A 144,179-nucleotide genomic window follows, 5' to 3' on the forward strand; every position below is an offset into this window, starting at 1 on the left:
GGTATTGGATTTTTGGCTTCTAGCAATCGCAGGAGCAGCATATCGGTGAAGTGTTGAAAAGAAAGACGGTGACGTTTTGAGACAGAATATCAGAATAGATGTGTCATTGCGAGTGTGACTAACTACTAAAACCCAAAGGCAAGTATCCCTATCATCACTTTTTGTTCAAGTGATATTTATTTTGAATCCTATTATGCAAGTATTGATTCCCTATTCTCAGCTCAAAATAGATAAATGTTTTATATATCTCTGAATTAAATAATTCTGTTTATGCCAATACTCATCTGCTATTCTACATTCAGAATAGTTAGTGATTTTACTTATCCAATTATCGGATTTATAAATGTTTTGGATTTTGAGAAAAGTGAGTTGGTTGCGAATATTTTTACCCAAGAATTGGGGGAATAAAATTATTTCGGGTGTCGATTATTATGACCCCATTTCAATAAAAGGTTTTAAGATTGGATCATAATTGCGTAAGTGATCGGGACGGACGGTCCAGCGGAGGGCTATTTCTAAGTGCCATATGGAATATTATGACATAATTTTTGCCACAGGCAGGTATATTGCCTTTTGTTTGAGTACTCGTGTTTTTGGGGTCACGTTTCTATAAATCATGACCTTGTGCTATCACACGGGCTGATCAGCATGTGATAGTACGTCCTTCGGAGGATGATCCTAATCTAAATTATCATATCGTTTTTGATATTCATAGAATAAATGATTTATCAATTGTTTCTGTTTTAGATAATGGTAAAATACAGTTTTGATTCAGATTCTGATTTATGCTTATACTTACGTTGTTGTTAAATATCAAAGGTGGTATTAGTACAGATGATTGGTGTTGACTTCAGTATGGGATGTTGTGAGCATTAAAGTTCGTAGTGATATCTAATTTGATATGATAACAAAATAAGTATTAATTTTAAGAGTTCGGTTTTGAGTAAAGTTTACGATTCAATCCATAATCATTGTTTCATGTTATAATTGTTTACAATATTTCCGTAAACACTGTTTTACAAGTTTTATTCTCGTCAAGATTCAAAGTATTGTTGAAGCATTTCGCTCAAAAATATCAAAATGGTTTTGAATACAATTAAGGAATCAATTCTGGGGTTCCTCAACTAAAGTTTTATGATTCAGCAATTATGATTTTAAATGTTCTGCGTTGATGCCGATGTCGGTTTTATATCAAAACGACCCTATATATGCTATAATGATCTTGCTGAGCATTTCTTTCGCTCATACTTGCTTGTTTTTAAATTTAACCTCCAGTGAGGATTAGCTTGCGCTAGTTAGCTGCATAATTCGAGGAAGCAAAGAAGAAGCTTTTGGAAGGTGGTTGGTCCAGGGTTGCGGACTAGTGTAAGTTTTATTGTGTAAAGTTGTTTATATTAAATTATATTATAGTTGTATATTTTATTTGGGCCTAGTATACTTCATTTTAAAGTTATACCAGTGGGTTTAGTTTTGAGTTGGAATTTATTTAAAAGAGTTTCAAAAGAAAGTGAAAAATTTATTTTTGGAATTTGGATATCTTGTTTCTAGAACTGTAACCTTAAAAGATCTTGAATTAGTTTGGGGTCATTTATGCTAAATATCTTCCGCTGGCATTTGTTTATTGATTAAACAGGTTGATTTGGATTGAAGTTTGATAGTGACGACCAAATCCTCTGACCCCGGATTTGTGGGCGTTACACCTTCCCATGACGAAGGGATGCTTAACTTATTAATTGCATGTCTGAGTTATTGTTCAAAATTCCCTTGATCTTCGATTATCGTCCCGACACTCGTTCGCTTTGTCTGATGCATACAGCCTTACTTTCTTATTTTATAATTAATTTATTTATTATCGTTCATTAACTATTTATTTCATGTTGAAATCTTCTAATTTGAAGTGCATCGCGTTAACGCAATCTACCGTACTAACGAGATCCCCGTAACAAGAGCAACTGTCTGACTTGATGTCTTCGCCATGTCCACGTTATCGGTGAATTCCTTCTTCCTTGCCCGCAGATGTCCATCATTTATTGGCTTGCAATAATATCTATATTCGACAGGTAATTCTACCTGTTACACGGGACTATTCCATTTCTTTTGAAATCGTCGCAAGAGGAGAGTTTGTGACTATAATTTTGATTGAAAAAATAAATATGGAAGAACAATGCAACAAATGATTGCAATCTGTAAATCAGTGAATTGAAGGAAGAAGAATGAGTGAATAATGAGACAATCATATTCATACTTAAGATGGCCAGTCTTCCATACTATATGGCATACAGCACATGATTAGGTGGCGTCCCACTAGACTCTTCGTCATTTCGACAAAGCGTCACATCACAACACTGTTTGTCTCAATCAGGAAATAATATTTTAAGAAGAGAAATAATTTGGAAGGAGTATAATAAATTTCCGTTCGCTCTCGCCTCATCTAATTTATCGATAAAAGAAGCTCATACGTATTTGAAAAAGAATGGCATTGTTAATCACCGCCCACGCTTCACTTACGTATACCTTCAGGAATCATTCGAATGAGAGATTCACAATTTAGGTCACATTATAACTTTGAAATGTCGTCTGGAAATGCCTTCACCTTAAATGCTTTAATAATTTGATCATAATTGTGTCCTTACAAAATTTATAATCATTGCTTCCGATTTCATCTATGCCGCGTAGAATAACCATCGACCACGCAAGGCCTCAATTTCGTTGATGGAAACACGATTCTTCTCCAATCATCTGGAAGATTCCTCCATTTCCTTCCATCATCCTCTATCCGTTCGAATCACAAATCTTGTTAAATTTTAATAATTCCCGAATTAGGTAAATAATGTTTTAACAAGTTGATTCAATTATTGATATTATTAAACAAAGTTTACTTTCGTCTTTTACGGAAAACTTTAAACTTTCTCCCTACTGGTGGGTCTACTTGGTCCTTCGAACTAACAACACTGAGTCTAGATCCATTATACTTTTAGGTCATTTTATGTCTTAATAACAAGAACTTAAGTAGTAAATCGATAACCAAATTGTGAAACTCATTTAATGCAGAGATCTTTGGAAAGTTTATTAAGAAAGTCTTTTTCGAAAACTCGTATTAAAATTTTTGAAAATCCGACATTGGGTCGTCATTACCATATAAGTTACTTGTTATTCTTACAATCTGCTAGTGAAGTATCTATTTAAAGGAATTCCCATATAAGGATATCTCCACTTTGATACATCTTCTATTTCTCCTTGGATTCTGTTCGTATTCATTAGTCGACGAAATTTCCTCTACCGTTGTATACCATTTTATTCGTAACTCTAATCTGATGCTGATATTTGCCACTGTCTTTGATATTCTCGACATCATCCTTGACGTTGTACTTACAACCAACCAATGCAATTCCACGTTCCGTCTGTAGATAAGGTCGCACATTCTTGCTAGTCTTACCTATACCTAGTAAGGTAGATATCATTCCTCGCGCAGCACCCGGTATGCGATAAGAATCTCATTGCAATGATGGTGCCTCTGAAATGTACCGCTTTGGTCCTTCATCTGCTTCCATCAACTTGTTGCCTCCGGCGTAAAGCTTGTCCTACTACCTAATTCTAAGTTAAATAATACCAAAACTCACTTAGATTTTCCTATACGAAGTTCTCACAAGAATCAATCGCAATTTTCTTTAAATCCATCTGAAAAGTAGGGTAACATACCCAGTCTCCGTCGAGCTGTCAACTCCTCATTACTATAGGATCTGAGAACTCAATATATCTATAGCGTTGTTGTTTTCGCCTTACATTTTTCTCAACATTCCTATCTTAATAATTCCATATCAGATCTGCTAACCCTAATTCACACTCAACTCAACTTAACATGAGCATGCCTAGCCCTTTCCTATCTTATATGGCCTACCACTCCTATCTTACCCTCACCTATTCTTATTTCAATGACCAATAACCTGTAGCTCTGATGCCAACCTGTAACAACCCATATCTGGGGTTAAGATTTGGTGTCACTAAATAATCTTTACATAAATTAAAGAAATAAATAATTAACCCCTTTAATCCGGATCGTTTACAGGTTATGGTATGAAACAAGAATCTAACTTTTTACAATTCACACAACTACAATACAAGTTTAAATACCTTTGTACTAATTTCCTTGTCTTATTTTTCTAACATCTTCGTCCTCTCGCAGCGGCGATTTCTCTAACTTCTGATGTCTAACGAAAGCTATGAACTTTTATCCTTATCTGCTTCTGAAAGAAATAAGAATTTACAAATCAAGAGTGAGCCAAAAATGCCCAGCAAGTATATAATTTGAGTTTCAAGCATTAATATCAACGGAAAATTCTCGGATAAAATCTTTAAACAATTTTGAACAATTCTATTTATTTGAGGGAGTTGAGCGAATAAACATTGGTTGTTACCAGCCTTTAATTATAAATCCAAATGTGACAAGCGATTCCTAGATCCATCTCATGAATCAGGGTTTTGTACGGTTTTGGAATCGTAAAACTTTTCGAGAGAGAATGTCGTTAATGGCAATCAACAACAAATTAGACTGGACACTAGTTCGCACCTATATCCTGCTAATCAGCCAGAATACAGTGCAAATCTATATCTCACTATATAGATCCAGTCGGGTACCATATGCACTATCGCCCAAGGGTCCGGTCCATCCCCGGCCCATAGGGTACAGCTCATCGTTGGCCCTCACAATAACTATCCAGCCCGTAGAATATTTTTGTAACGCCCTCCAGACCTGGGGTATAAGTCTGGGGGTTACTAGCTAATCACTAAACCTGTACAATCTGATTAATAAATAATAAAGAAATGATTCTAAACCCTTTTAACACTAACCAGGACCTTCTTAGGTTGAAGTATGAAAACAAGAACCCCTAACTACTTTATTACAAACCAAATTCAAAATCTTACAAACTCTCTTTATTATAAACCATTATCTAACCAGTTTTAAACTAATTTCATCTTTTATTTAAACACACACACTAACTATCTACACTCCACCTATTCGGGCAACTCAAAGCTTTCTTCCTGGATTGGGATCAACACCTTGGGTATGAGAGGATCCCGAGGCTTGACCCGCTTCTTTACCACTCGAGTCCTGATGGGTTTTCATTTTAGTTTTTAACTGAAACAATAAGGTGAATAACAACAAAAAGGGTGAGCCAAAAATTGTTCAACAAGTCTGCAAAATATAAACAGTGTTAAAGTAATTTAAAAGAATAGGTAACCTGGGTATATCTGCAAAGATATAGCCCCACGAGAATAGAAAGAAGGCCATTGCTGGCGAGTACAAACGAACTAACTGGACACAAGTTCGCATCTATACCCTGCTGATCAGCCAGGATATAGTGCTAATCTATATCCCACTATATAGATCCCGTTGGGCACCCAGGCACTACGGCCCATCTCAAGGATCCGGTTATGTCCCGGTCCTTAGGATTAAGTAAACTTAATCCCCCATAGTATCATTATCCAGTCCATGGAATAGCAACCGGAACAATCGATATGCTTTGACATATTCTAATCACCAGAATATATCAATAATTGTAAGTAACAATTGGAATGAACAATGAATTCAAATGAAAAGGATAAATCAAGACTCGAAATGAAATATGAACAAGAGAATCAAAAGAGTACAAGCGTGATAAGAATCTGAAGAAGTATCACTATTCTAAAAGTAGAATAGGGGAAAAAACTTGCCTTATGCGTGACTCACTGCAATTAAGTCACCTCCGTCTATCACCGACTCAACCTGCCTTGATGGCATGGCTTCTGTTAGAAAAATAGTCTGGTTTAGTGATTTCGTACTTCAATCGCGTCTTGAATCGACTTCACATCGTTTATATTACCTACCCATGTGCTTATGACTAACTCGTATATTACATATTAGCAAGTAAGACTCGATTAACCACATAATACACATAAGCACATAGGCACATAATCATTTTTATAGTTAAAATAATTTTTAGAATCAAAATCGACTCGCTGATCGCTCAACTGATCATTAGCTGACTTGTTTCCTATTTTTCGGATTTTTTCGGACTCGTCTCGGCACACAATTCGACTGATAATCAAACAATTAACAAAGTCAACTAAATTCTGGGAGAAATTAGGTCTTAATATTATTTTTAATGAGATTATCTCATTTTTCTGAGTCAAAGGGCTTTCGTTTTGCTCAAATCGGACTAACGGTTTAATTACTACAAATTAAACAAGATTTAATTAATTAATAATCAATTATAAATAATTGATTATAATTAAATAATCCTTAATTATATTTTTAAATAATTACTGAATTTTAAAATAATTAATCCTTAATTATTAGGATTAGTTACAATTTATTACAATTATTTACAAATTGTCATCACTTACTCGATTAGAGCGATTATTTACAAATAAGTAATCGATACAACTAACTGTTACGCTATTTATCGGATAAATAATTATAATTCGAATCATAATCCAACTCAAGGATCAACTACTCGTATAAATATGAGCTACTTGCATTCCTCGTATAATTATCGAATTATTATTATTAATTATAAATTATTACAATTTATGCGATTAGTCGATCATCTATATTTAATTATTTTTTACGAATAATAATTATGACACTCTTCCGGGTCGATCTCCCTCCCATCTTCGTCGTTGTTCCGCCGGGAACGTGGCCGTAATCATCAAGAACGCGGCGGCGACGACGTCAAAATCCGGCGAGCTTGAAACGGAAGCCAAACACAACGATTCTAGTACCAATCGATTGTAAAAACAACGATCTACTCATTCGTGGTAATAGAAACAGCAAACAATCATTCAAACTAAAAACCCGAATATAAAGACGGGTTGAAAACTCAAAAACACAAATCACAAATCCGAGAATAGAAAAATTAATTAAAAATACGTATAATCATCTACACAACCTGGGCAATCTGTTCATATAACTCTCACCAACCAAAACACAACGATTTGCAAATACCCAAATTAGTTCAAGAACCCTAAAATCGAATTGAAATTCGAAGCTATAAAATATGAAATTGATTACACGAATAGAAAGTAGAGATCAAGAGCTTTGCAACGAATACTTACATGTTTGATTTGGAGGTCAGAATCACATTGAAATCTCCGATTAAAATCAAGAACTCAAGAACCCTAATTCTGGAATTTGGGGATTTTTTTGCTGATTTTTTGAATTTTTATGATTAATTAGTAATTAATTAATAAAAATTAGGCTATTTATACTATGAGAAATAATACCCCTAAATAAAATTAAGGGGCTAATTACACATCTAATAAAAATATTTGGCCCCAATTTTTATAATTTTTGAGTATCAAAATTTAATTTATAAATATTTATATATGCAATATATATGCCAAAATTTTCCAAAAATTGTGAATAATGCAAAAATACAAAGAAATGGTATAAATAAAAGTCCTATAATTTTTATAAAAATAAAAATGTGATTTTTGTGGGATTTTTAACACCCAATGGGGCCCGGAAAAGTCATTTTTCGCAAAACGAGAAAATTTATAAAATGGCTAGATGTTCATAATAATGCGATGGTAAAAGCCATTTGATGAAAAATAAGGCCCATTATTTTATTTGAAATACCTGTTTTAAAATCATGGTTCGGGTCGTAAAACGTTTGAAATGAAAGCTATGAATGCAAAATAAAATATCTGAAAAATATCTTAAAAATACCGGAACAACACAGAATGCACATAACATATAGCAATTAGGGTTTGACAATTAATTCCATATAAATGACACATTAACACACATAATTTATTATAAATATAATATAATACAGACGTAAATTTCCTAGAAGTTACATCCTTCCCCCCTTAATAGGATTATGTCCTCAAAATCTTGTTATGAAAACAAATGAGGATATTTCTCTAACATTTCGCTCTCAAGTTCCCGGGTTGATTCTTCAACCATAGGGTTTCTCCACAATACTCGCACTAAAGATACAAACTTATTTCTCAACACTTTCTCTCGCCAATCTAAAATTCTTATTGGCTGTTCTACAAAAGACAAATCAGGTTGGATATCTATCGGTTCATACTCTATTGCATGCCTAGAATCAGGATTATATCGCTTAAGCATCGACACGTGAAACACATTGTGAATATGTTGCATATGAGGTGGTAAAGCTAATTCGTACGCAACTTTTCCCACTTTCTTCAAAATTTCAATTGGCCCGACGTATCGTGGCTTCAATTTACCCTTGTTTCCAAATCTGGTCAATCCTTTCCCTGGCGATATTTTGAGTAATACGTGTTCTCCTTCCGGGTAGTTCATATCCTTCTTTGCTTGATCTGCATATTTACGTTGCCTGTTTTGTGCTGCATCCAATCGTTGTCGAATAAGTTCTATCTTTTCTTTAGTCTGTTGGATTAATTCTGGACCCAAAACTTTGCGTTCTCCAACTTCATCCCAATATACTGGTGATCTGCATTTCCTTCCATATAACTGCTTCGTACGGTGGCATTCTAATGCTTGCGTGATAGCTGTTATTGTAAGAAAATTCAACCAAAGGTAAATGCTCATCCCAACTGCCTTTGAAATCAATCGCACAAACTCGTAGCATGTCTTCAATTGTTTGGATAGTTCTTTCACTTTGCCCATCGGTTCGCGGATGATAAGCGGTACTCATGTTTAATTTAGTTCCAAGACATTCTTGAAATTGTCTCCAAAATCTTGAATTGAAATGGGGATCTCGATCAGACACGATAGATATTGGAACTCCATGTCGCATCACAATTTCCTTGAGATACAAGTGCACTAGCTTGTCGAGTGAAAATATTTCGTTAATTGGTAGAAAATGTGCCGACTTCGTTAGTCTGTCAACGATTACCCATATCACATCATGATTTTCTTTAGTCCTTGGAAGTCCTACAACAAAATCCATCGCTAGATGTTCCTATTTCCATTCTGGAATATCCAATGGTTGCAGTAATCCACTCGGACATTAATGTTCCGCTTTAACTTGCTGGCATGTGTAACATTTACTTACCCATTCTGCTATTTCCTTCTTCATGTTCGGCCACCGAAAGTTTACTTCAGATCGCGGTACATTTTTGTACTTCCTGGATGAATGGAATACTTCGAACTGTGCGCATCTCGCAATATTTCTTCTTTCAATTCTGCCACGTTAGGGATCCAGATTCTTGATGCAAAGCGTAGAATTCCTTCATTATCCTTCTGAGTTGTGATTTCTTCTCCAGTTAAGTCGTCATCTTGACTCATCAGTTCTTCTTGACAACGGCGAATCTTCTCTAGCAACTCCGGATGAAAAATCATAGCGTAGATAGCTTCAGTAGATTTATTGGGAATACGAATTCCGATTTCCAATTTGTCAAATTCCTTAGCTAATTCTTCGCATGAAGTTAACAAATTCAATCTTTCTTTCCGGCTTAGCGCATCTGCCACAACATTTGCTTTCCCTGGATGATAACTAATCGTAACATCGTAATCTTTAATCAATTCTAGCCATCGATATTGTCTCATGTTCAGTTCTTTTTGTGTAAAGATGTACTTCAGACTTTTATGATCCATGTAGATTTCGCATTTCTCACCGTAGAAATAGTGTCTCCAAAGTTTCAATGCAAATACGATCGCTGCTAATTCTAGGTCATGCGTAGGATACTTCTGTTCATGAGGTTTTAGCTGTCTCGAATCATATGCAATGACTTTACCGTGCTGCATCAATACACATCCTAATCTGCGGTATGAAGCATCACTGTAAATGACAAAATTTACATGCTTGTCTGGTAATACGAGTACCGGTGCGGTTACTAAGCGATTCTTCAACTCTTGGAAACTTTCTTCATATTTGTCATCCCATACGAACTTTTCACTTTTTCGAGTTAACTTGGTCAACGACATTGCTATTTTCGCAAAATCTTTGACAAATCTTTTATAATATCCTGCTAATCCCAAGAAACTTCGAACATCCGTCGGTGTCTTTGGCCTTTCCCAACTCAACACAGCTTCAATCTTCGCTGGATCAACTTCAATGCCTTCACTACTGATGATGTGCCCTAGAAATTGTACATCTTTCAACCAGAATTCACATTTTAAGAATTTCGCGTACATTTGTTTTTTCCTTAGAATTTCCAAAGCTATCCTCAAGTGCTCAGCATGCTCTTCTTCCGTCTTTGAGTAAATCAAGATGTCATCAATGAATACGATCACAAATTTATCCAAGTATTTCTTGAATACCCTGTTCATCAGATCCATGAATCCTGTTGGTACGTTGGTCAAACCGAATGTCATTACCAGAAACTCATAATGTCCATATCTCGTACGAAATGCAGTCTTGGGAATATCTTCAGCTTTAATCTTTAATTGATGATAGCCTGATCGCAAATTTATCTTCGAAAACCATGCAGCTCCTTTTAGCTGATCGAATAAATCATCGATTCTCGGTAAAGGATACTTATTCTTGATAGTGAGCTTGTTCAATTCTCGATAGTCAATGCATAGTCGCATGCTGCCATCTTTTTTCTTCACGAACAATACTGGTGTACCCCACGAAGATACACTGGGTCTTATAATGCCTCGGTCTAGAAGATCTTGCAGTTGCATTGACAATTCCTTCATCTCGAATGCAGCCATTCGATATGGAGCTTTCAAAATTGGTTCTGTACCTGGTGCTAAATCAATCATAAATTCAATTTCTCGATCTGGAGGTAACCCTGGAAGCTCGTCTGGAAAGACGTCCGGAAATTCACATACAACTGGAATGTCTTCTATTTTGGGACTTCCCTTCTCCGTATCTAACACGTAAGCTATGTACATCTCACATCCCTGTCGAAGCAATCCTTTGGTCTGCATCGCAGTCAGAAATTTCATCCTACTGTTTTTCGCCTTTAAACATTACCGTTACATTTTCCGCAGTTCGTAATTTGACTTTCTTATTCGCGCAATCAATCTGAGCATTATGACAAGCTAACCAATCCATTCCCAAAATTACATTGTAATATCCGGGATATAACGTGTAATTATTTTTTTTACTATTAAATAATTAATATGTGTGTTCAGTATCTATTCTGTGAGTTAATTGTTAAGTGATATATGTACTTGAATATTCAAAAATAATATTAATTGAGTATTTTAATTTTTATATGTCCAAAATAAAATATAGATAATTGTTATATCTTCCTAATTATTTTTATGTTGATTTATAGATTTATAAGAATCATATAAAAAATTTTTAAAATCTTTTTCCGGGTAATTAAAATCTATTTTATAAAAACGGGAACCAACCGACGTCAATCGTTTTTACGTTTTTGGAACCCGAAACTCTTCCGAGAACTCCTTCCTAAACCTAATTGTAATATTCCGAGCATTTTCCATGTTTCGACTTTTTCGATCCGGCGTACGGTTTGTCCTGCGCGGGTCCCGACACAACATTTTCGATACAATATTCGTTTCGGTAAATTAATAAAACCCGTATTTTCGATAAACGGGAGCTTTTTATTAAACTATCCCAATTATCACTTCGTAGTACGTGTAACTGGGTGCTGAGACCAAGACCGCAGTACAAGTTGTACTGATTTGGATAATTATCCCGAAAACCGATACCGTTTGGATCAGTTTTTATAAATAAACGTACCATTTTATATCCGGAATGATCCAACGGGATACTAATTTTCCGTAATTATAAATAGCCTTTTACCGTATTTTATTTCGTATCAAAATCATTTGCAGACAGATAAATATATAATTTTACAGAGAAAAATCATATATTCATAAACCTTTCTGAGAATCAAACCACAAATTCAAGGCGTTAGTGAAATCCGTTTGAAAAGTTGGAGTAACCGATTTGAAGGTTTCAAGGAGTACTATCAGATTCTAAGCTTTGTTTCACTGCAGAATCAAAGGTTGAATTTCTAAAAATTTAATTATTTTCGAATTTATTTTATTAAAAATATGAATTTTTGTTCGGATGATTGTTTGTATGATTTGATGATTGCATGTTGTAGAGCTTGTTTTCCTGATGATTTTCATATGTCATACGTCTGATTTGGAGTTCAATAACATGTTCAAATTTGAGTTTGATTTTCGAATTTTAAAATTAGGGTTTATAACCCGTATGAATGTTCTTAATTGAAATTTGGGGGTTTCTTATTCTGTGATAGATTGATGTTGTGATATAGTGGGTTGTGTTCTCTGTGAAATTAGCAATCCAGTCGTATAAGTTTCATGAACCAACGAGGTCTGTAGAGAAGGGAGTTGTGTTTTGAAGTTTTCCGATGTTCGCCGGAAACTGGAAAATTTCGCGGCCAAATTCCGGCCAACTCAGGGATTGTTAGGTTGTTTTGATTGCATGGTTGTGTTCCTAGTGTTGTGTAGATGTGATCTGGAGCTTGTGGCAAGGTGAGGAGGCCGGAATCGTGTTCTCCGGCCACCCCTGTGTTTTCCGGCGACTGGACTGTAAAAATTGCAGTTTGGTCCCTGAAGTTTTGGGGACGATGCAGTTTGGTCCCTGTAGTTTCCAGACTTTGTAAAAATAGGATTCCTGTTTTAAAAATATTTAAAAATCATATTTCTCATTTATTTTTATTATAAAAATTCGTTTTTAATTTCTGAAAATTCTAAAAATTATTATTTTAATTCCGAAAATTATTTTTAATTCACAAATAAATCTGAATTAATTATTTAATTAATTTCAGTTAATTTTTAATTGACTAATTAGTCAATTAATTCGAAAATTAATTGATTAATTGATTTAATTAATTATTAATTGATTTTTAATTAATTATTTAATTAGATTTAATTATTAAAAATGATTTAAAAATTCTGAAAAATAGTTTCGAGCTTTAAAATATTATTCTAAATTATTTTCAAGGCTCGATAATTATTCTAAAATTGTTTCGGAGCCAGAATTGGCCAATCGAACCCTGTTTATTAAACCGAAATTGATCCAACGACCCATTTTAATTCCGAAAAATGTTTTAAAAATTATTTTAAATACCCGAAAGCACATTTATGACCTAAGACTTCTTTATAAATGATATGTCATTGATTACGTGATGTATTAAGTGTTATACGTGACATGTTGTTTGACTATCGGTCTATATATGCGGTGTTTACTTCGTTATTGCGTAGATTTCAATCCGTTAATCGGATTTGGGTAAAACGAAGGGTAGATAGAAGTGTGCGTTGAATAGAATCTTGTGAGTTGATGATTGATAGATGCTTATGATATGTGAGCAGAAGAGGCAAGGCGTAGGAAAGGGAAACAGATAGTTGAGGAATAAGACGATTGTGATTGGAAGCGAGTACAGAGTAGTGAGCTAATACCAGGCAAGTGTTCTGAACTTTCTCGAGATATTGAAATTCTTGATAGTCTTGTTGACATTGCAAGTGCTTTGAAGCACGGAAACCTAAACCCTGATTTCAGTTATTGTTCTTGAGCCATGAACCATATTCTTTCTAAGCCATTGATTATTGTAAACCCAAACTCGAACCTCAAATATACGATACTATTCCATAAATACATGCAAACAAAATCCCAAACACTGAACTGAATTACTTGTACATTCAACCATTGTATCCTATGCTTTGAGAGCCCAAATCTTTGAAACCCTGAAATATTGATTCTTTTGTTATCCAATTCTTTCATTACCCAGCATTCAAGCTTTTAAACTACTTTATTGATCCTTACAAAGATTGAAACCCTTTCATTGTTAAACACTCATTGTTGTTAATGATTCTGGTTATTGTTTATTATTGCATATTCTGTTATTATGTTAGAATTGGATTGTTTTTATAAAATTGTGGACCAGGATTCGTGGTCAGACCATATAATGGTCAAGTTAGGCCAATGTGTGCCTTGGATCCAAGTAGTTAGAGCAATGCTTGTGTGCCTTGCTCGGGGTTAGTGCGTGACTGATCAGCAGCCTAACCTTGGTTTTTAAATTAAAAGTATATTATCCAATTCTGAATCATAATCCAATGTTCACTTGATATCATAATCATAGTCACCTGATGATCATTATTCTCAGTTTTGTTATTGTGACTTGCTGAGCTAGTTAGCTCATTTGTGCGATGTTGTTTATATTCTTTCCAGTTAAAAAGGAACCAGTTGGTAGCGAGGATCCCCAGTCCAGCGCGAGAGCTAGGGGTTCAGGTTGAGGAAGTTGAACTAGTAGGCTTCTTTTGGGATAATTTAAGTTTGTAAAAGTTTGTAATAATGTTTCATACTCAGTGTGAGTTTGAAATAGTTGGGATTTGAACGGTTTGTAATATATTAGTGTGTTGGCTTGTGTGCATACTTTAACCTGTTGCGGTCCGTGGTGGTTGATAAGTAGGGTCACTGCATATATTAATATTATCTTTATCTTGGATATAAGCAGGTTATAATTAAGGTGTGTGTGTGGACCCCAAACTTCTGACCTGGGTTTGGAGGGCGCCACAGGTTGGTATCAGAGCTACAGGTTATAAGTCACTGACACAAGCCTAGGTTAACGGGAATAGGTAGAGGGTTAAGATTAGAAGTAAGGCATAGGATGAGAGAACGTTGAGAGGGTGAGTGCTTCTGTATATCAGGTATTAGTATAGTTTGCGAGATTCTTATATTGCGATATGATTTCAGATAGCAGAGATGGCCGACTCTTTTATTCCTGTATCAGCTGATCATTCAGAGCCTTCAGTTGGAGTGCCGTTTTCGGATCCACGTCCTATTGTTCCACTAGCATTGGTTATTCTACCTCCACCAGTGTTGCAGCCCGTACCACTGCAGGCTATTCCACCTCCAGGCGTGAGGCCACCTATCAGAGGACCCCCACCTGCGGATTCAGGCTTTACTAGTCATTCAGTCATGGGAGTACCTTTCCAGTTCTCTTCCTATCCTGTCCCATATCATCAGTTTGAGGCTTGCCTTATGGAGCAACGATTCTTACAGGGTCAGATCCAGGAGTTATTGCATATCATGCGTACCAGAGAGATGGGGAGTGGTGAGAGGCGACTTAGAGAGAGGCTCCAGGCATTTCGTAGAGCAGCTGCTGTGAGGATTGCTGAGGCTACACATGAGGACATCACCCCTGATTTCCTAGTCGAGTGGGCTAAGTGGGTTCTAGAGGAGCTTGAGGAGATAGGAGGTCCAGATTTGCCATGAGCCAGAGATTCAGAGATGGAGATGCTGAGAAGTGTTGTTATGGTTATGTAGTATGTACAGTAGTGTGTAGTGTGTATCAGTAGACTTTTGAGTTGTATTTATAGACTAGCTATGCTAACTAGTGAGTAAGTTGTTGTACCTTTTTGCTTTTACCTTCGAAGCGTCTTTACGCTTGTACTACCCTAAAACCTTTGATCTATATATATCAGTACCTTTTTCCTTTCCAGCACTGTCATTTATTTTATTGTACCTGTTTTACTTTACCTTATTTATTGCACCAGTTATACCCTGTGATACCATGTACCCTGTTTTCCATAACTGTTTATATTCTGTAAAGAAGCATGCAATTTACTTAGTTACAACTGTTTTCAAAAAGAGATATTCCTGTTTTACAAAACTTTTCTTTTATGCAAATATTTGATTTAAAAGCTAAATAAATTGATTGATTCTTTACAGAAAATGCCTCCTAAAAGAAATACCCGCACCAACACCAGAAATGAAGAAACCAACAACAACAACAATCAAGATGATACAAACCCGAATGTGAACCCAGGACCTATGGACCCAGCAGTAGCCCTAGCACAACAACAACAAAGACAGACCAATCCCCAGGTAACCTTCAAAACTTTTCAGGCAATAAACCCACCAGAATTCAAGGGTTCCTTAGAGCCAATTGAAGCAAATGTTTGGTTAAAGGAAATAGAGAAGGCATTTGCCTTAGTGAAAGTGAAGGAGGAACAGAAGGTTGAGTTTGCAAGTTATTATCTGAAGAATGAAGCCACCTATTGGTGGGAGATGGTGAAGACATTGGAAGGTACGGATGTTATTACTTGGGAAAGGTTCAAGGAATTGTTTCTAGAAAAGTATTTTCCTCAGTTTGTTCAGGATCTTATGGAGCTGAAGTTTTTAGAGTTAAAGCAAGGGAATATGTCGGTAACAGATTATGAGGGGAAGTTTGAGGAATTGTCAAGGTATGTGCCGTCGTATGTTGATACTGATAGAAAGAAAGCTAAGAGATTCCAGTAAGGCTTGAAGCCATGGATCAGAGGGAAGGTAGCTATTTTTGAATTGGAGACTTATGCAGGAGTAGTACAGAAGGCTATGATCGCAGAGACAGAGAGTGAGATGTTCCAGAAAGATAAGGAAAGCAAGAAAAGGAAAGTTGAGGGAAGTGAGGGTCAGTCACAAACAGGGAAGTTTCCAAACTTCAAGAAGGGCAAGTTCCAGCCAGGAAGAAATTTTAATTTCAGAAGACAAAATGCAGGAGACGGAGGACAGGGCAATCGTCCAGCTAATGTAAATCAGCCGAATCAGTTGAGATTAACTTTTCCAGATTGTCAAATTTGTGGAAAGAAGCATGGAGGAGTTTGTAACAAGTTGAATGTGGTATGTTTTAAATGCAACCTAGAAAGGGCACTATTCAAGGGAGTGCCGAAATCAGCCAGCAAATAAGGATCAGCCTATCCGGAATCCAGCAGTGAAGGTTCCAGCCATTGGATTTACATGCTTTAAATGTGGGAAGCCAGGACATATGGCCAGGGATTGCAAGACACCAGCCCCAGTCAGTAATGCATTGAGGATTATGGGATCTACCCCAACCGTGAATGAGACTCCAAGGGCTAGAGTTTTTGACATGTCAGTGAAGGATGCTATCCAGGATACGGATGTCGTGGCAGGTACGCTTAATGTGAATTCTTTATGTGCCAAAGTGTTAATAGATTCGGGAGCAACTCGATCGTTTGTTTCACAAGACTTTGTTAGTAAATTAAATTGTCCAGTTGAATGCTTAAATGAAATAATGACTGTGGAATTAGCAAATCAAGAACGTGTAACTGTGAACCAAGTTTGTGGAAATTGTGAGGTTGAGATTTCTGGTAGTAAGTTTTGTGTAGATTTGATACCATTTAAGTTAGGAGAATTTGATGTAATATTAGGGATGGATTGGTTATCTAAGCATGATGCTCAGATAGATTGTCGAATAAGAAAGTAATGGTGAAAACGCCAGACGAAAGAATAGTAACGTTCAAAGGTCAGAAACAAGTAAAGAAGTTCTTAACAATGATTCAAGCTAAGAAATTATTACGGCAAGGATGTGAGCATTTCGTAGCATATGTAATCGACAGGAGTCAGGAGCCAGCAAAACTTGAAGATATTCCAGTAGTGAATGAATTTTCAGACGTATTTCCCGACGAATTACCAGGACTTCCTCCAGATAGAGAAATTGAATTTGCGATCGACTTAGAACCTGGAACAGAACCGGTGTCCAAAGCCCCGTACAGAATGGCGCCTGTTGAGATGAAGGAGCTAGCAAGGCAATTGCAAGAATTGTTAGAAAAAGGAGTAATTAGACCCAGCATATCCCCGTGGGGAGCCCCGGTATTATTTGTCAAGAAGAAAGATGGAAGCATAAGACTGTGCATTGACTATAGGGAGCTCAATAAGCTGACAATCAAAAACAAGTATCCGTTACCCAGAATCGATGATTTGTTTGACCAATTGAAGGGAGCCAAGTATTTCTCCAAAATTGATTTAAGATCGGGATATCATCAACTAAAGATCAAGCCAGAGGATATACCAAAGACAGCTTTCAGAACAAGGTATGGGCATTATGAATTTCTAGTGATGTCTTTTGGATTGACCAACGCCCCAGCAGCGTTTATGGACCTGATGAATAGAATTTTCAAAGAGTATTTGGATAAGTTTGTTATTGTGTTTATAGACGATATTTTAATCTATTCCAAAACGAAAGAGGATCATGCGGAACATGTGAGAACGGCTTTGGAGATTTTAAGGAAGAAGAAGTTATATGCTAAATGGTCGAAGTGTGAGTTTTGGCTACAGGAAGTTCAGTTCTTAGGACACATAGTCAGTAATGAAGGGATCAAAGTGGACCCGGCAAAGATCGAAGCAATTACGAATTGGGAGAGACCGAGAACACCCACTGAGGTAAGAAGTTTCCTAGGATTGGCGGGATATTATCGTCGATTTGTTCAGAATATCTCAAGGATTGCCACATCATTAACAAAGCTTACACGAAAGAATGAAAAGTTTATATGGAACGACAAGTGCGAAGAAAGTTTTCAAGAATTGAAGCAGAGATTAATCACGGCACCTGTTTTGTCACTTCCAGACGATCAAGGGAATTTCGTAATTTATAGCGATGCTTCTCATAAAGGACTAGGATGTGTTCTTATGCAGCACGACAAGGTGATTGCTTATGCGTCAAGACAATTGAAACCACACGAACAGAAATACCCTACTCATGATTTGGAGCTAGCAGCCATAGTTTTTGCTTTGAAGATTTGGAGACATTATTTGTATGGAGAAAAGTGTGAGATTTTCACGGATCACAAAAGTTTGAAATATATATTTACCCAGAAGGAACTTAATATGAGGCAAAGGAGATGGTTAGAATTGATCAAGGATTATGATTGCTCGATTAATTATCATCCCGGTAAGGCGAACGTTGTAGCAGATGCGTTAAGTCGGAAGGAAAGGTTAAATGTGTTATATGTACCTGAAGAAATATATAAAGAATTTCAGAAATTAGAATTGGAGGTTAGAATTTGCAAGCCTGAGGAAGCAAAAGTATACAGTATAATTTTCCACCCGGAGTTATTGGAGAAAATAAAGAAATGCCAGAAAGAGGTAATGGATCAAGATATAAATAGTTTGATAGGTGAGGAATTATGCACGCAACAAGATGATCAAGGTATTCTTAGGTTTTCTTCAAGAGTTTGGATTCCATCAGTGACGGAGTTAAAGAATGAAATTTTACAAGAGGCACATAGTTCAAGATATTCCATCCATCCAGGGAGTACCAAAATGTACAGAGATTTAAAGAAGAATTATTGGTGGCCAAATATGAAGAGGGAAATTGCGGAATGGGTTAGCAAATGTTATACCTGTCAGAGAGTTAAAGCGGAGCATCAGACACCAAGCGGATTGCTACAGCCATTGGAGATTCCAGAATGGAAGTGGGAACATATTACCATGGATTTCATAGTTGGATTACCAAGGACAAGGGCTAATCATGATGCCATTTGGGTTATAGTGGATAGACTTACCAAGTCAGCTCATTTTCTGCCTATAAATGAAAGATTTTCGCTCGACAAGTTAGTCCATATGTACCCAAAAGAAATTGTAGTTCGTCATGGAGTTCCAGTGTCTATCGTATCTAATCGAGATCCAAGGTTTAATTCAAGATTTTGGAAGAGTTTTCAAGAATGTTTGGGAACAAAATTGAATATGAGTACGGCCTATCACCCGCAGACGGACGGCCAAAGTGAAAGAACAATCCAGACAATCGAGGACATGCTACGTGTTGGTGCTATTGATTTCAAAGGAAGTTGGGACGAGCATTTACCCCTGGTAGAATTTGCTTATAACAACAGTTACCACGCCAGCATTGGGATGCCACCTTATGAAGCCCTTTATGGACGTAAATGTAGATCTCCATTATATTGGGACGAAGTAGAAGAACGCAAAATACTCGGACCTGAATTGGTACAGCAGACAAAGGAAGTTGTTGAACTTATCCAGAAAAGATTAATAGCCGCACAAAATCGTCAGAGGAAATATGCAGACCAGTCAAGGAAAGACATGGAATTTGAAGAAGGGAGCTTAGTATTATTGAAAGTATCACCGTGGAAAGGACTAACGAGGTTTGGGAAGAAAGGGAAGCTAAGCCCAAGATATGTCAGACCTTTTGAGATCCTAAAGAGCGTTGGCAAAGTCGCTTACGAATTGGCGTTACCTCCGCACATGGAGCACATTCACAATGTTTTTCATGTATCGATACTCAAGAAATATAATCCAGACTCCAGGCATGTAATAGAATATGAGCCAATAGAGCTTCAGGCAGATTTATCATATGTAGAGAATCCAATAAGGATTTTAGTGGAAAGAGAGAAAGTATTAAGGAATAAAGTGATAAAGTTAGTAAGAGTATTGTGGAGAAACCCAAAGGTTGAAGAGTCAACCTGGGAGTTAGAAAGTGATATGAGAGAAAAGTACCCTCATTTGTTTTCTTAGGAGATTCTGAGGACAGAATCCTTTTAAGGGGGGAAGGATGTAATATCCGGGATATAACGTGTAATTATTTTTTTACTATTAAATAATTAATATGTGTGTTCAGTATCTATTCTGTGAGTTAATTGTTAAGTGATATATGTACTTGAATATTCAAAAATAATATTAATTGAGTATTTTAATTTTTATATGTCCAAAATAAAATATAGATAATTGTTATATCTTCCTAATTATTTTTATGTTGATTTATAGATTTATTAGAATCATATGAAATTTTTTTAGAATCTTTTTCCGGGTAATTAAAATCTATTTTATAAAAACGGGAACCAACCGACGTCAATCGTTTTTACGTTTTTGGAACCCGAAACTCTTCCGAGAACTCCTTCCTAACCTAATTGTAATATTCCGAGCATTTTCCATGTTTCGACTTTTTCGATCCGGCGTACGGTTTGTCCTGCGCGGGTCCCGGCACAACATTTTCGATACAATATTCGTTTCGGTAAATTAATAAAACCCGTATTTTCGATAAACGGGAGCTTTTTATTAAACTATCCCAATTATCACTTCGTAGTACGTGTAACTGGGTGCTGAGACCAAGACCGCAGTACAAGTTGTACTGATTTGGATAATTATCCCGAAAACCGATACTGTTTGGATCAGTTTTTATAAATAAACGTACCATTTTATATCCGGAATGATCCAACGGGATACTAATTTTCCGTAATTATAAATAGCCTTTTACCGTATTTTATTTCGTATCAAAATCATTTACAGACAGATAAATATATAATTTTACAAAGAAAAATCATATATTCATAAACCTTTCTGAGAATCAAACCACAAATTCAAGGCGTTAGTGAAATCCGTTTGAAAAGTTGGAGTAACCGATTTGAAGGTTTCAAGGAGTACTATCAGATTCTAAGCTTTGTTTCACTGCAGAATCAAAGGTTGAATTTCTAAAAATTTAATTATTTTCGAATTTATTTTATTAAAAAGATGAATTTTTGTTCGGATGATTGTTTGTATGATTTGATGATTGCATGTTGTAGAGCTTGTTTTCCTGATGATTTTCATATGTCATACGTCTGATTTGGAGTTCAATAACATGTTCAAATTTGAGTTTGATTTTCGAATTTTAAAATTAGGGTTTATAACCCGTATGAATGTTCTTAATTGAAATTTGGGGGTTTCTTATTCTGTGATAGATTGATGTTGTGATATAGTGGGTTGTGTTCTCTGTGAAATTAGCAATCCAGTCGTATAAGTTTCATGAACCAACGAGGTCTGTAGAGAAGGGAGTTGTGTTTTGAAGTTTTCTGATGTTCGCCGGAAACTGGAAAATTTCGCGGCCAAATTCCGGCCAACTCAGGGATTGTTAGGTTGTTTTGATTGCATGGTTGTGTTCCTGGTGTTGTGTAGATGTGATCTGGAGCTTGTGTCAAGGTGAGGAGGCCGGAATCGTGTTCTCCGGCCACCCCTGTGTTTTCCGGTGACTGGACTGTAAAAATTGCAGTTTGGTCCCTGAAGTTTTGGGGACGATGCAGTTTGGTCCCTGTAGTTTCCAGACTTTGTAAAAATAGGATTCATGTTTTAAAAATGTTTAAAAATCATATTTCTCATTTATTTTTATTATAAAAATTCGTTTTTAATTTCTGAAAATTCTAAAAATTATTATTTTAATTCCGAAAATTATTTTTAATTCACAAATAAATCTGAATTAATTATTTAATTAATTTCAGTTAATTTTTAATTGACTAATTAGTCAATTAATTCGAAAATTAATTGATTAATTGATTTAATTAATTATTAATTGATTTTTAATTAATTATTTAATTAGATTTAATTATTAAAAATGATTTAAAAATTCTGAAAAATAGTTTCGAGCTTTAAAATATTATTCTAAATTATTTTCAAGGCTCGATAATTATTCTAAAATTGTTTCGGAGCCAGAATTGGCCAACCGAACCCTGTTTATTAAACCGAAATTGATCCAACGACCCATTTTAATTCCGAAAAATGTTTTAAAAAATTATTTTAAATACCCGAAAGCACATTTATGACCTAAGACTTCTTTATAAATGATATGTCATTGATTACGTGATGTATTAAGTGTTATACGTGACATGTTGTTTGACTATCGGTCTATATATGCGGTGTTTACTTCGTTATTACGTAGATTTCAATCCGTTAATCGGATTTGGGTAAAACGAAGGGTAGATAGAAGTGTGCGTTGAATAGAATCTTGTGAGTTGATGATTGATAGATGCTTATGATATGTGAGCAGAAGAGGCAAGGCGTAGGAAAGGGAAACAGATAGTTGAGGAATAAGACGATTGTGATTGGAAGCGAGTACAGAGTAGTGAGCTAATACCAGGCAAGTGTTCTGAACTTTCTCGAGATATTGAAATTCTTGATAGTCTTGTTGACATTGCAAGTGCTTTGAAGCACGGAAACCTAAACCCTGATTTCAGTTATTGTTCTTGAGCCATGAACCATATTCTTTCTAAGCCATTGATTATTGTAAACCCAAACTCGAACCTCAAATATACGATACTATTCCATAAATACATGCAAACAAAATCCCAAACACTGAACTGAATTACTTGTACATTCAACCATTGTATCCTATGCTTTGAGAGCCCAAATCTTTGAAACCCTGAAATATTGATTCTTTTGTTATCCAATTCTTTCATTACCCAGCATTCAAGCTTTTAAACTACTTTATTGATCCTTACAAAGATTGAAACCCTTTCATTGTTAAACACTCATTGTTGTTAATGATTCTGGTTATTGTTTATTATTGCATATTCTGTTATTATGTTAGAATTGGATTGTTTTTATAAAATTGTGGACCAGATTCGTGGTCAGACCATATAATGGTCAAGTTAGGCCAATGTGTGCCTTGGATCCAGTAGTTAGAGCAATATTGTGTGCCTTGCTCGGGGTTAGTGCGTGACTGATCAGCAGCCTAACCTTGGTTTTTAAATTAAAAGTATATTATCCAATTCTGAATCATAATCCAATGTTCACTTGATATCATAATCATAGTCACCTGATGATCATTATTCTCAGTTTTGTTATTGTGACTTGCTGAGCTAGTTAGCTCATTTGTGCGATGTTGTTTATATTCTTTCCAGTTAAAAAGGAACCAGTTGGTAGCGAGGATCCCCAGTCCAGCGCGAGAGCTAGGGGTTCAGGTTGAGGAAGTTGAACTAGTAGGCTTCTTTTGGGATAATTTAAGTTTGTAAAAGTTTGTAATAATGTTTGATACTCAGTGTGAGTTTAAAATAGTTGGGATTTGAACGGTTTGTAATATATTAGTGTGTTGGCTTGTGTGCATACTTTAACCTGTTGCGGTCCGTGGTGGTTGATAAGTAGGGTCACTGCATATATTAATATTATCTTTATCTTGGATATAAGCAGGTTATAATTAAGGTGTGTGTGTGGACCCCAAACTTCTGACCCGGGTTTGGAGGGCGCCACATACGTCAAACTCTCCTAACATAAAAGGAATCAAGTCTACGGAGAAATGATGTTCGGCTATCTTTATATCGCACGCAGGACATACTCGATCTACTGGAACTTGGTCGTCATTCGCTAATTTTATAATTAACGTTTTGCCCAACCATTCGATTTCGTAATGTAACTTATCAAGGAATTCTTCAGAAATAAATGAACGAGTAGCTCCAGAATCAATTAATACTTTTGAACTTACTGAATTCACCAAAAGCGTACCTGCAATTACACTAGGACTCTGCACTACTTCTTTCATTGTCATGTTGAAAGTTCTTGCTCTGGGTTTATTAGGCAGCGGTGGAGAAGGTAATGCCAATACTTTCGGAATACTAGCTTCCATTACTGGTCCTTTATAATTTCTAGCGATATGCCCTTTCCTTCCACACTGGAAGCAAGTAATTTCCGCTGTTCTTCCCATTGGACATTCGTTAGAATAGTGCCCTTTATGTTTGCATTTGAAACACGTCACATCCGCTTTGATACATACATCGGTGTGCTTGTGTCCACAAGTTCTGCATGTACGACACTGAGACTCTGACAATTCCCTGCTGTTTGGGGGCTTGGAAACTGATTACCTATTTTCTGGGTACCTTGTCCTATCCTTTTGAAATTCAAATTTGTCCGAGCTTGAAATCTCGGCTTCCTGCTGGAGCGGTCTTGGAAACTTTCTAGTCCTCTATCCTTTTGAGATCTTTCGCTTTCCCCTTCAATAATCAAAGCTTTCTGGACTACGGCGGTATACGTCGTTAATTCAAAAACTACAACTTGTCCATGGATCCACGGTCGTAATCCCTCGTGAAACCTTTGCACTAGTTTTTCTTCAGTATCAACCTATACTGGAACAAATCTAGCCAACTCAGTAAATTTGGCATCATACTCTATCACGGACATACTTCCCTGCTTTAATTCCAAAAAATTTATCTGCATTTTATTTCTCATATAGCGAGGAAAATGTTTCTCTAAGAACAGCTCTTTAAATCTATCCCATACAATAACATCTTCACCCTCTAAAGCCTTTTTAGATTACCACCAATAATTTGCTTCTCCTTTCAACAAGTAACTAGCAACGTCGGTATCTGGTCTTCACCTACCTTTACTAGCGCAAATGCTTTCTCTATTTCTTTCAACCAAGTGGTAGCCTTAATAGGATCAGTAGATCTCTCTAATTCTGGAGGTTTAACCGACTGAAACTATTTGAAAGTAACAACAGGTATAGCTGGTGGTATTTGGGGCTCAGAACGAGGTGGCTGTTGTAACATCTGCTGTTGAATCTACTGCTACTATTGTTGCATCTGTTGTTGCATCATTACCATCTTTTATTGCATCAGATACAACATTTGGTTCATGGTTTCATTAGTCTGTTCTTCGGAATTATTGTTGGAAGTCTCAGTTCTAGTCTTTCTTTTTGGTGCCATTTTCTGATAATAAATAAGTGATGTTTCTTTAACAATTTATTAAATAATTGACAGTAAGTAAGAAAACAAGTTATCCTATATTGAAAAAAATTTAGATAATGGTTCGAAGAAAGAAAACAGTTCCTTAATATAAAAACAGGAAATGTAAACAGTTAAATAAAATGTTTATTCTTCTTTCTCTCTCTTTTTTTTTCTTCTTTTTTTTAAGGCAGAATTTAAAATATGAAAAGCTGTAAAACAATAATGTAAAGGTAAATGCTATAAAACTGTGAAGACTGAAATTTAAATAAAAGAAATTTGAAAAAGTTTATTTTATATATGACACCAGCCTCAGGTGTAAGTGCTTGGTACAAAAAGTCTCGCTCTGATAAGGTGAGAGCTGGATGCGTCGGATCCCGTATAACAAGCGAGCTCTTTACCCTCAAATTCAAACATGTGGGCCAGGTCATGGCGGCGGCTACAAGTCAAACTAACTGCTACCAGTCAAACTACTACTACAGGTCAAACTACTACTACACACATACACACTACTCACTATGTCATACTAGGCTGCATCTATATACATCTGTCCTCTGAAGTCAATGTATCAGAACCCTGGCGGAATATGCCTTAGCTCCTCCCTAAGTGTCTGAACCAAAGTCTGCGCCAAACTGAATATCCTGTAGAACTCTGCAAAAGAAGGCGGCCCCTCATGGGTCAAATCATCCAGCTCCCAAGTAGCACTCATCAAAACCGACTGTAACCTCTGCTTCATAAAGTAATCTGACTGTAGGGCAGCTAATGATCCTCGGTCTCTCTGGTCAAATAAATGCATAATCTCCCTGCACTGAGCTCTCCAATAATCTACGTCATCTCTCATAACCCTGTACTCATGATACAGTACCATATTATCAAACTAATTAATGAATCTTTAATCGTATTATTCAATTATTTTTAATCATATTTATTAATTAATTACTTAATTATTAAATAATAGATAAATAAATAATTAAATAATAAAATAATAAAATGAATAATTAAATTCGAATTTCTAATTTAATAAAATAATTTAGAAATTATTTATAATCATTTTCAGAATTTAAAACTGATTTCTAATTAATTTTTAGAATTACTAAAATCTGATTTTGAATTTTATAAAATATAATTAAATAATTAAAACCCAGAAACGGAAAACAGGTAATGGAAATCGGGTTTTGAAGATCAAACCCAGGTCGAATTCCGGGTTGAAACCTAGTCGAACCCGGGTCTTCAAGAACAGCCCAGAACCCGGTGTCGGTGGCCGGTTCCGGCGAAAAAATCCGGCAATCCGAAAACATACGATTTTGGATTGATTCTGCTGGGCTTTCCCTGGCAATCACTTCCGGGTCGATCTCCCTCCCATCTCCGTCGTTGTTCTGCCGGGAACGTGGCCGTAATCATCAAGAACGGGGCGGCGACGACAGTCAAAATCCGGCGAGCTTGTAAACGAAAGCCAAACACTACGATTCTGGTACCAATCGATTGTAAAAACGACGATCTACTCATTCATGGTAACAAAAACAGGCAAACAATCATTCACACTAAAAATCCGAATTCAAAGACGGGTTGAAAACTCAAAAACACAAATCACAAATCCCGGAATAGAAAAATCAATTAAAAATACGTATAATCATCTACACAACCTGGGCAATCTATTCATATAACTCTCACCAACCAAAACAATACGATTTGCAAATACCCAAATTATTCAAGAACCCTAAAAATCGAATTGAAATTCGAAGCTATAAACCATGAAATTGATTACACGAATAGAAAGTAGAGATCAAGAGCTTTGCAACGACTACATACATGTTTGATTTGTAGGTCGGAATCACATTGAAATATCCGATTGAAATCAAGAACTCAAGAACCCTAATTCTGGAATTTGGGGATTTTTTTGCTAATATTCTGAATTTTTATGATTAATTAGTAATTAATTAATAAAAATTAGGCTATTTATACTATGAGAAATAATACCCCTAAATAAAATTAAGGGGCTAATTATACATCTAATAAAAATATTTGGCCCCAATTTTTATAATTTTTTAGTATCAAAATTTAATTTATAAATATTTATATATGCAATATATATGCCAATATTATCCAAAAATTGTGAATAATGCAAAAATACAAAGAAATGGTATAAATAAAAGTCCTATAATTTTATAAAAATAAAAATGTGATTTTTGTGGGGTTTTTAACACCCAATGGGGCCCGGAAAAGTCATTTTTCGCAAAACAAGAAAATTTATAAAATGCCTAGATATTTAGAATAATGCGATGGTAAAAGCCATTTGATGAAAAATAAGGCCCATTATATTATTTGAAATACCTGCTTTAAAATCATGGTTCGGGTCGTAAAATGTTTGAAATGAAAGCTATGGATGCAAAATAAAATATCCTAAAAATATCTTAAAAATACCGGAACAACACATAATGCACATAACACATAGCAATTAGGGTTTGACAATTAATTTCATATAAATGACATATTAACACACATAATTTATTATAAATATGATATAATACAGACGTAAATTTCCCAGACGTTACAATTTTGATTTTAAATCATTTCGATTTCAAAAAATCCCAACTCAGGGTTCACAAATAACCCGAAAGAATGGGTATTTGCTCAAGAGAGCAATCGATAATATATGAACAATAATGAAAGGAACTTGCATAATTAAGAGTAATTGCAGCGAAATATAAAATAGTTAACTATTCTGAACTTAGAATAGGAATGAAGAGATATTTCCAGTATTTTACGAGAAAAGTAAGGAATACTTGCCTTCATACGCTTTAACTACCATTACTGATTGACTTTGGTTCAACTTAAATGTTCTGCTTTATCATCCAACCACTAGCCTATTCTGGATACAATTCTATCCTTCATGTCCCTCGATTGGAATCTCATCGAGTCTGACGATTGACCACTAGACTATTCTTAGTTCAACCTCACTCCTCGGTCTTCCGATTAGGACCTACAGGGTTGAAATACCCTAATTCAGTTAATCGTCTCGCTTAACATAATACCACTATCACTTCTACCTACAAGATTTCATAACCCGATTCGTATTTATATGTATTATTGAAATACACATAGAAATTATGGTCCACGTCTTTGAAACTCGGTTCGGTATTTATTTTCAAAAAGTATATATACTCATTGTTTTGATAAAATACGGTAATCTGTTATTTATAAAATATTTTGTCACGACTCGTAATTTGGTTCCTATAATATAATTATATATAGTTGTTTGACGTCTCCGATAATTATAGGTTACGTTCCCGCATTTTCGGAATTATTTTCCCGAAAATCGGGCAGCGTCTCCTTTGTTTATCGGCCTACCCGTCGAAACAATTCAACGTCAACAATTCAACAATTAATCCAATTTCACAACTACAATCCCAATATTTAAGAATCCCAATCACCAACACGGATTCAATTATTAATTATTATTATTCATTTTTATTTCGAAATTTATTTTATAACTAATTTTATTTATTTATAATTTAGGACTCAGAATTAATTCATCACGGTCCACCGTCAGCTCATCGAAAGTCATCGCTGACGGCAGCAAAATTTGTCGGTGCCCGAACAATTTCAAGTTTCCAAACAAATTTCACCGATACGTTTTTAGTACAATCAAAATTTAGAAATTCGAAATTCACAGGGGTTCTTCGAATTTCTGCTACAAAATCACAGGACAATTCGAACCAAAAAATAAGGCTCGAATTAATCATAACATGCACAACCGAAACAAACAGCAGCAACCGGAAAAAGATGCCGAAAGTTACAAACGGAAAAGAACACATATGACAACACAGCTACACGCGCACACACGCAGCTTGAAAATCCGCCCGCCTTGCCGGAAGAAGACCGGCGGCAACCAGAAAAATGAGCGGCGTACACACACGCTTTGCACACACACACACACATACAGAATTATATACACACAACAGACACACATATAATTTAACACAAAGGCTATACCGGAGTTTCGCCGGGAACAACCAGAATAAGGGCTGCGATGGGAAGTACCAGAGGCGGAAATCGAAGAAAAGAAACATGGGGAGGAGATGAAGGAGAAGAAAAACGAGGAGAGAGACTTCAGATGAGAGATTAAACCGAGAGATTAACAGGGGAGAGAGAGAGACGAGATATTGAGGATGAGGTCGAGGGAAAGGCGGTGGGGGGTGCAGAGATGAATTTGGGGGTTTTATTTATTTCTTTTTTTTCTTCGTTAATATTCAGATTTGTACCGTAATTATCGACTTCAACAAATAATTTATGGGTAACATCCATCCGAAAATTTATCTGAACAAATTTAAAATTCCCTAGATAATTAAAACTAATTATCATAAAAAATTTATAATTTTAAAATCATTCTTGAAACGTGCATCCGACCCGTATTTTATAATTTTAACGAATACATGTGCGGTTAAATGAAAGCCAAAAAATTTCCGAAATAATTTTAAAATTCTTGAAATATTCCAAACTTAATAAAATAAAATTTTCTTAATTTTTGAAGCATTTTGGAATTAAATACTATTTTACTATTAAATGAAATCAGAAAATTATTTAAAGATAAATAATCAATGAAATATTGATTTCTAAATTTTATAAACTGCTAAAAATAATAAGTGAAATTATAAAGCAAAAAAATAATTTAGAGATAATTTTAGCATTTATAAGAATAAATATTGAATAAAATCATTTTAAAACAAAATAATGACATAGCGTTCAATAATTAAATATACAAATAAGGTTCGTATCCAACAATTACCGAAAATTAACAATATGGTAACACACAGCTAACAGACCCATCACATATTTTATTTATTAATAATTCGATAATTATATTTACAGATCGGATCCGAAAATAGTTTACTTAGTCGCTAAGTAACTATATAACGATACAATTTTAATACCAGATTTGGATAATTATCAAAACAGAGCTTCCTATAAAAAACTTTATACGAAAATAAGGTGATAATATCTCGCCTTTTAAGGATACAAATTTTTATCGATCTATAAAAGGATTAACGTATCGAAAATTTCACGCTGGGACTCATACGGGTCAAACCGTATCCCGGATTGAAAAAGAAAAAGTCAATACACGGAAAATGTTCAGAATTATCATATTAGGTTATGAAGGAGTTTTCAAAAGAGTTCCGGGTTGTAAAAACGCAAAAACGGTTGAAGTTGGACGATTTCTGATTCTAAAAAGTAATTTTATAATTACGTAAAAATAATCATTATTTATTCTATAAATTCTTATAAAATCATATAATAATCTAAAAATTACCAGAAAAATACCAAAATTATCTATATTTAATTCTGGATAATTAGAAATTAAAACATCCTAATTTTATCAGATATCAACACCCAAATATTAATATCAATCATTAAATAATTCACCAAAATTCACATAATAATCACATAATAATTATTTATTGATAAAAATAATTAAATAATATTTCTCGGATGTTACATTAGTGCACCACATAAGAAAGATTCTGAAGTCAACCCATCAACTATGTCTCCTACAAAGTTGAGTAATATTAAAACTGAGGCAACTTCTAGCCCTCATACTTCTTCTTAAAAAGATGTAATGGCTAAAAAGGCACAAAAACAGTTACTAGATTCATCCTCTCAACATGGTGCGTCTATTGAAATTCGTTTGTCGGCCAGGGTATCCAATGTAGTGTCACCACCTCAAACATAAACAATTCTTGATGCACAAGGATAGGTTACAAATACAAAGGAAGAGTTGACGAAAACAAGAGTTTCGACCATTTTAAGGTCAGATTCGATTGTTCAAGGTTCTTTAATGGACCAATTGCCTTTACAGGTGTTAGGAGAGGATACTTGTCCAATAGCCATATGTCAGTGGTTAGTGTCTACCTCCCCAGGCTTAAATCCCCTGAATACATCTGTGGATAGTGGATCTGACATAGGCGCAGATCGGCAACTTGTTGACAATGATTCAGATTTACCTGATGAGTCACAAGGAAATGTCATCACAGACATTAGAAAGAAACTTTAATATTTATGCTAAATTCTTTGGATCATTATTTACCTTCCCAGAGTTCAAATAAGGAACCCTAAAAGGGAAACTAGCAACTTGTAGATTATGACTCAGATTCATCTGACGAGTCTAACAAGGATGGGGATTTGCGAACTCCCATTGCACCACAGTGACCTCCTTAAGGATGGCTAGGGTGATTTCCTTGCAGGTAAAACTGAATTTTGGAGCTATGAGAGGAGTGATACACTTGTGAGAATGAGTGTAAACACGAGTAGAGAAAAAAGTGAAACATTTGTGAGGTATATGAAACAGAATCACACACTTATAGTGAGGAAGACAGAGAAACACCATATCTCATTCTTGATACTTCGGGTCTCGAAACTGTTTATGATTGGAACCTAACTCTTAGGGACCTAACATTTACAGATTAGATTAGAATACTTAGGGACCTAACAAGTTCGGGACATAACAATTGGTAACAATTGGTGATCTTACATTTGGGAGGTATCAGGAGTTGGAAAGATTGGTGAACATGATGATCAACAGTGAAGTCATTCTTGCAGCATTTAAAGGGACATGGTTGATCAAACTATGACTTGTTATTTCTTTTCCAACCAAGTCAAATATGAGAACTCCTTCAGAAAATAACATACATTCATTCTCTTAGGGGGAGATAAAAGCTTAAGTAATAGTTTGGAGGATTCCTCAACTAAGGGGGATAAATAGCAGGCAGGAGGAAAAAGGTAAAGCACATGTACATCAAACAACATCAGAAGAAGTGGATTGGTTCATCACTATTCTTCATAAGGGGAGAAGCTGTTTTCCAAAAGGGGAGTACCATTGGGTTTTTTCTGCGGATTCTATTGTATGGGAGAGGTGGTAAACGAAGGTGCTCTCCTTTAAGCAGTTGATTCTCATAGGGGGAGAAGCAAGAGAGATATGTGCTTCTCAATAGGAAATGTGCTTGTACAAAAGAAGCTGCTGATGATTACTTCAAGACTGAGAAGTGTTATCTGGCAGAGATTTTAAGAACCAAGGAAATGAAGTTGAAACTAATTGAAGATCAGTTCAGTGCTAGAGGAACAAGCATCATTCATTTCAATTACTCAATAAATCTGGAAATGCAGAATTTGATCCAGAAAACCAGTAGCATTTATTACAAGTCCTGGCTTTATTTTTTTCAAGTTGTTAGTTGAGTTATCCTCTTTATTTAATTTGTTTGTTAGGTTTAACAATCAGATAAGGAGATATTGTTGGTGAGACTGCATAGCTGTTTAAACAGTTATGTGATAACTCAACACGAGAACAACACTAGAACTGGACAGCTTAATAATACTACGTCTACACAAGAAACTAGAAGAAATGAAGATAAGACAAATACAATGAATCAAAAGATTAGAAGAAGGCTTGAAGTCTGTTACAGGTCAATAAAAGAAGTTCATTAATATGATCATGCCTCAGTGAAAAATAAAGGTTAAAGACTTTCAGGGTTTCAGAAATGATGAAGATTCAGTATATAAGTGTTACCAGAAGATTTCAGTGTATCAGCATTCATTGAAGATAGACAGTGTTCGAGGCATAGGAATCTGAAGAATTGAAGACATGGTATAGACAGAGGCTAAAGAAGACAACTACAGACTTGAAGCTATACTCACTGACAGGAGTTCATTTATATGTTCAAGCGTCGGTGAAGAACGGTGAATGAAGTATTCAAGATTGTAGTAGCAATGAAGACGTTGTCTAAAGTACCAGAAAGGATTCCAATGAAAGTACATTTGTTTGTTGAAAGTCAGTATTCGAAGCGATAAAGTTGTTGCAAGCTTAACAATATAATCAAGACTATAATACGAAGACCTGAATCGGAGTTAGTCATTTGTGAACCCGACCAGTTGCACTAAGCGTCAGCATTTTGTGAAAGGAATCTGAGTATTATCATTAAGAAGATTACTAAGTGAGGATGCGTATTTAGGAATACAAGTTAGAAAAGTTTTTAAGGCAAAAAACTCACCTTGTGGTCACCAGTCACAAGTCAGAAAAGTTTCTAAGGCAAGAAACTTACCTTGTGGTCGCCAGTCACAAGTTAGGAAAGTTTCTAAGGCAAGTGATTTCCCTAGTGGTCGCCACTCATGATTCAAGAAAGTTTTTAAGGCATGGAAATTCACTAGTGGTCACCAGTCATGCAACCGAAAAGTTTCTAAGGCATGGAAGTTCACTAGTGGTCACCAGTCATGAAATTAGAATTAATTCTAAGTGCCAAAAGCTCCCTGTGGTCGCCAGTCACTCCTCAGCAACAATTTATTGTACAATCAATTAATTATGTGGTTCATTCTAAGCCACATATTTGAATTGATATAAAGCCTACACTACAGCAGTAGATCATTTAAGAATTCTGAATTGAATTGTTTTATTCATCTTCTCTCCCAAAAGAGGTGAAGAACTGAAGTAAAGAGATACAGAGGAGATATACACACAAATCCATATCAGTTATTCTTCTCACCGTTGTAACGTTATAATACCTGATTTAACTCTTGTATATTCATAGGGGCATTATAATTGTTACCCGGTAATTAAATCCTTAGACAAACAAAAGCTAGATCATTGTATAAGATTTAATTTGTTGATCTTTGTAAAAGCTAGAAACTTTGTTGTTCTTAGATTGTATCCGGTTAATTTATTTACCTGGATGTAGACACCCTTTGAGAATTTATATATTAACATATATTTTCCCGAATATCTTGTGTTCCTCATTTTATCGTTCCAAACACTATTCATCTCAAGAACACGGAAACACTATGCGGATACTAAATTTTATATCCGCAAAAGATTCGAAAGAATTTTTTTAATTTAGTGAGTATCATATTCAACCCCCCCCCTTCTATGATACTTTGGGACCTAACAATAAATTTGGCCACCGGTCTAACCTTAAGTAAAGGTTATGCCTGTGGTAAGACAGAATCACTTTTGTTCGTTTCCAAGACAATAACCTTATATGTGTGCGTGCGCGCGCTAATAAGTGTTGGTTGTTGATGCGTTAGTATTTATAAGGTTATGCAAAGATAAGTGTTTAAACAGACTTCAAGATGGCGTGGCTTCCTAAATTCCGACCCCGGATTTGGGGGCGTCACAAAAAATGTATGTAAAACTTATAAAAACTGCTTGTAAGGTAAATAATATTTATGAAAAATGTGTTACTAATGACAACAACGTTTTTCAAAAAAAAAACTTTTTGTTAACACCAATTTGATGTAACAAAAACTATAGTGGTGTGACTGTAGATCTATGGTTACAGTATTACAAATTTTACCATAAATAAGTGTAAGCATAGACAATCTATGGTCACACTTTTGACAGTGTAACTATAGACCCTAAGATGACGCCCACATAGGTGACGAACTGCTTTTTCGAATAAAATGTGACCATAGCCTCTTTTTTACTTACGGCCACACTTTTTGGCCTTCAACAACAATTTTTTTACCGTTACAATATGCCATATATGGTGCAGTGTTGTGTGTCACAGTGAGCAAAGAAGGGTCACCGGTACTGTCAATAAGAGGTGCACTAAGAGAATATGTAGAATGTGGAGGAAGAAAATAATCCAAAGGACTATTAGGAAGATCTGAAGATGTATCGGGAAGTGAAAAGCAGATATCATGAGAAGGAACTTTAAGAGTTTAGAAGGGAAATGTGTCTTCGTGAAAAATCACATGGCGAGAAACATAGGTTTGTTTTGTGACGTGGTCATACAATTTGTAGCCCTTTTGATGTATAGGATAACTAAGAAAATGGTTTTGAAAGTTCGAGGAGCTAACTTGTTTGATGATTGCACTGACGTATAAGCTAAGCAGTCAGGGATTTTAAAAAGATCTTAATCAGACGGTTTCTTGAAAAACTTTTCATATAGGCTAATAAATCGAGAATAGGAGAAGAAATTTATTAATAAAATATGTCGAAGTCATAAGACAATCCCCCAAAAATGAAGGGGAAAGTTAGCTTGGATCATGATAACTCGTGTCATTTCAAGTAGATTTCTATGTTTTCGTTTTACTCTCCTATTTTATTTTTATTGATTAGTGTAGGGACACGTAGTCTGATGAATAGTACTAAATGAGTGATGAATGAAAGCAAGTATCAAGATCAGTATTTAAAAATTCACCGTCATTGTCGATACGCATTTGATAGATGTGTTAAATTGAGTTTGGACATGATGGAAAAAATCATTTAAATACTGAATGGTGTGTTGTTTAGTAGGTAACATAATTCTTCAAACAGTACGAGTACAATTATCAACGGTTATAAAAAATATTTGCATCCATTACATGAAGAAAGTTTATACGAACCTCAAATATCACAATGAATTAATTCAAAAGGCAAAACAGCATGTGAAGTACTAATGTTAAATGACAACTTAGTTTGTTTGGCTAAAGGACAAACATCACAAATGTCATTACAAGAAGATTGAATGTCTATGCTAGAAATTTTAGAATAAAGCTGAAATGGAACATGCCCAAAACGCTGATGCCAAGTGTGAGAAGATGACTTTGAAGTCTGAGAAGCAGCAAGTGCGGAAGGAGAAAAAGTGACGGAATCATTATGAAGAATATATAGTCCTTCAATCAAGCTATACCAAGTTTCAGTTCGGCTTAAAATCATACTATAGTAAAAACACAAGTATCTTAAGCAATAAGTTTGCGTGTCACTGATTGCAGCAATCCAGAACTTAGCAAAACTTAAAATTAATTAATTAATTCATGCAATTCATTTAAAAAAATGAATTAACATTTGGCAAAAAAAAAAAGTTTTGAATTAAACTTGGCGAAGACTACTAATAAACTGATTAAGATTAAGAACGTACCCTAAAAGTAAAAGCCAAAAAGAGCTAGGATTCATCAACTTACATTACAATGTCTTGAACACAACATGAAGCGACACACAAATAGTAAAATACTACCAATATAAGGAGAGCAGCCCGGGATTTTTTATTATGCAACTTGCATATTTACATTTCAAACCATAAAATGCCAACTTCTCTTCCCATCTAAAAGACCTCAACAAAAGCACGAATACGCCCAATGATTCTTCCTGGATATATAGAAAGATGTGTAGTCGTCAGCATCTGAAGAAGTTGCCTGAGCAGGATCATAAATTTGAATCTTCCCTAGTGCTATTCGCTGCCCAACAACACTGTCATAGAACAGTCTTGAGAATGCTGGTACAAATACGTCACTCCGACTACTTACATAGAAATCAATCACATCGGTGAAATCGGAGAACTTTGTCGCCTTGTCTGAAGGAATCAAGCTTTCCTGTGCAGATACAGTGAAGCTCAGATCAAAACAAGATATAGGAATAAGAAATCGAATAGCAGATTACTCAAATGCTTTTAATCTTGAAGGAGCAACTACAATGCAACTTACTGATGTCACATTAAATTACGAATAGGTGTAGCATGATAGCTTAACTACTACCGGAAGATCTTCGAACTGGTGAGTTGAAAAAGAAACTTGTTTTTAGCCATCATTCAAATAGAATGTGCTTTGTACATCAAATTACTCGGACCTGATTCGCAAAACACTATATATCTGTAGTATATAGGATAAAATTTGTTTATGTGTTGCTAATATACTATTATAGTTATAAATATCTGTATGTGATAAAAGTTCTTCTGGATACCGCAAGTTCATTATTTCAACACTGCAAAAGGCGATGGAGCACTACTCCAAGAACAGAGAGTATTTCCTATATGAGAAGCAATAGGCACTATGATCCTAACACTTTACAATTAGCGAATTGATAAATTTCAAGCGATAGGTACTATGATCCTAACACTCTACGATTAACAAATTGATAAATTTCAATTTAAAAACATAGTACCAATTCAGAGTCGATATAATTGTATCCATTGATAGCCCTTGGGGAATAAATGGTCGTACCTTTGTATATGTGTTTGGGAAAGTATTTGTCAAGGCATCTAAACTGTTGTGCCATCCTTCTTGTGTCAAATATATTGTGGTATTCTTACCAAAACCGATCTTATTCAGGAACCGGCCAATTTCTGGGGCACTAAAACAACTTTTCATCCCATTCGCTGTACTCCCCTGACACCTTTTCGTTCTCAACATCTCTGCTCTCCAGTCGACCGCGATGAACCTACCATGTGACTCCCGATTCAAAGTTTTCAGCTTTTCAAGCACCGAGTTGGCGAATTCCTGTAATCCAGCTTGCAACTGGAGAGCCTCAAACACAACCATACATGAAACTGGGTTTACGTACTTCACACCTTCTACCTTTTTCATGTTAGGGGTAGAAAAGTACGTTTCGATCTTCAGATTACCATTGCTCTTGAATAATGGCTCAATATTTTCTATTACATAAGCTTCAGAAATTACACTGGGAATTCTTGCTATGGGAAGCTTTCTGTCAGATAACTCAGGAGGCTGACGGGATGCGATATTAACTGTACCATTAAGCTTTAAAATGAATTTATTGATGTCGTACACATCACCAAAGTCCCTGATACATCAAGCATGACAGGGTATTAGTTTCTAATTATTAGGTTTGACACAGCATATTTTGGCATAATGAATGTGTTCCAATCTTCAAATGTGTTCTCTTCACCAACAATTGCACAACCACTGAACTTCAGTTAAAACAAAAATTAGATAGTTCTCTTGGAAATAATACGAATTTATCACTTTTGTATTAAGCTTAAACATAATTTAGAGACTTAAAGTGATTCCTTAAAAATATCTGGAACTAGAGGAGCATGGACCTATTCTTTTACTGTACAGTGTACATTACAAAATAACCTTAAGATACTTGCCAAAAACAAACAAAATAACCTCAAAATTAAGTTTCTACGAGATTTCCACTGTGAAGGGGTGACCTCAATGACAAAATAGCCATGTCTGATGTAACTCACAACCTTTTAGCAAGTTATAGAAAATTTAAAGGCAGAATAAATGATGCAACAAGTAACTAGTTGAGGAACATGCCATACTCAACATAATAGCCTGACTTCAACTCAGCTTGGAACACAATATTCTAGCACGACTTACTGAAGCTATAGCATCTAAAAAATATATAGTGTTATTGAGTCTAAATTAACCTCTTTGCTCCTTTATTTCCGCTGATGTCGGGAAGCACAAGAGTGGCTTTGACTTGTTTTGCAATCAAAACTGCGCTGGCAATCTGAAGAAATAATCTGAAACGTAATTAACAAGACGTACATATTCACAAACAATAATCTTTTCAAGCAGGGAAGAACAATGCAATGCTTTAGTTCTAATTGTACATTCAGATAGGCAGAGATATTTTCAAATTGAGTTTACCATAACGTAAATCAAGCAAGCTTGTAAAAGGCAGAATCAGCTTGCACATACTCAATTGCATATTAGTTAAAGGTTCAACACCAAAAAACTCCCTATTAGGACTTCTATTCAAGAGTTAAGTTATACAGTTCATAAATTGATTGATTCCACTGCTTATTCTATTAAAACTGCATTGAACTCCTTGATTATCGATTCCACACCCTATCCTACTCACAAGTCAAATCCGACAAGAAAACCGTGATAACTATATACAAGTGAAGTAGAGAAGCGGAGGAGATTTAACCAACCAAGTGGTAGCCAGGAACTCAGACAAGCACTGCCACAGTATCTACCTGGTCAATGGAAACATTTACAGAAAGAAAAGAGGTGATTTAGTACCTGTGAAAAATGAAGATGGGCACCACCGGTCAATGAAAAGATAATATATCCTTTTGGTTGGTTCCAACTTCCTGCCAGAATAAAAGAAACGGCGAAACATGTAATAAAGGTACACTTCATAGACATCCAATTTAATACCAACTTACAAATACCTTGCATTGACTTATTCCAGCAAGATTTTACTGTTTCAACGCTATTCTTCCACGGTCCCATCGGACTTGGACCTGTAAGTAAGTTACGTTCTGGCATAACTCCAGGCGCAGACCCAGACTGCACACCATTATTGTATCTAATTTCATCCACCTGCAAGAGCAATGAATAAACAATAAGAAATAATACCCATATTTAAAGAGGCAGTCCGACAAAATATAGCTCACTTTCAGTATGCGTTTATATATGTAGTACAAGTGTATCATACATGCTTCTTCTATCCAGAAACATCCGACCAAAGAATGGCTGCTAGATTCAATCTCACAAGATTTCATTAGATCCATGTATGCATTTGTCAATATTTGTGTTTCTTTCCAATAGTAGCAAACATCTTAGATTGGTGAGAACAAAATAATCCATGAATTTATTGTATTGGAGATGGTTAATCAAAAAGACTAATTGATTAGGTTGAATCCAGTAAACATCCTACACAATCTATCTAATTTGGAGGTTTCAAACAGAAAAGCGTCTTAATCATTAATTTCACCCAGAAAAGGAAATTTTAAAAGAATCAAAAAAGAAATTACAAACAAGGAACTCACAAAAGCTGGATCGAAATGATCTTTCTTAATCATATTGCCAAGCATCATGAACATCGAAAATGTCAATATTCCAGCAACCAGCTGCCTTATGTCCAGATTTGCCATTTTCCTCTCCTCTTTTTTCTCTATCACTCTTTCTACTTATTTTTTTCCCCTTACTCTTTATCACAATTTACAATGAATTCATTCTCTCGCTTGGGGTATATATACACACACGCATATGTATACACGTGTACAAGTATATGCATGTATATACACGTGACAAGCACAGATGGATGCTGACTGTCGACCGAAGTAGGAAAGGAAAGATAAAGATAGCTCAAATCTAGTTTGCGACAAATAGTTACAGCTTGCTCTTTATGAATCCGACAAAACTCATTAATACCCGCAGAAAGATTGTTTGAATTCTATACGGAACTGTGCAGATAAGTATTATAGATTTGCAAATTCCTCGAGTTTTCTCTTCAGATGTCTTACAATGCTGAAGACACTTAAACCCTATTACATCCTATATGTATATAATCCAGAATTTACTTCTCTAAGCTGGGCTAACCTTTGCATCTGAAAAAATTTATAGATGCACAATCAGTGAGGGTATATCCAAGCTCAATATTAAAGGAAAAATTAAAAGTGACCAAACCCTACAAAAACATCAGATACAATTAAAAAAACTATTAATATTCTACTCAACATTAGGCTCCTGCTGCAAACAAGTCACAAAAATCGTTTTATTCCTGTTAAAATTCATGCTCCTAAGGCTTCCTAACATCTTGATAAATCATCAACATCACCGAATTCTTAACCTAATTGTATTTCTTAAAAAAAAAAATCCTGTATAAATGATGACAATGAAGTCAAAAATATCAACAAGCACGAATTCCTATTGTTACTTCACCATTACTTCCAACTCATAACTATCTGTAATTATCTTCACCATCTGTAAGGTGTGTTAAACTTGCAACTGTCCAAATGTTTCCATATCTCTCCAAAAAAACAAACACCTACCATTACCTGGTAGAACTTTAAGATAAGATATTAAGATATTAGTATATTACACAGACACTTTCACGACTATCTTCAATTTACTAGCCGTTTCTGTAAATTTAATCACATAACCTCTTCTAGATTCGATCCCATAAAACGTCAAAGATCCTGCTGCAGTTTCCTCCTTTAAAATATGGCTAAACTAACTCTCACGAAATTAGTGCGACATTCATAAAATAAGAGCACATAGCACAAAAGTCTCTATGCCAATTACTTAAATAGATTAGATTTTTAACTTTCATGCTTAATCTTCCAAGTGGTAAAACTAAAAAAACTAATTATCAATGCTGTATGTGTAGATGGGCAGGGAAATTGGTAACAGAACTGGACAATTCTCGTTAGGAGATGACTCCTAGGTCTTAGTATTGTCGATTATCTATATAGTAATTCTTCATGGTCTTAAATGCAAACTTTACACAAATAAATATAATAAAGCTAAACAAATTCCAAATACATTTATTTTAAATATAACTATAATAAACCTAAACAAATTCCAAATACATCAATTTCTTAAAAAAATGGCAGAAAAGTCACTAACAACACATGGATTCCCGAATCCTTTATTATTGTTCAGTTTATGTAGAGGTTTCATTCTGCAGTGGGGAAACATATTAACCAGCTGCATAACATTTGAATGCCAGGCATGCCACTCCAACAAGTACCTGCCCTAGGTTTCTAGGGTCCATGTCTATATCAAATCAACTTTTATTGTTTGTGGCACTGCTTCTGACTACAGTTTTTCACCTAAAATGCTCACAAAAGTTTCCAAACAATATGTGCAGACTTTGCCTTCCTTGAGTTATAACGAGGAGTGTTTAGAGTCTTGTCTCCAAGCCAATTACTGAATAAATATGATAAAAATTCTATGCTTAATCTTCCAAGTAACGGAATTTCAATAACTATTGTTGTATGTGTAGATGGGCGGGGGGATTTGGTAACAGGATAGCACAATTTTTATAAAGAGGCTATTCCTAAGATAATGGTATCCGTGTTCTGTCAACTAAAGATTGAAGTCAACAATAAAAAGATAACAGACTATTTATTAAAAATACGGGGGTTTCTAGATCACTTATTATTGTTCAATTCATGTTTAGAGGTCTCGTTTTGCAAAAAAAGAACATATGAACCAGGTGCAGAACATTTGCATGCCAGAAACAGACCCTAGGTTTTTAAGGTCCATGTGCAGATCAAATTAACTTTTACTCCTTGTGGCACTGCTTCCAACTACAGTCCTTCACCTTAAATGCAAGTTTCCAAACTATATGTGCAGACTTTGCCCTCCGTGAGTTAAAACGAGGAGATTCTAGAGTCTTTCTCGAACCCCTTCACAAGTTCTTTCTGAAAAGGACGAGTGGTGAATTTACTTGCTCATTCCTCTTTTCTTATCTAAATGTTTTTCAACAAGCTGATAAAGTACTAATGATCAAGATTTAAGACAAGCATAAAAGGACCATGTTCAGTCTCTCTCTCTCGAATTACATTATTTCACATACAACTCTAATCCAATTAACCAAAAAACAAATATTAGAATCCATCCCCACCCATTGTAGGACAAAGCTAGCCTCATCTAACAAGTAGTTCATTTAAAAGGCGAGGATGTAATGCCAGTGAACTACTATCCTTTTAGACATATACAAGTATCACAACATACTCAGTCGTAATTATTCTTATTATCCTATACTTAGAACAAGTCCAATGCAATGCTATAAGTGATGCCATTTTCATAATTTGAAACCAAATGGACCAAATGGTAAAAAATTCAACTCCAAAGGGGTGATATCCTTGGATGCAAATATGAATATATGCATCCTTGGTTCTAAATTTGAAACTAAGAATGCATTTATGCGTCCATGCCACATCATCAATTAACCATAAATGATATGCATATTGGTGAATTTTAAATAATATTAGGAGGGAAAGACAAAAATGAGTTAAATTTCAAATTGTTTGGTTTCAAAATGCAACTAGCATTGGAGTTAAAGTTCTATTTTAGCACCAAAAAACACTTTTTGGTGCCAAATTATAGCAATGGCTATAGGCATTTTGCATCTAGCATGGGACTTGCTCTTACAACACAACTAATTATTTAAACAAATTTCGTCTCCGCACAGTACTTCCCACTATAGCCTAGAGGAACAGTCACATTGCTCCATCAAAAACTATAAATAATTGCTGGCTACCATCACCTGCAAGCATCTTGAAATATTGGTTCGTGTTTGCGGAAATGTGATCATAATACAATGAATTCATTTGTTTCACTTACAGTCCACTAGTAATATCAAAACCTGTAAAACTAAAAATTAGATTCCAGTTCATAATGTGATGTAGCATTTCTAGGCCCCTTAATGTTATTGTACATTATTATACCCTTTAATCAACACGTAATTAGTATAAATTAGTAACGAGAAGCACAATTAAATAAAAACACAAAGGTGCAAATAATAGAGAAGCAGGGAGAACATAAATAAGTACACCGGTGTAATCACAACTAAAAAAACTGACCTTAACCGAAAATTATAAAAACATAATTCATAATGTATGATAAATGATAAAGCACTGATTTCCTCCCGATGGACATTCTGATCATTCTTTCAAGTCTGCGCAACCTGACGCTAAGGTGATTAATCCTCTCCCTCTCAATTTTTCAAGAGCCTTTCAACTGTGTATTAGGCCTACTGTGTATGTAATGGGCCTGTTTGGCCGCACGCACCCTTAAGCCCGCTTATCACATAAGCTCGCAACTCATAAGCCCATAATAAATTACCCAAAATTTATAAGTTATAAATTGTTAAGTTGAATTTTATTAACGACATAATTTTTCTCAATTTATTTTAATTTTTCAGTTCTTGATAACTTTAGTTTTAAATTATATAATTTAAAATAATTTTTAATTCAGAATTCACGAATTAAGATAACTGTATTAATAAATTATTTATCTTAGTAAATTTAAGTAAAAAAATCTAAATTTAGATTTTAATGTATTGTTTAAATCCATAGATCATTTTCATTTCATTTGGTTTCTTTTAATTCTGTATCAATCCCCAGAAGTTTTCCTTGGATCTTATTGCATTGATTTTGTGAGGATTGTTTTGGACCTATAAAAATCCATCTAGGTTTTATTGGATTGATTTAATTCAAATTTAGTTAAATACACCTCATTTTCAAACACTATTTATAAGCCACACCTGTATCACCATGAACACTATATCATGTTCCTGTCGAGATCCTTGTGATAGAAGTTGCTGATGAATTACTGGCAATACAATACTACCAGTTCGTCGAACTAAAAGTTCATATGGACTTTGCACATTTACATGTATGTCACCTGTCATGTACCCCTTAGTATTAACATTAATTAACCGTAAATTACGCAAAGTTTAGAAGCATTTCTGTTTTGTTGAAACAGAAACACACTAAGCTCCGATTTTAAGCAAATGTGAGGCGATATGAAACTAAGCTCCAATTCTAAGAAGAAATAAACTAATGTCTTTATTACCACAAATTGTTAACAAAGACATATTGGTAATAAAGACATTAAGAGAGCCTGATATAGCCTGAACACACACAAACATTGTTGCAAGTTATTGCTCTATGTATATAAAGGGAATACTATACCTGCTTGAGGGAATTGTTAGAATTAATATTAATATAAATATTATTTCTATAGTTTGCTTTAAAAGAAAAATCTAGAAAAATCTTCAAGACTTCTAGAAAAATCTTCAGGACTTTTCAGTTTGTGACTTTTCACTTTGGAGCCTTTTTACCTCCTTGTATTAATGGTGTTTTTTGACCATTCTTGGAGTTACAAGTTTGAACTCTTATAAAAGGAGGTCTTCCCCTCATATTTGCACACACAAAAACAATTTTCCTCTCATATAGATATAAGTATATTTTTGGGCAATGATCAAGAGTGTTTTCAATCTATTTCTTTGTACTACACCAAAGAAATAGAAGTCGTGTAACCTTGGAAGTTGATTGCCAAGAGGCCGTGTGTACGTAGCGGGGCAAATTCAACTTTAGGGCAGTGTTAATTCACGCCACGACTCCTTCATTCTCTCAAGTTCTTTTCGGTTTGCTCTCTTCTTTTCTTACATTCTAAAGTTGAATTTGTGTTAGCATATATCTTATCTGCCACCATGAATTCCAATACTTTTATTCCTGATATGTCTAAATTAGACCCTTTTGATGGGAAAAATTATAAAATGTGGTCCGATAAGATGGAGTTTTTCTTGAGTCAAATTGGAGTAGATTATTGTCTCACTAAAGACTCAGCCCCTGAAAATTCTGGAAAAGATTTCGAGAAGGATAATAAGACTTGTCGTGGAATGTTATTGCATTATATGACATCTGCTTTATATTTAATATATAGCAAGTCCTTAAAGGCCAAAGAAATTTGGGATGCTTTAAAAACCAAGTATGGTTCTGATGATTATGGGACTAAGAAATATGCATGTAGTCGTTGGCTAAATTTTCGTATGTCTGATGATAAGCCTGTTCTTCAACAAGTTCATGAGTATGAATATTTATGTGATGATATTATTGCTGAAGGAATGAAAATTTGTGAAATGTTTCAAGCTAATTGTCTTCTTGAAAAATTACCACCATCTTGGCAAACATATGTTCATTCTATGAAGCACAAACAGAAGGACTTCACTCTGCAAGAGTTAGTGTCTCACATCAAGATTGAGGAACAAAATCGAATTCAAACAAATGAAACAACACTTGGTCATTCTTCATTTACTGCTAATCTTGTTGAGTCAAAAGATGCAGGTCATACGAAAGGACCAAAATGTAAAGGTCCAAATCAGTTCCATGGCACTAAAATGAAAAATAAGAACTTCAAAGGGAGAAGGCAGTTTAAAGGAAATTGCTTCACTTGTGGAAAATTCGGGCATGCCGCAAAGGAGTGTAGGCAAGGAAAGGGACCTGGTTCAAAAACAAAGGAAGACAAATCTCAGACTCAGGCCAATCTCACTGAAGAAATCATAGCTGCTGTTGTATCTGAAGTAAATTTGGTGAGCAATATTTCTGAATGGGTGGTGGATACCGGTGCAACTCGTCATATTTGTTCAAATAAGGATATGTTCCAGGACTATGATAAAGCATCTGATGGAGAATGTATCTTCATGGGCAACTCAAGCACTGTGAGTATACTTGGAAAGGGAAAGGTTTCTCTTAAACTTACTTCTGGAAAAACTATTGCTTTGTATAATGTTTTGCATGTCCCTGATATTCGTAGAAACCTGATTTCTGGAGCCTTATTGAACAAAGCTGGTATTAAATTAACCTTTGAATCTGATAAACTTATTCTTACTAAAAATGGTGATTTTGTGGGCAAAGGCTTTTGTAATGGTGGGCTGTTTGTACTTGATATTTTGACTGATAATAAAATTGCTACTGCTTCTGCTTATATTGCTGAATCTGTTACCTTATGGCATGCTAGACTGGGTCACGTAAATGTTGCTTCTGTGAAAAGGCTTAAACAACTTAGGCTAATCCCTGAATTCAGCAATACATCTTTTGATAAATGTGAAGTATGTGTTGAAGCAAAGCACCCTAAAAAGGCCTTTAATAAAATCGGAAACCGGTCTTCGACATTGCTTGAATTAATTCACAGTGATTTAGGTGACTTTAAGAACACTATGAGTAGAGGAGGTAAACGTTATTATATTACTTTTGTGGATGACTTTTCACGATTCACCAAGCTCTACTTGTTGAGTTCGAAAGATGAGGCCGAAGAAAAATTTCTTATTTATAAGGCTGAAGTTGAGAAACAATTGAATAAAAATATTAAAAGGTTAAGAACAGATAGGGGTGGTGAATATGATGGAGCAACTCTAAAGAAATTCTGTGAACTTAATGGGATTATTCACGAGGTTACAGCACCATATACGCCTGAACAAAATGGGGTAGCTGAACGAAAAAATAGAACTCTTAAAGATATGATGAATGCTATGCTTATCAGTTCAGGAATGCCTTCTAATATGTGGGGTGAAGATATTTTATATGCTTGCTATGTGCCTCAGACAAGCTCCGAAAGACTGGTATGAAAAATTTCATCAAACTATCATCTCTGATGGCTTCCAAGTAAATGATTCTGATGCATGTGTTTATTCTAAATTTGATCAATTTGGTTGTGTGATCATATGTCTATATGTTGATGATATGTTAATTTTTGGTACCAATATTGATGTGGTAAATACTAGCAAGGCCTTCCTAAGTTCCTGTTTTGATATGAAGGATTTAGGAGAGGCAGATGTGATTCTTGGCATAAAAATTACTAGGAATTCATATGGGTTGTCGTTAAACCAGTCTCATTATGTTGAGAAAATTTTAAAGAAATTTAATCAATTTGATTGTACCCCTGTGAAGACACCATATGATCCTAGTATTCATTTGAAAAAGAATAAAGGTCATAGTGTTTCCCAAGAAGAGTATGCCAAGATAATTGGAAGTGTAATGTTTTTGATGAATCATACCAGGCCTGATATAGCATATGCTGTTAGTAGACTGAGTAGATACACTCACAATCCTAATCGTGATCATTGGGGTGCTTTGATTAGATTGTTGAAGTATTTAAAGGGTACTATAAATTGGGGTTTGCATTATCAAAGAAGTCCTCATGTTTTGGAAGGATATTGTGATGCAAATTGGGTGTCGGATAATGATGAGATTCAATCTACTAGTGGTTATGCTAAATCCACACAAGAATCTGAGTTTATTGCGTTGGAGTTGGCTGGTCAAGAAGCTGAATGACTAAGATGTTTACTTGCTGATATTCCTTTGTGGGGGAAGCCAGCTCCATCAGTTTCAATGCATTGTGACTCACAAGCTGCAATGGGACTAGCGAATAATCAACTCTACAATGGGAAGAAAAGACATATTCGCTTGAGGCATGCTATAATTCGAAGTCTGATCAGAAATAATGTGATATCACTCGAGTATGTAAAATCAGAGAGGAATATTGCAGATCCTCTCACCAAAGGCCTTTGTAGAAAATTAGTGTTGGAGTCAGCACAAGGAATGGGTTTAAAGCCTATTGTGGAGTGAATTGTGATGGACACCCATCTTAAACTTGTTTAAGTTCAATGGGTCAAACGAAATCATAAAAGAACTCATGTTTATATACTACTACCATTCCTATTAATAAAGTGATGTAGTATTTTTATTATTGTCACATGTGTTAGGATGAGCTAATGCTCTTAATAAGTTCATAGTCTCGTAAGAGGTGGTTTGCGACAATACAAACTTGATGAACTTACCTATGTGAATGTGGGGCTATTGCCCAACCCCTTATGAGAGTCCTTTGGCGAAGGACCTCTAGAGCGTTCACGAAAATCCAGGTACAATGTGGGGGCACTTATATAAAAATATAATTTGCGAAATCACTTCTTGATTTGAGAAAGGTTAAAGTGCGCAAATATGTTTTCACTAACTTCCGTGAGAGGTTCAAGGATTTTTCTACCTCACATGGTTTTGAGGCATGTTTGTATGCACCGGTATCAATTCAAGTCCACAAGACATTGGTGCTTAAGAAACCGACTATCCATTGCCCATTAAATTACTTAAATTATTTTTCTTTTGCAGCATGTGGGGGAATGTTAGAATTAATATTAATATAAATATTATTTCTATAGTTTGCTTTAAAAGAAAAATCTAGAAAAATCTTCAAGACTTCTAGAAAAATCTTCAAGACTTTTCAGTTTGTGACTTTTCACTTTGGAGCCTTTTTACCTCCTTGTATTAATGGTGTCTTTTGGCCATTCTTGGAGCTACAAGTTTGAACTCTTATAAAAGGAGGTCTCCCCCTCATGTTTGCACACACAAAAACAATTTTCCTCTCATATAGATATAAGTATATTTTTGGGCAATGATCAAGAGTGTTTTCAATCTATTTCTTTGTACTACACCAAAGAAATAGAAGTCGTGTAACCTTGGAGGTTGATTGCCAAGAGGCCGTGTGTACGTAGCGGGACAAATTCAACTTTAGGGCAGTGTTAATTCACGCCACGACTCCTTCATTCTCTCAAGTTCTTTTCGGTTTGCTCTCTTCTTTTCTTACAGGAATATACTACATCTACATGTACCACTGTATGCAAGTGTATGTTTAGTAGTAGGACCACATATACAGATCTTTATATTATTCTACTTGTAGTCTATATGGTATTGTAGCATGCCATTCTGTCATTTTGTGTGCTCGGTACATATGTCATGTATTAAACTATCATATATATGGATGTTTCTTTCAAACCAAGTCAGCCGCAATCAATTAAGATACTTGTATATTCGACTCTTTTTATCTACACAAACCTAAAAAATATACCTTTGCGAGCCTTAAAAATCAAGCGATGCCATCGGTAGGGTTTTACGTATATGAGAAGGTGGGTAAGAGAAACATTGAAAAGAAAAGTTGGATACATGGATTCTAATAACTTTGTTTCTTCCCGGTTCTTCTCCCTTCTCACGTGGGCTTGGACCCAGTTCCCGTAGCGGTTGGAATGAGGTATTTGCTAGGTAGGGGTCTCTGCAAAATAGAACCAGATGGGGTTGTTTCCCGCGGCAACTCCGGTGTGAGAGTAAGAAATGGGTTTTCTTGAAAAAGCAGAAGAAGAGGGAAGAAGAAGCTATTCAAAATATATGTGATGGTGTGTGTATAGGTGTGTAGCAGTCAAATGTTTTTCAACCCCTAAAACCCTCTTTTTGGGGCCTTTTATAGGTCCTGAGATTTAGGGTTTTTGGGGTTTGTACCTTTTCATCCTGGCCTTTGATCATTCTTGGTTGGTGATTGATTGGACAGGTTAGGATGGACTATGTGGTCAGGTGTCATTTCTCCATCAGAGTTGCCTTGGGATATTTACCAATGGACGGCTGGGATGCAATTGTTCCATTTTGGGTAACATGAGACAGTTGACTCTTTTGTCCTGTGCCACGTGGCACCGGGGACCACCCCGGCTTGGGCCTGGGGTGTTATCTCTTTTGGGCTTCTCTTCCTTTATTTGGGCTTGTTTACTTTTGGCCTATCATTTGCCTCCCACTCCCTTATGCGGGTTTTCCCGGATGAGGGAGTAGTTATCTTGGAAAAATTTTATCACTCCTTTGATTTGTGGCCCCTAACCCCGGGTTGTCGCTGAATACGAGTCCCCGGGTTAGTGTTTGGGTAGGCCTTTTGGTTCTTGACACTTGAATTTTTTTATCATTTTTTCTTTGATTTATGGCCCCTAACCCCGGGGTGTTGTTGGATACAAGTCCCCGGGGTTGTGTTTGGGTAGGCCTTTTGGTTCTTGACACTTGGAAAATTTTTATCATTTTTCCTTTGATTTGTGGCCCTTAACCCCGGGGTGTTGTTGGATACAAGTCCTCGGGGTTGTGTTTGGGTAGGCCTTTTGGTTCTTGACACTTGGAAATTTTTTATCATTTTTCCTTTAATTTGTGGCCCCTAACGCCTGGGGTGTTGTTGGGTACAAGTCCCCGGGGTTGTGTTTGGGTAGGCCTTTTGGTTCTTGACACTTGGAGAAATTTTATCATTTTTCCTTTGATTTGTGGCCCCTAACCCCGGGGTGTTGTTGGATACAAGTCTTCAGGGATTGTGTTTGGGTAGGCCTTTTGGTTCTTGACACTTGGAAATTTTTTATCATTTTTCATTTGATTTGTGGCCCCTAACCCCGGGGTGTTGTTGGATATAATTCCCCGGGGTTGTGTTTGGGTAGGCCTGGGTGCAGATGTGACAGGTGGGTAGTACTTTAGCGCTTTTCCCGAAGTGTCAGGCGGCGGTTGAGCTTCTTGTATGAATATATGTGTGAGTGTATGTATATATACGAAACGTTGCAGTTTTTTGTTTTTTTTCTCAAAAGCCGTGCCTGTTAAATAATTATAGCAATGTAATCATTAACTGCAGCAGTTATTTTCTGGACGCTCCAGATTGTGCCACGTGTCTTCATTCGACGGACCCGATTGTGTGTCAGTTGAGTGGTTTACCTCTTCATTTGTGCCTTTAAATACTCCACCTTTGTCATTTCTTTTTTCTTTACGCAATTGCAAACACAAAAACTCTCTGCAACTTTTCTCCAAGGCGAATTTGGGAGCTTTTCTCTTTGAAGCCGCTTTATTTCTCCTGCTTTCTTGTAAGTTTTCAAACTTTTCTTCAGTTCTCTTCTCTTTCGTGATTGTTTAACGAATATTTGTATTGTAAGTTCTTAGAATGCATGCGTGTCCAAGCATCTGAATCAGTTTACTTTTGTTGTGTCGAGTTTTGGTGAATCGAACAAGTTGTTGTTTATTATTTGGATTTACAATTTTTGTTTGCATAGAAACACTTGATGTTTGTAGTGAATCTGGGTTCGTGTTTTGGTGTCTGTATTTGTACGAATAAGAGGTTTAATTTATGCAAAAATTTGGGCTTGTTCTTTATTTTTGTGACTGTTCATGACATGAGTTGTAGGCGTATATATGTATGTATAGGCTGTGTGATGTACTTTGGTGTTTTGACTTTGAGGTTAACTGTTTCTGAGTAGCTTTTGTGTTTCTTTCTTTTTCCTTTTCTTCCCGAAATGGCATAGACTCCGGGGTTATATGGTTAGGAGGGGTAGAAGGAAACAATTGGCTAACCTGAAATGTAGACCTGACCGTCCCCATTTTGGATTTCCCGAACATTCTTCGAGTGACTCTTCCCCGGAACCAGAAGATATGCCTCCCCATCGCCAAGCTGTAATTGAGGAGTTGCCTACCTTTCTTTTAAACCCCGGGCAGACATTGGGTAAGAGAGATGGGTCATGGGTAGACATAGATCATTACTTTGTTCAGACCCGTGAGAACAGTCCTCCCCACGATTACTACTTCAGGGACCTTACCACTGCTTACAGGCCCGGGGGCATAGAACCTTATGATGGGGCCCGTATGGATCAGCTTTTCTATAATGCTCCCGGGACTAGATATGTTCCAGCTCCCCGTCATCCCGACCTCTCTGAGTATACCTTTCAGCAGATAGATGATCTAGTGAAATCCGTCTTCCATTTCGGGGATGATATGGAGTGGAGGTGGCCCGAGCCTCATGAGAGGGTTTATCACTGCCCCGTTGGTGGTTGGGTAGGAATTCCTCTAGAGCATCTACGTAGCATGAGGCCCAACCTTCATCAGTTTACCAAGTCTCTGTGTCGTGATGTCTATGGGATACCTTTCACCCAGTTGGCCCCGAATTTTGTTAAGTGGGTTTCTTGGTTCCTTGCTTGCTGCCATGTAAAGAAGTATCTACCCATGTTTAAACTTTTCCACTACCTTTTTAAGATTAAGAAGTCCACCTTGCCTCCCCTTTTTGAGTTAACCTTTAATATAGATGGCTGTGGGCTTCCTCCCGATGCCAAAAAAGCACCTGTTTTTATGTTAAACTCGCTCCGGGGCTGGCACCAGGAGTTCATCTTCGTCCGGAGCTGGGACCTGGAGTTTATGCCTTTGTATAAAACTGCTTTAAAAAATAACAGGTTCCCATCCGAGCGGCTCGGTGGAGATGCCCTGGTGAAGATGTATGATTTTGTGGTTGCTCTTGGTGCCCAGTGGACCCGGGATACCTTTTTAGATAACCAAACATTTTTTAATGTTGGCTGTAAGTGCTTTACATTAGTAGTTTTTCCCTTGTACTTTTCTTGATGTATATCTTTTCCCTGTTGCTTCTTTTTTAAAACTGTTGTTCCTTGTGCAGGTCTTCCCTTCCTTAATCATTTCCATCACGCTATGTCGCAACAATTTAAGGATTTGGCCGGAAGGTTCAAGAAGATTGGTGGCGCTGTGCAGCTGAACTCGGGAAAGAAGACAGCTGGTGTGGGTAGTGGCTCTCATGCCCGGGATGCTGGTTCCTCGGGAAATAGTGTGAGGCAAAGTGCCCCGATGGTTACTACACCTGTTGTCCCAGAGCCCGAGGAGGTTGAGGTGCTGGAGTTGGAGGAGGAAGAGGTTGGGACTTTAAATCCTCGTAAGAGGAAGGCTGTGGAAGAAGTTTTTGGTGGTTCCGAAACCCCCCAACGTAGGAGGGTTTCTGCTTCGTGCCCTACCGAGGAGGAGAGCCAAAAGCTGGTGGAGGAGGATGCGTTGAAGAGCCTCTTAGCCCGGATGCACGTTGGATGATCGCCAGAATGAGATGTTTGAGAACTATGCCACCCCTGCTGACTTTGATTGTTATGTCAAGGAGGATCTGGATACCTTCCTCGATCATCTGGTTCGGGATGTTTCGGAGGTAAGACTGTTCCCTTATCATTTTCCTTCCTACCCTTGCATTAGTATTGAGTCATTTATTTTCAGGCCAATGCTCGGATCAGCGGCTGTTCCACCATTCTTCACAATTACCACATAAGGGAGGCCAAGAACAAGGCCGCGGTGAAAGAGCTGTCTAAGGAGAAGGAAACATTCACCAAGTACCGGGAGATGAAGGAGAGGGAGTCCTGTGAAGATAAAAAGGCTGTTGCGGAGGCGGTGAAGGCTCGGGAGGCTGCTGAGCAGTTGGTTGGATCCCTCCGGGCGGAGGTGGAGAACTTAAAGAAAGAGCTTGCTTCTAGGCCCCGGGCAGAGGAGGTCCTTGAGTCCTTCTGGGGTACTCTTACTTACTACGAGGAGCTCAACAACAAGATCTTTGAGAAGGTCAACATCTGCTGGGACATTGCTTCTGCTTATCTGGCTGAGAATCCGGGTGGTGACATGGACGGGTTCATAGAGTTGTACCTTGTAGAGGAGCTCCTTCGTGAAGAAGCCAAAGCTGCTGAAGTGGGTACCTCCGGGACCCAGCCGCCTCCTCCTCCCGAAAGGGTCCGCGAGAAGACTCCCCCCTGAGAACTGAAGAATGATGATCCAGGCTTCGTGCCTTGTAATTTTATTTTCCTAGTTTTCTGTTATTTCAGACTTAGCCCTTGTGGCTTTTAGACTTTGTTATTTGGATTTCGTTTGACTTTAGTTTGGATTTGTCCCGGGGCTTGGTTTGCCTTGGGAATGCATGTAAATATATTTCATTTTCGTATTTGGTTTTGCTTTCTTACATCGAAATTTTTCTAAGTACACGTGGTTCGTGTTACGGTCCCCGGGATGGGGGTTAAAATTTTAACTAAGTAAAGTTTTCCATGTACGAAATTTTAACTGAATAAAATTTTCTAAGTACACATGGTTTGTGTAATGGTCCCCAGGAAGGGGTTTGAAATTTTAATTGAATAAAATTTTCTAAGTATACATGGTTTGTGTAGTGGTCCCCGGGAAGGGGTTTAAAATTTTAATTGAATAAAATTTTCTAAGTACACATGGTTGTGTAATGGTCCCCGAGAAGGGGTTTAAAATTTTAATTGAATAAAATTTTCTAAGTACACATGGTTTGTGTAATGGTCCCCGGGAAGGGGTTTAAAATTTTAATTGAATAAAATTTTCTAAGTACACATGGTTTGTGTAATGGTCCCCGGGACGGGGTTTAAAATTTTAATTGAATAAAATTTTCTAAATACACATGGTTTGTGTAATGGTCCCCGGGAAGGGGTTTAAAATTTTAATTGAATAAAATTTTCTAAGTACATATGGTTTGTGTAATGGTCCCCGGGAAGGGGATTAAAATTTTAATTGAATAAAATTTTCTAACTACACATGGTTTGTGTAATGGTCCCCGGGACGGGGTTTAAAATTTTAATTGAATAAAATTTTCTAATATAACATAGCGACAGTGATCGAATGGCTGTAGAATAATCTTGAGCTATGGGGTGCTTAAGGTGGGGTTTTCATTTAAATCATAATAAATCAAAAATACATTCCGGGGAAAACGTTGAAGATTACATTAAGCTGTCATAGCCTAAAAGTATAGGAGATCCCAGAAATGTGCGCCCTACCTTTACTGGTAGAATTTCCTTAAGCGGGCTCCGTGCCAAGTGTTTGGGACTTCAGTTCCACCGAGATAGCTTAGCTTGTAGGTTCCTGGTCGGAGCACTTCTTTAACCCTATAGGGGCCTTGCCAGTTGGGCTGGAGTTTTCCTTGATTAGTTGGGTCCGAGGCCTCGGTGTGCCGGAGTACCAAGTCTCCCGTTTATACTCTCTGATTTTTTCCTTCTTTCCGAAGTAGAGTTTTGTCTTTTCTTTGTAGCCTTTCATCCTATTTTACTGCCTTGTCTCTTACCTCATCTAGGAACTCCAGGTTGGTCTTAAGTCCCTCAATATTTGAGATCTCGTCAAAGTTGATGACTTTATGGGAAGGGGACCCAGTTTCGATTGGTATGCGGGCTTCGGTACCGTATGCAAGCTTGAAGGGGGTCTCATTGGTTCCCGTTCTGGGGGTGGTTCTGTAGGACCACAGGACTTTCAGAAGCTCATCAGGCCAAGTTTTCTTGGACTCTTCTAATCTTTTTTCCAGGCCCCGAAGTATGGTTCTGTTAGTTACTTCGACCTGTCCATTCCCTTGAGGATGTGCGACCGATGCCCTTTTGTGCTTGATTCCGAGCTCTTTCTGATATGCCTCGAAGTCGGACCCGACTAACTGCGGGCCATTGTCGGAGACAAGAACTACCGGGATCCCGAACCTCATGACGATTGAATCCATAAACTTGATATAATCTTGTTGATTGATTGTCCTCATGGCCTTAGCTTCTGCCCACTTTGTCATGTAATCAATAGCTACCAGGACGTAGCGGAGGTCGCCTTTTTCTCGGGGAAAGGGGCCCATGATATCTATGCCCCAAACAGCAAATAGGATCGGAGATAATACCGATGTCGGCAGGCTGGGGCTTTGCCTGGGAATGTTGCTGAATTTCTGGCACTGGGGGCATTTCTTAACATAGGCGATGGAGTCGGAGTGAACTTTGGGCCAATAATATCCTTGCCTGATGATTTTATAAGCTAGAACTTTGGCCGCCAGGTGGTCTCCGCAGATGCCTTCATGAACTTCCCGGAGGCAATAATTTGCCTCATCCGGTTCCACACACTTCAGGGTGGGTGCTGAAAAGGATCTTCTGTATAACTGACCATCTTCCAGGAAGAAACGAGCAGCTTTGTGTTTTAAGTATCTAGCTTTGTTCTGGTTTTCCGGGAGCGTCCCATCCTTTAAGTAAGCTATGTATGGGGTCATCCAATGGTCCGTGCTCCCGATGCACAGGACCTCAGATCGATCTGTGCTGGGTGCCTTGAGTTCCTCGAAGTACACTGAACTAGCGAGGTCCGAAGTGTTTTGTATGAGCTTGGATAGCTCTTCTGCTTTGGAGTTCTCTTCTCTGTTGATCTGAAGTATGGTGATTTCGGGAGTGGCTTCCAGGATATTCCACACCATTTCCTGGTATTGTGCCAATGTTTGATCTTCCGCAATATACTCTCCACTATTTTACTTGACCATAATATGAGAGTCACTGTAGATGATCACCTTCGAAACGCCTAAAGATTTTTCCAATCTGAGTCCGGAGATGAGTGCCTCATATTCGGCCTGATTGTTCATTGCTTTGAAGGCAAAAGTTATTGCTTGTTGAATGGTAAAGCCTTCGGGCTGATTAGAATGAGGCCTACTACGGACCTTTCAGCCGTAGATGACCCATCCACATAGAGCTTCCAGAATTCCATTCCCGGGTTGGTTTCTTCTAGGGTTATCTCGTGGGAGGAGGGTAGTTGTTGCTCCGGGAAGGTGCATTCCATGACGAATTCTGCTAAGGCCTGGGCCTTTATCGCCGTGCATGGCACAAACTTGATGTTAAATTGGCTCAACTCAATGGCTCAGTTAACTAGCCTTTCGGAGGCGTCTGGCTTGTGGATGATCTTCCTGAGCTTTTGATCTGTGATCACTCTAATCTCTCGGCCTTGGAAGTATTGCCTCAGCTTCCTACTGGAGTGTACGAGGGCCAAGGCGAATTTTTCCAAGTTCGGGTACCGAGTCTCGGCGTCCTTGAGGACTTGGCTGATATAGTAGATGGGGCTTTGCATTCCTCCTTCCTCCCGGACGAGGGCCGAAGAGATGGCCTTGGGGCCGGCGGCGATGTAGAGGGATAAAGGCTCATCGGGCTTGGCTTTTATTAGCATCGGGGGGTTCATCAGGTGCCTCTTGATTTCATTAAAAGCTGTGTGGCATTCTGGGGTCCAGTCCACTAACTTCCTGTTCCGGGCACCTTTTAGTAACTCGAAGAATGGGAGACATCTTTCCGCCAGCTTCGAGATGAACCTGCGCAGGGCCGCTAGGCATCCAGCCAACTTTCGGATGTCCTTCTGAGTGTGAGGTATCTTCATTTCTATTATGGCAATGATTTTCTCCGGGTTTGCTTCTATTCCTCTTTCGCTGACCGGGAATCCCAGGAATTTTCCTGAAGGTACCCCGAATGCACATTTCTCCGGGTTCAGCTTCATGTTGTATCTCCTCAGGTTGTCAAAATACTCCTTGAGGTCTTTTATATGATCTGGGATCGTGAGTGACTTGGAGATCATGTCGTCTACATAAGATTCCATATTCCTCCTCAGTTGGCTTTTGAAAATTGTGTTCATCATTTTCTGGTAGGTGGTTCCGGCGTTGATGAGCCCGAAAGGCATCATGATGAAGGCATAGACTGCCCTATGAGTGATGAAGGCTGTTTTGGCGATGTCTTCATGATTCATGTGGACCTGGTTAAATCCTGAAAAAGCATCCATAAAGCTGAGCATGGTGTAGCCCGAAGTTGCGTCGATTAGCTGATCAATGTTTTGGAGGGGATAGGAATCTTTGGGGCATGCAGCGTTGAGGCTCGTGTAGTCGACACACATTCTCCACTTTCCATTCGGTTTCTTGACTAGCACCACGTTGGCGAGCCAGTCAGGATACTTGATTTCGTAGATGATGTCGTGTAATATCCGGGATATATCGTGTAATTATTTTTGTTAATAAATAATTAATATATGTGTTTAGTATCCATTCTGTGAATTAATTGTTAAGTGTTAAATGTGTTTGGATGTTTAAAAATATTATTAATTGAGTATTTTAATTTTTATATGTCCAAAACAAAATATTGATAATTGTCATATCTTCCTAATTATTTTTATGTTGATTTATGGATTTATAAGGATCATATGAAATTTATAAAATCTTTTTCCGAGTATTTAAAATCTATTTTATAAAAACGGGAACCAACCGACGTCATCCGTTGTTACATTTTTGGAACCCGAAACTCTTCCGAGAACTCCTTCCTAACCTAATTGTAATATTCCAAGCATATTCCATGTTTCGACTTTTTCGATCCGACGTACGGTTTGTCCTGCGCGGGTCCCGGCGCAACATTTTCGATACAATATTCGTTTTGTTAAATCAATAAAACTCGTATTTTCGATAAACGGGAGCTTTTTATTAAACTATCCCAATTATCACCTCGTAGTACGTGTAACCACGCGCTGAGACCAAGACTGCAGTACAAATTGTACTAATTTGGATAACTGTCCCGAAAACCGATACCGGTTGTATCAGTTTTTACTAATAAACGTACCGTTTTATATCCGGAATGATCCAACGGGATACTAATTTTCCGTAATTATAAATAGCCTTTTCCCGTATTTTATTTCGTATCAAAATCATTTGCAGACAGATCATTATATAATTTTCAGAGAAAATCCTTATATTCATAAACATAGGTTTTAAGGTGTTCTTTCAATTTCTTCAAGTTTCAGGACTGCAGAAATCAAGGTTATTTTTCTATATTTTTATTTAATTTCGAATTATTTTTATTAAAAATATGTAATTTTTGTTCGGATGATTGTTTGTATGATTTGATGATTGCATGTTGTAGAGCTTATTTTCCTGATGATTTTCATATGTCATACGTCTTATTTGGAGTTCAATAACATGCTCAAAAGTGGGTTTAATTCTCGAATTTTAAAATTAGGGTTTATAACCCGTATGAATGTTTTCAATTGAAATTTGGGCCTTTTTGATTTAGGGGTTATTAGCTGTTGATTTATAGTGGATTATGTTCCTTATGAAATTTACAATCGATTGGTATATAGCTCGTTAACAGAGGATGCTTGAATCGTAGGGAGTTGTCTTTTTAAATTTTCGATGTTTCGCCGGAAACCGGCGATGTTCTTGGCCAATTTTCGGCCAAGTTTGGGGTTATTGATGTGTTTTGATTGCACGAATAGATTCCTGATGTTGTTTAGTGTAAATCTGGAGCAGATGGTGAGGTGAGGGTGCCAGAATCGAATTCTCCGGCCACCCCTGTATTTTCCGGCGAAGGGGGGGGGGTATAAATTGTAGTTTGGTACCTGGACTTTTAGGGACGATAAAGTTTGGTCCCTGAAGTTTCCAGATGATAGGGATAACTAAATCCTGATTACATAATTAAGTGTTACAGTTTGAGCTGCAAGGCCCAATAAGAAGATATATGACATTCAGACCAGAAATGTTAACATGTTAATCAGGCCTGATGGACCAGATCAGGCCTGATGGAACAAAGAAGGCCCAAAAACCCTGGTTATTTATTAAAGGCCCAAAAACCCTGGTTATTTATTAATTTCGTAATTAATAAATAAGGGAGAAAAAACAGCTATTAAGATAAGTCCTAGTGAGGATATAAATCCCTTTAGATTGGCCTCCAAGGAACCTCATGGGATAAGGAATCAGCTTCTTACTCCCTAGGACTCCTAAGTCTATCCTAATTCAGAGACTTGACCACCAAGTCTCCTATACCAAGTCCAATTCAAGGACTCCCACATCTATATAAGGGGTCTCACCCCACACACCAAGAACTACATTTTTTGACTTGATCCTTGGCAATCAGCAAGGTACGTAGGCATCTTGTTAAAGCTGATTGAGTCACGAAACACAAGAGCAGTCAAAATCGAGCCTTGAAGCTCACGTTCCTTAGTACTAAATACAGTAATTATATATACTGGTTTTTAATCCATAACATTTGGCGCCGTTTGTGGGACAGCACAACAACAACCATGGCAAGAACACGGAGAACAACTAGCGCTCTGGAGGAGGGAACACCGTCAGGGACAACCCATGTGATTTCGTCAACCGTGGAGATTCCTCCCCACTCAACTTATGCATCTACTCAAGCGGAAGCCCAGATGGGGGCAACTCAACCTCAACCACAAGGGACGACTCCCCCAAATATTCAGGGTACGAATCCTCAAGTTCAACAAGTACATATACCTGTAAATTCTCGACCTGTAGGGTATGAATATTCGACTGTTGTTACTACTAACCCTCCTTATGGGATGCCCCTTTACCCCGAGGTTGGAGGAAGTGGACGTGCTGGGCGAAGTGAAATACGAGGGCAATCGCCCCCCTATATACGAGGTTTGGCTCCTATCCCCGAGGATCGGGAATTTTCTGGTCCTTACAGCGAGAGAGACTCCGAATCTTCGGATGATGAAGTGACCCCAAGAAGGAGGCGTCCTGGCAAAGAGTCGATGCCCGATGGAAGACAACGCCCTCAAAGCACCCAAGGGGCGAATCCCCAAGAAGTGCAGGAAAGGATCAGGGCTCATGAGGCTGAGATCCAAAGGCTGAGGCGCGACTTGGAAGCTCACCAGGCCACCAGACCCCAGATACCTCCTAGGGGGAGAAATCCTCCTCCTGTCATACACCTGGATGGTCCGGTACGGAGAAGGGCTGTCGTCCCAAGAACTGATCCAAGCAATCTCCTTCCCCTTGGAGATCCTGATAATCCAACTCCACCTTTCACAGAAGAGATAATGAATGCCCATATCTCAAGGAAATTCAAGATGCCCACTATCAAAGCCTATGATGGCACGGGAGACCCCGCTAATCATGTTAGGACATTCTCTAATGCACTACTGCTGCAACCCGTGAATGATGCTATAAAGTGTCGGGCCTTCCCTCAAACCCTATCGGGTATGGCTCAAAGATGGTATAGTCGCTTGCCCCCAAACTCTATTGGATCGTTCAGAGAGTTAAGTCAGGCTTTTATTAAGCAGTTCATCAGTGGGAGAGTCCATGAGAAAAGTTCAGCATCTCTTATGAGTATTGTGCAGGGAGCTAAGGAATCTTTGAGAGATTACCTGAATCGTTTTATAAAGGAGGCTTTAAAAGTCCCAGACCTTGATGATAAGGTAGCCATGATAGCACTGCAACAAGGAACTAGGGATGAGTTTTTCAAGATGTCCTTGGCCAAACGTCCCACTGAAAGCATGGTGCAGCTCCAAGAGAGGGCAGGAAAGTATATCAAGTTGAAGAAAGTATGAGGAAGACCGTAGTAAGTAATGAGCCCACTGGAGGCAAGAAGCGAAAAACTGATCTGGAGTATATCGCTAAGGACAAGTATCCTAGAACCGAACAAAACCCTAATTCAACCCCCAAGAAGGGAGGACCTGGGCAAAAGTTCACCGAATACGCTAATCTGAATGCTCCTAGAAGCCAGATCTTGATGGAAATCGAGAAGGATCGAGATATTCGTTGGCCTAAGCCCTTGAAGGCTGATCCCGCCAAGCTAGATAAGAGCAAGTATTACATATTCCACAAAGATGTTGGCCATGACACCGATGAGTGTAGGCAATTGAAAGACGAAATTGAGTTTTTGATTCGAAAAGGAAGATTGAACAAGTATACTGGAGAAGGAGGGGACAGGAATAATAATGGAAGGAAGAACTTTGAAGATCGTAGGAGGGACCAAGACGATCAGGGGCGGAATCTCCAACCTAGAGGGCCAGTTATAAATGCAATTTTTGGAGGGTCGCGACCTCGAGGGCCTGTGATAAACACGATCTTTGGAGGTCCAACTGCTGCTGGATTGTCCAAAAATTCTAGAAAGGACATATACTAGAGAGGTTATGCATATTGTTGGAGAAGCCCCGAAGAGGGCCAGGACAAAATTAACATTGGCATTTGATGATTCTGACCTAGAGGGTGTAAAGTTTCCTCATGACGACCCGCTGGTCATAACACCAATAATAGGAAATAGCCCGGTTAAGAGGGTCCTTGTGGATAATGGTGCTTCTGTGGATATATTGCTCCACGACGCCTTTCTAAGGATGGGGTATAACGACTCCCAGTTGACACCAACCGACATGTCGATATATGGATTTGCTGGAGTAGAATGTCCTGTGGAAGGGATAATCAAATTGCCGACCACCATAGGTACGGAACCAAGACAAGCAACGCAGATGTTGGATTTCGTGGTGGTAAAGGCTAGTTCAACTTATAATGCTATCATAGGGAGAACAGGGATACATGCCTTCAAGGCAGTCCCCTTTTCCTACCATTCAGTTATGAAGTTTCTTACCCGAAACGGGATTGGAGAAGAGAGAGGAGATCAAAAAATGGCTAAAAGCTGTTATGTGGCCTCTTTGAGGGCAGATGGAGTCGGGGGGTAGGTTCTTCCTATTGAAGATATGGATGTCCGAGAAAATGACGAAAAGAGAGGAAAGCCAGCAGAAGACTTGGTTTCCGTTCCTTTAGACCCCGAGAATCCTGAGAGGATGACTTTCATTGGAGCTACATTAGAGGAGCCCCTTAGAGGGAAGTTGGTGAAATTTTTGCAAGAAAATAGTGATGTGTTTGCATGGTTAGCAGCTGATATGCCAGGCATAGACCCGGAGTTGATTACTCACAAGTTAAACGTGGATCCAAGCCGGAAGACAGTGAAACAAAAAAAAGAAATTTTGCCCCGGAAAGACAAGAGGCTATAAAACAGGAAGTAGAAAAGCTCTTAGAGGCTGGTTTCATTGAGGAGATCCAATTCCCGGAGTGGTTAGCAAACCCTGTAATGGTGAAGAAGGCTAATGGAAAGTGGAGGATGTGTATAGACTTTACTGATCTGAATGATGCATGCCCTAAAGACTGTTTTCCGTTGCCAAAGATTGATATTTTGATTGATGCCATTGCTGGGCATGAGATGCTGAGTTTCATGGATGGATTAAGCGGATACAACCAGATCAAAATGCATAAGGATGACATTCCAAAGGTATCATTCATCACTGACTTTGGTGTTTATTGTTATCTTGTTATGGCGTTTGGTCTCAAGAATGCAGGAGCCACCTATCAAAGGTTGGTGAATAAAATTTTTAAGGACTTTATTGGAAAGACTATGGAAGTCTATGTTGATGACATGTTAGTCAAGAGTCTAGTAAGGACTGATCATATAACCCATTTGAGGGAAGCTTTTGAGGTCCTGAGGTACCACAAGATGATGTTGAATCCTACGAAGTGTGCTTTCGGAGTAGGATCTGGAAAATTCTTGGGATTGATGGTCTCAAAGAGATGAATTGAGGCTAACCCCGATAAAATAAAGGCAATCCTGGACATGGAACCACCAAAAACTATCAAGGATGTTCAGAAGCTCACAGGAAGGGTCGCTGCGCTAGGACGATTCATCTCCAAGTCAGGAGACAAGTGCTTGTCATTCTTCAAGTCACTAAAGAACATCAAAGACTTTGTATGGAATGAGGAAAACCAGAAGGCATTCGAAGAGTTAAAGAAGTATATGGCTCAGGCCCCGTTGTTGGCCAAACCATCTTTGAATGAAGTTTTATTCTTGTACTTGGCTGTTTCAGAGGGCGCCTTGAGCGCAGTGTTGGTTAAGGAGGAGCTAAAAGTCCAGAAACCCGTATATTATGTCAGCAAAATTCTGCATGGTGCTGAATTGAATTATTCAACTATTGAGAAATTTGCTCTAGCCTTGGTAATGGCTTCGAGAAAACTGTGTCCTTACTCTCAGGCTCATCAGATTGAGGTGCTAACGAATCAGCCACTGAGAAATATCATTCACAGTCCAAAGGCAAGTGGGAGATTGATTAAGTGGGCAATAGAGTTGGGAGAGTTCGATCTCAAGTATAAGCCACGTACGGCCATAAAAGCCCAGGCACTAGCTGACTTCATGGTGGAATGTACCATACCCAACCAAGAAGTCGGGGGGCAGGAAGATACCATACCTCAAGACAAGGGAGTCGATAATGGGGACAAAGAGAAGGATGATAAGGAGAAAGAATATTGGGTTCTCTATTTTGATGGAGCATCAAAAACAAATTCTAGTGGAGCAGGGTTGGTTTTGCAAAGCCCTGATGGGTTCTTAATTGAGTATGCTATGAAGCTAGACTTCCCAACCACAAACAATGAGGCAGAATATGAAGCCCTGATAGCTGGCCTTCGTCTAGCTGGGACACTTAGAGTCAAAAACTTAAAGGTCCGTGGAGACTCGAAGCTGATCATATCCCAGGTAAAGGGAGAATTTGAGGCAAGGGATGATACGATGGCTAAGTATGTCCGCCTAGTAAGGGCTGTGATGACCCAATTTAATGAATGCCATGTTGAACACATTCCAAGGGAAGAAAATGCTAAGGCATATGCGCTATCAAAGTTTGCTTCATCTGAGATAGAAGAAAGTTGAGGAAGTGTGTACTTCCATGTTTAGAAAACACGAAGCATAGATGTTAAGCTTGTGGCTCCCATAGGCCTGGGGACGTCATGGATTGATCCCATCAAGGCTCACATTCAAACCGGTTGGTTGCCAAGTGATGCAACTGAAGCACGGAAGTTAACTGTTTGAGCACTAAGGTACTCTTTGATAGATGGGATTCTTTACAAAAGATCTTTCGTGGTTCCTTACTTGAGGTGTCTCAGGCCCGATGAGGCACGCTTGGCTCTTGAAGAAGTGCATGAAGGTATTTGTGGACAACACTTGGGGGGCAGGGCCTTGGCTCATAAGATAACTCGTCTAGGCTTTTATTGGCCAGAAATAATGGTTGATGCCAAAGAATATGTGAAGAAGTGTGACCGCTGTCAGAAGCATGCACCTGTTGTTAGACAACCTCCCGAGATGCTGACATCTATCAACTCGCCCATTCCCTTTGCTATGTGGGGGATGGATATTCTGGGGCCTTTCCCCATGGCCACGACACAAAAGAAGTTTCTGATTATAGCTATTGACTATTTCACCAAGTGGATTGAAGCCAAACCCTTGGCCAAGATCACAACTAAGCAGGTTGCACAATTCCTGTGGGAAAACATTATGTGCCGATATGGAATTCCCCGTATCCTCGTCACTGACAATGGAACACAATTCAACAATGAGGAATTCAAGAAGTATTGTGAAGAAAATGAAATTGAGTTACGGTTCACCTCTGTGGCTCACCCACAAGCCAATGGGTAAGCGGAAGTAGCAAATCGAATAATCCTGGATGGACTAAAGAAGAGGATCGAGAAGTCGAGAAAAAATTGGGTGGATGAGATACTTCCCATATTATGGGCCTATAGGACTACCTGTAGAGTCACGACAGGAGCAACTCCTTTCATGTTGGCATATGGGGCAGAAGCAGTAGTTCCCGTGGAGATATCACATTCCTCCCCAAGGATTTAGGCTTTCAATACTGAGGAAAATGAGGAAGGACAAAGGTTAGCTCTGGACTTAATCGACGAAGTGCGAGATGGGGCACATGCAAAGATAGTAGAGTATCAGAAGAAGGCTTCATTCTACTACAACCTAAGGGTTAAAGAAAGATTTTTCAAACAAGGTGACCTGGTCTTGAGGAAGATAGAAGCTTCTGGTGTAGGACAGAAAGGGAAGCTTTCCCCGAATTGGGAAGGGCCGTACAAAGTCAAGAGTGTTCAAGGTAGAGGAACCTACAAGCTAGAGACTATGGATGGTTTTGAAGTCCCGGGAACTTGGCATGCACAAAACCTAAAGGTTTACTATGTGTAGGGCAGTTGGATACGATTCTCACTTGTCAAGATGGCGAGTAGGTTGAAAAGCACCTTGAAGCTTTGCTTGCTTAGGATTTATATGTTCTAGTTTTATTACGAAGTTTATTAAGACTTGTGTAAGGGACAAATCCCAGACAATTTTATGAAATTCATGAGTTCTTCAAAGTACGTTTATGGCCTAACAAATAAAAACCAAATGCATGAATGCAAGCATAAAAGGTGATAAACAAAATAGATCGGATAAATATTACAAGAAGTTCGATAAATAAAGTCTCGAAAAAGAAAACAAGCCACGCAGGGCCGAAAAAGCTCTAAGGAGCTGAGGTTCCCTCGACATCCATATCATCGTTCTCTCCGCTCTCGCTGGATGTCCCTGTCGTCTCGGAGGAGGAGGAAGAGCTATCGTCCTCAGCAGGTCTGGAAGAAGACTCGGGAGGAGGAAGGAGTGGATCCTGAGGAACATGATCCGAGACAACTACTCGAGTACGAAACCTCTGTAGCAAAGCCTCGTCATCAGGGCAGAGATGATCCGCCGGGTTAATATCAGGACAAGCCTCGTTCACGGTCCCAAGGGCCGTGTCCCAACCAGTCCTAAAAAACCCGGGAAAGACTCAATCATCCGTAATCCTCATAGATTGGGCAAACTCCTCCGAGTCCAGATAGTTGTCTATAGCTTTATCCTTCTCCGCCCGAAGTACCACCAGCTCGGCGTTAGACTCTCTGAGTTCTTCCTCCTTGCGCTTGAGCTTCTTCTCCAGGGTAGCATACTTCTTCTTTGCCTCCTGAGGGCATTATCGGCCTTATCAGAAGCCCGCTTCCATGACTCGGCTTGCCTCACAGTGCCTTGAAAATAGGCATTAGACTGAAACAAAGCAATCAACAAAGTATAAGGCAAGAAAATGCTACAAGAATGAAAGATAAGTTCAAAAGAGAGAAGGCATACCGAAGCCAGAGATTGGGCTCCCATGAGCTTAATCCTCTCAAGGTCAGGGGTGGCCACCACGTCAGTAAGGAAAAAAGGAAAAAGGGGGAAGAAATTAAGGATAAATCCCAGAAAATTAGGAAAAAATCCAGAAATTAAGGATAAATCCCAGAAAATTAGGGAAAAATCCAGAAATTAAGGATAAATCCCAGAAAATTAGGGGGAAATCCAGAAATTAAGGATAAATCCCAGAAAATTAGGGAAAAATCTAGAAATTAAGGATAGATCCCAGAAAATTAGGGAAAAATCCAGAAAATTAAGGATAAATCCCAGAAAATTAGGGAAAATCCAGAAATTAAGGATAAATCCCAGTAAATTAGGGAAAAATCCAGAAATTAAGGATAAATCCCAGAAAAATAGGGAAAAATCCAGAAAATTAAGGATAAATCCCAGAAAATTAGGGAAAAATCCAGAAAATTAAGGATAAATCCCAGAAAATTAGGGAAAAATCCAGAAATTAAGGATAAATCCCAGAAAATTAGGGGAAAATCCAGAAATTAAGGGAAAAATCTAGATAATTAGGGAAAAGTTCTTGGAAATTAAGATAATTCCTGAATTAAAGGAGAAATCGTTGTAAATGTGTAGGTCGCTCCACACTTTACGCAAAAATGAAACCCTGTAAGGGAATGAATAGACTTAACTTCTGCGAAACCTAATAAATGTTTCCCAAAAGTTGGGGGGCAAATGATAGGGATAAATAAATCCTGATTACATAATTAAATGTTACAGTTTGAGCTGCAAGGCCCAATAAGAAGATGTATGACATTCAAACCAGAAAGGTTAACATGTTGATCAGGCCTGATGGACCAGATCAGGCCTGATGGAACAAAGAAGGCCCAAAAACCCTGGTTATTTATTAAAGGCCCAAAAACCCTGGTTATTTATTAATTTCGTAATTAATAAATAAGGGAGAAAAACAGCTATTAAGATAAGTCCTAGTGAGGATATAAATCCTTGTAGATTGGCCTCCAAGGAACCTCATGGGATAAGGAATCACCATCCTACTCCCTAGGACTCCTAAGTCTATCCTAATTCAGAGACTTGACCATCAAGTCTCCTATACCAAGTCCAATTCAAGGACTCCCACATCTATATAAGGGGTCTCACCCCACACACCAAGAACTATGTTTTTTTGACTTGATCTTTGGCAATCAGCAAGGTACGTAGGCATCTTGTTAAGGCTGATTGAGTCACGAAACACAAGAGCAGTCAAAATCGAGCCTTGAAGCTCACGTTCCTTAGTACTAAATCCAGCAATTATATATACTAGTTTTTAATCCATAACACCAGAGTTTGCAAATTTAGGATTCCTATTTTAAAAATATTCAAAAATCATATTTCCTATTTATTTTTATTATCAAAATTCGATTCTAATTTCTGAAAATTCTAAAATTATTATTTTAATTCCAAAAATTATTTTTAATTCAAAAATAAATCTGAATAATTAGTTAATTAATCTCAGTTAATTTTTAATTGATTAATTAGTCAATTAATTTGAAAAATAATTGATTAATTGATATAATTAATTGTTAATTGACTTTAATTAATTATTTAATTAGATTTAATTACTTAAAAATGATTTAAAAATTCTGAAAAATAGTTTCGAGCTTTAAAATACTATTTTGAATTATTTTCAAAGCTGGATAATTATTATAAAATTATTTCGAAGCCAGAATTGGCCAACCGAACCCTGTTTATTATTCCAATATTGATCCAACGATCCGTTTTAATTCCGAAAAATATTTTAAAAATCATTTTAAGTACCCAAAAGCCTGTTTATGACCTGAGACTTCTTTATAAATAATATATTATTGATTATGTGACGTGCTATATGTTATATGTGACTTGTTGGTGGACTGCCGGTCTGTGTATTCGATATTTACTTGTTTATTGCGTAACTTTCAATCCGTTAATCGGATTTGGGTGAAACGAAGGGTAGATTGAAGCATGTGTCGAATAGAATCGTATGAGTTAAATATTGATAGATGCTTATGATATGTGAGCAGAAGAGGCAAGGCGTAGGAAAGGGAAACAGATAGTCAAGGAGTAAAACAGTGGTGATTGAGAGCAAGTGCAGTGTAGTAAGCTAGTACCAGGCAAGTGTTCTGAACTTTCTCGAGATATTGTCGTGATTGATATTCCTGTTTTATATTTCAAGTGCTTTGAAGCACTGAACCCTAAACCTTGATTCCAAGTTATTGATCTTGAGTCGTAAACCAGATTCTTTTTAGACCATCAATTGTTGTATACCCAAATATGAACCTCAAATATACGATACTACTCCACAAATATATACAAACTACATATCAAACACTGAACCAGATTGCTTACACATTCAAACCATTGTATTTTATGCTTTGAAAGACCAAATCCTTGAAACCCTGAAACATTGATTCATTGTTATCCAATTCTTTCATTACCTAGCATCCAAATTTTGAAAATGCTCTTTTGATCCTTATGCAGATTAAAACCATTTTATTATTGAACGTCAAATATTGTTAATGATTCTGGTTATTGTTTATTATTGCTTATTCTGTTATTATGTTAGAATTGGATTGTTTTTATAAAATTATGGACCAGATTCGTGGTTAGACCATATAATGGTCAAGTTAGGCCAATGTGTGCCTTGGATCCAGTAGTTAGAGCAGTGATGTGTGCTTTGCTCGGGGTTAGTGCGTGACTGATCAGCAGCCTAACCTTGGTTTTTAACATGAAAATATAATATCCAATTTTAAATCATAATCCATTGTTCACTTGATATCATAATCATATTTACCTGATGATCATTATTCTCAGTTTTGTCATTATGACTTGCTGAGCTTGTTAGCTCATTTGTGCGATATTGTTTATGTTCTTTTCCAGTTAAGAAGGAACCGGTTGGTACCGAGGATCCCCAGTCCAGCGCGAGAGCTACGGGTTCAGGTTGATCGAGCTAAGCTAGTAGGCTTCTTTTGGGATAATTTGAGTTTGTAAAAGTTTGTAATAATGTTTAATACTCAGTTATGAGTTTGGAATAGTTGGAATTTGAACGTTTGTAATATAAGTAGGTGTATTTGGCTTGTGTGCATACTTTAACCTGTTGCGGTCCGTGGTAGTTGGTAAGTAGGGTCACTGCATATTATTATTATCTTTATTATTGTTATAAGCAGGTTATAAATAAGGTGTGTGTGTGGACCCCAAACTTCTGACCCGGGTTTGGAGGGCGCCACAGGTTTGGTATCAGAGCTACAGGTTATAAGTCACTGACACAAGCCTAGGTTGACGGGAATGGGTAGAGGGTTAGGATTAGAAGTAAGGAATAGAATGATAGAACGTCGAGAGGTTGAGTGCTTCGGTATAACAGGTATTAGTGTAATTCACGTTATGGTTCAAGATTCTTATATTGCGATATGATTTCAGATAGCAGCGATGGCCGACTCTTTATTCCCGTATCAGCTGATCACTCAGAGCCTTCAGTTGGAGTACAGTCATTAGATCCACGTCCTTTTGTTCCACCAGTGTTGGCTATACTACCTCCACCTGTGTTGCAGCCCGTACCACTGCAGGCTATTCAACCCCCAGGCATGAGGCCACCTGTCAGAGGACCCCCAGTTGCTGATTCAGGCTTTACTAGTCACTCAGTTACAGGAGTACCTTTCCAGTTCTCTTCATATCTTGTCCCATATTATCAGTTTGAGACTTGCCTTATGGAGCAGCGATTCCTACAGGGTCAGATTCAGGAGTTACTACATATTATGCATACCAGAGAGGTTGGGAGTGGTGAGAAGCGACTCAAAGAGAGGCTCCAGGCATTTCGTAGAGCAACTGCAGTGAGGATTGCTGAGGCTACACATGAGGACATCACCCCTGATTTCCTAGTAGAGTGGGCTAAGTGGGTTCTAGAGGAGCTTGAGGAGATTGGAGGTCCAGATTTGCCATAAGTTAGAAATCCAGAGATGCTGAGCAGTATTCTGATGGTTGTATAGTATGTATAGTAGTGTGTAGTGTGTATCAGTAGACTTTTGAGTTATATTTATAGACTAGCTATGTTGACTAGTGAGTAGGTTGTTGTACCCTTTTACTTTTACTTCCAAAGCGTCTTTACGCTTGTACTACCTAAAACTTTTGGATCTATATATATCAGCACCTTTCCTTTTTAGTATTGTCATTCATTTTATTGCACCTGCTTTACTTTACCTTATTTATTGTGTAACACCCCCAGATCCGGGGTCGGGGATCCGAGTCGTCACGGTCTTTCATTCCACAATACCACTTCACTTACTTAATAAAAATAACCTTATGCTGTGACCCCACACTAACACACACCACAACCCGTTATAGTCTCAGAGATGAACATCAAAAAAAATATAACCACAAGTAATTATATTCCACAATTATCTGCCAATACACCTTAAAAGGTTTTCTGAATAGATTTACATTTTATTTGCCATTATTACAATTCATATTATACATAAGTCTGGTACATCAAAAGTTGAAAGCCTAGCCTATTGGTAGTTCCTACCTCAGCTACAGCAGCATCAACGCTTCCAGAAGACTGCCGAACGTTTTCTAACCTCTTGCGAATCGGGAGCTTGGTCCGGTTCATCTTGTCTATCTGATGTTGTGTGATGAAAGAAGAAAGCAAGGGTGAGCAGCAAGCCCACCAAAATAATATGCATAATTATTTACAGTATATGAGTCTACTCATAATACTCATGAAAGTCTTGGTCAAAAGAAATGAACCAAGTTGATAACTTAATGCGATGAAGTCGCAAAATATTCAGTATATATATATACATATATACTTTTCAAAATATTGGAAGTCCTCTTCCATGCATAATATACACAAAGTCCCAGTGTATAAAAATATCATTGCAAGGTGATCTCATATATCTAACCTTGTCTCAACATTTTTCTGAAAATCTTTGTCATTCATAAGACAATTATTAATTAGATATAAGTTTAAAGGATGAAGTTACCAAATACTTCACTACACTTATATCATTCCCAAATACTACTTGAACTACCACCGTTCAAGTTATAATCAATTTCAAAAGTTCATCCCACTGATGAGACCACAAGATAAGACTTGAATAGATTCAATCTTTGAAATATTATTGAATGAAAAAGTTATGAGATACTTTATTTAGTCCCGATATATATATATCCACATATATATATCCCGAAAACATTTCCTGGAACCTCTGTTATGTGAAGTATGAACAGAGTTCGAAACATCCAATGAATTTTGGAAAGGAAAAGAATTTTGGCATAAACCCGATATCTCGCTGATCAGGCAAAGATACCAATAAGTAACCTTTTCTACTAGTAGATGGACGAATTCCCCACTGGTCATCACCCTGGTCATAATTAAGACCTATGCTGGACTGCCACTCAGCCACCTATGCATTTGATGGACTCCCACTGAGCCACTTACACAATAATAGACCGTACCTCGGCCTGTCGCTTATGCCGACTCAATGAGAGGGGCTTACTTCCCGAACTTTGGGCAAGTAATCAATTCATTTACCAAATCTGCAACCTTGTTGCGAATATAAAATACACCACAGAGCCGGATTTCCCAGGTTTTGAGCGGGTATTTAAATCCCCTTTAAAAAGGAAGATCTTAAATATAAAAATGAGTTTTGGGATCCGCTCTGACTTTTAAAAACCATTTTGAAGACTCGAAAACACTTTAAAGAGTGTTTGGAGTAAGGCTGATTTAATGAAGTAAATCAGTCCCCAGAATATTAGAAAATATCTGAATATTATTAATTAAATAATATTCCCATGAAGAATAGTCTTTATAAAAATAATTGAAGTAGAAGTATTAAAATTTATACTTGAAACGAGTATTAAATAACCAAAGATATACTTATATGAAAGTATTATCTTTATTTGAATAATCGAAAATAAGTTTGATTATTAACACCTTATTCTTTAATAAAATAAAGAATATATTTCAGCAAATAATCGGAGTCATAGATCCTCAAATGAATATTCAATTAATATTCAATAAATAATATAAACTGAGTCATAAGCCTTCGAATGAATATTCAAATAATATTCAATAAATAATATAAAAGAGTCATAAGCCCTCGAATGAATATTCAAATAATATTCAAATAAATAAATAAAAGGAGTCATACGCCTTCGAATAATATTCGAAATAATATTCAATAATAAAATAAAGTTAAAGTTATCGAATAAACCTTATTCGATTAATAGTTTGGAAAAACTATAACCATATATATATATAAATATATATATATATATATATATATATCCATATCCATATAAACTCTACTCGGGATCCTCGACTCCCGGTTTTAGAAAATATTTTCACCTTTGGGTCCCTATACTAAGGGTGTATGCAAAATACCGCTATCCTCTAGCATAGGTATTATCAACTGAACCAATAGATATATATTCCAAGAATATGAAACAGGCATGCATACATACTATATCACATGCTACAATATATCGCATCATTTGCTAATTATCCAACATGCATCTATCGCAAGATAATGCAAATACATATATTCATCACAACAACAGTATAACGGATAGAATACTTGCCTGAGCGACTTGGGGGTGAGAAAGGCTCGGGACGAGTCTGATAACCTATAAACAACAAGTACGTTGGAATTAAACCAAAATCACTTGTAAACCTATACTTTAACTAACTTAGACTCTAACGCTTGTTTTGCGCTCACTGGTTTGCTTAAGTCACTCGGGTACCCTCGGCTCCGCCATTTTTAATAATTTAACCTTTACGAGTTTTAAAGCGATTCCTTCGCGAATGACTTACCAACTGCCTAACACACTTACCATAAATGTTTCATGCATTAATTAACCCTTTTTGGTCTTTAACCTACATTTCAAAGTAAGGCGAGGGAAAAAGTTTCGTTCGCGAAACGCCGTTACTTGAAACGGTCGTTTCTCCTAAACCGTAAATCGGAATCGAACGAACTACATATCAAAACGAAGCTCGTAATATGAGCTATCTAAACATGGCAGTGGTCACAATCTAGCAGGGGGTTCTCGGGTCCTAATGCTATGCACAAAAACAGTCCAAAGAAAATCGGACATTACGACGGCTATGTTTACGCGATTACCAATATTTATACCACTCCAATTCTTTACCAATTCACTACAAACCACCCAACCATCATCAATACATCAAACACAACTTATATCAAGGCAAAGTCAGTCCATAATCTCAAGGTTTTCCAACTTATTCAACCACAAACATGATCTACTAATCCATAACTTAAGATTCATTAACCATTAACCAAGATTCATATCCAAAATCACCACAAATCCAACCCAACTATCTAACATACATGGATCTTGCTATACATACATGGATATTTCTATATAGACATTAATCCATCCATAAACTCATCAAAACTCAAAGTTCAAACTATAAGTTAAAGGTGAAAGTTGTTTATACCTCCTTGAAGCTTCCTAACACAACCCAAGAGCTTTGAATGCCTAAAAGAACCTTGATCCTTGCTTGTATAACCTTAATCTTTCATAAAAATCCAAGAAAACTAAAGTTATTTCTTGAAGGTTACTATTCACCATCTTTTTCCTTGATTTATAGAAAAAGATTGGCTTGGAATTAGAAGCTTAAACTTATAGGAAGTATGTAACTTAACTAGGAGAAGCTAGGATAATTACCTTGCTAAATAATAAGTGGTGGAGCTTGGATCTTCAAATTTTAAGAAATGGGCCGAGAGCTAGCTTGGGAAGAATGATATTTTTGTGTTTTGTTTGATGAAAATGAAATGATTTGCTTGGTTGGTTGATTTTTGTGTTGTTTTTGGTTAATGACTTAATTAACCTTTTATTTGTGTGGTTATAAACCAACCACACCTCCTCCTTCCCTATGTCATGCTTGTGTCACCTTGCACATGTCATTATGCTCCCACTTGTCCACACCTTGTGGTTTGATGATGTCACAATCCCTGGCTTCTTGTACAAGCTTGTCTCTTGGTCACTTATTTGTTTTACGGTTCGCTTATCTTTCGTTCTCGTTTATCGTTTGAGGGATCATACCCGGGATCTTATTACTTAGGTTCCCTTAACCTTTCTCAATATATTATATTCCTTTTATGATCCTCTCTTATAATCCTTTAATTTAAATCCTTTTTATCCTGTTACCTTATACTCAATTCTCTCCGTATATTGTGGATTTCCGGGAAAAATCAAAGTGTTCGGAATTGGATTCTGACGATCTTTACATACACTTATATACCACATAGAGTACTAATAATATCCCATAAGATCAATAACAGAACCCCTACATAGCGTGGCATGAAAAGTTTTCTCATTCAGCAAAAACACTATTCATAAGGGTTTCAAAAATTCCCAAAAATTGGGGTTATTACAGTCTCCCCTCCTTAAAAGGATTCCATCCCGGAATCAGATTGAAAATGAATAGGGATACCTTCCTAGCATTGCACCTTCTAACTCTTAAGTAAATTTTCCCACATTGTGGTCCTACCACCAAACTCTGCCTAGTTTAATAATCCTTCTCCTAAGCACTTGTTCTTTTTCACTCTATAACCCTTCCTGGTTGCTCCATATAGGTTACGTCGGGTTGCATATCTATGCGCTCATATGCCTCTATTTATCTGGCATCTAAATTACACTTCCTTAACATTGATACGTGAAACACGTTACGACCTGCTACATGTTCGGGGTTAGGGCTAGCTCATATGCTAACTTCCCAAACGTCTTAATATATCCAAGGGTCCAACAAATTGTAGACTTAGCTTTCCTTCCTTTCCGAACCTCATCAATCCCTTCCAAGGGATACCTATAACATTATAGGTCCCCTATTTCATACTCTTTGTCCTTTCGTGTCAAATCAACATACTTATCATGTCTATCTTGGGCTACTACCAGCCGTCCTCTGATTAGATCTATCATACCCTTGGTCCTTTGGACTACTGCGGGTCCGAGCATCTTGCGCTCTACAACTTCATCCTAACATAAGGGAGATCGACATTGTCTTCCTTCAAGGATCTCATAAGGCGACATCTCGATAATGACATATGATCTATTGTCGTAAGATAACTCAATCCGAATTAAGTGATCATTCCAAATTCTTTCAAGTCTATTACACAGACTCTCATCATAGCTTCCAATCATTAGAGCTCTTGCTTCTCAATACCCATTCTTTTCCAGTTCGTAATCGCTATCACCTTTCGTTCCTAATATTATACTGGTTATACTTTTGCTCGTTAGCGTTCTATAACCTTTTAATAACCACGTCAACCTTAGTATCACGAATGTGTTCCCATTCCGCATACTACCACCACTTCATTACTCCTTTTTCAGTTGTTTCTATTTTCCGGAATTTGATCAATCAAATAGAAGTAAAGGAATTTGTTGAGAGATCACTATGATCACGAACACTTGTCCTATTGCATAGTTAGTACAGAAGGTGGCCAGCCTTTAGTACTTAACAAGCAATTAAACAATAGATGGTATCCTACTAGGCTTCTATCACACAGATAGATAGTCATTCGGCAATACCTCCCCTTCTGGAAGGGTTGTCCTTCTCAGATTACATGAAATGAAAAGAAGAGAAAAGAACGAATTGAAGAGAATTGTATATTCATAAAAATTTTATTGCCATAAAATATCTGGCTTGGAATCTACCTCTGAACTATAGAGGTTTGTCATAGAAGAACAAAATATATATGTATTTATATCCGCATCAAGTATTATAGCATCGCATTTCACGTGCCTAAATATTTTCGCTATCCCGTCCATCATTCTATGGACCCATGCTCTTCCTCGAGCTTATACACAATTACCTTTGAAACTCCCTCGACATCGAAAATCGAATCTGGGATCTCATTCTAGACATCATCGTTACTAGAATTCTATGCTTGCACCGCAACCTTCCTCGTATAATAATACGACTCTCTATTGATAAGAAAGAATAATTATTCACCAGGTAGATACTCTACTTAATTAGTCTATCAATGATAACTTATACACTACCACGACCCGATTAGTGGTACTCAATCTCAACACCCATTCCAATACAACTCTCACGGTTGTAATCAGCTCACTACTCGCAGAATCATTGCGGCCTTACTATGGTCCACCACTGACCCACTGTCATCATTCACTTTCCATAAAATCTTAATAGCTAACCATACGGAGTCCATACATGTCGTATCAAATCCTTCTAAGGAGGTAACATAATCACCATTTCTGATTCATGAAGAACACTCCTAATCCTGACATACATACCTGACATGAAGCAGATAAAATTTGCAGAAGAGTTTCGCTCAAAGCAACGATAGCATGTTAATACCATTCTAAATCATATGCCTTAAATAGAAGACTTACTCAAAGGTTCGTCTAGTCCTTTTGGAAACATGGTCCTGGCTTATCCCAAGATAGGACCTCCTAAGATAGATAGCCCGTTCATGGCGATTACACGAATTAAACCTTTACCAACTACTATTACGGTTGGGTATTGCACAGTCATCAGAAGGAATGTCAATCTTCCAAACCATAATTCAACCTTCACATTTTTTTTTTTAACCATCATCACTGTATTCTTTTGGCACACGCGCCTATAATTATCCACTTACCTTTAAAGTGTCGGCCACCTCTTTGGCCTTTCCTGATAGTACAATTTCCTTATAGTCAATGTCATTTTAACCACCTCCAAATAATTTTCTACCTCATTTCAATCACAGCTTATGTGAAGATGTTTTCCTTAAAATCTGATGAGTAAAAAAAAAAATATCACCATTTTTCCATAAGTTATTGCCTCAATCTTTAGAGGTTAATCACTGTCACGACTGACTCTCAATCATACTTAGAACATCTTTTATCCTAGGCCCTAATTGCCCTGACAATTTCAACCTTTACTGGTTCGATCCATACTTTCTCGTGGTTTAACACGTGCCCCACTTGGCAACATCATAATTACGTCATATTTCCGTTATCATCATTTCTATTCTTGAGAATTTTGGATATTACCTTTCTCCTTGTAAAACCTCTAAGGTTATTCTTAAATTCTTCATTCGGTACTCCCTAGGTACAGGGTATATCAAAATACCATTTACTAATACTAGAACCATAGTCTATATACTTCTGAAAAAATTTCTCCATTGATCCTTAAAGGTTGTTAATACCTTAATCCTTCCCAATTCATACTGTCAAACTCATACTATCCCTACTAAGGGTGAAATGCCAACCTTTATGCATTCCCCTTAGGATTCATTTTAAGTTACCGATGTTCTATCCTTAATTCCACCTTTAAAAGGTACCTGCATCCTTCCATGGATAAATCAAGTCATATATCCTTGATAGATTATCTTATTCAACATTCCCCATCTCGATAGTCTATACCTCACTTCATAATAGCATCCTTATTCAAATTGAGGTCAATCCATATGGCCTCCAAAAGATAACAATGGTCATCCGCTTGTCTTGCCTAATTTGGTAACGATAACAAGGATGTTCTGGAAGATATTGGTCGTGTTCAACGTGAACTTCTTCTTAATAATTCCTTATTTACTTTTGTTGTTTATCTCAACAGTCATCTCAATGTTGGGATATCGTTCATACCTGGCGTCTCCCTTCCTGGGTATCAAGCCACCGGTCTTACACTTCACATTCTTGAAGGTTACTTCCTTCATCCAATTTTCCTAATTTCTTACTTCCTTGTCTCCTCAGTCTATCCGCGTCTCATATTTAACCTTCGAACTATCTCAAGTTTTCCTCAATCCTCCCAACTTAAAGGGGATAAAATATACATAACTCTTATGCCTTCAACCATCAATTTAACTCATGGTGAATCACCCTTATCCTGACGATCACATACTTTTCTATTTCTATTACTACGAGTTCTTAGGGTTTCCTCATACCCAACTCCCTTATCGTTCCTCAAACTCTATTGCTGTTATATTCTTTTCCACTTCAATTTCCTTTTATTTTCCTTTCTCTTATCATTATTTCATGAACGAACACAACATAAGCATTGATTTCAAACATCCCGTCATTCTGGATTCGTGTCCTCAGAACGAATCTTGATAACTTTTATAACTTAGATTCATAATTCATCATACTCATCCACTTTTGTTCTAGCTCCAAAGCTTTTACACTATCTCCATAACCTTGGGAATTACTTTCCCGAAAACAATTGACTGAACTTAAATCAGTTTATTCTATCCTCTAGCTCCGTGCCTTTCTTGGTCTTTCACCAGCAGGTGGCCTCTCTCTTAGGAGGGTAAGTGATAAAAATAGTCTTTTGTGATTCATCAATCATTTAGAATCTCAACTGATTCCTCTATTTCCTTTAGCCAGGCTATTGCCTCGACTGGGTCAACCTGTTCCTTGGAACTCTGAGAGCTTAACGACTTAAAGGTCATGAAGAATTTCCTACCGCATTGTTTCCTCAAGGTGGTGGTTGGGGATAATAGTCTAAGTTCTTTTAAGACAGGTCCATGAATTTCCGTATAGGAGTACCGTCTTGGGTCTCCTTATCTCGCTCGACTTTTGTTTCCTCAGTCTAAATGTTTCTTCCTACTCCCCATACTTGGAGTCATCTTTTAATTTAAAATCTTCATTTTCCACTTTATTATTTTCCGGGTTCTTTATATCTTAATTGCGACCTCCCTGATTATCACGTTCAGGGTTTGCTCTAAATCTTATTCCTCAAACTAGCTTTCATCTAAGATTTCATCTTTAGGCTCTTGAACATTTGGAACCCAATTTCTATAGGAATGCCTCATTATTCCTTTATCATCTTTCTCGGTATTAATCTCATATCTATTTGTTGGCTCTCTGCCTTCATTCATCACTTTTACTGGCACAATATTTTCTTTTCCAATAATTCGGGCTGTATTGCAATCTCAAACAGCTTTTCGGTACCGGCTCCGGTTACCTTCACTTCTATTTCCATTTTCTCAAAATCTCTTATAAACTCCCCAAAAGACATTATCATCTTGAGTCTCTCCTTTTTACTAAGGGCATCAGCCACCACATTGGCTTTCCCCCGAATGATAAAGAATCTCATAATCGTAATCCTTGATTAGCTCTAACCGCCTCCTCTGGCGTATGTTGAGCTCTTTCTACGCAAAAATGTACTAGAGCTCCTATGGTTTGTGTAAATCTTGCACTTCTCTCCATACAAGTAGTGCCTCCAATCTTTAGGGAAAAACTATTGCCACGAGCCCAAGCTCATGGGTGGGGATATCGAATTTTATACTTCCTTAATTGTCTTGACGCAGACGCGATTATCTTGCCGTGCTATATAAGAAGCACCCTAATTCCTTATGCGAAGCGTCACTTACAAATCACAAAATCTCATTTTTCATCCGGCAACGCCAACATATGGGCCGCCACCAACCTTTGCTTCAGTTGTTAAAATCTTTTCTCGTATTTCTCTGTCCATTTGAACTTCTCAGTCTTACGAGTAAGCCGCGTTAAAGGGGCTACTATCTTTACAACTTGAACGAACCTCCGGTAGTGACCGGCCAATCCTACCTCTGGTAGTTTCCCTAACCATGGTCATCAATTCCTCAGTGGTCCTTTATTCATTCTTGTCAGGATCCTCCATGGGATCCTCCTCAATAACTATCCCTTCTAGGACAACATCATCAACCGCTACATCCTCACTATCAACATCATCCGGTCCTGCATTAGGACACTCTATCGGATCCGCAATCCGATCTCCAATTAGTAATAAAATATCATCGCGATGTTGCTCCTCAACCTCAGGGTTCGGAGTCCCGCTACCATATACGATAACGAACTACGCTCCTATCACGATATTTATAAGGGTTCCCATAAGGGTTTTAACTGTCAGTGCTACGTTAGGTAGCCCGACTATGAACTTGGCAAGAGTTCTTATTATCTTAGTTAACTTATTATCTTAACGTCCCATCATCTCTGAGGTTTATAACGCTTAGCTCTGATACCATTTCTGTAACACCCCCAGATCCGGGGTCGGGGATCCGAGTCGTCACGGTCTTTCATTCCACAATACCACTTCACTTACTTAATAAAAATAACCTTATGCTGTGACCCCACACTAACACACACCACAACCCGTTATAGTCTCAGAGATGAACATCAAAAAAAAAATAACCACAAGTAATTATATTCCACAATTATCTGCCAATACACCTTAAAAGGTTTTCTGAATAGATTTACATTTTATTTGCCATTATTACAATTCATATTATACATAAGTCTGGTACATCAAAAGTTGAAAGCCTAGCCTATTGGTAGTTCCTACCTCAGCTACAGCAGCATCAACGCTTCCAGAAGACTGCCGAACGTTTTCTAACCTCTTGCGAATCGGGAGCTTGGTCCGGTTCATCTTGTCTATCTGATGTTGTGTGATGAAAGAAGAAAGCAAGGGTGAGCAGCAAGCCCACCAAAATAATATGCATAATTATTTACAGTATATGAGTCTACTCATAATACTCATGAAAGTCTTGGTCAAAAGAAATGAACCAAGTTGATAACTTAATGCGATGAAGTCGCAAAATATTCAGTATATATATATACATATATACTTTTCAAAATATTGGAAGTCCTCTTCCATGCATAATATACACAAAGTCCCAGTGTATAAAAATATCGTTGCAAGGTGATCTCATATATCTAACCTTGTCTCAACGTTTTTCTGAAAATCTTTGTCATTCATAAGACAATTATTAATTAGATATAAGTTTAAAGGATGAAGTTACCAAATACTTCACTACACTTATATCATTCCCAAATACTACTTGAACTACCACCATTCAAGTTATAATCAATTTCAAAAGTTCATCCCACTGATGAGACCACAAGATAAGACTTGAATAGATTCAATCTTTGAAATATTATTGAATGAAAAAGTTATGAGATACTTTATTTAGTCCCGATATATATATATCCACATATATATATCCCGAAAACATTTCCTGGAACCTCTGTTATGTGAAGTATGAACAGAGTTCGAAACATCCAATGAATTTTGGAAAGGAAAAGAATTTTGGCATAAACCCGATATCTCGCTGATCAGGCAAAGATACCAATAAGTAACCTTTTCTACTAGTAGATGGACGAATTCCCCACTGGTCATCACCCTGGTCATAATTAAGACCTATGCTGGACTGCCACTCAGCCACCTATGCATTTGATGGACTCCCACTGAGCCACTTACACAATAATAGACCGTACCTCGGCCTGTCGCTTATGCCGACTCAATGAGAGGGGCTTACTTCCCGAACTTTGGGCAAGTAATCAATTCATTTACCAAATCTGCAACCTTGTTGCGAATATAAAATACACCACAGAGCCGGATTTCCCAGGTTTTGAGCGGGTATTTAAATCCCCTTTAAAAAGGAAGATCTTAAATATAAAAATGAGTTTTGGGATCCGCTCTGACTTTTAAAAACCATTTTGAAGACTCGAAAACACTTTAAAGAGTGTTTGGAGTAAGGCTGATTTAATGAAGTAAATCAGTCCCCAGAATATTAGAAAATATCTGAATATTATTAATTAAATAATATTCCCATGAAGAATAGTCTTTATAAAAATAATTGAAGTAGAAGTATTAAAATTTATACTTGAAACGAGTATTAAATAACCAAAGATATACTTATATGAAAGTATTATCTTTATTTGAATAATCGAAAATAAGTTTGATTATTAACACCTTATTCTTTAATAAAATAAAGAATATATTTCAGCAAATAATCGGAGTCATAGATCCTCAAATGAATATTCAATTAATATTCAATAAATAATATAAACTGAGTCATAAGCCTTCGAATGAATATTCAAATAATATTCAATAAATAATATAAAAGAGTCATAAGCCCTCGAATGAATATTCAAATAATATTCAAATAAATAAATAAAAGGAGTCATACGCCTTCGAATAATATTCGAAATAATATTCAATAATAAAATAAAGTTAAAGTTATCGAATAAACCTTATTCGATTAATAGTTTGGAAAAACTATAACCATATATATATATAAATATATATATATATATATATATATCCATATCCATATAAACTCTACTCGGGATCCTCGACTCCCGGTTTTAGAAAATATTTTCACCTTTGGGTCCCTATACTAAGGGTGTATGCAAAATACCGCTATCCTCTAGCATAGGTATTATCAACTGAACCAACAGATATATATTCCAAGAATATGAAACAGGCATGCATACATACTATATCACATGCTACAATATATCGCATCATTTGCTAATTATCCAACATGCATCTATCGCAAGATAATGCAAATACATATATTCATCACAACAACAGTATAACGGATAGAATACTTGCCTGAGCGACTTGGGGGTGAGAAAGGCTCGGGACGAGTCTGATAACCTATAAACAACAAGTACGTTGGAATTAAACCAAAATCACTTGTAAACCTATACTTTAACTAACTTAGACTCTAACGCTTGTTTTGCGCTCACTGGTTTGCTTAAGTCACTCGGGTACCCTCGGCTCCGCCATTTTTAATAATTTAACCTTTACGAGTTTTAAAGCGATTCCTTCGCGAATGACTTACCAACTGCCTAACACACTTACCATAAATGTTTCATGCATTAATTAACCCTTTTTGGTCTTTAACCTACATTTCAAAGTAAGGCGAGGGAAAAAGTTTCGTTCGCGAAACGCCGTTACTTGAAACGGTCGTTTCTCCTAAACCGTAAATCGGAATCGAACGAACTACATATCAAAACGAAGCTCGTAATATGAGCTATCTAAACATGGCAGTGGTCACAATCTAGCAGGGGGTTCTCGGGTCCTAATGCTATGCACAAAAACAGTCCAAAGAAAATCGGACATTACGACGGCTATGTTTACGCGATTACCAATATTTATACCACTCCAATTCTTTACCAATTCACTACAAACCACCCAACCATCATCAATACATCAAACACAACTTATATCAAGGCAAAGTCAGTCCATAATCTCAAGGTTTTCCAACTTATTCAACCACAAACATGATCTACTAATCCATAACTTAAGATTCATTAACCATTAACCAAGATTCATATCCAAAATCACCACAAATCCAACCCAACTATCTAACATACATGGATCTTGCTATACATACATGGATATTTCTATATAGACATTAATCCATCCATAAACTCATCAAAACTCAAAGTTCAAACTATAAGTTAAAGGTGAAAGTTGTTTATACCTCCTTGAAGCTTCCTAACACAACCCAAGAGCTTTGAATGCCTAAAAGAACCTTGATCCTTGCTTGTATAACCTTAATCTTTCATAAAAATCCAAGAAAACTAAAGTTATTTCTTGAAGGTTACTATTCACCATCTTTTTCCTTGATTTATAGAAAAAGATTGGCTTGGAATTAGAAGCTTAAACTTATAGGAAGTATGTAACTTAACTAGGAGAAGCTAGGATAATTACCTTGCTAAATAATAAGTGGTGGAGCTTGGATCTTCAAATTTTAAGAAATGGGCCGAGAGCTAGCTTGGGAAGAATGATATTTTTGTGTTTTGTTTGATGAAAATGAAATGATTTGCTTGGTTGGTTGATTTTTGTGTTGTTTTTGGTTAATGACTTAATTAACCTTTTATTTGTGTGGTTATAAACCAACCACACCTCCTCCTTCCCTATGTCATGCTTGTGTCACCTTGCACATGTCATTATGCTCCCACTTGTCCACACCTTGTGGTTTGATGATGTCACAATCCCTGGCTTCTTGTACAAGCTTGTCTCTTGGTCACTTATTTGTTTTACGGTTCGCTTATCTTTCGTTCTCGTTTATCGTTTGAGGGATCATACCCGGGATCTTATTACTTAGGTTCCCTTAACCTTTCTCAATATATTATATTCCTTTTATGATCCTCTCTTATAATCCTTTAATTTAAATCCTTTTTATCCTGTTACCTTATACTCAATTCTCTCCGTATATTGTGGATTTCCGGGAAAAATCAAAGTGTTCGGAATTGGATTCTGACGATCTTTACATACACTTATATACCACATAGAGTACTAATAATATCCCATAAGATCAATAACAGAACCCCTACATAGCGTGGCATGAAAAGTTTTCTCATTCAGCAAAAACACTATTCATAAGGGTTTCAAAAATTCCCAAAAATTGGGGTTATTACATATTGCACCTGTTATACCCTTGTGATACCATGTACCCTGTTTTTCATAACTGTTTATATTCTGTAAAGAAGCATGCAATTTACTTAAATATAACTATTTTCAAAAAGGAGATATTTCTTTTCTACCAAGAATTTGGGTTAAAAGCTAAATAAGTTGTTTGATTCTTTACAGAAAAATGCCTCCTAGAAGAAATACCCGCAGCAACACCCAGAATGAAGAAACCAACAACAATAACAACCAAGATGATACAAATCCAAATGTGAACCCAGGACCTATGGACCCAGCAATAGCCCAGATTTTCCAAATTTTGGCCCAACAAACAGTTCACCTAGCACAACAACAACAAAGGCAGACCAATCCCCAGGTAACTTTCAAAACTTTTCAAGCAATAAACCCACCAGAATTAAAGGGATCCCTAGAGCCGATTGAAGCAAATGTTTGGTTAAAGGAAATAGAGAAGGCATTTGCCTTAGTGAAAGTAAAGGAAGAACAGAAGGTTGAGTTTGCAAGATACTATCTGAAGAATGAGGCCACCTATTGGTGGGAGATGGTGAAGACATTGGAAGGTACAAATGTTATTACTTGGGAGAAGTTTAAGGAATTGTTTTTAGAAAAGTATTTTCCTCAGTTTGTCCAAGATCAGATGGAGCTGAAGTTTTTAGAATTAAAGCAAAGGAATATGTCGGTGGCAGATTATGAGAGTAAGTTTGAGGAATTGTCAAGGTATGTGCCGTCGTATGTGGATACTGACAGGAAGAAAGCTAAAAGATTCCAGCAGGGTTTGAAACCATGGATCGGAGGGAAGGTAGCCATTTTTGAATTGGATACCTATGCAGGAGTTGTACAGAAGGCTATGATCGTAGAGACAGAGAGTGAGATATCCCAGAAGGAAAAGGAAAGCAAGAAAAGGAAATTTGAAGGGAATGAAGGTCAGTCACAACCAGGGAAGTTTCCAAATTTTAAGAAGGGCAAGTTTCAGCCAGGGAAGAATTTTAATTTCTGGAGACAAAATGCAAGCGACGGAAGCCAGGGCAACCATCCAGTTAATGCGAATCAGCCAAATCAGTTGAGATTAACTTTTCCAGATTGTTAAGTATGTAGAAAGAAGCATGAGGGAGTTTGTAATAAGTTGAATGTAGTTTGTTTCAAGTGCAATCAAAAAGGGCACTATTCAAGGGAGTGCCGAAATCAGCCAGCAAGAGAGCCAGCAAATAAGGATCAGCCTATCCGGAATCCAGCAGTGAAGGTTCCAACCATTGGATTTACGTGCTTTAAATGTGGGAAACCAGGACACATAGCCAGGGATTGCAAGACACCAGCCCCAGTCAGTAATGTATTGAGGATTATGGGATCTACCCCAGCAGTGAATGAGACTCCAAGGGCTAGAGTTTTTGACATGTCTGTGAAGGATGCTATCCAGGATACGGATGTCGTGGCAGGAACGCTTAATGTGAATTCTTTATGTGCCAAAGTGTTAATAGACTCGGGAGCAACTCGATCGTTTGTTTCCCAAGATTTTTATTTGTAAGTTAAATTGTCCAGTTGAGTATTTAAATGAAATAATGTCTGTGGAATTGGCAAATCAAGAACGAATATATGTTAATCAAGTTTGTGGGAATTGTGAGATTGAGATTTCAGGTAGTAAGTTTTGTGTAGATTTGATACCATTTAAGTTAGGGGAATTTGACGTTATATTAGGGATGGATTGGTTATCTAAGCACGATGCTCAGATAGATTGTCGAAATAAGAAGATAATGGTGAAAATGCCAGATGAAAGAATAGTAACGTTCAAGGGTCAGAAACAAGTAAAGAAGTTCTTAATGATGATTCAAGCCAAGAAGTTATTACGACAAGGATACGAGCATTTCGTAGCATATGTGATTGACAGAAGTCAGGAGCCAGCAAAACTTGAAGATATTCCAGTAGTGAATGAATTTCCAGATGTGTATCCCGACGAGTTACCAGGACTTCCTCCAGATAGAGAAATTGAGTTTGCAATCGACTTAGCACCTGGAACAGAACCAGTATCCAAGGCCCCGTATAGGATGGCGCCTGTTGAGATGAAAGAGTTAGCGAAGCAATTGCAAGAGCTGTTAGAGAAAGGAGTAATCAGACCCAGTGTATCCCCGTGGGGAGCCCCAGTATTATTTGTTAAGAAGAAAGATGGAAGTATGAGACTGTGTATCGACTATAGGGAGCTCAACAAGCTTACAATCAAGAACAAGTATCCGTTACCCAGAATTGACGATTTGTTTGATCAATTGAAGGGAGCCAAGTTTTTCTCCAACATTGATTTAAGATCGAGATATCATCAACTGAAGATCAAGCCAGAAGATATACCAAAGACAACTTTCAGAACAAGGTATGGATATTATGAATTTTTAGTGATGTCTTTTGGATTGACCAATGCCCCAGCAGCATTTATGGACCTGATGAACAGAATTTTCAAGGAGTATTTGGACAAGTTCGTTATTGTGTTTATAGACGATATTTTAATTTATTCAAAAACGGAAGAGGATCATGCGGAACATTTGAGAACAGCATTGGAAATTTTAAGGAAAAAGAAGTTATATGCTAAATTCTCGAAGTGTGATTTTTGGCTACAGGAAGTTCAGTTCTTAGGACACATAGCCAGTAATGAAGGGATCAAAGTGGACCCACCAAAGATCGAGGCAATTATAAATTAGGAAAGACCGAGAACACCCACCGAGGTGAGAAGTTTCTTGGGATTAGCCGGATATTATCATCGATTCGTTCAAAAATTTTCAAGGATTACAACATCATTGACAAAGCTTACACGGAAGAATGAAAAGTTTACATGGAACGACAAGTGTGAAGAAAGTTTTCAGAAATTGAAGCAACGATTAATCACAACACCTGTTTTATCACTTCGAGACGATCAAGGGAATTTCGTAATTTATAGCGATGCTTCTCACAAAGGACTAGGATGTGTTTTAATGCAGCACGATAAGGTGATTGCGTATGCGTCAAGGCAATTGAAACCACACGAACAGAAATATCCTACTCATGATTTAGAGCTAGCAGCCATAATTTTTGCTTTGAAAATTTGGAGACATTATCTGTATAGAGAAAAGTGCGAGATTTTCACGGATCACAAAAGCTTAAAGTACATATTCACAAAGAAAGAACTAAATATGAGGCAAAGGAGATGGTTAGAATTGATCAAGAATTACGACTGCTCGATTAATTATCATCCCGGTAAAGCGAACGTTGTAGCAGACGCGTTAAGTCGGAAGGAAAAGTTAAATGTGTTATCAGTACCTGAAGAGATATATAAGGAATTTCAGAAACTAGAATTGGAGATTAACGTCTGCAAGCCTAATGAAGCAAAAGTGTACAGTGTGACTTTTCAGCCGGAGTTGCTACAGAAAATAAAGAAGTGTCAGGAAGATGTAATGGATCAAGATATGAATCATTTGGTAGGTGAGGAATTGTGCACGTAGAAGGATGATCAAGGTATTCTTAGGTTTTCTTCAAGAATTTGGATTCCACCGGTGACGGAGCTGAAAAATGAAATTTCACAGGAAGCTCATAATTCAAGGTATTCAATCCATCCAGGGAGTACCAAAATGTACAGATATTTAAAGGAAAATTATTGGTGGCCAGATATGAAGAGAGAAATTGTGGAATGGGTTAGCAGATGTTATACATGTTAGAGAGTTAAAGCCGAACATCAAAGACCAAGTGGATTGCTACAGCCATTGGAGATTCCAGAGTGGAAGTGGGAACATATTGCCATGGATTTCATAGTTGGATTACCAAGGACAAGGGCTAATCATGATGCCATTTGGGTTATAGTGGATAGACTTACCAAGTCAGCTCATTTTCTGCCTATAAATGAAAGATTTTCGCTCGACAAGTTGATCCATATGTACCTGAAGGAAATTATAGTTCGTCATGGAGTTCCTGTGTCTATCGTATCTGATCGAGACCCAAGGTTTAATTCAAGATTTTGGAAAAGTTTTCAAGAATGTTTGGGAATGAAATTGAATATGAGTACGACTTATCACCCCCAGACGGACGGCCAAAGTGAAAGAACGATCCAGACAATCGAGGATATGTTGCGTGTTTGTGCTATTGATTTTAAAGGAAGTTGGGACGAGCATTTACCTCTGGTAGAGTTTGCTTATAACAACAGTTATGATGCCAGTATTGGGATGCCACCCTATGAAGCCCTTTATGGACACAAATGCAGATCTCCAGTGCATTGGGACGAAGTAGGAGAACGCAAAATACTTGGACCTGAATTGGTGCAGCAGACAAAGGAAGTTGTTGAAGTAATCCAGAAAAGATTGATAGCAGCACAAGACCGTCAAAGGAAATATGCAGACCAGTCAAGGAAAGACATGGAATTTGAAGAAGGAAACTTGGTATTACTGAAAGTATCACCGTGGAAAGGACTAACGAGGTTTGGAAAGAAAGGAAAGCTGAGTCCAAGATATGTCGGACCTTTTGAGATTCTAAAGCGCGTTGGCAAAGTAGCTTACAAGTTGGCGTTACCTCCACACATGGAGCACATTTACAATGTTTTTCACGTATCAATGCTTAAGAAATATAATCCAGACTCCAGGCATGTAATAGAATATGAGCCAATAGAGCTTCAGGCAGATTTGTTATATGTAGAGAGTCCGATAGAGATCTTAGAGAAAAGAGAGAAGGTATTGAGAAATAAAGTGGTAAAGCTAGTAAGAGTATTATGGAGAAACCCAAAGATTGAAGAGTCAACCTGGGAGTTAGAAAGTGATATGAGAGAAAAGTACCCTCATTTGTTTTCTTAAGAGATTCTGAGGACAGAATCCTTTTAAGGGGGGAAGGATGTAATATCTGGGATATATCGTGTAATTATTTTTGTTAATAAATAATTAATATATGTGTTTAGTATCCATTTTGTGAATTAATTGTTAAGTGTTAAATGTGTTTGGATGTATAAAAATATTATTAATTGAGTATTTTAATTTTTATTTGTTCAAAATAAAATATAGATAATTGTCATATCTTCCTAATTATTTTTATGTTAATTTATGGATTTATAAAGATCATATGAAATTTATAAAATCTTTTTTCGAGTATTTAAAATCTATTTTATAAAAACGAGAACCAACCGACGTCATCCGTTGTTACGTTTTTGGAACCCGAAATTCTTCCGAGAACTCATTTCTAACCTAATTATAATATTCCAAGCATATTCCATGTTTCGACTTTTTCGATCTGGCGTACGGTTTGTCCTGCGCGGGTCCCGGCACAACATTTTCGATACAATATTCGTTTCGGTAAATCAATAAAACTCGTATTTTCGATAAACGGGAGCTTTTTATTAAACTATCCCAATTATCACCTCGTAGTAGGTATAACCAGGCACTGAGACCAAGACCGCAGTACAAATTGAACTGATTTGGATAACTGTCCCGAAAACCGATACCGGTTGGATCAGTTTTTACAAATAAACGTACCGTTTTATATCCGGAATGATCCAACGAGATACTAATTTTCCGTAATTATAAATAGCCTTTTCTCGTATTTTATTTCGTATCAAAATCATTTGCAGTCAGATAATTATATAATTTTCAGAGAAAATCCTTATATTCATAAACCCTTCTGAAAATCAAACCCCAAATTGAAGGTGTTATTGATCTCCGTTTGGAACGCTCGAGTAACCAAAACAGAGATTTTAAGATGTTCTTTCAGTTTCTTCAAGTTTCGGAACTACAGAAATCAAGGTTATTTTTCTATATTTTTATTTAATTTCGAATTATTTTTATTAAAAATATGAATTTTTGTTCGGATGATTGTTTGTATGATTTGATGATTGCATGTTGTAGAGCTTGTTTTCCTGATGATTTTTATATGTCATACGTCTGATTTGGAGTTCAATAACATGCTCAAAAGTGGGTTTAATTCTCGAATTTTAAAATTAGGGTTTATAACCCGTATGAATGTTTTCAATTAAAATTTGGGGCTTTTTGATTTAGGGGTTATTAGCTGTTGATTTATAGTAGATTATGTTCCTTATGAAATTTGCAATCGATTGGTATATAGCTCGTTAAAAGAGGGTGCTTGAATTGTAGGGAGTTATCTTTTTAAATTTTCGATGTTTCGCTGGAAACCGGCGATGTTCTTGACCAATTTCCAGCCAAGTTTGGGGTTATTGATGTGTTTTGATTGCACGAATAGATTCCTGATGTTGTTTAGTGTAAGTGTGGAGCAGATGGTGAGGTGAGGGTGCCAGAATCGAATTCTCCGGCAACCCCTGTATTTTCCGGCGACGGGGGGGGGGGGTGTAAATTGCAGTTTGGTACCTAGGACTTTTGGGGACGATGAAGTTTGGTCCCTGAAGTTTCTAGAGTTTGCAAATTTAGGATTCCTGTTTCAAAAATATTCAAAAATCATATTTCCTATATATTATTATTATAAAAATTCGATTTTAATTTCTGAAAATTCTAAAATTATTATTTTAATTCCAAATATTATTTTTAATTCAAAAATAAATTTGAATTAATTAGTTAATTAATCGCAATTAATTTTTAATTGATTAATTATTCAATTAATTAGAAAATTAATTGATTAATTGATTTAATTAATTATTAATTGACTTTAATTAATTATTTAATTAGATTTAATTACTTAAAAATGATTTAAAAATTCTGAAAAATAGTTTCGAGCTTTAAAATACTATTTTGAATTATTTTCAAACTCGATAATTATTATAAAATTATTTCGAAGCCAGAATTGGCCAGCCGAACCCTGTTTATTATTCTAATATTGATCCAACGATCCGTTTTAATTCCGAAAAATGGTTTAAAAATTATTTTAAGTACCCGAAAGCCTGTTTATGACCTGAGACTTCTTTATAAATAATATATTATTGATTATTTGACGTGATATGTGTTATATGTGACTTGTTGGTGGACTGTCACTCTGTGTATTCGATATTTACTTATTTATTGCCTAACTTTCAATCCGTTAATCGGATTTGGGTGAAACGAAGGGTAGATAGAAGCATTTGTCGAATAGAATCGTATGAGTTAAATATTGATAGATGCTTATGATATGTGAGAAGAAGAGGCAAGGCGTAGGAAAGGGAAACAGATAGTCAAGTAGTAAAACAGTGGTGATTGAGAGCAAGTGCAGTGTAGTAAGCTAGTACCAGGCAAGTGTTCTGAACTTTCTGGAGATATTGTCATGATTGATATTCCTGTTTTATATTGCTAAATGCTTTGAAGCATTGAACCCTAAACCTTGATTCCAACTTATTGATCTTGAGCCGTAAACCTGATTCTTTTTAGACCATCAATTGTTGTATACCCAAATATGAACCTCAAATATACGATATTACTCCACAAATATATGAAAACTACATATCAAACACTGATCCAGATTGCTTACACATTCAAACTATTGTATTTTATGCTTTGAAAGACCAAGTCCTTGAAACCCTAAAACATTGATTCATTGTTATCCAATTCTTTCATTACCTAGCATCCAAACTTTGAAAATGCTCTTTTGATCCTTATGCAGATTAAAACCATTTCATTATTGAACGTCAAATGTTGTTAATGGTTCTGGTTATTTTTTATTATTGCTTATTTTGTTATTATGTTAGAGTTGGATTGTTTTTATAAAATTGTGGACCAGATTCGTGGTCAGACCATATAATGGTCAAGATAGGCCAATGTGTGCCTTGGATCCAGTAGTTAGAGCAGTACTGTGTGCTTTGCTCGGGGTTAGTGCGTGACTGATCAGCAGCCTAACCTTGGTTTTTAACATGAAAATATAATATCCAATTTTAAATCATAATCCATTGTTCACTTGATATCATAATCATATTTACCTGATGATCATTATTCTCAGTTTTGTCATTGTGACTTGCTGAGCTAGTTAGCTCATTTGTGCGATATTGTTTATGATCTTTTCCAGTTAAGAAGGAACCGGTTGGTACCGAGGATCCCCAGTCCAGCGCGAGAGCTAGGGGTTCAGGTTGATCGAGCTAAGCTAGTAGGCTTCTTTTGGGATAATTTGAGTTTGTAAAAGTTTGTAATAATGTTTAATACTCAGTTATGAGTTTGGAATAGTTGGGATTTGAACGTTTGTAATATAAGTAGATGTGTTTGGCTTGTGTGCATACTTTAACCTGTTGCGGTCCGTGGTTGTTGGTAAGTAGGGTAACTGCATATTATTATTATCTTTATTATTGTTATAAGCAGGTTATAAATAAGGTGTGTGTATGGACCCCAAACTTCTGACCCGGGTTTGGAGGGTGCCACAGGTTTGGTATCAGAGCTACAGGTTATAACTCACTAACACAAGCCTAGGTTGACGGGAATGGGTAGAGGGTTAGGTATAGAAGTAAGGAATAGAAAGATAGAACGTCGAGAGGTTGAGTGCTTCGGTATAACAGGTATTAGTGTAATTCGCGTTATGGTTCAAGATTCTTATATTGCGATATGATTTCAGATATCAGCGATGGCCGACTCTTTTATTCCCGTATCAGCTGATCACTCAGAGCCTTCAGTTGGAGTACCGTCATCAGATCCAAGTCCTTTTGTTCCACCAGTGTTGGCTATACTACCTCCACCTGTGTTGCAGCCCGTACCACTACAGGCTATTCCACCCCCAAGCATCAGGCCATATGTCAGAGGATCCCCAGCTGCTGATTCAGGCTTTACTAGTCACTCAGTTACAGGAGTACCTTTCCAGTTCTCTTCCTATCATGTCCCATATTATCAGTTTGAGACTTGCCTTATGGAGCAGCGATTCCTACAGGGTCAGATTCAGGAGTTACTATATATTATGCGTACCAGAGAGGTTGGGAGTGGTGAGAGGCGACTCAGAGAGAGGCTTCAGGTATTTCATAGAGCAGCTGCAGTGAGGATTGCTGAGGCTACACATGAGGACATCACCCCTAATTTCCTAGTGGAGTGGGCTAAGTGGATTCTAGAGGAGCTTGAGGAGATTGGAGGTCCAGACTTGCCATAAGTTAGAAATCCAGAGATGCTGAGCAGTATTCTGATGGTTGTATAGTATGTATAGTAGTGTGTAGTGTGTATCAGTAGACTTTTGAGTTGTATTTATAGACTAGCTATGCTGACTAGTGAGTAGGTTGTTGTACCCTTTTACTTTTACTTCCGAAGCGTCTTTACGCTTGTACTACCTAAAACTTTTGAATCTATATATATATGCACCTTTCCTTTTCAGTATTGTCATTCATTTTATTGCACCTGCTTTACTTTACCTTATTTATTGCACCAGTTATACCCCTGTGATACCATGTACCCTGTTTTTCATAACTGTTTATATTCTGTAAAGAAGCATACAATTTACTTAGTTATGACTATTTTCAAAAAGGAGATATTTCTGTTTTATAAAACTTTTCTTTTCTACAAAGAATTTGGTTTAAAAGCTAAATAAGTTGTTTGATTCTTTATAGAAAAATGCCTCCTAGAAGAAATACCCGCACCAACACCCAGAATGAAGAAACCAACAACAATAACAACCAAGATGATACAAATCCAGATGTGAACCCAGGACCTATGGACCCAGCAATAGCCCAGATTCTCCAAATTTTGGCCCAACAAACAGTTCACCTGGCACAACAACAACAAAGACAGACCAATCCCCAGGTAACTTTCAAAACTTTTCAAGCAATAAACCCACCAGAATTAAAGGGATCCCTAGAGCCGATTGAAGCAAATGTTTGGTTAAAGGAAATAGAGAAGGCATTTGCCTTCGTGAAAGTAAAGGAATAACAAAAGGTTGAGTTTGAAAGTTACTATCTGAAGAATGAGGCCACCTATTGCTGGGAGATGGTGAAGACATTGGAAGGTACAAATGTTATTACTTGGGAGAGGTTTAAGGAATTGTTTTTAGAAAAGTATTTTCCTCAGTTTGTCCAAGATCAGATGGAGCTGAAGTTTTTAAAATTAAAGCAAGGGAATATGTCGGTGCCAGATTATGAGAGTAAGTTTGAGGAATTGTCAAGGTATGTGCCGTCAGTATGTGGATACTGACAGGAAGAAAGCTAAAAGATTCCAGCAGGGTTTGAAACCATGGATCAGAGGGAAGGTAGCCATTTTTGAATTGGATACCTATGCAGGAGTGGTACAGAAGGCTATGATCGCAGAGACAGAGAGTGAGATATCCCAGAAGGAAAAGGAAAGCAAGAAAAGGAAATTTGAAGGGAATGAAGGTCAGTCATAACCAGGGAAGTTTCCAAATTTTAAGAAGGGCAAGTTTCAGCCAGGGAAGAATTTTAATTTTAGGAGACAAAATGCAAGCGACGGAAGCCAGGGCAACCGTCCTGTTAATGCAAATCAGCCAAATCAGTTGAGATTAACTTTTCCAGATTGTCAAGTATATGTGGAAAGAAGCATGGGAGAGTTTGTAATAAGTTGAATGTAGTTTGTTTCAAGTGCAATCAAAAAGGGCATTATTCAAGGGAGTGCCGAAATCAGCCAGCAAGAGAGCCAGCAAATAAGGATCATCCTATCCGGAATCCAGCAGTGAAGGTTCCAACCATTGGATTTACGTGCTTTAAATATGGGAAACCAGGACACATAGCCAGGGATTGCAAGACAGCAGCCCCAGTCAGTAATGTATTGAGGATTATGGGATCTACCCCAGCAGTGAATGAGACTCCAAGGGCTAGAGTTTTTGACATGTCTGTGAAGGATGCTATCCAGGATACGGATGTCAGTGGCAGGTACGCTTAATGTGAATTCTTCATGTGCCAAAGTGTTAATAGACTCGGGAGCAACTCGATCGTTTATTTCCCAAGATTTTGTTAGTAAGTTAAATTGTCCAGTTGAGTATTTAAATAAAATAATGTCTGTGAAATTGGCAAATCAATAACGAATATCTATTAATCAAGTTTGTGGGAATTGTGAGATTGAGATTTCAGGTAGTAAGTTTTGTGTAGATTTGATACCATTTAAGTTAGGGGAATTTGACGTTATATTAGGGATGGATTGGTTATCTAAGCACGATGCTCAGATAGATTGTCGAAATAAGAAGGTAAGATGAGGGCGCCATATGTCGGCCCTGAGTAGCTTCTCTATTTCTTCGTCTATTGCTTGCTGTCGCTCGGGGGCAAACTTTCTCCTCTTCTGTTTGATCGGTCTTTTCCTTGGGTCAACGTTCATACTGTGCATCACCACGGACTGGTCAATCCCGGGCATATCTTCCGGTGCCCATGCGAATACATCCATATATTCCCTTAATAGCAAGAAGAGCTCTTTCTGGAAGGATGTCTCTAGGCCTTTTCCAATTTTTAACTTCCGTGTGGGGTTCCCGGGATCCAGCTCTATCTCCACCGTCTGTGTAGCAGGTTCTACCTTGGTTTTCTCTTTTATCTCCACAAACTTCTGTATTCGGGCATCGGCGTTGGTTACGCTGTACCCTGAATCCTCTATCATGTTGACATCCAACCTTGGTCTTTTGCTGAAATGTTCGTGATGCTTCTTGCGGCTTTGGCCTTTGGTTAAGGCCATTGCCTTCTTCCTGTTCTCCGGGTCAGTTTCGGCCATGACCAGGGCTTGCCCGTAGCATCTTCCAGATATGCTCCGGTCCCCTTTGAGTTCTCCAATGCCTCCCGGGATGGGAAACTTTAGCTTCAAGTGAATTGTTGATGGGATGGCCCAGAGCTTGGTGATGGTGGGCCTTCCCAAAATCATGTTATAAGAGGATGCAGCGCTGATCACGTAGAACTTCATGACATGAGAGACTTGCCGGGGTGCGGTCCCAAAGACCATGGGGAGGTATATAACCCCGTGGATCGGGATCATATTGTTTCCAAATCCATAGAGGGGGTCTTCGAGGCAGGAATCCATGCGAAGGTGTCCCAGCTTCATCCTGTTAAGTGTGTGCTCAAAGACAATGTTAGCTGAGGAACCATTATCAACCAAAATTCTTTGTACCTCATTTTCGGCAATATCGAGAGTCACGACCAGGGCTTGGTTGTGTTCTGGATCCATCCCCTCATAATCGGCATTAGAGAAGTATATGGGTTCATCTTCAATGGGCTGGATCATCATGACATCACCGTCCATATCAGGGCTCCGGGGCGGAGAGGAGGCTCCCCCGAAAATCACGTTGACCACATGCTTGCCGCCACTAACGGGCTTATGTGGCGCCCTCCAAACCCGGGTCAGAAGTTTGGGGTCCACAACACAAACACGATATATCAACCTGTATAAGAAATATTATTTATAATGACCCTGCTTCACAAAACCATGGATCGTAATAGGTTAAAGTATGAAAACAAGCCACAACCTTAATTATTACATCGTACCAAATCCCAACTAATTTAACTTACAATTGATAATAAAATCATTCTTACAACCTTGCTATCTCACTACTGCCATAAGCTCCTGCTAGCTCGATCAATCATGAATCTGGAATCCTAGCTCGAACATTGAACTGGGAAACCTTGTTATCAACCGTATCCTTCTTAACTGTAGAATATATAAAAAGATTCGCAAGAGTGAGCTAACTAGCTCAGCAAGTCATATTATCAATAACTGAGGTTAGATAATAATAAATGAGATGATTCAAAGGAATCAAGTTTCTTGTTAAACAACCAATAGAATTGGATATTCATTTTAAGTTTTTAAAACCAAGGTTAGGCTGCTGATCAGTCACGCACTAACCCCGAGCAAAGCACACAGCACTGCTCTAACTACTGGATCCAAGGCACACATTGGCCTAACTTGACCATCGATATGGTCTGACCATGAATCTGGTCCATACAAAGAAAACTATCCAATTCTAAAGCATTTCAATATGATAAACAATAGAGTTCAATAAAACCAGATCATAATCAATAACCATAAAACATTTGTAAAAGAGCATGGTAAAAGTTCATAGTTACCAAAAAGGGTATGTCAAAATACATAAAAGAAGTGGCCTCCAGCCGGTAAGATAATCGGGTATTAGATGAATAGTGTTTTTCCAAAGTTTTAGTGCTTTGATATCACAAGGTATGGTTAAGTATAAAAGTTTTTATATATATAAACAATTTTGTTCCAGTGTTTGGTATATGATGGACATGTATTTGTGGAGTAGTATCGTATTTGTGTGGTTTAATATTTGGTAAATCCATAAGAAATGGTTCACAAAGAATAAGGCTTACGGCTCAAAGATCAAATGATGTGGCTCAGGTTCAAGGCTGGAGGATTCAAAGTATTTCCAATATAAAACAGAGCTATTTTGAATATTAACAATAGGTCACAAGAGAATTTAGAAATATTTGCAATAAATCTCGAGAAAGGTTTAGAAGTACTTGCCTTATCATAATTGATTCCAACCTCACTTGTACTTGTCTACGACTCTATTCAACCACCATTCATCTGTTTCTCCTATGCCTCACTTCTAATCTCTGCTCACTTGCTGTATTTTCTACATGTCAATTCTATTTTCTGATCACCTGCTTCTCTTTCTTATGCCTTGCTTACTCTGCTAGGCATCATAAGTATCTATCAATATTCCACTCATACGATTCTGTTCAACACATACTTCTATCTACCCTTCGTTTCACCCAAATCCGATTAACGGATTGAAAGTTACGCTATAAACAGTAATCATTGAATATATAAACCGACAGTCAATCAACAAGTCACACATAATACATCACGTAATCAATGACATATCATTTATAAAGACATTTCGGGTCATAAATAGGCTTTCTGGTATTTAAAATGATTTTTAAAACATTTTTCGGAATTAAAACGGGTCGTTGGATCAATTTCGGAATAATAAACAGGGTTCGATTGGCCAATTCTGGCTCCGAAATAATTTTAGAATAATTATCGAGCCTTGAAAATAATTTAGAATAATATTTTAAAGCTCGAAACTATTTTTTGAAATTTTTAAATCATTTTTAAATAATTAATTAAAAATAAATTAATAATAATTAAATCAATTAATCAATTAATTTTCAAATTAATTGACTAATTAATCAATTAAAATTAACTGAAATTAATAAAGTAATTAATTCAGATTTATTTATGAATTAAAAATAATTTTCGGAATTAAAATAATAATTTTTAGAATTTTCAGAAATTAAAAACGGAGTTTTATAATAAAAATAAATAGGAAATATGATTTTTAAACATTTTTAAAAGAGGAATCCAATTTTTGCAAAGTCTGGAAACTTCAGGGACTAAAATTCATCATCTACAAAACTACAGGGACTAAACTGCAATTTTGCAGTCCAGTCGCCGGAAAACACAGGGGTGGCCGGAGAACACGATTCCAGCCTCCTCACCTTGCCACAAGCTCCAGATCACATCTACGGATTACCAGGAACATAACATGCAATCAAATCGATCTAACAATCCCTGAGTTGGCCGGAATTTGGCCGTGAAGTTTGCCAGTTTCCGGCGAACTTCGGAAATATTCAAAACACAACTCCCTTCTCTATAGACCTCGTTGATTCATGAAACTTATACGACTAGATTGCAAATTTTACAGGGAACACAATCCACTATATCACAACATCAATCTATTCCAGAATAAGAAACCCCCAAATTTCAATTAAGAACATTCATACGGGTTATAAACCCTAATTTTGAAATTCGAAAATCAAACTCAAATTTGAACATGTTATTGGACTCCAAATCAGACGTATAATATACCAAAATCATCAGGAAAATAAGCTCTACAACATGCAATCATCAAATCATACAAACAATCATCCGAACAAAAATTCATATTTTTCATAAAAATAATTCGAAAATAATTAAATTTATAAAAAATCAACCTTTGGTTCTGCAGTAAACCAGGTCCTGGAATCTGATAGTACTCCTTGAGACCTTCAAATTGGTTACTCCAACTTGCCAAATGGATTTCACTAACACCTTGAATTTGTGGTTTGATTCTCAGAAAGGTTTATGAATATATGATTTTTCTCTTTAAAAATTATATAATTATCTGTCTGCAAATGATTTTGATACGAAATAAAATACGGTAAAAGGCTATTTATAATTACGGAGAATTAGTATCCCATTGGACCATTCCGGAGTTAAAACGGTACGTTTATTTATAAAAACTGATCCAAACGGTATCGGTTTTCAGGGATAATTATCCAAATCAGTACAATTTGTACTGCGGTCTTGGTCTCAGCGCCTGGTTACACGTACTACGAGGTGATAATTGGGATAGTTTAATAAAAAGCTCCCGTTTATCGAAAATACGGGTTTTATTGATTTACCGAAACGAATATTGTATCGAAAATGTTGCGCCGGGACCCGCGCAGAACAAACCGTACGCCGGATCAAAAAAGTCGAAACATGGAAAATGCTCAGAATATTACAATTAGGTTAGGAAGGAGTTCTCGAAAGAGTTTCGGGTTCCAAAAACGTAACAACGGTTGACGTCGGTTGGTTCCCGTTTTTATAAAATAGATTTTAATTACCTGGAAAAAGATTTTAGAAATTTCATATGATTCTTATAAATCCATAAACCAACATAAAAATAATTAGGAAGATATGACAATTATCTATATTTTATTTTGGACATATAAAAATTAAAATACTCAATTAATATTATTTTTGAATATTCAAGTACAGATAACACTTAACAATTAACTCACAGAATAGATATTGAACACACATAATAATTATATAATAGCAAAAATAATTTCACGATATATCCCGGATATTACAGCTTATCTCTGTTATTGAGTCTTCTTTGCAGGTACTGGTTCATGTTGCCCTTCTTGATTTGGTCTTCAATGAACATTTTGAAAGAAAAGCAGTTCTCCGTGGTATGGCCGTGATCCTCGTGATATCCGCAATGTTTGTCTCGCGCCTTCTTCTGGGGAGGTAGCTAGCAGCGGCTTTAGGGGGGTAGTAAAAGGGTTTTCCCTTGACTTCCCTCAAAATGTCGGCCCGGGGCCGGTTGAGTGGAGTCCATTTGGGCTCCGGTTTTGGCTCCCTTTTGGGCTTGGGCTTCCTTTCAATCTTCTGTGGTCTGGAGTAGTCGTCCCGGGGTGGGGTCCCCCGAGATTGCTGTACATAATAGGTCTGTCTGTCTGTCCCGTGTCTCTTTTCTTTTCTGTAGGTGGAGCGGCGTTCCGGAGACTCATCATCATCCCGGATCCGCCTGTTCATCTTCATCGAGGTGAGGAAATCATTTTCCTTGATGAACTTCGAAGCCATCGCATAAGCCGAAGCAAGGCTTTGGGGCTCCCTATGGATCAGGTCCTTCAGGTAGCCTTCGCATGAAATCGGGTGGAGATCATGCAGGAAAATATTCACGGCTTCCTTCTCCTCAAGGTTGGAGAGCTGGTTGACTGATTCTTGAAACCTTTTGATGAATTCTGGTAGAGTTTCTCTGCTTCTTTGTTGAATGGTTTCCAAGTGGCACATCTGGAGCTTGTTCATACGGTTCGCCCTGAACCTCTTGAGAAATATCTCCCGGAAGTCCTTCCAAGAGTCGATGCTCCCTTTAGTGTTGAAGCGAAGAAACGACATTTGGTGAGGTCATTGTAATCGTATATGTTTGAGATCTGTTCAAAGTAGTTGAGATGTTCTTCAGGGTCGGCAAGCCCATCAAAAGAGTCGAAGTTGAAGTGTTTGAGTGTTGGTTCCCTGGGGGTGGATTCCAGCTTTTTGTGAAGGGCGTGGCTGCCGCTCCGACTTCCACATCTCCTTCCACTTTTCTTTTGAGATCCCGGAGAACTCGGGCCATTTGCTCCTGCTTAGATTCCTTCTCTGGTTCTAAATCCGAAGAGACATGAACCCAGCGTGCCTTCTTCTTTAGTTTGGCTTCCTCCTCTTGGACCCTCTTTTCAATGTTTGCTTTCGCCTTGGCCTCTTCTTCCTTCCGGATGCGGTCCTAGAGTGTGGCCCTCTTGATCTCGTCTCGGGCGTCCTCTGACGGCCTCTTAGTTTTACCAATTTGGTCCAAGACCGAGCCCCGAGATTCTTCCGAGTGCTCTTCCTGGTCCCCGTGACGGGTTTCATGGGCCTTGTTCTTTTCTTTCCACAAGTCCATAGCCGCTTGAATCTGCTCCAGGGTCATGCTTCCCCAAGTGTTTGTAGAGGTTTCATCATACTTGTGGGCTGCTTTCTCTATAGCTATCCTCTGGTCTCCGGGCTGGAGCTGAGATGAAGCACGAGTTATGGGGGGCTCTTCATCTATATCTTCCATCTCGTCGTCCCTGGGAGGGGCAACGGTGGGCTGAATGGTTCTGGAGATCAAGGTTTTGCTTTTTCTCGTGGTCATTAGTTTCAGAACAGATTATGGGAGATAGTAGCAGTTGTGCACCAGGGTGTGTGACTGTTCTAGAGGGAAAAGTAAGAAAAGTGAGCTGTGAAACGAATGAGGGTTTTGTTCTTACCGGAGAAAGGCTTTCCTTGGTTTTTGGGGTTGTGTAATGTAGCTGGAGATGACACCACACCACCAGAGGTTCGCCCTTCCTTCTAGCACCAATGATAACTCTGTTTCTTCCCGGTTCTTCTCCCTTCTCACGTGAGCTTGGACCCAGTTCCCGTAGCGGTTGAAATGAGGTTAACCTGCTAGGTAGGGGTCTCTGCAAAACAGAACCGGAGGGGGGGTTGTTTCCCGCGGCAACTCCGGTATGAGAGTAAGAAATAGGTTTTCTTGAAGAAGCAGAAGAAGAGGGAAGAAGGAGCTATTCAAAATATATGTGATGGTGTGTGTATAAGTGTGTAGCAGTCAAATGTTTTTCAACCCCTAAAACCCTCTTTTTGGGGCCTTTTATAGGTACCCAGATTTAGGGTTTTTGGGGTTTGTACCTTTTCATCCTGGCCTTTGATCATTCTTGGTTGGTGATTGATTGGACGGTTCAGATGGACTGTGTGGTCAAGTGTCCTTTCTCCATCAGAGTTGCCTTGGGATATTTACCAATGGACGACTGGGATGCAATTGTTCCATTTTGGGTAACAATGAGACAGTTGACTCTTTTGTCCTGTGCCACGTGGCACCGGGGACCACCCTGGCTTGGGCCTGGGGTGTTATCTCTTTTGGGCTTCTGTTCCTTTATTTGGGCTTGTTTACTTTTGGCCTATCAGGTTCCATATATATTGAGTGTTTTTTTTGTTTTTAACTTTTTTTTAATTACAATCCATTGAAATCTTGTCTTCTGATGCCTAATTTCATCATACAAAATGTACATATAAGATCTCCTCCGAATGTTTTAGAATCATGAGTTAATAAAATCCATAAATATTTGAATATCCAAGGATTTTGATTGATTTTTTAAAATCCGAATTGAATACCTGCAGATTTTAAAGCATATTTTAAAATACCAATTCAATACATTCAGATTTGATAGTATTATTTCGAATACCAATTCAATACTTTCAGGTTTTAAAAGATTATATAAAATCCTAGTTTAATATCAGCTGATTTCAAAAATCCAAAAAAATGAAATAAAATCTCATTTCAATACACCACCCTTAGTGTTTGATTGTTGACCTTCATTGAACTTGAACTTTAGTACTCATGGCTCCAAACAGAATCACATATCAAGATATGTTAGAATCCACTTTTTCTCTATTCTTCGAACACTGCAAGTTCGATTCAAATGGATAAACTTCATGGATCCTCTGATTACAGGGCCTAGAAAAGATCACTAGAGATTCACTTATCTTCCAAACCCAAGCTGAGCTTTCTAACATGTACCATTTTTGTTTTTACAGTTGATCCTCTTAAATATGAGATGTGAGAGACATGTAATAACATGATTATAGCATCGTTGACGAGTAATGTATCTGCTACTATTATAAATTTTCTTATTTACATGACTTCTGCAAAAGACATTTAGCTTAACCTTGAAAGGCATGGAAAACATAAATAAAATTCAAGGCTTTTGAACATCCTTGTTCATTATTCAGTAGTAATAACCTGTTGATGAAGGAATTTAGTAACAACAAATTTTGAGGTTCGTAGCCGGAAACAAGATTTGTGGGGGTGGTTCTTCGTCGGAAAACATGAACAGTAATCGTCGAATTCTATGAACAGTGTTTGGTGTTTATGATTATTGGTGGCTGAGATTGCTTAGGGTTATTGGTGGCTCCTTTGTGCTCTCGCTTCTGACCCCTTATAATTTGCCTACATATCCCTATTTATAGGGAATCAAGCCAACATAGTTCTTGGGGAACAAGAAACCTAATGGGCATAGATCTCTTGTCCTGAGGCCCAGTAGGAAACCTAATGAAAACCGTCTTCTACTAGCTTTAGGAATGTCCGCGGATGAGGCCCAACCATAAAGGCCCAAGGCTCGTCCGCGGCTTCGGGACTTCATGGATAAGGCATCTCCCTGACCAAGGATAACCCTCCGCTACCAGCTGTTTCTCTAATCCGCGGATGCAGGTATAGCCGTGATTCACTGTTATTCCCTAACAATACAACAAGAATTACAGAATGGGGTTGAATGTAATTCTGGCTACTTTTTGAAGATTTTAAAACAGTTCTAACTCGACAAATATATAAGTGTTTGATTTACAGATTGCGGAATGAAGAAGTTATATAAATCAAAACACAAAGTAATAAAAATACAAGCTTTTAAAACTTTCTGGTGGATTTGAAAGTATCCACCATATATATATATATATATATATATATATATATATATATATATATATATATCGAATGAGAACCCTGTGAAGCTTGAATAGCTCACAGCTGCTTACAAGTTTGAACAACTAAACTTACAGAAAAATGCTACAGAATACAGCTTGAAAATGTTTCTCTAAAAATGTGTGTGCTTAGTTAATTATTCTACTAGCTACACTTGGTTTATATATATCACCAAGTTTACATGACAATAAGACAAGATAATATAAAACATATCTAGTCTAACTCCATGCTGCTTCACTACTCTATTCCAGCATCTTTGAATATCTTCATAATAGCATGGAAATGGTAATGATTATTTGTTCTCAAATTCCTGCTTAACAGGCCGCCACATTCCTTTTGCAAACACCCAACGCATGTGACTGTGTTGTCACTATCAACAGATATTTGAATTTGATCAGCCGTCGGGTACATGTTTGTCATCCGTCGGGTAGCTTTGTTGATCATCCATCGGGTAGCTTTGTTGATCATCCGTCAGGTAGCTATTTGTCACTTGAATCCATTTCATTTATACAAAATTATAAGACATCTCATATTTACAATTAATCAACCTATTCTGCATATCCACTAATAGTCAACATGACTAATATGCTCCTACAGATTCTACACAAAGTTGTTTGCAAAAATGTTCTACAATACTTATTTATTAGATAAGCTACTCACCCGGTGGATGTCAAATTGTCATCCGTCAGGACTATATTAAATTATCCATCGAGTGCTACAAAATTCACTAAGTTAAATCTACTAAGGTGTATTATTTAATTTATCATCAAGTTCACAGCATATTCCTAACATTCACCCCAAATGTTGGACACATCCTTATCCCCTATAAGATTGCAGGACAAGTGATCCCAAGCTTTTGGGTGCAAAGTGCAGGATACTCCGAAGTATCCCAACGAGGACACCCGTTGACTACAGAGACAGAGCTCCCAAAGCACACACCAAAATTTACCCCACATCCCCAATGAGGACACTCATTGACTACAGGAGAGGGTCTTCCGTCCAGGCATACCCCTGGAGGTCTCTGACCACGGACACCGCCTTCTTTTGGTTGTATTACAGGAAGGAGAGCTTTAAGAGAGTACCTGCATTAAATAGGTTAGTAATAATAATCTCCACCTCCCTTGAATCACCCAAAGAATCCATCCAAGTAACCATGCTGGAATCCCTATGCAAGCTATATCGTCTACTTATGGTGCGCTCTAAGAACTTCCATTGGTAAGGGGTAAACCCTTAGAGAACTATTCAAAATCTTCCTTCCAATCAATAAGGTGCATCTCGCTCAACTGGTGAGGGCGGGCCTTCAATATCTACAGATGCATTTTACCATCAATCCTTCGTAATATAGGGCGCGTCCTTCCCTACTCACAGGGTGCTCCTATATTCCTTCTACAAAGGAAATTTTGCCTTATTTTTTCCTTAATTTTAGGTATTCATCTCTCAATTTTGACCACTTTGTCTGATCTTGTCCTGAATAATGTTTATACCAATTTTTGGGTATAATAACTACCCCAAAATTCCATATGCTATTAAAAATGGGATTGGAATTTTTAAAATTTGTATAAACTCATGTACTATCGATATTATCTTATAGGGCCCGCCTTTAACTAGGCGCGCCTTTGTATACATCACTTATTCATCATTCAACTTGCTATAATAATCAGAGAGGGCGCGCCTTCACGAGGACGCGCCCTTTGGACTTTAAATAGTTTAAAACGGTTCCTTCTTTCTCAGGAATCATGATCGGCGTGATGGACGTGATTGACAGCTGTCCCACGTCCCTTTCAGCTATATATACAAGTAACTTTTCATTATTTTACTTTTTACTTTTATTTTCACTCCCTTTTCACTTTCCCCTTTTCTCTAAAAGTATCAACACCGACGTGATCTTCTTTTTGCTCGGAATCAACCCTATTCTCTGATCATTTCTCAAACTTTATCCGTCCAATATTTTCATTAAACACAAAGGTAAATGATTCATCCCTCCTCCTTCAGTTTTATCAAGCATAATAGGAAGATTTAGACTGCAACTGTTCATCTTACTTATTTATTTCATGTATTCTTCAACCAACTATTGTGTGTATATGTATAGTCATGTATATATATGTGTATATATTGTATGTATTCAGATTTTGTAGTTTAGATCCTAAATCATAGGGTTTTGAATTTCAAATTTATGTTTTTGAGAGTTTCAACCGTTGTTATTCTATGCCCAATTTGGGTTTAGAGTGCGTATATCGCAAAATTTATCTAGGACGCGCTAACAGCTTAAGGCGCACCATCTCGTTTATCCATCAAGAGCGTACTTAGATTTTAAGTTTTAGACATAACTTTCCATGTCAAGGTGCGCCTTATCCCTCAATCTCCCATCACTTTATTGTTTTAATCTTTGATAGGGCGCGCCTTCCATTTCCTTTTAAGTAACCTTCTTACTGTGTTGTAATAGACACAATTTTTACTGGGCGTGCCATCTTAGTGCAGGGCGCACCTTTAAAGATTGATAAGATAGATGCTTTTTAGACTAATCCAATATATATAATTTCTGAATGGGGCATGTTATCTTCTCAATGCAGGCCTTATACTATTTTCTTTTCATATTTTCTTCTCCTTTTTCGGAATTGGACATGCCCTCAATGATTTTTGCTTTTCTTGTGACAGCTGGAAGATGAGAGCGCGTCTTCTCCTTTTCATCCCTTCAAGGAATTTCTCTCAAACCTTGGAATCTATTCTCCTCCTAACACTTACTTCAAACATCAACCTCCAAATGCTCACCACACTCCTGAGTTATTAAACCGGATGGAGCGCCTTGTTCGAGATTCCAAGGAAGGCAACTTGATGGCAGATTCTTCAAACAGTTCCTCCATGGACAACGTCCCTTTATCTCGAAGACGTGACAAACAAAAACTGGTTTAAAAAGAGAGATCCCCTGCTCCTATTAATACAGAACTCAAAGATGATGACTGGTTGGAGTCTTTAAATACAGACAGACATAAGAGCACAGAGATTGGAGGCAATGTTGGTGCAGGCCCATCTAAAGTCTCTTATAGGGCGATCTCCTCCAGTCCATCTCTGGGCGCGCCCCTGTAAGATCACTTTATGTGAATGATGAGGAAGTAGGGAAATGGAAAGCAATGAGCTTGGAGGAATCCATCAGAGCTTCTGTCAAAGCTTCCTGCCAGCTTATGCTTCATTCAACCCAAGCTGTAGACAAGTTCCTAGAGGAGAGGGCGCACTTGGAAAGGATTCAAGGATATAACAACATCTTGTTGAACACCCTCAAGGACAAGGATTTACTCCACTCCAAAGACATCAAGACAAAGGACTCCGGGATCTCTTTTCTCAAGGGTGAAGTGGTGAACTTGACTTCTCAACTTGATACTGCCAACAAAAAGGCTGAATCTCTCCACACAGAGCTTGCTGAGATAAAACTGAGGGTGGAGAACCTTGAGGATCAAGAGAAGAATGGCTGGATGGAGGAGATAAGGATAATAACAGACGAAGCCTTTTCCAATGGTTTTTATTTCTACAGGATTGGATTTGTAGCGAATTATCCTGAGTACACTTTTGAGAAATTAGGCGAGGAAACATCTGCTGAAATGGTGGAGTTCAAGAAGGAGTTTGCTAAGGAGATTCAGGAGAAAAGGATTGAACTTGGCTTGGAAGAGGAAGAAGGAGCGCCCATTGAGAACCTGCCAAGGACGCGCCTGAGGTGGATCCCTCAGTTCCTCTCCAATCAATTCCTCCAACCAATGACTCTCAGGGGGCACCCTGATTCTTTTAAATCCTATTTGAACTAAATCCCTTAATACTTTGAGGAGCCAACCCTCTTTTGATGTTGTGCAAAGTTGTAAGAGTAAGTATTTCGCTACCTTTGGTTTTGCATTATGACAATCATTTGGATTTAATCATCTTTTCACAGTTATCCTTATCAATTTTATGCCCTTTAATAAGTATACAGGGGCAAATCTATGTTTGCGAGCAAAAGTTTCTAAGTACCAGACGTAAGGGACACCTTCATGGTTAAGGCACGCCTTATAGTTTATAGAATCCCTTTATTTAAGGCATATACAAACATTTTAGATCATAGATAGAAAATATTGGGTCTAGAAGTAATCTTTTTTTATTGAAATTTTTCTTCAAGATAAATCTGCCAGGGCGCCTCTACGCTAGGGTGCGCCCTGTATTGTGCTGATTTAAGCTTTTAGTTTTTTCTGTAAATGTTTTACTTGCTTCCCCTTCATAAACTTCCCAATTGAATTTTTATACAAAGGACGCGCCCTCATCATTCTTTATAGGGCACGCCTGTAAATAAACATTAAACATTATACATAATTGAAATGTTTTCATCTTGAAGGTGTGCCTGCTTGGTATATATCAAAATGTTATAAATTAGTAACATGCCTTATGAGTTTTATACTTTGTAGACTAAACACCATCTGGGCGCATCCCCTGCTATAGGGCGCGCCCTCACATCTTCTGAGTAATAATTTTAACAATTAGAATTCATTAAGGTGCCTTCCACCCTTAGGGCGCGCCTGATGCATGACTTTATTCCAATATTCTGAAAAACATGTAATTAAATATCTTTTTTATTAATAGTGCGCTCCAGTGTAAAAATTACACAAGTCCCATGGCTGCTATACTTTATGGGGAAATTATTTGAAATTTGATCCTTCAGCTAGTTCCAAGGTTCATAGTCATATATACTACCCCATAGGATAGGATGAATTTATTTTCTACTAGTCTATTACATAAAAATCAATCATAGAAGTGAGGGGGCCAAGGTCGTGCCCTACTGATAATATTTTCACAAGTGCTCAGCATTCGAAGCCCGGGGAATGAGCTTGCCATCCAAGTTTTCGAAGCGATAAGTCCTCTTCTAAAGTATATCTTTAACCCTATATGGTCTTTCCCAATTAGCTTCAAGCACTCCATGCTGAGCTATTTTAGTATTCGACATGACTTTTCACAAAACAAGATCTCCCACCTTATAAGGCATATACTTCACTTTCTTATTAAAATACCTCACAATTCTTTGTTGATATACAGCAAGTTTCAACTGAGAATTCATTCTAGCTTCGTCCAAAAAATCTAAGTGGAGCCTTTGATTGACTTCTACATCTTCCTCAATGAACAAATCCCTTCACAGCGATCCAGCTCCCACTTCTATGAGAATCATAGCTTCATACCCATAAGTTAGTATAAAATGGGATTCGCCCATAGTAGACCTTGGAGTTGTGTTGTAAGAACAAAGGACCATTGGCATTTGCTCTGGATAATCTCATTTATTTTCCTCCAGCTTGGCCTTCAGAGTATGTTTAATGATCTTGTTGATGGCCTATGTCTGGCCATTACTTTGCGGGTGATAGACCACTGCGAAATCCTTCTTAATGTTCAAGTCCTTACAAATCTTCCTCAACTATTTGTTGTCAAATTTCTACCAGTTGTCAGATATGAGTTTGTATGGAATACCAAATCTACAAACTATAGAATTGAAGACAAAATCTTTAATTTTCTTAGCCGTGATCGAGGCTAATGGCATAGCTTCTGCCCACTTTGTAAAATAATCAACAGCTACAATGACGTACTTCACACCCCCTTGGCCTTGGGAAGTTCTCCAATGAGGTCAATTCCCCATATAGCGAAAGGCCAGGGACTTCCAACGAAGTTATAGACGTTGCTGGGGAGTTTAAGTAATTAGAAAATCTTTGGAAACGATCACATGCCCTAATAAATTTGAACTCATCTTCTTTCATGGTTGGCCAATAATATCCTTGTCTAAGGGCTTTCAATGCCAACGAGCCATCCCCGAGAGATTGCCACAAATATATTCGTGTACTTCTCTCAGAATATAATTTCCTTCCTCTAGATCTACACATCGTAACAATGGTTGATTAAACCCTTTGCTTGTATAGCACCCCATTATACTCAATGTACTTCACAACCTGATAACGAAGGTCGAGCTTGTAGCTTGTCTTCCGGCAAAGTCCCTGCCCAAATATAGTTATGAATAGGGGTCATCCAAGTATCTTGTGGGATCTATTGCATATGAAACACACTCACTTCTGGAATACTTGGAATTTCCTGAATTCCTAAAGGAATTTGCCCTAGCAATACGCTGTCCATATGTGAACCCGTCTTTGCCAAGGAATCTGCACTGCTATTTTCTTCTCTAGGCATGCCTTCCAACTTGGCACTTCCAAACTTTCTAAGAAGGCGCTACACACATCTCATATACAATTCCGTTCGAGGTCCTCGGGCCTGGAACCCCCATTGACTTGATTTACTACTAACTCAGAGTCGCTCCGAGCTATCAAATTCACGACCCCCACTTTCAAAGCTATCTTCAGGCCATTGATTAGTGCTTCATACTCATCATCGTTGTTGATGACATAAAACTTGAAGTGAATGCCACTCATCAAATGATGTCCTTCCAGTCTAACCAAAACAATCCCGGCTCCTGCTACGTTATTATTCACGGTCCTATCAACGTGTAAGACCTACCAAGGGTATGGGAACTCTTCTCTCATTTTGATAGGGGCATTTCCCTGGGATGAAGGTTCTTCCAACACTATAGCCTTATCATCTACCTTAAAATCAAACTCGAGTATGAAATCAGCCAACGCATGTCCCTTGATTACCGTGCGAGGGCAATATTCCAAATCGAATTGTTCCAATTCTACCGCCCATTTTAGCATTCTCCCTGATGACTCTGGCTCATGTAAAATCTATCTGAGAGGATAAGTGGTGCAGACCTCTATCTGATGAGCTTGGAAGTAAGGCCTTAGCTTTCGCGCCGCAAGGATAAGGGCATATACTAATTTTTCTATGCTGATGTATCTAGTTTCTGCATCCAACAATCTCTTACTCACATAGTATACCGGTGACTGGAGACCTTCTTCCTCTTATACCAACGCCGCGCTGATGGAGTATTCTGAGACTTCCAAGTAAAGAATCAATATTTCCCCATCTTCTGGCTTGGCCAGCATAAGAGGATTTCCCAATTGTTTTTTGATTTTCTAAAAATCTTCCTCACAGTCCGAGGTCCACATGAAATATTTTCCCATGCCCTTAATTGCCTTAAAGAATTCCTTGCATCTATCTGAAGATTTTGATACAAATCGATTTAATGCCGCAATTCTTCCTGTCAAACTTTGCACCTGCTTAATATAGGTGGGAGATTTCATGTCCAGCAGGGCCTTGATTTTTGAGGGATTTTCCTTGATTCTTCGGTGATTTACCATGAAACCCAGGAATTTCCATAACTCAAGGCCAAATACGCATTTCTGAGGATTCTGCTTCATCCTATATTTTCTCAGAATGTGGAACATCTCTACCAAATCCGCTATATGATCCTCTGTCCGCTTGGATATCACCAGCATATCGTCCATATATACCTCTATTATTTTTCTTATTTGCTTCTTAAATATCTTATTCACCAGCCTTGGTAAGTTGCCCCGACATTGATTAGGCCAAATGGCATTCTGATGTAGTAGTAGAGACCCCTGTCAGTGATTAAGGAGGTATGCTCCTAATCTGGCTCATACATGGGAATTTGATTATAACCAGAGTAGGCTTCCATGAAACTTAGCAAAGCATGTTCGGCCTTGCATCAACCAACTGATCAATTCTTGGCAAAAGAAAGCTATCCTTTGGGCATGCTTTATTTAGATCAGTGAAGTCCACACAAGTTCTCCACTTCACATTGGTTTTTTCACTAATACCGGATTTGCCAACCATTTCGGGTAGAAAGATTCTCTGATTAGTCCAACGTCCAAGAGTTTGTCTACTTCCTCCGCTAATGCTACAGCCCTTTCTCCACTTACAGCTTTGCGATTTTGTCAAATTCCTTTATGTTTGGAATCAATATTCAATCGATGACACATGACTTCTGGATCAATCTCAACCATGTCAGAATGGCTCCACGCAAACACATCAAGATTTGCCAAGAGAAATATAAAAAGCCCTTCTTTCAGCCCTTGGAGCCAACTGAGATCCAATTTTTAAAACTTTGCTTGGATCCTTTTCATCGATAGGGATTTCAATTGTGTCTTCTGCTGGCCCCATTTTCTCCGTTGGTATTGGTATCCGTGGATCCAAGTCGAGCTGATTATGATCCTCATTATTTTTCTAAGAAGGCGCATCCTTTTGGGGAGGAGCATCAACTTCTTTTCTGATTGAAGGTGTGCCCTGTATGATAGGGGCATCAACTTCTTCCGGAATCCTTGAAGATAAGGGCGCACGCTCAGGAAGAGGGGCATTTACCTTATATATATCTTATCTAAGGCTCTACAAAACATGAAATCTCCCTTCGAGCTGTTCCCCATTGAAATTTATTTGGATTATGTCATTTGGGGGTTCTTCTTCTTCCAACATCTCAATCCTGATAGTGTCTTCTAAGAACAGCGTTGTTGGGGGCAACTCAAAGGGGTATTGATTTTCTTGTTCAACATAATAATGGTTTTTAGGTCGCACAACACTGTAGAAGAGGGTTGAATACAGTGTTATTACAATCAAATCGATTTCGAACACAAGTAACAGTAAACATATATATTCAATATAATAAACTCTGTTACAATGGAACTGTTCTCTCTCAGTGATGAACAAATATCAGTAAGAGCTGTTAGGTTACAATGTATGATCTTCTCGATAATGATAACACATATAGTGTAAACCTATATCTGTTTATATAGTACACAGTTACAAGATAACTTCTAATTGATATGGAATATAATTCTGTCTCCTAAAATATATCAATCAGATATCTTATACAAGTCTTCTTATCTTCTAACTCTTTCCATGGATATCTTCTTTTGTTTTAGTCTCGATCTTCTATCCTGTAAATCAGCTTCCTTCCTTAACTGTAAGTCCTCCCGTACTTAAGTTCTGATATGACCTTAAGTTCTGATATCTATCTTCTGACTTCCAGTAAGTACAGATTCCAGTAAGTCCTGATATTTCCTGTTTGTTAAGATCTGAAATCTAAACATAAAACATATTAGACATGACATCTCAAATATATCTAACAATCTCCCCCAACTTGTAAATTATGCAAAAATATACAAGTTAATAGATTTTATGATATCAAAAACATTTAAGTTCAAATACAATAAGAGTTTAATAAGACTATTAACTACAACTTACAGAACATGCAGCTTTAACATCATCACTGGATCAATCTGAATCCATAATGATTCTTAACAAAATCTTTTACCAGCTTATCTTCAGCTTTTCTCAGAACTTCAACTAACTATGCTTTGACCTGCATCAGTTTTTCATCTTTACTATCACCAATTTGATAAATGGCTGTTCTGAGAGCTTGAATTGATGTTCTTTCAAGTCCATCACTATGTCTGATAACTCTAGGATGTGAAGAGTCTTCATTAAAACATAAACATCTTCCTTTCAGAATAACTTCCACCTTAGCAGAGTTCTTTAGCATAGGAATTTCCCTTCCATCATCTTCAGTAATCATTGGAATGTACTGAGAAGCCTTTGTACCAGAGATTCTGAGAAGATCTCTTATAGCCTTCAAAATGTATTCTAGCCATCTTCTTGTAATATCAGATTTTACTTCCAGAAGATAGTGAATATGTTGAAGCTCTCTGACAGACTTCTTTAGCACATCAGTATCAGCTAGTCTATAAGTTCTTCCATCAAATAAGATCAATTTCTCTTTTAGATTTTCTTTATCATGAGCATCTATCACAATTTGAGCAGACAGCACTTTGTCAAGGTGCTTTTGTTTGATTTGTTCATATGGTTTGTCTGTCAACATTGTAAGAACCCAAATTTTTGACATCGGTAAAAGACCTTTTTGAATAGTAATATAACAACTTGAATTTTTGAGACCTTGTAAAATATTTAATGAATAGTAACCCTGACGGACGGGGAAAATTTTTTAGCCCACACTATGTAGTGCATGAGAAAATAAGTTTCGAAGTTGATATTTCGATTATACGTACCAAATGAGTGTATGTAAACGCTATTAGTTTTCGAAGAAAATGAACTTTGAAAAATGACCATATTTACGAATCATCGAGGATTACAGGAATCACGATATAATTATGATATTAAAACCCTATGGATTTATATTCAAGTATGATAATTAAAAATATAAGAAATAAATACTAAAGGAATTACGTCGCGAACCATTTACGAATAAGTATTACGAAAACGTTTAAGCGACCGAGCGAACGCGTAAACTGATTAAATAAATGTAACGCACTAACTAAACCATGATAACAAAGTAACCATGGTTACTTCATCAAATAGTGAGCTAACCATAGGATGATCAAGCTAGCTAGCAAAATAGTGTGCTAAGAAAGCTAACACATGTAGTTTAGCTTGTAACCTAGCAAGCTACAAAGATTTGTCCCTAAGATTTGCAACAAGAATAAACCTAGGATTCTACCTAGGAGAATAAAAATCAAGTGCAAGATCTTCCACCCCATTTCCTAGAAGCAACCTAGCAAAGCAACCAAGCTAAGTAACCAAGGGAAGCTATTATAAATACCCCCCACCCCATCAAGCTTCCATTCAGCCCCTTGAAGAAAAAGAGAGAAATTCAATTTCAAAACTCAAGTTCTAGCCCCATCTAAAGCCTCCTAGAAATTAAACAAAGGTAAGAAAATTCTTTCATCTATTTTTATCAAGGTTTGATGGGTGAAATAAAATCAAGAAACTCACTAGTGAATAGTATGAATAGTAACCTCTCTTTGGTTTCTTGATTTCAATGGTTGTTTTAGTTTCTAAAAATCATACCAAGCACTTCCAATCCTCCACCATCCTCAAGAACACATATCAAGCTTTCAATTAAGGTAAAAATCTTTGGCCCAATTTTATTTAAGATTCATTTTTAAGATCCATTTAGTATGTGGTAGTAAACTTAGTTTAAGAAGTGGTATTTTTGAGATCTTGAAGTTTAAGCTAAATAGATTTAAGGTTGATTGTTGTTACCTCAAGAACATGATGTTCTTGAGAGGAGTTTTTCTTTTGAAGATGAAATGATAATTGTTGATGGTTGTGTTAAGAGTTAGGGCGTAAACGAAACCCCGATCGTAAGCGTAACTCTGTTAAAACCAACGAATCGTAACTTTAAGTTTCTGCAGAAAGTACCGAAGTTTTAAACTGTAGTTTCTAGAACAATAAGCATTGATTATGATAGGCAATGTTATAAGGATCGTTTAGGCGCTTGAATCGCTTGATTCCGATTTACGGATCAAACTGTTATGGTCATTTTGGTAAAAGTGATTTACGCGACAAAAACTGTTACAAATCACGAACTTTGAAAATATAAAGGACCGACTTACAAGTATTCATAAATTATAATTTTTTACAGAGAGTAACATATTGAGTTTTCTAAATTCCATAAAAATTTCAAGTAAAAAAATGATTTTTCAGTTTTATAAAAATATCGGAGCCGAGACCGCGCGATTACAAACCGTAGAATCCATTAGCGGAGCCGACGGCGAAAATGAAAATGAACCTAAGATACTTAGAAAAATGAAGCGACCATGATGTGAATAAGGACTTAAAGGAACAATAAGGGTAGTATAATTTGAGAGGTTTCCTAATAAGTAGCGCATGAGTGTGAGTCGCCGTAAATTAGAACGGGACCTAACGAAATGAATTGTGTTTATGGTTATAGATTTTCGAGCGGAACCTAGAGCATCCTCCACCTCGAGATACCCAGGAAAGTTTTCAAACCCTACCTTTTAAGAACTGTTGTGTTGTTTTCCATTAAATGACACAATACAACAGATGACCAGTATGCCAGTGTGGGACTTAGTCGCTTGCAGTCATGGGGAGGATCCCTGGCAACTTTGTCTCAGTTGTGCTAGAGTATCAGATAGATATAAGATATCGGTCGTAATTATTGTAACTTCATGTAGAGATTATAAATAACTGTTTGAGATCCTGTAAAGTACATTTGAGTGTAATAAAAGAAGATTACATTTTGTACGTCATTTGTAAGGCTATAACTTGTGTGTGCAAGTATGAGATTGGCGTCTGTTGGATTATTGAATCAATACCAGGATACACATGAGTGAAGGATGGCGTGACGACCCAGATTCCTGACCCTGAATTTGGGGGCGTTACATAAATGGTATCAGAGCATTAAGTTATAGTACTCAGAAACGAGAGTGTTAGGAGTCTGTCTAGATGCGAGATTTCGTGAGAGCTCATATAGAGTTCATCATTGGACTACCGGATGTAGCCCAATGGGTAGGTGAGGATAAGTGTGGATTTGAGGTATTAAAGTATGACTAATATGACCTATTGGAGATTATCAGAATGAGGAGGAGAAAATTTTGAATCATATTTGATTTGGCAAGGATGTGGATGTAGAACTTGGAGCTGAGTCTCCAGAGCATTTGGGGAAAAGACGATATTACCAACACCATATGTAAATTTTGATAACACGAGCCTTGTTACCTGTAGTTCTGTGTAGGTTGCCCAAGAAGGGGCATCACATGTGAGAACCATAAAGTCTAATTATTAATATACAGTTGAGGCTATTGACCCAGACTAGTTGAAGGTGTCATTTTACCAATAAGAAGGTGAATATCGTATTAATAACGAATTCAGCAGATATAGTGTCTGATATACCCTTGAGGAATTTTTTTATTTCTATTAAGGAATATTTGAATGTAATATAAGAATATTGCCATAAGATGAGTACATTACATGATATTATTAGTGCGCTTAACATGAAGGGTTATGATGGTTTAGCTCAGAGATCGAGAGCATCGAGAATTGATGGCATGACTACAATTGGATGGCATAAGATTACAATGAGCGATAGTTCGATCTTAGAACCTTCTAAAAAGGATAGATCAGTAAGTCTAATGCGGAATTCTTCGGTAGATATGTTGTCAGAGGCTACGTATATATACACATAGACCTCTAATATATTCGGTAACGTATGTTCAATTACACACATATGCCACTGAACTTATGGACTGCATTGAGATCCCTAAGAGATCTCTTTGATCTGTTCCCAGGGGGAACTGGCCACTTATAGTTAGTAACAGATGCGTGTAACAGGCAACTATCGGCTTAACAAATGTTTTTGGAATATTTCTGAGTGAGGTCTTCGAGGTAAAACACCGGAATGACAGATATACGTGTAACAGTCAAGTTAGTAAGCTATTTTAAAATGATGTTGAAAGAGAAACTATTTGAAACATGGAATTACGAAGAAGAAGTGGTGGGATCATCCTCAGATGGAAAATGACGAGAGTTAGGATAATCAATAAAATATTTTGGAACCTACTCACTATCACGTTACTCCCTCCAAATTGTTGATCATTCGTATTGCCTTGATAAGTCATATCAGGCAATCCTTTTCGTTCCCTACTTTGAACTTCTAATTTGACCATCTTGAATAGTCTTTCTCCGCATCAGGATTTGTTCAATTCTTTTAGGTAATCCATGAACTTTCATTCATAGATTATGATCTTCTTGTTCGACTCAGAGCTATTTATACTTCATTTCAATTATCCAATAGATTTTATATATATATATATAAATTTTCCCTCAATTCATCGATGAATATTCATAATGAGTGTCTTCATTAGATTCTTCTTTCATACTTACTCTTCTCAGTCGAGATTGTAAATATCTAACAAATTGTTAAAAACATGGATGATCTAATATCCATATATTCCTCGGGAATCCTTTTCTTTTAATCGTGATGAAATTATATATTGAACTTTGAAATCATAGTAAGGGTATCAATTTGATATTGGTATTCCGATTCAATTCTATTTAAAGATCTGATAAAGTATGTGAACTAGGGTACCTATGAGTGTACCCTTTATTTGGAAAGAAATATTTGATAAGAGGCTATCGATTGTTCTGATGCCAAGACCACTCAATTCAGAGTTATAATTATCTTTCTCGGCCCAAATTTAAAAACTCTTTATCTCAAAATCATCATCCAGGTAGCCATAATTTCTTCAGTGGTTACGATGTTGAGATTTTTACAAACAAACTGAAATATGCCTAGTTGCATATGTTCTCATGAATGACTAGTTAATTATCCTAACTAGTCAAAATTTTAATTAATACGACAAAAGCCTAGCTAATCGTCCTAGCTAGTTGCTATGGGCCAAACCAATTGTGCTGGCCATTTTCTTAGCCGGTTGATAATATTGCTTGATATGGACTAGTTATTATTTTGCTAGTTCCACTTCCAATAAATTTTTTATTATTCCACAGTGCATTATATATGCCAGATTTAATTGTTGATGAAATTTGCAAAGAATGATTTAATTGAGACCTAACTAGGTCGCCCACTCATACAGGGAATTCATATTCAGTTTTATGAAATATTTTGTTCATGAAATATTTTATTCTTTCATTTGTATAATGAATATCCAATTAAAATTACAAAGTGATTGAAGAACAATATACTTCCTTATTTATTAATCATTGGATAAAATTCCTTTTTTCAAAATAGCACTTCTTGGAGACCTCAATGGTTAACCTTTGGTTGAGGATGTCATTCGATATTTCTTTCATTATTCGAGAAGAAAAGTATTCTTTCAATGGGAAAATCTTACAAGTATCATTCGTATGATGTTATTATTCAGCAATCATTGCTTTTAATGGATATTCTCCATAATATCACAATATAGAATTCTAAGGACATGGAAGGATAATCCTTATTATATTCTTCCTTCCAAGTTATTAAACTTCTGAGTGGTGCGACTCTTTTATTCAGAGCTCATTATTTTTTCAGATGTTAGATTTTGAAACCTTGTTAAGACTGTCTAAATTTCATCGATATCGTGAAAATCTTTTTCCAAGGCTAATTGCCTTCCCAATAAAGAGAGGTATAGTTGAGAACCGATTGTTGTAATATGAGACTGAAAGCCCAGTGCTATGATGGTGCAATCGGAGCATCGTGAGGAGTAAGTTGTTTAAAAAAAAGAAGAATACCATGTTTAGTTATTATCATAAGTATCTTTAATATGGTTATAGAAGAACAAAAATAGGATACGACGTGATTAGTGAGGTACACTTCTATGAAACATTATCAGTAGAGGTGCTAATAAATTCGGGAAAAACCAAGCATGTATGAATTTGAGGAATAAGATGTTCAAGAATTGAAGGCAAAGTTAGTAGCAATCCCGTGCTAGAATTACTCGATGATAAAAATAGGATATTGCGTGAAGTTTAATGATATGTCTAAGCAGCTTAAGGACCGTGACATAAGGCTTTCTAATAATAATATAAAATAATTGCGATAAGGTTCGGATTGAAAGGGACAAGGAGTTTACTTATGAGAACATTTTGAAAATTTTGTTTTACAGTGAACACGAGATAGAGGCTATAGTCAAATTGATCAAAGGCCATGATTGAGAAATCTATTATCCTCAAGGAAAGGCCAATATCGTGGCCGACACTTTAAGTAGGAAAAGATATATTGAGGATGACAAATCTTAGAATAACTGATGAGAAGGATCGCATGAAAAGAACGCTTTATTACTTAACAAGAAGACTTAAAGATGCCTAAAAATGTAAACGGATATTAGTCATGACAGGATATGAAAGGGAATGTCATCGAGTAGGTAAGTAAGTATTCGAAGTATTTGACATAGTTGGAAAATGAAAACGGAAAGGCGAGGGTTAAAATTTTGGCGATTTCAACTTGTAAATGACCCAAATAGGGTTAACAATTAATTATAATAAATTTTGAAGGAGGATTATCAAGAACCAAGTTAGCCGTTGTGCTATTTGAGGAATTTTGAGTGATAGATTAAATAAGACCGCTTATTTATGCAAACGGTAGTTGTCCACTCTACAAAGTTTTTATGAACGCAGAAGAGATAATTGGGATAGAGAGACCCTGTGACTGACTGCACCACGCAAGGACCCAAGATTTAATTAACAGGACTATTTCCCAAGATATTTTACGAAAAAGGGCGGACAGAGGCACGACTTAGAGTTCTCAAATCGACAAGTAGAACGAGAGGACTATCCTGATAATTGAAGATACGTCTAGCAGCTTACCTTTTATTTGGAAAGGTTTGGGGAATCGCCTATTGTTGACAAATAATTCGTGTAGATGTACTTACCACGCTAGCATACGAAAAATAGTCGCCGATATCCCTTACGAAGGGCAACGTGAAAGAATGAAGGATGTCATTGTCAGAACTGATAGAAGGCAAAGAAGATCGTACATGCCCTATAAAGGCCAATAGTAGCAGGTACCAATAAACGTGAATACGTCTAAGACGCTAGCGAGAATAACAAGTACGACCCAGAAGGTGTCATAGTACTGTAGATATTATACAGGAATTGATTAAAGAAGTCCGACCGATGACGGAAGCTGAACGTTGCACGATCCTAAAACGTGTCGATCATTTGCGTATAAAATGGTGCTTCCTTCAAGATGGCAACATGACGATGACGTGCTTTACATTACTACGAGAAGAAATGTTAAATCTGGCGCTAAGCGTGTAGCAGGAGACGAGCGTGTAAAAATGCAACGAGAACTTCTTACATGACTTAATCAATAGAGAGGATGCACCAAAATGGGAAAACATTAAGGACTGAAACTCTAGCACTAGTAGGAGCGATGTAGGGGGAAACAAATAAGTTGAAGGATGGTTCTAAACAAGATGCACTAATCACCCATATCATAGATTTTAAAGGAAATGAAATGACCAGTTAACGTTAATCGAATTATCGACAATAACGAGTTATCATGCATGCATTGGAACAGCTACAAAGATTGTATGGAAGAAAGAATCGTTATCTCTTATGTTGGGAAGAAATTGGTAAACGGAGGGTACTGGACCATAATTGAGTCAACAGACCGAAGGAATTCCTAGAACTTATCAGAACCCGAATAGTGGCAGCCTAGGATGAACAATAGAGGTAATGCAGACCAGAACTATAAAGACAGAAAGTACGAAGTAGCGGACCAAGTATTGTTGAGAATACCTCCCGAGGAGGGAGTGATGAGATTCGAAAAGGGAAGAAATGTTGAACCCAAGATTTATTGGACAAGTTAAAGGATTAAAGGACTAAGAAAGTTGACTTATAAATTAGCACCATCATTCGAACGGTCACCAAGTTTATAACAAGTACCATGAATCGAGGTTAGGAAATTTAACCGTCAAAACCAAACATATGATTAAAAATGAGCTAATAAACTCGTAGCCAGACTTAGTGTATGAGGTCATAAGACTACAAGGATGAGTACCCGACAATATATTGGATGGATGAGTGGAAATTTTATGAAGAGATCAAATACTGCAAGGTTAACGTGAGAACTCGAGGTTGTCATGCGAGAAGCATATCCTTACCTGTTTCTGAACTGATTCCGGGACAGAATCCTTTTAAGGGGGGGAAGACTGTAAGAACCCAAATTTTTGACATCGGTAAAAGACCTTTATGAATAGTAATATAACAACTTGAATTTTTGAGACCTTGTAAAATGTTTAATGAATAGTAACCCTGACGGAAGGGGAAAACTTTTTAGCCCACGCTATGTAGTGCATGAGAAAATGAGTTTCGGAGTTGATATTACGATTATACGTACCAAATGAGTGTATGTAAACGCTATTTGTTTCCGAAGAAAACGAACTTTGAAAAATGACCATATTTACAAATCATCGAGGATTACGGGAATCACGATATAATTGCGAGATTAAAACCCTACGGATTTATATTCAAGTATGATAATTAAAAATATAAGAAATAAATACTAAAGGAATTACGTCGCGAACCATTTACGAATAAGTATTACGAAAACGTTTAAGCGACTGAGTGAACGCGTAAACGATTAAATAAACGTAATGCACTAACTAAACCATGGTAAGAAAGTAACCATGGTTACTTCATCAAATAGTGAGATAACCATAGGATGATCAATCTAACTAGCAAAATAGTGTGCTAAGGAAGCTAACACATATAGTTTAGCTTGTAACCTAGCAAGCTACAAAGATTTGTCCCAAAGATTTACAATAAGAATAAACCTAGAATTCAACCTAGGAGAATAAAAATCAAGTGCAAGATCTTCCACCCCATTTCCTAGAAGCAACCTAGCAAAGAAACCAAGCTAAGTAACCAAGGGAAGCTAGTATAAATACCCCCCACCCCATCAAGCTTCCATTCGGCCCCTTGAAGAAAAAGAGAGAAATTCAATTTCAAAACTAAAGTTCTAGCCATGGTAAAATCATCCCATTAATTATCAAGCCTCCTAGAAATTAAAATAAGGTAAGAAAATTCTTTCATCTTTTTTTATCAAGGTTTGATGGGTGAAATAAAATCAAGAAACTCACTAGTGAATAGTATGAATAGTAACCTCTCTTTGGTTTCTTGATTTCAATGGTGGTGTTAGGTTCTAAAAATCATACCAAACACTTCCAAGCCTCCACCATCCTCAAGAACACATCTCAAGCTTTCAGTAAAGGTAAAACTCTTTGGCCCAACTTTATTTAAGATTCATTTTTAAGATCCATTTAGTATGTGGTAGTAAACTTAGTTTAAGAAAGTGGTATTGTTGAGATCTTGAAGTTTAAGTTAAGTAGATTTAAGGTTGATTGTTGTTGCCTCAAGAACATGATGTTCTTGAGAGGAGTTTGTGTGTTGATGATGAAATGATGATTGTTGATGGTTGTGTTAAGAGTTAGGGCGTAAACGAAACCCTGATCGTAAGCGTAACTCCGTTAAAACCAACGAATCGTAACTTTAAGTTTCTGCAGAAAGTCCCGAAGTTTTAAACTGTAGTTTCTAGAAAAATAACCCTTGATTATGATAGGCAATGTTATAAGGATCGTTTAGGCGCTTGAATCGCTTGATTCTGATTTACGGATCAAAAGTTATGGTCATTTTAGTAAAAGTGATTTACGCGACAAAAACTGATACAAATCATGAACTTTGAAAAAATAAAGGATCGAATTAAAGTATTCATAAACCATGAAATTTTTATAAAGAGTAACATATTGAGTTTCCTAACTTCCATAAAAATTTCAAGTAAAAACAATAATTTTTCAGTTTTATAAAAATATCGGAGCCGAGACCGCGCGATTAGAAATCGTAGAATCCATAAGTGGAGCCGACGGCGAAAATGAAAATGAACCTAAGATACTTAGAAAAATGAAGCCACCATGATGTGAATAAGGACTTAAAGGAACAATAAGGGTATTATAAGTTGAGAGGGTGCCTAATAAGTAGCGCATGAGTGCGAGTCACCGTAAATTAGAACGGGACCTAACGAAATGAATTGTGTTTATGGTTATAGATTTCCGAGCGGAACCTAGAGCATCCTCCACCTCGAGATACCCAGGAAAGTTTTCAAACCCTACCTTTTAAGAACTGTTGTGTTGTGAATATTTTACAAAACTGTGATATATGCATGAGATTGCTTTAAACTATTTTACGATGTTTGAGATGTATTACAGTACTCAATTGTTGATAATTTCTAGTATATGTTCATACCGAGCTCGAAATGTTATATTTAGACCGAGAGTCGGTCGGTGTAAGCTTATAAAAACCCGGAGGTATCCCGGAGGAGTTTATAATTGAGAACGTAATGCTAGCGAGTAGCGTGGCATGTATATATTTTAGACCGAGGATCGGTCAGTAAAAATTCATGAAAACCCGGAAGTATTCCGAATGTGCTTATTTTAGAATATTAACGCTATAGTAAGCATGATGTATAAGTCGTAAGACCGAGAGTCGGTCATTTTTGTTTTATAAAATATAAACCCGGAAATCATCCCGGTGATATTATAGGATGATTATAAGTCGATAATAGTGCGTTTTAAAGAAACTCAACGTCCACTTACAAAACATTAAAATACCTCGAACTTTTATTAAAACGATTCCCAAAGACCGTATTCCCTCAACTATACTTTATCGTTCGGACAAGATTATTTATCTACTAATCATTTATTATAGGAGAAGTATCCTCCAACGCTTATTTATTCAAACCTGATTAATCATTAAAGATTATTATTTTCATAGACATAAACTAGTTGAGGAATATTATTTTAAATATTCTTTTACAAGAGTAAACTTATTTGAGGTTAATTATTTATCGATTCTCATTTAATTATTTATTATTTATTAAAAGTTTTATTTTTGATTTAAAAATCATAGATCCTGATTTAAAACATACTTCTGATTTCGGAAAATTATTCGAGTAATTTCAGATCATCGAAGAATATTACTCCAACTTATTTAATATTTTGAATATAGTTTCAAAGAGAAACTTTTCCCCCTTATTTAATTATCTGTTGACAACGGTCAACTCACATCCTTAGTACTACCTCTGAAACTTTCGGAAGTACATATATATATATACAGTAAAGCTATGCCTATCAACAAGCAAAACGCTTGGAGGAACTTCGATGAGGTTCGAGTTCTCGAGATATGATAGGATTTCCTAAAGGACAAGGGAGGGGTAGGATCCAAGTACTTCGTGTATTAGATAGACTACTGGTACCGTAGGAGACGGTACAATATGTACCTATGGACCTGCGAAGTGTGTGTATACCCGAAATGAGGACACATAGCCCGTATGCAGTAAGGGTGATAACCAAGATGTAAAGGTGTATCGCCCCTCTACTAGTAGAAAAGGTTATTTTTATTGTCGTACGACTGATCATCGTATGCGGTGGCTCCAACGAATGTCCTATTCTTCCAATTGGAATTGTGATGCAATACCAGGACCCAAGCCTAGGTGCTGGGTTTACTATTAAGGTATTCGCAGGTTAATAAAATCCACCAAAGGATTATATACGTAAAAGGTGTGTATCACCAAGGGAAACTATTTTTGAATAAAACGTAACTATCAAATATGATGTTGTACGTGAATTTATTATACAGTCATTTTCATACTGTACATTATTATGCTGGGCATTATAGCTCACTCTTGCTTTCTTTTAAATGACACAACACTACAGATGACCAGTATGCCGGTGTGGGACTTAGTCGCTTGCAGTCATGGGGAGGATCCCTGACAGCTTTGTCTCAGGTGTGCTAGAGTATCAGATAGATATAAGATATCAGTCGTAATTATTCTAACTTCATGTAGAGGTTATAAATAATTGTTTGAGATCCTGTAAAGTACATTTGAGTGTAATAAAAATAGATTACATTTTGTACCTCATTTCTAAGGCTATAACTTGTGTGTGCGAGTATGAGATTGGGGTCTGTTGGATTATTGAATCAATACCAGGATACACATGAGTGAAGGATGACGTGACGACCCAGATTCCTGACCCCGGATTTGGGGGCGTTACATAAATGGTATTAGAGCATTAAGTTATAGTACTCAGAAATGAGAGTGTTAGGTCTGTCTAGATGCGAGATTTCGTGAGAGCTCATATAGAATTCATCTTTAGACTACCGGATGTAGCCCAATGGGTAGGTGAGGACAAGTGTGTATTTGAGGTATTGAAGTATGACTAATAGGACCATTGGAGATTATCATAATGAGGAGGAGAAAAATTTGAATCATATTTGATTTGGTAAGGATGTGGATGTAGAACTTGGAGCTGAGTCTCCAGAGCATTTGGGGAAAATACGATATTAGCAACACCATATGTAAATTTTGATAACACGAGCCTTGGTACATGTAGTTCTGTGTAGGTTGCCCAAGAAGGGGCATCACATATGAGAACCATAAAGTCTAACTATTAATATACAGTTGAGGTTATTGACCAAGACTAGTTGAAGGTGTCATTTTACCAATAAGAAGGTGAATATCGTATTAATAACGAATTCAGCAGAGATAGTGTCTGATATACCCTTGAGGATTTTTTTCATTTCTATTAAGGAATATTTGAATGTAATATAAGAATATTATCGTAAGATGAGTACATTACATGATATTATTAGTGCGCTTAACACGAAGGGTTATGATGGTTTAGCTCAGAGATCGAGAGCATCGAGAATTGATGGCATGACTACAATTGGATGGTATAAGATTACAATGAGTGATAGTTCGATCTTAGAACCCTCTAAAAAGGATAGACCAGTAAGTCTAATGCGGAATTCTTCGGTAGATATGATGTCAGAGGCTACGTACATATACACATAGACCTCTAATATATTCGGTAACGTATGTTCAATTACACATACATGCCACTGAACTTATGGACTGCATTGAGATCCCTCAGAGATCTCTTTGATCTGTTCCCATGGGGAACTGACCACTTATAGTTAGTAATGGATGCGTGTAACAGGCAACTATCGGCTTAACAGATGTTTTCGGAATATTTCTGAGTGAGGTCTTCGAGGTAAAACACCGGAATGACAGATATACTGTGCGACAGTCAAGTTAGTAAGCTATTTTAAAATGATGTTGAAAGAGAAACTATTTGAAACATGGAATTACGAAGAAGAAGAGGTGGGATCATCCTCAGATGGATAATGATGAGAGTTAGGATAATCGGTGAAATATTTTGGCACCTACTCACTGTCACGTTACTCCCTCCAAATTGTTGATCATTCGTATTGCCTTGATAAGTCATTTCAGGAAATCCTTTTCGTTCCTTACTTTGAACTTCTGATGTGACCATCTTGAATAGTCTTTCTTCGCATCAGGACTTGTTCAATTCTTTTAGTTAATTCATGAACTTTCATTCATAGATTATGATAGGATTTCCTAATGGATAAGGGAGGGGTAGGATCCAAGTACTTCGTGTATTGGAAAGACTACTGGTACCGTAGGAGAAGGTACAATATGTACCTATGGACCTGCGAAGTGTGAGTATACCCGAAATGAGGACACATAGCCCGTATGCGGCAAGGATGATAACCAAGATGTGGAGGTGTCGTTCCTCTACTAGTAGAAAAGGTTACTTTCATCGTAGTACGACTGATCATCGTATGCGGTGGCTCCAACGAATGTCCTATTCTTCCAATTGGAATTGTGATGCAATACCATGACCCAAGCCTAGGTGCTGGGTTTACTATTAAGGTATTCGCAGGTTAATAAAATCCACCAAAGGATTATATTCGTAAAAGGTGTGTATCACCAAGGGAAACTATTTTCGAATAAAACGTAACTATCAAATATGATGTTGTACGTGAATTTATCATACAGTCATTTTCATAATGTACATTATTATGTTGGGCATTATATCTCACTCTTGCTTTCTTTTAAATGACACAACTCAACCGATGACCAGTATGCCGGTGTGGGACTTAGTCGGTTGCAGTCATGGGGAGGATCCCTGGCAGCTTTGTCTCAGGTGTGCTAGAGTATCAGATAGATATAAGATATCAGTCGTAATTATTGTAACTTCATGTAGAGGTTATAAATAATTGTTTGAGATCCTGTATAGTACATTTGAGTGTAATAAAAGAAGATTACATTTTGTACGTCATTTCTAAGGCTATAACTTGTGTGTGAGTATGAGATTGGGGTCTGTTGGATTATTGAATCAATACCAGGATACACATTAGTGAAGGATGGCGTAACGACCCAGATTCCTGACCCCGGATTTGGGGGCGTTACAGAAATAGTATCAGAGCATTAAGTTATAGTACTCAGAAATGAGAGTGTTAGGAGTTTGTCTAGATGCGAGATTTCATGAGAGCTCATTTAGAGTTCATCTTTGGACTACCAGATGTAGCCCAATGGGTAGGTGAGGATAATTGTGTATTTGAGGTATTAAAGTAGGACTAATAGGACCATTGGAGATTATCAGAATAAGGAGGAGAAATATTTGAATCATATTTGATTTGGCAAGGATGTGGATGTAGAACTTGGAGCTGAGTCTCCAGAGCATTTGGGGAAAATACGATATTACCAACACCATATATAAATTTTGATAACACGAGTCTTGTTACCTGTAGTTCTGTGTAGGTTGCCCAAGAAGGGGCATCACATGTGAGAACCATAAAGTCTAACTATTAATATACAGTTGATAAGTAAATTAATAAGTAAATTAATGCCCCTATCTAACCGAAAAAACTCTGACTAATAAGTAAATTAATGCCCCTGGTTCTTACGGTAACATATCTGATAGTCGGTGCTTTATTTCCCCTTCCGGCCTGAATATTGAACGCAATCACAGCCCTGTCATCTTAGCAGTATCAATAACACAAATTGATTGATATCTCAATAATGAAAATAATCACTCGAAATTAAATGCAAATACCTTGATATTGCTTTTTCCAACTCGGGATAGGTAGTTGAACGAGGCAGAGGATTGAGTATGAAAACCTCGCCCGCCCAAATCACAACCAATATCCAATGGCAGCTATTTTTTATAAATATTTATAATAAACAGAATTAATATCAGAATCATATCATTTTGAATTTCATGCTTATAAATAAATAAATAAAGCGATTTATAATAAATCTGAAGACATTTTTTATGTACTTACTTGCTATTATGTGGCATAAAAAAGAGACGATCAGGATTACCCTCTTTAAATCGACTAACCAAATTATCTTCAAAATTGTTGTTCAAGGTAAACGAGACTCCGGGATCACAGAAAGCAAATTGCTCCAAATTTTCATTTTCACAAACCATGCAATGCAAGTATCTGCATTGCAAATAAAATGAAATTATAAAAAAAACAAGAATATAAATGCAGAAATTATCAACAAGAAGACAAGACAATAATTAAAAAAATTATACTACTCACGCCATGTATGCAGAAATTGCTGCTTGGCCAATCATTTTAAACTCAAGCAAAGCAATTATGTTTTCATGCAAAATGAAAATTCTTTTCTCAACACCAAACACCTCCGCATCGCACGGGATTTGAATGGAGTTTCCAGTGGACTTCATGAATGTCGTTGCATGTTTATACAACAACCGAAAGCGCTTCAGAACATTTTTATTGATTTCCATATTCTCAAATAAGGACTGAACCTTATGCAAATCAGTTAAAGGATCTTTCCCTTTCCTTTTACTTTTCTGAAAATATTATCAAATTTATTAAAACAAATATAGAGTTAATATAATAGTGCGAGATCCAATAAAATATAGATGTAAAAATATATACCGCGGTAGCAGGGGCATCTGGGAATATGATTAAGTCGCGGGGCCATGAGACGTAGGAGCCAACAGCCTGCTCTACTGTTTCAATCTCACCGACTACCGGAACAGGAATCTTGGCTTGTCCTTGGATTGGCCCATCCACTGAGACACGAGCACAACCAGGCTGCATTGACAATCCGTGAATAGATTTGTTCATGTCATCATCGTCAAACAACAAGCCAAATGCCACCTTATTTTCTATTGTGCCCACAACCAACTCACATTTTCGTGGACCAGCCTACACACATATATATATTTAACGAGTAACTATGACGAATGCTTGAATAATGTCGAGCTAAATTAAATAAATGTGCTTGTTATTTTACCTTGTTCTCTGGTGGAAAAGGATCCATTTGATCATCAACTATTTGAGCATCACAACTTGCTTTTTCCGAAACCAGAGGAGATGAAATATTTGCTTTACTGAGTAAGCCCTTCAGTTCAGCCAACTCCTGCCTTGTCTTCTCCATTTCCTTTGCCATCTCTTGCTTGGCCTTCTCCAACTCTGCATCCCTCTCACAATCCCGGGCCAATAGCTCAGCTTTGGTTATTCTACTTCTTTTTCCATTTGGTAAATTAAAGAAAATTGATGGGCTAACAAAGCCTCCAACTCCTCGAACCCTCCCCGAATGTTCGGGAGTTTGCAAGGCCGTAGTTAACACATCTTGACTCCCTAGAAGGAATGAATTCCCCCTTACTTTGCAGCTTTAGTAAATTCTCCTGTCATGAGAATGTTAACATATAAATCAGAACGGAATGAACCTCCTCATAAAAATAATAAAATTAGAACTGAATTGAATTGCATTAAAAAAATTAACGTTGCTTGTTAAATACTCACAATTCTTTTCCCTATTTCAGCTAGCTCTGGATCAACCTCCTCATCATCAAGTTTTCCCTTACGAGCCTTGTGCCACATAAGAGCCCGATCAGGTTCTTCATCGAGAGCCAAGGTTCCTTTCTTTTGCTGATTAAAATCAAAAAATATTAAAACAACAATATATGTAGAATGCAACTATTTAAGTTTAATGCTTAAACAGAGGTTACCTCTTCTTCTAACAATCCAACATAACCCTTTCTAGATGTACGGTGAGGATATTTTCGATTGCTCACCCGCTCCATTTGTTTTTCACTAAGTGACTACAACAAACATTTTAAATAATATTAACATGCTATTTTTCCTAAAATATTTGTAATACATAAAAATATCAGTTCACAACATAAATAAAACAAAGATATAAACACACGATCGATCTCTTTCGCGTATACCTTCCATGTCGAGGTAGTCCTTTCAGCAACAAAATTTTTCCAAGCCTCCTTACCAACAAAAGCATACTTCACTGGAGGCTTTCGTAGTTTCTTCTTCTGTCCAAGATATGGCTTAACATAATCCCTTGTTAAATTTGCTTTAAAATTTCTCCACTTTGCTCCTGCAGACCTGATCAGCCCCTTCTGAAGTTGCTTGGGGACTTTAAATGTCTCCTGAAACCAATGTTATGCTCTACATGAGTACAAGAAAATGCAAAATTTACAAAGTGCATAAGAAATTGCTTATTTATATACCTTCACATCGATCCATATTTTCTCCTTTAGTTCATCGGGTACCTTTGACCAGTTAAGATAATCAATCGGAATCATCGTCCTAGCCAACATTCCGATGTAGGACTGTAGACTGTGCCTTGCATTCCCGACTGGAACTCCATGTGCATTGCACGATACCTTTGTTTTCTTGCCCTGCGCCTTCCTCACCACCACTTTGTGCATAGCGGAAACCCCTCGGGCAGATCCATACCTTTTCTTTGTAGTTTCGGAAGTAGTGACTGTTGCCTTCGTGTCTTCCATAGAATCCACATTTTCATCTTGAGGTTCTGTTTCCGGCTCCAAGCTTTTATCCACCTCCTCATCTGACTTGTCTTGTACTTTAGATATTTGTTTTTTATTTGCCATTTATCTTTTTCAATCTGAAAATGAAACATATATTTCATTAGTCACAAGCATATATAAATAGTTATAAACAGTCATAACTAAACTAGTGAAGTATGCATACATAAACAGTTATAAACAGTTATAAACAGTCAGACACGATGACTATATGCATTCATAAACAGTCATAAACATACGAAAATTCAAATAATATCATTAGGCATAAACAATGCTAAACAATTACAAAAAAGGAGATACATGACTGCAAATAATATTGTCACTTCTTGACCCAAGTGCCCTTAATATTTTCTCTAATATTTTTTACAATATCTTCACCGACATCACATATAGGAATTTGGCAGCAGAATGGGGGATTTTCCATGGTTGTGTCTCCTAAATCATCGTCAGTTATACACATCTTGGTAGTCTCGAGTTGTAGAGGTTAATACAACGGACCACTTGGCATCCACCGGATCTTCAATATAATAAACTTGCTTTACTTGATCCATAGACATATATTTATCTCTCTTGTGGCCTTGTCGACTTAGATCGACAAGTGTGAACCCAAGATCATCCACCTTAATTCCCTTGTCATTATCTGCCCAATTACATAAAAATAACGGGGCTTTGAATGCATGATAATCTAGCTCCCATATTTCTAAGATAACACCGTAAAATGTCAAGTCACTTTCTACTGGGTTCAAATCTTTAGCGCTAGACACTTGGACAGTTTTAGCAACTAAAGACACTCCGCTGTTTTGAAAACCCTCACACCGTCTCGCTCTTTTGTAAAGTATCGGACCCCGTCTACTAGATAAGCTTCGTAAGTCAAAACTGAAAATGATGGTTTTCCGGCTATCCATCTTATTGTCTCTGAAACTCCTCCAGGATTCTCCTCCATTTCCCTACTAACCTACACATTTTCAGAAACAAAATACTTCTAAATTCCATATTACTACAGAGCAAATAAATTAGGCACAAATGAAACTATAAAAATACTAACTTTTTCTAGAAACCAATCGGCAAAAAGGCGATTGTGCTCTCTCAAGAGCCAATGAACACTTTTCTTTTTTTCTTGATGGATTCCCTCTAGATACTCCTTATGCATTCTAACAGAAATTATATAATCATTAACTAGCCAGTAAATATATAATTTATATATTAATTGAACAACCAGAAAATTAATAAATTCTTACAAAATATATGGTTGTACTTCAATGTTGTTTAGAAGAACATGTAAATAAGCTTCATCCCGCTCTTTTTCATCGATTGATTTCATTGTCACAACAGATAATGGACCACTTAACTTGCCTTCATCTTTACGAAGACCAGCAGTGGTGCAAGCTTGCTTGACAAACTCTTGGCAGAATTCTACTGATTCTTCTCCCAGATAGCATTCAGCTATACAGCCTTCGGGGTAATAACGGTTGCGTACGTAACTCTTCAACACCTTATTAAACCTCTCAAATGCATACATCCATCCATAAAATACCGGCCCACATAACCGTAATTCCCGAACCAAGTGCACTATGAGATGTATCATTATATCAAAAAATGATGCAGGAAAGATTTTTTCCAACTCACACAAAGTTACTATTACATCTGATTACAATTTATCTAGTTTCGATACGTCTACAACTTTGCTGCACAAAGCATTAAAAAAGAAACACAACCTAATTATGGTGACCCTGACTTTTTTTGGAAGTACCGCACGAATTGCAATAGGAAGCAGTTGTTGGAGTAAGATGTGGCAGTCGTGGGACTTCATCCCAAACATCTTTAATTCTTCCATGGAAACACAGTTTTTAATGTTTGACACGTGTCCATAAGGAAGTTTCATGTGCATTAACGATGACAACATTTTCTTTTTTTCTGCCTTGGACAAATTAAAAATCGAAGGGGGTAAGTAGGTTTTTTTTCTCCTTTTTGTGGAGCTAGATCAGCCCTAACCCCCATGTCAATCATGTCAAGACGAGAAGCTTCACTATCTTTAGACTTAGATTTCATATTTAGTAGTGTGCCGATCAAGCTATCACACACGTTCTTCTCGACGTGCATGACATCTAAACAATGTCGGACATGGTGAAACTTCCAATATTCTAATTCGAAAAAAATCGACTTTTTCTTCCATGGACAATCAACCTTCTTTGACTTCCTTACTTCCTTCCCAAACTGAAATTTAATTTTATCTTGCTGCAATAAAACCTCTTCTCCAGACAGAGGTTGACGTTCCTGCCCTAATTCTTGTTGTCCATTAAAAGCGGCCTTTTGCTTCCTATATGGATGATTCCTAGCCAAGTAACGCCGATGGCCTTGGTAACACATCTTCCTGCTATGGCTTAAATAATTGGCAACTGTATCATCAGCGCATACTGGACAACACATATAACCTTTATTAACGCATCCGGACAGATTTCCATATGTAGGAAAGTCATTTATTGTCCACAATAAAATTGCTTTTAAAGTGAAATATGACTTGGTGTATGCATCATAAACATTTGGTTCACCTTCTTCCCACAACTTCTTTAAATCATCGATTAAAGGCTGTAAATATACGTCAACGTCATTGCCAGGCTCATGTGGACCGGAAACTAAAATTGTTAGCATCATAAATTTCCTCTTCATACATAACCACGGAGGAAGATTATAAGTCACTAATACTATTGGCCAACAAGAGTATCTATTGGTTAGACCGTTAGTATGTGGGTTTATACCATCTGCAGACAACGCCAAACGAATATTTCGTGCATCACTACCGAAGGCAGGCCACCTATAGTCGATATTTCTCCAAGAAGGAGAGTCGGCTGGATGCCGCATCTTTCCGTCTTCTATTCGCTGCTTTGAGTGCCAGGTCATTAGTTCAGATGTAGAAGGAGATTTAAACATCCGTTTGAATCTCGGTATAATTGGAAAATACCACATTACTTTAGCAGGAACATTAATCCTTATTTTACCATCCTTTCCTAACTTCCAGCGAGATAAACGACACTTAGGACATTCGGAAGCATCAACGTTTACCCCCTGATACAGTATGCAATTGTTTGGACATGAGTGATATTTTATGTATTCTAGGCCCAAGTTGGATAAGGTTTTCTTGGCTTCATATGCATTAGGTGGCATCACATTGTCCTTAGGAAGGAGAGAGCCAATGGTAGACAGCAAATCGTTAAAGGCACTATCACTAATTCCGAACCTAGCTTTCCAATTGTGCAATTTTAGTATCGACTTCAACTTGGTACATTCACTACCCTCATACAAAGGTTGTTCAGCATCAGCCACAAATCTCCTAAACTGATATGACTCATTATTGTACTCACTCGAATTATATGCAGCATCACAAATATTGACTGTTTCTGATGCAAGGCCAGGGGAAGGTATCGGTGTGCGGGCAGACATAGGTGCAGGGGCAGGCGTAGATGCAGGGGTCAGAGCATTTCTATTAACTGATGACCTACTTGCAGACCCTTGTGTATGCCAAATCCAATCAAGGTACCCTAGACTAAAACCATTTTTCATATAAATGTCCCCTGATAATCTTAACTGTAAATTTTTTGAAGTTAGCACATCTTTTACAGGGGCAGGGGATTCTTTTAGGATCACTAGCATTTTCCTCGGCAAATATCAAAAACTCTTCAACCCCGATTTCATAGTTAAGTGTGTCTCTATCTTTGAAAATCCAAGATTTGTCCATGCTATTCTCAAACTACCTGATTGTCAAATAACATATTAATTTACTATATACTATAGTACATTTACTACCTAGTATAATCAATATAAAATTCCTATATTCACTCATAAACCATGCTATTTACAACGACAAGCCCCAAACACAAATATATTTACAAACTACACAAACACAAATATATACAAGCACTTGTTATTACATGTAAATTCGTATTTTAACTTCACAGGGTCTATAAACATAAAAAAATACAAAAATTTCTAAGAGGACAATTTGCAAACAGTTTTAGACAAATAACTACACATACAACTGCACATGCAACAACTACACATTTCAATTTCACATGCATACATACAACTACACAAATGTATACATGCAGCCCAAACAAATATAAATAGATATGTAAAGAAGAATATACCTAACAAAGCAAGCTCCAAAATCCCAAAAAACTAACTCTGATGCCCAAAATCCAACTTAACTCCAAGCTCCAAGCTTTAAGCTTTAACAAACCCTTAGCTCCAAGATTTAAGCTCCAACAAACTCTACTCCTCACCTTAAACTTCAATGAACACACTTCACTCCTTAATCTTCGAATCTGTCACAAAAATTGAAACAAATGAGAAAAAAGAACATTTGAAAGTAAGAGATGAGTTGAAGAAATTGAGAGCTTTAATTGGAGATTGAAAGTCTAATCGGAAATTGAATACATTTGAGAGTTCTAGGTTTAGCTATTAGCAGTCGAGAGAAAGGGGGAATGAGGTGAGTGTTTTGTCTGAAAATGCAAAACTCGTTTTTTTTTGTAATTTTTTGTTTTTGTTTTGATTTTGATTTATTTTTAATTTTATGTTATAATCTTATTATAGTGAATGAGTGATAGGCGGGAGGGGAAATATACTAAGGGGGGAAAGGAAAATATTTGGCTAAGGGCGGGGAACAAAAGGGAGAAGCAGCGGGCTCTAATTTTTTAAAATTGAGCTTAGACATCGGTTTATATGTCAACCGATGTTAAAAGTGAATTGGACATCGGTTTATATGTTAACTGATGTAACGTAGTTTTTAAAAGAACAACTTAGACATCGCTATACTGAAAAGCTGATGTAAACATACTAAAAAGACATCACTTATTTTTTATGTGATGTAAAAAATGTTTTTAACATCAGTGACTTTTCTGACTGATGTCTAATGTGCGATGTCTAATGCTGATTTTCTAGTAGTGGCAATTCCAATGTACCTTCCATTACATGTTCCCTAATGAAATGGTACCTAATTCTGATGTGCTTTGTCATTGAGTGTTGAACTGGATTGCCTGTCATAGCAATAGCATTTTGATTATCATAGTAAATAAGGATTTTAGAAAATTCTAACCCATAATCCAGTAACTGATTCTTCATCCAAAGAATCTGTGCACAACAGCTTCCTGCAGCAATATATTCTGCTTCTGCAGTTGATGTGGAAATTGACTTCTATTTCTTGTTAAACCAATATGCCTCCAAGAAATTGGCAGCTTCCACTAGTGCTTTTCCTGTCTATTTTGCATCCTGCAAAATCTGCATCTGAGTAACCTATTAGCTAAAAATCTGATTCTCTAGGGTACCACAATCCTAGATCAGCTGTACCCTTGAGGCACTTGAGAATTCTTTTCACAGCTATTAAGTGAGGTTCTCTTAGATCAGCCTAAAATCTTGCACAAAGACAAGTAGCATACATGATATCAGGTCTACTTGAAGTTAAATAGAATAAAGAGCCAATCATACCTCTGTAGTTAGTAATATCTACTGATGAACCAGTATTTTTATCTAACTTGGTTGCAGTGGCCATGGGAGTGGATGCAGTTGAACAATCTTGCGTTCCAAATTTCTTCAGTAAATTCCTGGTGTACTTGCATTGACAGATAAAAGTACCTTCTCATTTTTCTTGACTTGAAGTCCGAGAAAATAGCTGAGTTCTTCCATCATACTCATTTGATATCTTGACTGTATTAGTTTTGGAAACCTTTCACAGAGTTTGGCATTTATAGAACCAAATATGATATCATCAACATATATCTGTACCAAAAGTAGGTCCTTTCCATGGTTGAGGTAGAACAATGTTTTATCAATTGTACCTCTGTGAAATCCACTTTCCAGAAGGAATTGAGCTAAAGTCTCATACCATGCTCTAGGAGCTTGCTTAAGGCCATAAAGTACTTTGTCAAGCCTGTAGACATGATTTGGAAATTTTGAATCTACAAAGCCTGGAGGTTGTTCAACATAGACCTCTTCTTCCAATTCTCCATTAAGAAAAGAAATTTTCACATCCATTTTAAAGACTTTAAACTTTTTGTGAGCAGCATAAGCCAAAAAGATTCTTATGGATTCCAATTTAGCAACTGGTACAAATGTCTCATCATAATCAATACCCTCTTGTTGAGAGTAGCCTTTAGCAACCAGCCTTGCTTTATTCCTTGTAATTATACCATCACTGTTAATTTTATTTCTGAACACCCATTTTGTGCCAACAATGGATCTGTTCTTTGGTCTTGGAACTAGGGTCCAGACTTTATTTCTTTCAAATTTATTTAACTCTTCCTGCATTGCTTGCACCCAATCAACATCTTTAAGAGCTTCTTCTACTTTCTTTGGTTCAGTCTGAGATAGAAAAGAATGATAGAGACATTCATTTGATGTTACAGTTCTAGTTCTGACACCTGCTTTATGAATTCCAATTATTAAGTCAGGATGTATGTGATTTGGTCCACTTCCTTGTAGATTGAAGTTGACTTCTAGAACTGGATCCTCCCCCATGATCCATGCTATCTCCATCAGCATTTTCTGATGCTCCCCCTGTAGTTATGCTCTCCTGAGACTTCAGAATTTGACTTGGATCCTTCAGGATTTGAAGTATCAGAGTTTCCAGAATTATCAGAATTTGGCTCATTAGAACTAGATGAATCAGAACTTGAAGAGCCAGTGACAGGTTCTGATGCTTCTTGAGAGTCTTGAGATGTGGTAGAATCTTCAGCTTGCTCCCCCTGGATATGTGCATTTTCCTTTGGAGTTGTTACCACAGTTCCAATGACATTAGAACTTAACCCTTCAGAAATTACAGGATCAGAGTCTAAGTCATCAAAATTTACAGAATCGGAATTTAAGTCTTCATTTTCAAATCTCAGCTGATCATGATCATTGAAATCTTCAAGTCCAGTAATCTTCTTATCATCAAAAGATACATATTCTTAAATTGTTGACTCTGAAGGCTTTTGTGGAAAGTTGTTATCCAACAAATATTCATTCATCAGCTTTTAGATCAAATTTTGACAGCTAGTTCTGGATGAGTCTTAAGAATATAACACTTACATCCAAATACATGAAAGTATTTCAGATTTGGCTTCTTTTTCTTCACCATATCATATGGTGTTTTTCCATGCTTGTTTATGAGTGTAGCATTCTGTGTAAAACAAGTAGTCTGCATAACTTCAGCCCAAAATTAGGTTGGTAGCTTTGCTTCATCAAGCATAGTTCGTGCAGCATCAATGAGAGTCCTGTTCTTTCTTTCTACAACTCCATTTTGCTGTGGAGTTCCAGGTGCAAAAAATTCCTGTTTGATTCCATGCTCTTTGTAGAACTCTTCCATGATTGAATTCTTGAACTCAGTGTCATTATCACTTCTTATAATTTTAACAGAATCTTTGACCAACTTATCCAGCTGTCTGACATGATCAGTTAGAGTAGATGCAGTTTCATTCTTCTTGTGCAAGAAGTACACCCAAGTGTACCTTGTAAACTCATCCACTATATCCATAGCATATTTCTTATTTGCAATAGACATGACATTGACTGGACCAAATAGATCAACATGCAGTAGGTGACAAGGCTCAAGAATTGTTAACTCAGTATTGCTCTTGAAAGAAGATTTTTTTTATTTTTCCTATTGACATGAATCACAAAGGCCATCAGGAGCAAATACTGATTTTGGCAGTCCTCTCACAAGATCTTTCTTTACAAGCTCATTTATGTTGTTGAAATTTAAATGAGAGAGTCTTTTGTGCCAATTCCAGCTTTCTTCAATTGATTCTCTACTCAACAGATAGATTGCAGAACCATCAGTACTTGTTGAAAGTCTAGCTTCATAAATGTTACAATGCCTGTAACCTTTTAGAACCACTTTGCCTGTAGAATTGCTTACCACTTCACAGTGTTCTTTAAAGATATCCACATGATAACCTTTGTCACAAATTTGACTCACACTTAGCAGATTATGTTTAAGTCTTGAGACAAGAGCTACTGTTTCAATGATGACATCCCCAAGATTAATATTGCCATATCCCAGAGTTTTTCCCATGTTGCCATCTCCATAAGGAACTTTTGGGCCAGCTTTCTCCACAAAGTCTGAGAGCAGGGCTTTATTTCCAGTCATATGTCCTGAACATCCACTATGTAGTACTAGGATGTTTTTCCTGTTGCCCTGCAATTATAAAGACCTCTAATGGTTAGTTTTAAGGACCCAGACTTGCTTAGATCCTTTGGCCTTTTTAAGTTTGTTAGCATTTGCAGCGGATTTAATATCAGAGTTTATGCTAACATGCTGTTTATCAGAACTTATATCAGACTTTGCATCAGACTTTACACCAGAAGGAATTAAAGCAACTTTCTTCAAAGAAGGTTTTATTTGATAATAATCATAGTACAAACTATGATATTCCTTACAAGTATAAATGGAATGCCATAAACTACCACAATGAAAACAAGGATTTTGTGGCTTAAACCTAACAGACTGACTCTTAACTCCTGACTAAGGAGGTAAAGAGTTTATATTTTTATTATTCATACAAAAAGAAGCAAGATGGTTAGAGTTTCCATAATTATAATATTTCTTTCTAGGAGCATTAGGAACAGGCATATAAATATTGCTTTTATTCACACCTTCCTTTCCATTCCTATTTTTCCTAGCTGCCTTTACCTTGTTGACATTCCTTATTTCTTTCAGCTTATGCTTAAGCTGCATCTTAGTCATTAAGCCTATGTTAACTTCAGATGGTTAATTCTATTCTAATTTGTCAGAAGTTGACTTTTCCTTAACTTCTGGTATAGACTCTTTCATCTTTTCAGAATCAGACTTTATAGTTTTAGCTACAAACTTAACAGGATTTACCTTTGGCTTAGAAGTCTGTTTATCAACAATAGGCTCAATTTGTTCAGTTCCTTTTTCACTTTTATCATCTCCATAACCTAAGCCCTCTTTCCAGTTTCCACTACTTAATAAATTCTGAGTTTTTCAGCCAGAGTTAGTCCAAGTCCTCATAATCTCTCTTTCTTTTTCTAACTCAGGTTTTTAGAGATTGATTCAATTTTAGCACTTCATCTCTAACATAAAAAGCATCATCTCTTTCTTTCTGAGTTTGATGGAGCATAACTAACTCATTTTCTAAATAGTCATTCCTTTTCTTATAAGCAAGATTTTCAGAAGTTAATCTTTGACATGTTAAAGTTTGATCTCTGTAGCTAATAAACATGGTTTTAAGATATAATCTCAACTCAGTAATATCATCAGTATGAAAAGCATAAGTTGTTTGAGGTACCTTCAATCCAGCAGTTTCAGGGCTATCATCAGTATTTGCCATTAAAGCATAATTCACCTCATCTTCAGAATCTGAAGAGTCTATCCAGCTTTTCTTCTTTGTGACAAGTGCATTGCCTTTGTCACTTTTTCCTTTCTTACAGTCAGGAGATATGTGGCCTCTTTCACGACAATTGTAGCATTTGACATTTGAGTTGTCTCCTCTGTCAGACTTTGCACTTTTGCCTTAATACTTTCTGAACCCTTTCTTATCAGAACTTCCACCTTTCTTTGAAAACTTCTTTCCCTTCTGAATTGCCTGTAGGCTATCTTTTTGTTACCCTTCACCATAAGAGCACCCAATTTCATCATCTCTTGATCAGCATCTATTTCAGGTAAACCTTCAGTTTCTGAATCATCATCATCAGAACTTGATGATTCTGAATCAGACTTTATGATGGGGGCCTTTTCTTTGCCTTTCTTTGAGACAACCACCTTGGGGGACTCCTCCTCATCTTTAAGAGCAACTTTCCTTGACTTTCTCCCATGTCTCTTGCTCCTTTGATCCATCTCAAGTTCATAAGTCTTGAGCATACCATAAATTTTATCAAGAGTAGTTTCATCAAGAGCATAGTTGTCTCTTATAGTAGTAGACTTCAAATCCCAACTTTCAGGAAGAGCTAAGAGGAATTTTAGATTTGAATCTTCAAGATCATATTCCTTGTCCACAGTGACAGATCATTCAAGAGTTTGACAAACCTGTCATATAAGTCAGTTAATGACTCATCAGCTTTTGAGTCAAAGTGCTCATACTCTTGAGTGAGTATTGTCCTCCTGTTCTTCTTGATTGCATAAGTTCCCTGGCATATTGTCTCCAAAGCATCCCATATCTCCTTTGCAGTCTTGCAATGAATTACCCTGTTTGACTTGACATTATCAATGGCACTATGCAACAAATGCCTTACCTTTGCATCTTTGGAAATGGATGAGATATCTTCAGCTGTATACTCAATTTTCTCCTTTGGTATGGTCTTCGATGGCTGATCTGCAACTACAACAGAGAGCTTGGTTGGCTTATGTGGTCCTTATTAATTCTGTTAAGGTATTTTGGATATGTAGCTTCCAGAAACATAGCCATTTTCACTTTCTATATGGGATACTCAGAAGGTCTCAGTATGGGAACCCTAATAGTCTCATATCGACTGTGGGTTTGAGTCTTTTGAGTTTCTTCAGTTTTAGTGGGCTTGGTTGGAGTTTGTTCTTCTACGGACATGATTGTTTGGATCTTTACTGTATGTGTGTTTAAAGATAAGCTCTGATACCAATTATTAGGTCACACAACACTATAGAAGGGGGTTGAATACAGTGTTATTACAATCAAACTGATTTCGAACACAAGTAACTGTAAACAGATATATTCAATATAATAAACTCTGTTACAATGGAACTGTTCTCTCAGTGATGAACAAATATCACTAAGAACTGCTAGGTTACAATGTATGATCTTCTCGATAATGATAACACATATAGTGCAAACCTATATCTGTTTATATAGTACACAGTTATAAGATAACTTCTAATTGATATGGAATATAATTCTATCTCCTAAAATATATCAATCAGATATCTTATACAAGTCTTCTTATCTTCCAACTCTTTCCATTCATATCTTCTTTTGTTTTAGTCTCGATCTTCTATCCTGTAAATCAACTTCATTCCTTAACTGTAAGTCCTCCTGTACTTAAGTTCTGATATGACCTTAAGTTCTGATATCTATCTTCTGAATTCCAGTAAGTACTGATTCCAGTAAGTCCTGACATTTCCTGTTTGTTAAGATCTGAAAACTAAACATGAAACATATTAGACATGACATCTCAAATATATCTAACAATGGACATTAATATCCTTGATTGGATGTTCGATAACTCTTTCCAATTCATTGTTTGATGCATCTCCGACTTGGACATCCTTTCTCCTAAAGCCCCTCATAGCTTGTCTATAACATTCTCGGGAGTCATATTGAGAGCCCTTTATGATGCCCACTCCATTCGGGGTTGGAAATTTGATGGTAAGATGGTGGATCAAAGTGATGACCCTCATTTCCCTGAGAAAAGGTCGTCCCAACAACACATTGTGGGATGATTCCTGATTTAGGACCTTAAACTTTAGCATCTTTGTTACGGACAACGGACTCTCTCCCAGGGTGCATGGCAATCGAATTGATCCCATGACTCTAACTCCTTTAACATAAAAATCGTAGACCCAAGAATCCTCTCCTGTCATATCCCGATCAGGTAATCCCATCTTCTTAAAGGTGTTATAGTAAAGGATGTTTGCTGAGCTTCCATTGTCTACAAAGGCTCTGTAGACATTTTTAGTTCCGATTTGGAGAGAGATAACCAAGGCATCATTATGGGGGGTGATGTACCCACCTGGAATCGGCCTCTCGAAAGGTGATATCCATTTATTCTCCCTTGAATACTTTGGTGGCCGAGCCTCCACCCTATGGACGTCAGTCAATGGTCGAAACCGGGCTTCTCTTGCGTATTTTTCCAAGGCTCGATTGCTACATTCCATCCCAAGATCTCCTCCAAATATCGCTCTGATGCTACCATCCCTGACAAATTTGTTTTCTTCCAAGATCTCGTTGTTAGATCCCCGAGGGGTACGACCTCCTTCCTCTTTTGCCTTAGCAGCACCATTCTTATGCCTCCTTACTTCCTTTACCACCCACTCACCAAGATATCCTTCCTTGATTAGAGTCTCAATTTCATCTTTTAGCTAACGACATTCATGGATGTTGTGTCCGGATGACTCATGAAATTCGCAGTATTTTTTTCTTATTTTTACTTTGCCAAGATGATAGAGCCTCTGGCTTTCTAAAAAGTCCCATATTCTTGTTCACCTTGAAGATGTGCTCAATCGACGCATCCAATGGGGTATACCTGCCAATTCTGTTATCGTAGCTTGAGGGAGGGCTCCACTCCCTCCTTACTGTCATAATATTCACCCGATTTGGGCTTCGACTACCTCTTCAATATCTCAGACTCGAAAACCTATCTCTCTTCCTGGCTCTGCCTCGCTAGCTTGTTTGCAAAGTGGGTTGCACCTCTGTAAAAGATTGTTCTATGGCCTTGAATGACTCTGACAAAGCAAAGACATCTGCCAGAGTAGTTGGGTCTTTTCCCTGTAAATGTTTCCAGTATTCTGAGCCAACCCTTAGTCCTGCTATCCGAAAACTCTTCAAAGTTTCATCTGAAGCACCTCTCACGCTGGTAGACTCGATGTTGAACCTTTTAAAGTAAGATGTCAAGCTTTCATTTTCCCTTTGTTTGACATTAGCCAGAGTAGTGACAGATGAAGCATATCTCACAGTTGCTTAGAACTTGGTCAAGAACAAAGTTTTCATCTGGTCCTAGGAAGTGATCACCCCCAGTCCAAGCTTTTAAAACCATTTTTGTGCACTTTCCCTGAAAGTTGCCGCCAAGAGTCGGTATCGGGCCAAGTCTATAACTTGATACACATCCATCTCTATATTTAATTGACCCAAAAATTCCACAAGATCTGAGCTTCCATGGAATCGGAGATCACTAGTTGTGTTACGATATTCGGCCGGTAACGAAGCCTCTCTTACAGCTGCAGAGAATGGCGAAGGAATTTCAGCTATTGCTGTTACTCTTCCTTCTAAATATTGAGTATCCTCTTTAGGTCATCCACATTAAATGTTCCCATATCGGGGATATTCTGCATGTGAGTTTGTGGAACTTGAGGCTGAGTTGGAGGTGGCACTACTTGATTTCCACCTGGTGGTCCCTATTTTTTATTAGTGTTTTGGGCATCAGTTTTCCCACCTCCAGGTACTACTACTACCTCTTGGTTTCATCCTTGATCTCCTTCCGGATTTTCTCCTTGACCTCGGCCGCGGCCCTGAGGCGTCTCACGATCATAATTTAGGATATCCCTACGACCATCATTCTCCGCATAGTTATCTATTTCAGCTCGGTTATACGTACGAGTAT

General features: G+C 37.2%; 3 protein-coding genes across 3 annotated transcripts; 1 reads left to right on the top strand and 2 right to left on the bottom strand.

Annotated features, from left to right (window-relative positions):
• Nucleotides 1–35,978: 35,978 nt before the first annotated feature.
• LOC141713236 (protein MANNAN SYNTHESIS-RELATED 2-like) lies at nt 35,979–40,167 on the bottom strand. Its single transcript, XM_074516554.1, has 6 exons — nt 39,607–40,167; nt 39,007–39,157; nt 38,855–38,925; nt 38,254–38,336; nt 37,079–37,658; nt 35,979–36,451 (listed from the first exon to the last, which is right to left on the bottom strand). The coding sequence occupies exons 1-6, from the start codon at nt 39,709–39,711 to the stop codon at nt 36,194–36,196; spliced, it is 1,248 nt and encodes a 415-aa protein (XP_074372655.1). The 5' UTR covers nt 39,712–40,167; the 3' UTR covers nt 35,979–36,193.
• Nucleotides 40,168–46,884: 6,717 nt separating this feature from the next.
• LOC141714937 (secreted RxLR effector protein 161-like) lies at nt 46,885–47,406 on the top strand. The gene has a single exon (XM_074518431.1). It carries the CDS (start codon nt 46,885–46,887, stop codon nt 47,404–47,406), a length of 522 nt encoding a protein of 173 aa, XP_074374532.1.
• An 8,949-nt stretch (nt 47,407–56,355) lies between these two features.
• LOC141714939 (uncharacterized) lies at nt 56,356–96,440 on the bottom strand. Its single transcript, XM_074518432.1, has 2 exons — nt 95,537–96,440; nt 56,356–57,242 (listed from the first exon to the last, which is right to left on the bottom strand). The coding sequence occupies exons 1-2, from the start codon at nt 96,438–96,440 to the stop codon at nt 56,356–56,358; spliced, it is 1,791 nt and encodes a 596-aa protein (XP_074374533.1).
• Between the last annotated feature and the right edge of the window lie 47,739 nt (nt 96,441–144,179).

Source organism: Apium graveolens, chromosome 3, assembly GCF_009905375.1.
Source record: "Apium graveolens cultivar Ventura chromosome 3, ASM990537v1, whole genome shotgun sequence".
Classification (NCBI taxonomy): Eukaryota; Viridiplantae; Streptophyta; class Magnoliopsida; order Apiales; family Apiaceae; genus Apium; species Apium graveolens.

Excerpts from the sequence above, each read along its gene's own strand:
- LOC141713236 (XM_074516554.1), bottom strand. The coding sequence starts at position 39,711 with ATGGCAAATCTGGACATAAGGCAGCTGGTTGCTGGAATATTGACATTT. Across the intron at positions 39,158-39,606 it reads ATCATTTCGATCCAGCTTTT|GTGGATGAAATTAGATACAA; the intron begins GTGAGTTCCTTG and ends TTGCTCTTGCAG. Across the intron at positions 37,659-38,253 it reads GGAAATAAAGGAGCAAAGAG|GGACTTTGGTGATGTGTACG; the intron begins GTTAATTTAGAC and ends TTGATGTATCAG.
- LOC141714937 (XM_074518431.1), top strand. The coding sequence starts at position 46,885 with ATGAAGGATTTAGGAGAGGCAGATGTGATTCTTGGCATAAAAATTACT.
- LOC141714939 (XM_074518432.1), bottom strand. The coding sequence starts at position 96,440 with ATGGACGGTGATGTCATGATGATCCAGCCCATTGAAGATGAACCCATA. Across the intron at positions 57,243-95,536 it reads CCAGTCCGTGGTGATGCACA|GATTTAACCAGGTCCACATG; the intron begins GTATGAACGTTG and ends ATGCTTTTTCAG.